General features: G+C 46.2%; 1 protein-coding gene and 1 non-coding gene across 3 annotated transcripts; one reads left to right on the top strand and one right to left on the bottom strand.

The window, feature by feature from the left end:
- Positions 1 to 41586: 41586 nt before the first annotated feature.
- On the bottom strand, positions 41587 to 138324 carry LOC142803311 (neprilysin-4-like). 2 transcript variants are annotated; one of them, XM_075888438.1, is made up of 9 exons: positions 137986 to 138324; positions 135020 to 135199; positions 132492 to 132651; positions 123893 to 123988; positions 102299 to 102583; positions 100408 to 100605; positions 98555 to 98784; positions 78902 to 79027; positions 41587 to 42037 (listed from the first exon to the last, which is right to left on the bottom strand). In XM_075888438.1, exons 1-9 carry the CDS (start codon positions 138160 to 138162, stop codon positions 41699 to 41701), a joined length of 1791 nt encoding a protein of 596 aa, XP_075744553.1. In that variant the 5' UTR covers positions 138163 to 138324; the 3' UTR covers positions 41587 to 41698. The 2 variants fall into 2 exon arrangements, with proteins under 2 accessions (XP_075744553.1, XP_075744554.1); XM_075888439.1 differs by lacking the exon at positions 123893 to 123988.
- On the top strand, positions 66204 to 66276 carry TRNAT-CGU (transfer RNA threonine (anticodon CGU)). Its single transcript has one exon. It is a non-coding gene; the product is annotated as a tRNA-Thr (tRNA).
- Positions 138325 to 144179: the final 5855 nt, after the last annotated feature.

The following is a 144179-nucleotide window of genomic DNA, read 5'->3' as shown; positions in this document are numbered from 1 at the left end:
GGACGTGCAACGAATTTTGTTAGTCTTCCTGCGAGACACTGGGCTGTCTGACACGTGGTGACATTTTCCGAATTCAGGAGATGCTCAGGCCGAACAATTGCCGGCCAGCAAGCCAGGCTAACCCCGCCTGCTGCAACACCACCACCACCACCACCACCCTTCAGATTAAAAATTGATCATATTTTAAAACAAACAATTTTATACTGCTGGATCACTTAAGTTCATAATTCTTTCAGTATCGTGATTCCGTAGTAAAAGCTGTGTGAGGCAAAATTGACATAACTGCACCGCCCAAAAACCACAAGCGAGAGTACCAACCATCTTGTATTCGATTATTCCACGATGGGATCACACGCATAGCAAGCACGAGTGAGCAAATATACGTGGATTTAATATCTGAAACCCATCAGATCATAAGGCTCGGAAGAAGATAACAGAGATGTACATGCTGTAAGGGAACCATTTCACCTATGGAGTTTCCTAAATGTACACTAGAGAGAAATCTTGCGCTAGTGTCTGTGGGAGCTGCAATGAATGACGCTTCAACAAGCATGTGAATAATAGGAATGGCATGGAATTGCCTAGTCTTCGTAGTTTACGTTCGTCCTGGCTTCACGTGGCTTGAAGATGTTTTGTCACAAAGCAACAGTCGGGAAATGTTCAAAAGTTCATCTTCACCAGCTTAATATTTTAGGCTTACTAATTCAAATCGGCTCATGAAGCGAATAATGTCCTCTCCTTTCATTCAAAACAAAACCAAACCACGGAAAGAAACGAAGCCGTGCGTTCGAATGTGCGTTCACCGCCCGCAAGCTCGAAGACAAGGACAATTCATGTCATACCCATAATTACCATGGTCACTGAACAATCACAGCACTACAGTCCCTACTAGATAACTTTAAGAAACTCTGCGAGTTTACCTACGCCTCAGCCAATCTTCTTCATTGGGTATAAATCATGAGACATGGAGAAGTAAAAAAATCAGTCACTATATAAGCTTACAAATCATTGATTGAAATTTATCTTGGTCACTGAACAATCACTGCACTAGAGCCCCTTCTGGCTATTTTTAAGAAACTCTGCGAGTTCACCTACGACTCGGCCAATCTCCCGCATGGTGTATTAATCAAGGAACGAGAAGAAGTAAAAAACTAGTCACTATATGAGCTTACAAATCATTGATTGAAACTTATCTCGGACTGCTATAATTGCTATAAGTTCGGCTTCAAATATGGAAATGAATTACAAAAGATGAAAGGAGTACGTTTGTGATATAGCCTTTCAGAAAATACCCACGTCCGCCTTCTGTTCGCACATGGATGCGTCAGTGGCAATTACCTCATCTATGTTTAGTTGAAGAAAACGACCTTCTAATGGGTATATTGATTATCTAGAAGGTTAAGATATGTCATTAGATGAGAATATATTTTCAAAATCGATTTTCGCTTCGGCCAATAATGTTTTCTTTGAAATGATGTCGCATAAGTTAAATCGTAATTGTAGTTGTTCTTCCACAAAGACCACTGGTTGCTTACATATGCGCGACTAAGGTTCAATAAAAATTGTAGGTGATTCCAATATGAATACAAACTACAAATCTTTATGTGGATGCCTAAATTTTGAAGTATGTTTTGAAGATACGAATACGGAGTCTGCAAAGAGATGTGGGTATCGGGGTGTGTTCATATAAAATACTATTCGCATTGAAATTCCGTATCCCTTGACAACTTCGAAAGGGCTGTGATTTGAAAAGAACCATGGGGATTCATCACGTAAGCTAGTTCTCCAAAGTGCTATTCTTATAAAAATTATAAAATTTGACGCGCACACTTCTGATAAATCATAAGAACAATGTGTATGCGCACCCCAGGTAAACGTTTACCTAGTTTACCAAATATTTGAGCAGCGCATGTTGCCTGGCTTTCAACATGCTCAATGCGTGCGTGAACTGAGTTTTTCAATATAAAATACACTGAAATCTTCAACATTTTATTCAACGAAACTGAAAATAAGTGTCAATGGAAATTTCAAAAAGGAAAGCCATCACAGAACTTATGCTAACTCTTAAAGTCATCGATTTTGTTGAAACTATAATACTAAAGTAACTAACTACATTGGTATGAATGAGTGAAATAGGTCATTGGGAAGTTCTCGAACAACATACGCTACTTGTGGTCGCCCGTTATTTTCGTCACTTACCGGAGCGCGAAAGCGGTTGGCGAATGGTAGAAGCGCAGGGTCACGAAACGATAGCGTAAAGTTTCCGTACGCTATTCAAAAGCTATTCACGGCACGAAAAATGCAATATTGTCTGCATAGAGTAAAATATAACGTTATTCAACCATCAAAGTGCGCGTAATGTGCTTAAAAAACTTGTGAATGATCTAGAGTAGTTCTACTCTACTATGGGACAGCATAATTGCCATCCTGACGAAGAATAAATAAAAAAATTTAAACTTACCCACGCATTCAATGTGAATGGAATGAAGCACTGCATGATATCATAAATTGTGGCCTACTATTTCGTTCTGGTTAACAGTTTTTTTTACTTTGTTCTTGGCAACCATTTGATCTGTCATGTTTTTTGCTTGACGGGTGCTTTGAAATTGGTGTTTTTCTGGTGCCGCGTGGTTTTATTTTGTTCGTTCTGATTCTGAGCATTTTGATAACCTCTTTCCTATTCAATAATGTCTCAGTTTCTACGTCTTCTATATACGCCAGGCAGTGAATTTTGGTCGAAAGAACACTGTGCAGTGATGTTTCGTATTTCGTCGAAAAGTTACCTTTCAGAGAGTTGAAAAGTCCCTATTTCAGACATTTTCCCCCTGCGAACGTTAATAAAATTTCCAGCATATTTCCCTACACACCGGTTCTAACGTCTTCTCCATTCTACGCACACAAATTGTGTAGACCCTCCACTGCCGCACAACAAAAGCATGACTTTAGTAATTCATATATTGTAAGCACACTCGACGTTGTGGGCTTCAAGTCTAACATCAATATTGAAATATAAGTCACTCTGCGTAAGTATCAGAAACAAATGTCAAGGGCCATGCTTGCGTGGTGCATGTGGGGGAACCAATTACTAATGATGAAGGCGTCCTCTGACCGCTAACTGTGGCCGTTTATTGTTTATTGTTTTGGTTTCCATATTTACTGTCGTAATAATTGTGTCTGTGCACCTGCAGTTGCCTACTTCTACAGTTAAGGAAACGGCGCATCTGGCTCGCATGTGCGTTCTTCTTGTAACTTTTAAATAATGTGGGACAGATTTCTCAAAACACCCGGTATATTTGCAGTTATATGTTAACTTCCAGTTTTTAGTTCTGTAAAATTTGAGGGTCACCGTCCCGCGTGTCTTCATCACAGTGGACTTTTTAAAACGAGCGTTCGAAACTCGAGCGTCGAAACTCCGTGACCGGGTGCACTAGCTGGGTATTGAATTCGCCTCCTTACTGCATGAAAGTATGAAGTTTCTTGCTATTCCATTCATGGCACTGGTCCAGTGACAAAACGTCTTTTCATTCACTCCAAGAAACTTGTCTGACATTGAATCTGATGCCCTAATTTCTTAGTAGGACTGCTCTCAAGTTATGAAGAATGTAAGAATTTTCTCTTTGGTGAGTCCCCTTTGTGTAGGGTTATCGTACGAAAATAGTTGCGCCACATCGTAGACCTCGTATTCGTAAACGACACCAGCCTTGCTGGCATAGTATGTGTAAAGTATTGATGAGTAATCTGTGCTAAATACACGCACTCTCCGTTCGAAAGTAGCTGGCAGACAACGAGTCAACCCCACATGCATCTGACGGTTTCACATTTGATCCACGCCTGACAAGCCCATGCCTACGTCTGCGCCTGATCGGGCGTATAGACTATGGGCAAGAGTCAGGAGGCACAAAATATTTAAAAAAATGACCTCTTCACTACAACAACATAAAATTACGCAACACACGGACTACGTACGAGAAACCTTGTTGCTTTCACTGTATACCCAACGTGTACCACGTGCTGCGAAATACCCTAAGATAATCAGGGCTACCCAAACAGCTTGAACATATACATGCGTGATTATACGAGCACACAAGTACAGAACGAAAACAACACGGGAGGAATAAACAAAAATTACATTTATTTCTGCTTCAAAGGTCAAGATGAGAGCAGAGAGCTGCTGCATGCTCAGCTTATCTGTGGTTAGTGCCATGCCGACAGTACGAGCTTGTGTGCTCCAGGATGTTGCTGCGTTGACTAAGGGTGGCTGGCTGAGGCGGAGATGATACACGGGCTACACGCCACTGCCGAGCGTTCCTTTCCGAGCATTGAGTTGGAATAATAAAACAGGCGGCTGGCCATCACGCGGCCTGACCTCTTATGCTCTTTCCGCACACTTCTTCGGCTCACTGAACAGTATATTGATTGATAGGCGGGTTTAACGCCCCAAAACTACCAAATGACTATGAGAGACGCCGTAGTGGAAATCTCTGAAAATTTCGACCATCTGGGTTTCTTTGAAGTGCACCCAAATCTGAGCACACGAGCCTACAACTACGACATTTCTGCCTCCATTGAAAATGCAGCCGCCGCAGCTGGGATTCGAACCCGAGACCTGCGGTTCAGCATCCAAGTGCCTAAGCCACTAGGCCACCACGGCGGGCTCATGAACAGTCTATCACTGAGGCTCCTCCACCTCTCTTTTTCACCCTATATCTGTCATCTATTACGGAAGTGGTCTTCTGGTACACGGAAAAGCAGTCGTTTACCGCTTCGTACCTCTGCCCCCGGTTGCATAGAGGCGGGGTTCCGTCGACTGCGTGATCGATTGCCTTGAACGCATTTTGCGACGGCATGGCCTAGTTAAAGTACTTTCATTCATTACAGAAATATCACGCAACTCACCACACACTGAGCCGAAATTGCGGGATGTACAATATGATTGGCGCCTAATAGATGAAAAAATAGGTGCTTACCATTCCAACACCCCATAGTGATAGGCACCTAGTCCTTAGTCATAAAAGTATAGACAAGATACTACGCCTGTTGTAATTATCATGGTATTCGGCCACATTTAAAATGCATTGGCCGCCTCCTCATCATGCCGCTTAGTAATGTAGTCTTTTTACCTTTACTGAGTGTTCAGACAACGATCCACGAGGAAAAGAGTCGGTCGACAGGTACGTCAGGAAGAGGTTCCGCATGATATAAAAGACAAGACAAGGGGGTAGAGGCTAGGTTACTCACTGAACAGATGCTTCACACACAGAACCTTGCGAGTATCGTTTAGTAAAAAACTAAAACATCGTAGCAAGAGAACGCACATGAGAAAGTCTCGTGAGAGTATAAAAAATTGTGGTTACGCCCTGGTTGGAAATGTAGACGAAAAAGAGCAGACTGAGAAAGACGAGTGAAGAAATAGACGGATATGAAAGAGATGCTGAGGCCTAGTATTCGAATATGATAAACATTTACTGCTTCACTCTCTTTTTCAAATGAAATACCATGTTGCAACCCATATCAGTTTGACCGGGGCCCCTTAAAAATATTCAACCAACATTGAATGCCGCGTGCTCAGGAGGAACGCACACTGAACGAACACTGAACTATCCAGCATGTCATGTTAAAAGTAAGCAGTTGCTTTTGCCTCAGTTGCAGAGGAAATTTGGTGTATCCATGGAGAACATCATTATGGGCATTCAGTCTCCTGATATGTTAGATATGTTTCAAGGAAATAAATCCACATATATGCTACTATATATATTGCTCAATGAGTTTTCGAACAGAGAGTGTAGTGCAGTTTGAAATCATCTTTTGTGGAATTACTGCATTGTGACGTTTTTATTTTGAGGTGGTATTATCAAATGCAAACAAAATATTTTAGAATAAATTGTTAACAGCATCCAAGTCATGCTATATTTAGCTAAATATTTTTAAATTGTCTGCATTTTATTTGTGAAATTTGAAAATAGCCGGTTTAGCTCTTTCATGCAAGCGCTCTTTAGTCGTGTAAAGTTAGGTGATAAGGTAATATCTTGCCTGAACGTGGCTTCTGTTTATACCCAGAAGTATTGAAAAATGCAAACCACTAGATTCGGGGACGAATTTCTGTGGCCACCCCGGCCTTTGTTTGTAAATAAGTGTCAGTGTGTAAATAAACTGAAGTTTGCCAGAAAAAGAGCACGCAGTCCAGTCCTTCATCGTGCCTTCCTGATCATCTGAACCATCCGGATTACATCATTCATACCAATCCTAACTACATTCTTGCATATACTACGGCTTGTGTGTAATAAAAGTTGCCTTGTTTGCTAACAGTCCAAACACAGTTTTTATAGCGTGCAATTACCAATATTATTTGTGCGATTGTTATATTACTGTTGACTTATAATCAACTTCTCAACACTTTTCCTTAAAAATCTTTTAGGAACGTACTACATAGTTTACACTCATTGTATCTGTATTAACATTTCTTAATTGGCACCCAGACACCTGCATAAATACGCCAATACAAACGGTGTAAACAAAATTTTCCTCTGAAAGATTGAAATGGGGTGATTATAACGTTGAACTATCCTTTGTTGCTTTCTTTCGAAATGGTCAATAGCTGTATATGATTGGTGTAAACAGTCTTTGTCATGCACACAGCGCCAGCTTGTCACATGAGGCAACAAATGACGTCGAAATGATCCATCGCGTAATGACCACTTATGCACGACCAAGTAAAAAAACAAGATAATGAACTATTTCGGATACGGCATATTGTTTCCCATTGTCTCTTTGGCACTTAAAATTTTCTGCGTGCCCGAAACTCGCCTGCTTGTTACATGACGTGACAAAGCCGAAGAGCATCTCCTTCTAAATGTAATTCTAGTAGGCTAGCTGCCAATACCATAAGTAGCGGCTACTTATAGCTCAGGCGAGATTGATTATAGGTATAAAAAACATTTCCACTTGCTGCGCAGCGGTGTCTAGTAGTTTTTGCGTGTATACATTTCTGTGAGTCCATACTTGCTGAAAAAAAAGAGGAGTAGAGAGAAGTAAGCTGCGCTGCACGCATGTCCTTTACTGTCCGAGATGTATTTTGAGCTGTAAAAGGCAATTCAAGTTGAGCAAAAACCAACTATTGCCCGACTCTTAACTAAGCCTTCATAGTGCTAGAAACCACGGTCTTTCACCTTTACCTGATCCGGTGGGGTGAAGTTGTGAGGCAAGCTTAGAAGCTGAACTCCCTACTGAGCTCGAGTTCAATGCTTTATTCGTAGCCACTTTAAAAGCTGCCGCTATGGCTACAAGATACCACAAGCGACGCTAATCAGGTTTATCAGAAACTAAAGCGGAAAAAACATTTGGCATTTAGGTACGGAAAAATTAAACATCAAAACGATTTGTCACTCTTATCGGCTAGCAACTGATTGATTGATATGTGGGGTTTAACGTCCCAAAACCACTATATGATTATGAGAGACGCCGTAGTGGAGGGCTCCGGAAATTTAGACCACCTGGGGTTCTTTAACGTGCACCCAAATCTGAGCACACGGGCCTACAACATTTCCGCCTCCATCGGAAATGCTAGCAACTGATTCGACAAAGCAGCGATGTCGACATAAAATTTCAGAAGAAAATTATTTCCAGAAGAAGCAAAATTTTTGACCAGTGTTTCAAAGGTTGGCTCGTTCCCATGCGCAGCTGCATCAACAAGTCACAGCAGAATAAAAGCATGAACAAGTAATGTAGTAATATAGGGCCCCTGTTCAGCGCATGCCTCATGTGTAATACAATAAAGCACAAGACGTGAAAGCATTGCATTGGCGACCCGCCACGTACAGAGCCTACTAGAAAAACTGCCACAGCGGTAATGTTGGCAAAGTTTCACTGTGTCGAAACACAGCCTCGTAACGTTTTCATTCTCCCGTAAGAACATAATTGAGTGATTACTGTTGGGAAAAAACACTTCGCCTTACTTGCTGGTTTTCCCATCGTGCGGCTACAAGTGACCACTGTAGAAATTGGGGAGGGGGGGGCTCAGCCCACTCAACTTTTCTCAGTGGGGGGGGGCACGAGCCCCTCTTGCCACCCCCTCCCGGCTGTTACGCCTATGCCCTCACCAGTTAGTCCAACTAGGGAGAGGCACTAAGGAGCCCCAATCTTGAAAGCCAACTATAGGCAGTCCAGAGGGCCTAAAAACTGGCGGATTGGCCCCACTTACGCCCCGACTTGGCCATCGTCTACAATAGCGACTGCTAGGATCTCCATCGTTGACCACCTGATGGCTTACACTCCTCAGGACAATTTAATGAAGTTTTTCGACTGTCTGAGGCGTCAGCTATTGAGTGTAACTTTTCTGTGAAAGAAAAGAACACAGGAAGCGACAAGACACCCTAATGAAAAACTGAGAGGATATCACCACATCGTAAAGAGAGAAAGTAATGCTGCTCGCATTATGCTGAACGTATGCTGCTCGCATCAGGTATGCTGGACGAGGGTATGCTGCTCTCATGCCCTCGTCCAGGTCGCTTCTACATGCTCCCAAATATTCATAAACCCGGCAATCCAGGTCGATCAATCATATCAGGCATCGGTACAATAACTGAACCCATATCAGGGTACGTGAACAAACTTATAAGCCACATTCCATGCACCCTCGCGTCGTACATAAAAGACACCGCACATTTTCTTCGAGACATTGCAGGTCTGTGTGTGCTGAAAAACTCCTGCTTGGTTACTCTTGATGTCTCTTCATTGTATACAAATATTCCTTACGAGGACGGCATAGCTGAATTACAAAACATGTACACAAACAACAGAAAATTTAACACCCCAGATTTATCTGGCATAGCAACTTTAATGAGGATGGTGCTCAAATTAATTTCGTTCCAGTTTAACCAAGACTAGTTTTGACAAATCAGCGAGACCGCTATGGGAACCAAAATGGGACCCAATTATGCTAACATATTTATGGGAAAGCTAGAATAAGAATTTCTTGCACAAAGTTCCTTGAAACCACTCTTATACAAAAGATACATACACGACATCTTTCTTATTTGGACCCACAGCGAGGACGAACTTCTCAGCTTTATCGACACTTACAATGCTGTACTTCCGAACATACACTTCACACACACATACTCGCAAGTAACCGTAAATTTTCTTGATGTCACCATAACGATAGAAGCAGACAAGCTCTCTACAACTCGATATCGCAAACCATCGGATCGCCAACAATACCTCCATTATCAAAGCGATCACCCACGCCACTGTAAAAACAGTATCCCATAAAGCCAGGCTCGCCGGTTTAAGCGAATCTGCTCAAGAGACGCTGATTTTGACACGAGCTCACAGAGGCTAAAACTTATGCTCGAGAAACAAAGATACCCCTCCACCCATGTATTAATGACGCTTTTCAAAAAGCGAGAAAACTGAAGCGTGATTACTTACCTATGAAGCGACCACTCAAGAAGAACCACAACGAACAAACCTCTGCTTGACTTACAGCACAAACTTCCCCAATGTAAACGAAATCCTTAAGCGACATTACAACATTCTGGAACAAAATGAACGTCTGAAACGTGCATTGCCATCCACTCCAGGCGTCGTTTACCAATGACCAAGTAACCTCAAAGACACACTCGTCCACTCTGAAATCAATACCTCACCCCCTAATAATTCATGCCGTCCTTGTTTAAAGTCACGATGTCTTGAATGTAAGGCGATGCGAGAAACACAAAAAGCAACCAGAACACAATCGAAGTTTTCGATTAACATACGAGGAAACCTAACATGCGATTTCTCTAATGTGGTAAACCTACTCGAATGCAACGTGTGTAGTATGCCGTACATCGGACAAACAGAAACACCATTTAGGATTCGCTTCAATAATCACAGAGCCCATGCGAAATCAGCCCCAAATCTACCCCTACCAAAACAACTTAATCTTCCCGACCATGCATTCGACAAACTATCAGTAACGCTCTTAGAGACGGTATTTAAATCAAACCGAGAACGTGAACAACGAGAATCATACCTTATCCACCGATTTAACGCCCTCAATAGAGGAATAAATGAGAATCCTGATACACTTGCAGCAATTAAAGCATTAGAAAACAATAACGGCAATAATGAAAATAGTAACTGAGTTCACGGCACTGCAGATGTGAAGGGCACTGGACAACTCAAAACAATTCCAAGTGTAACTACTCTTTCTAAGCACAGCTGTTGTCTGTTTTCTGTTTTCACTTTACTACCCAATCATTTATGCCAAGCATGACATGCCCAACAGTAACCCTGTGCACAGCCGGGAGGCCCCTACTGCACGCGTAATCTAGAACCGCGCAAGAAATTTGCATTGCGCCCGCTTACCAGCCTCTGCCACAATACGCGGCACCCCTCTTTCTACGACGAAATGTCGACGGGGCACTGAGTAGTGAAAGGCTTAAACTACTTAAAAAAGCTCTTTTTGCCCCACACCGAACCGCCAGAGCCAGGAGGCGCCGTCTCTTCGGAAAGAATGCGTTAGTGGAAGGAAGCATACACAGACCGCTGACATCAGAAAGGTGAAGGGGAGAAACGGGAGAGAGATGAAGGGGGAAGGAGAAAGAAGAGTAGAAGGGGGGCGCCCGGGGGAGAGTTCACCTTATATCTTTTTTGCTTTTTTTCTTTTTCAACTCTTTTTCTGGCTTTTTTCCTCTTTCCCTCTGATTTGAGATTGTATAAAGCTGAGCACCAACAAACTGTTCCTTCAATCTTGATGAAGGCATGACTCTAGGCCAAAACTTCGAAATAAACCACGTTGTGACTGCTCACGGATCTAATATATATATATATATATATATATATATATATATATATATATATATATATATATATATATATATATATATATATATATATATATATATATATATATATATATATATATATTTAATTATTTATTTATTTATACACGTTTTTCCACCTCTCCTACAATAACATCACAATGCATTGCTTAGCGTTAGTTGCTTCAACTTTACGGTTGGTATCGTTCCTTCTTCGTGAATGAACAAAAAGGTGATAAATTGTGACAGAACTTTTGTGTCGGCTGCACGTAAAGCCGGAGGTCCAACTTGTGCAACTTTATGTTCTCACCTCGTAGGATAACGGTGAATGCTGCTGAAAAGGTAAACCGTTTTCTTTTCACGCTCAAAACGTTCCACTACTTTCTTTCTTTCTTAATTTCTTTCTATGTTGCCTTCTTTCTTTCTCTCTTTCTTTCTCTCTTTTTTCTTCCTTTTCTTCTTTCTTCCTTTCTTTATTCTATACTATATACCGACCTGATGCATGTCGATGCAGAGTGAGGGAAAAACATAACAAAACAAAGTAAACAAAAACATAGGTAATACAACTTGCAACAATAACCATGTCCCTTAATATGATTCAGTTAGCTTTATCGAAAAGTGAAATTGCAGGCATATATTGACATGCCCCGTAAAAATTATCACTCCTGTGATTTGCAGTGCCCCGTCGCGGTGGTCTAATGGCTAAGGTACTCGGCTGCTAACTCGCGGGTCGCGGAATCAAATCCCGGCTGTGATGGCTGCATTTGCAATGAATGCGAGAATGTTGTAGGCCCATGTGCTCATGTTTGACCGCACGTTAAAGAACCCCAGGTGGTCAAAATTTCCGGAGCCCTCCACTACGGCGTCTCTCATAATCATATGGTGGTTTTGGGACGTTAAATCCCACATATCAATCAATCAATCAATCAAACAATCAATCAACCAGTGTGATTTGCAGTGCTATTTGACCTTGTTTCATGATATATTTTCTCTATGCTCGCCTGTATACCACTGTATCTCAATTAACAGGTTCATATTCGCGATACCACGAAAGATCATATTATCGGAGACAGCTGCACAAATGGCCAAAGTAGAGCAGTTAGCGCTCTGAGGAATTTATTTAAGTACTCCAAATTAATTCAGTATTCTCAGCATGATAATAAAAACCACTAGTAAAAGCTATGATATCTAGGCTTACCACTGCTATGTGGTGTTCCTCAAACGTGACAGTTGCTTTAGATTTATAGCCACCAAGGAGCTATATATTTCAAATACTCACGTTGACATCAAAATCTTTGCAATCGTACACCCTCGTGATCCTCACCATGCTATCATCTTTGCCTATTGACTGCTCAGTGACCACGGATGCTAATAGAAGTATGCCGCAAAGCAGTTCCAACTTTTAAAAAAATCAGGGAGGTAAGCAAAACAGCAATGCAACGCTGACTGTAGAACACCACCGTGTCAACCTGCGAAATTCTGTCATGGTAAAAGAGACGTTGAATGAAACTGCTTGGTTGTCGGCGTTACTTTTTTACAAATGCTGCCAATATGTCTCACACTTACATGTCTTGTGTTTTAGAGCTTCCAAGGTTTTATTATTTCTTACGCGAGAATCACTGTCTCATCATTTTGCAATCAGTTTGTGCATACCATTTCTTGAGCTGTTACGAGTGTGGCTCGCATATTGCTCTTCAAGAGCCCTCTTTGCTTCGTTTTTCTTTATTTTCCCTGTCCTTGCGACACAATTGCTGAATGCTCATTTTTAGTTTCATTTTTTACTCGTTATTTCTACTACTGGTGGCAGCGTCAGTTAGAAGTAAACAGTAGTATATCAATAAATAATTTCACAGAAACAGCCTGCTTCAAAGCTGTGAATAGCAGTTTTGCTGTCATTTGATTCATCCCTAAATTTGTGATAACGACAGCAACAGCGGGTGCCAGAGCTATGAATAGTATTTATTAATAATTTTTGGCAGTTGACGTCTCAGAACGACGGTATGGCAATGAAGGATGTCGTATGAGCGAACTCTGGTAAAATCAATCATTAGGTGTTTTTTGACCTGCCCTGACATGCCACAGAACGCGTGTTTGATTCATGGATTTGCTGCTGCCACAGCTGGGATCAAACTCATGACCTTCGGGTTGGCAGCCAAGCTCCTCAACCGCTACACTATTGCTCAATAATATCTTAGATCCCATAGCACTTTCTGCGCGGGGTAGTGTCCTTTCTGCAGCGTATGCACCCATAATGCGTGTGTCCAGCTCCCGCTCATTCTCTCCTACACTGGAGTGCACTCTCCACCTCTTTTCTTGCCCTCTCCGCTACAGGTTCGGCACAGCGAATCATTGCATATAACTTTCTGTATCATTTTCTCTATAAGGGTACGCCGTATGCGGCGTGTGTGGGGGGGCGTCCTATAAAGCGCGCGTTCGCTGTGCTTCCGTCATTCTCCCTCTGTGCGAGGGTTTGCGAAACGCGGCGAACAACGTCAATGTTGGCTATACTTGCAGTGGCAGTGCCGCCTCCACGAAGCAGAGTCAGGAAGCCGAACATAATCTCCCACCTTGGTAGAACACTTCTACGGAAGCAACACGAGCCCGGCAAGCCGAAGTGGTAAGTAAGCGTTGACAAGCCGATGACGAGCTACGGGCACAGTAAGTTGAAGCGGCGACGCAATAGCCCTGCATAAACGTCTCTGCTCTTCTCAGTACATTCCCTCACTGTAACTTCCTTTGGGTTGTGTTCCCAAGTGAAACGAATGGAAACTTGATGCGCAGCCCCCCGCGATGATCCCAACATAGTTGCCCATAAGAAGAGGTGATTTGTATGATTGTTGACTTTTGGTTCATCAGTCATGACTGAACCTGAACTACGGAATTAGTGGCTCCCGAAGCACTGCAAATTATCTCTGTGGACATTTTAGTAATCACTAAATTTAATGTAGCTACATTAGCAACAGATTTTGAACCTAGCAACAGTAGTTCTGCGAAATGCGGAGTAGTCACATACCATAATAATAACACAGAAACAGATGTTCAGTAGCCGTGAATAATATTCTTGCGGTATTTTGAGCGATCAATAAAATGTAATACCTATAAAAACTGCGGGTCCCGAAGCTGCGAATAGTATTGATGCGCACTTTCGAGTCATTACCAAACTGAAAATAACGCATACAGACGCGCTGAACAATATGGTTAGTTGCTGTGAAAACCGCTGCGCTCTTTTATTCTCCACCGTTTGCGTAAGCAGCAGTAGGGCAGACCTTTGAAACAAACAGTCAAGCGATTCCAAGGCCACGCCCTTAAAGGACAAGTTCGCATATGGACCCTTGTAATTGAGCTGTGAAGAAGCTATTGCAGATCATGACCAGTAGTGGCTTCGCAGTCTGGTCAACAAACACTATCTGTATATCTGTTTATATATCGAAAAAAGAGGGCCGTTTTTCGAGGTATTGCGAGGAACCTTTTTGTTCCTATATATGAGATGTGTATGGTCAGCGTTCACTACGCACTATCTTCTACTTTTGTTCCTGGAACAAGAATTATTCGGGAATACGTCAGGCGTAAACTATAAATGAATAGTAGGAATTATTAAACAGATGCTAAGTAACTAGTAACAACTATCCAGTCTACTCCACTTTCCACCCCGCAGGGGTGCCTGCGCAAGTAGGCGTTTGGTGTGTAGCCACACAACGGACCCGAGCCAACGGGGGAGTTTTTACTCCCTAACACGCCTAGCCGTGCGTGGCTTTGCCGTGTCCGGGGAAAAGGGGATTCTGGGGTTGAGCTGATGCTGGGTGATTGGACCTTTAAGGCTCCCGGCAGAGGCAATACACCCCATTGGCCCCGGCGTCACGTAGACGGCATCCCTGGGCTGACCCACCCAGGGGAAATCGGCAGTCACTTTTTCCTATCCCTCTCTTCCTACATCTTCGTCTTTATCTCTCACTTTTTATCTGTCCTGTCATCATCTCTTTTCCGTTTACTTCCGAATTTCCTGGCGGCGAGGGTTCACCCTGTGTAGTTACCCAACCTTGGGTAGTTATATTCGGTTATAGCGGCGAAGCATGGCTGGCGTCACCAAGTGTTCACAATTCAAGCTTGTAGCATCCCCTTGTTGGGCTCGGTGGTGGGTGGCCACCATCGCCGCCGAACTTTATAGTATTTTTATGGCAAAAGCTTTCCCCCCCCCCTTCCTGATCGCTCCCTAAAAAGGTGGCATACCGAAAACACTTTCTTGCCTAACACACCAAAGCCGACATTCCAAAAGTACCATGTAATCCACAGTCAAATCGAAAAGAAGACAGTCCGAGCCATTTCACCTTTCCTCGTTTCCAAAACTCTCACAGAAGCAATAGGCCCAGGTTATAAAGTGACAAAGATGGGAAGTGGCGATCTTCTTTTAGAGGTACGTGACAAAGCCCAGTATGAAAAGCTGTCTAAGCTTGTGGCCTTTGGGGAAACCCCTGTTTCGGTGGGCCCACACAGGTCCATGAACACTGTCCGTGGCGTAGTTTCTGATGATGACCTTACTGAGCTTTCTGAAAGTGAGCTGCTCGAAGGTTGGCAGGACCAGAACGTGGTCAAAGTCCAACGAATAACAATAAGGCGCAACAACAAACTTACCCCTGCAAAACACGTAATAATTACCTTCGGAACAAGTGACCTACCAGAATCAATCGAAACCGGCTATTGTAAGCTTCGTGTAAGACCATACATTCCCAACCCTCGTCGATGTTTCAAGTGCCAACGTTTCGGTCATGGATCGCAGAGTTGCAGAGGGCGTGCCACTTGCGCAAAGTGCGCATCCATTCAACACATATCAGACAACTGCACCTCAGAAACATCTCATTGTTCGAACTGTGAAGGAGATCACGCTGCCTACTCACGATCATGCCCCGCATGGAAAAAAGAAAACAAATAGTAGAACTCAAGGTTAAATTCAATCTCACATTCCAAGAAGCACGCCAACGTTTCGCAATACACAACCCATCTTATCCCTCCTTTGCAGATGTGACGCGCCGGGGCGCCGCGCCACATGCCTCGGCACCCACGAATGTCACACAGTGTGTGGCCGCGGTCGTGCCGCCAGCGCCCCCGGCTGGAGCAGCCTGTACTGCTCCGCCACCTGACAAACAGGGCCGGCAGACCCCGGTGTCTGCCGAACCTGGGACCACTGCAGGGGCAGTTAGGTCCAAAAGTTCAGTGAATGTGCCTGCCCAGCAGGCACCATCCACCACCTGACAAGAGTTGATGGATACAAGTCCCACTCCTCCGGCGCCTCAGACGCCGAAGGAGAGGCGCAACTCCTTGGAGCACGCCAAAAAAGAAAAACCTCGAATAACACGGCCCGCAAGAGGGCAAGAGGCCCTGTAACCTAACGCAACACCTTTGTACACACAGCACCACACTGCATTAAAATGACACAAATACTACAGTGGAACATCAGAAGACTGTTGAGAAACCTGGACGATATCTAGGAACTTTTACACAAACATACACCTAAGGTGCTGTGCGTACAAGAGACACACCTGAAACCTAAACACACAAACTTTTTACGTCACTACGTTATCTTTCGGAAGGACCGCAATGATGCCATTGCGCCATCTGGTGGTGTTGCCATTATAGACAAGCAAGAGATTGCATGCACACACCTACCACTACAAACATCCTTTGGGGCGTTGGCTGTTCGAGCAGTTCTTTTGAATAAGCTCGTCACCATCTGCTCTCTCTACATAACTCCACAACACCGTCTTGAAATGCATGAATTCGAGTCCCTCATAGACGAACTTTCAGAACCTTATATTCTCCTTGGAGATTTTAATGCACATAGCAATCTATGGGGTGACTCTCGCTGCGATGCTCGAGGTCGCCTAATTGAAAAGCTCCTTTATTTCCGGTGCATGCCTACTGAATCGGAAAGAGCCAAAATATTACAACATCGCTAACAATACGTACTCAGCAAAAGACCTCAGCATAATATCCCCATCACTTCTACCTCTACTTAACGGGTAAGTAATTAATGATCCATATGATAGTGACCATTTTCCTATCGTTATCAGCACATCATTAACAAATACATGTCCTGTACAAGTTCCCAAATGGCTCACCGACAAAGCCGATTGGGAAAAGTTTCAAAAAATGACTATATTATTTTGGACTGACATGGCGGCGTTGAGCATAGAGGATACTGTATACTACTTCACAGCTTTCTTGGTTGATGCAGCAACAAAATGTATTCCCCAAACATGCAGACTGTCAAGAAACGATGAGTCCCATGGTGGAATAACGAGTGCCGTGATGCTCGAAAAAAAAAACAAAATAAGGCATGGAAGATGCTTAGGGACTCACCCACAACCGAGAATCTTGTAAACTTTAAGAACGTCAAGTCGCAAGCAAGGAGGACGCACCGACAGGCGAGAAGGGAAAGTCGGCACAATTTTTAACAGGCATTAACTCATACACAGATGAGTCGAAAGTCGGGAGCATGGTTGGTAAGGTGGCAGGACGAAAAGCACATTCACTTCCTCTAGTGAACACACAAGGGGAGAGTTTGGAAGACCAGGCAAACACTCTCGGAGCGCACTTCGAACAGGTCTCCAGCTCCACACACTATAGTGAAGCGTTCCGACCATACAAAACGGCACTAGAAAAACAGAGATTAGAGCGCAAGCCCACAACACATGAGGCATACAACGAACCTTTCTGTTTGGCTAAACTACAAGCGTCACTTATCTGCTGCAATAAATCTACCCCAGGCCCGAACCGTGTGGCATATGAAATGTTTAAACACCTGCCAACTGAAACCCAGAAAACTCTCCTCTCTCTGTATAATGCGATATGGTCTTCCGGTGAGCTACCCTCAGCCTGGAAGGAAGCTATCCTTATCCCAATTCTAAAACAAGGCAAATACCCGGCCTCAGTTTCTAGCTACAAGCCAATAGCATTAACCAGTTGCATTTGCAAGGTCTTTGAAAAAATCATTAACCGGCGCCTGATGCACTTCCTTGAAATCAATTGCCTACTTGATTCATACCAGTGTGGGTTTCGCGAGGCTCGGTCCACCACTGACCACCTTGTCCGTATCGAGGCACAAATTCGCGACGATTTCGTTCATAAGCAATTTTTCCTTTCTGTGTTCTTCGATATGGAAAACGCATATGGCACTACAAGGCACTTCGGCTTATTGCGAGACCTGTCACATTTAGGTGTGCGATTTAGAATGCTGACAATTATCGAAAGCTACCTGTCCAACCATGCATTCAGTGTCCGAGTTAGCACTGTCTTATATCGAGTATTTGTCCAAAAAACAGGAGTGCCACAAGGAGGTGTATTGAGCTGCACACTTTTCGTAGTTAAAATGACTTCTTTGCACCTGTCTCTCCCACGAACAATTTTTTAATGCATATATGTCAATGATGTACAGATTGGTTACAAATCGTGCAACATCTCAATGTGCAAACGTCAAGTTCAACTAGCGTTGAACAAGGTATCTATATGGGCAATTGAGAATGGTTTTATACTCAACGCAGAAAAGAGCACTTGTGTCTTGTTCAGCCAAAAGAGGGGCCTCTGTCCTGACCCCAACATTGACCTGCATGGTCAACCTCTGTCAGTGAAGACCGAGCACAAGTTTCTTGGTCTCATATTAGACACTAAACTAAACTTCATCCCACACATCAAGTATTTAAGGGACAGGTGCTTAAAAACAATGAACATTTTGAAAGTGTTGTCACGCACTACATGTTGTAGTGACACAAAATGTCTAATGACTTTATATAAAAGCCTCGTACGCACACGCCTAGATTACGGTGCTATAATCTATCAGTCGGCAACAACATCAGCCCTGAAAAGTCTTGACCCCGTCCTCCATCTAGACATTCGCCTCTCTACGGGTGCTTTCCAAACCAGCCCTGTGGAGAGCCTGTACATGGATTCAAATGAATGGTCGCGCCACCTACAAAGATGTTCCCTGTCCTTAATGTACTTTTTGAAGGTGAAGGCAGACAAGAAACACCCTTGCCATTTCACAATAATTGATTTGTCTTGATCTGGCTTGTTCGAGAACCGTCCTTCGTTTAGGCAGCCCTACGCGCTCCGTGTAAGGGGCCTGGCCAAAGAAACAGGTGTGCCTCTTCTTGAACGCAGTTTGATGGCTCCTGCAACATATCTGCCACCGTGGCAGTGGCAGCTTATAGACTGTGATGTCTTTTTTGTTGAAGTCACAAAGCACGCACCACTTGAACACATACATACATAAATACTTCCTGGATCTACAACATAAATACACGTGCCCTGAGTTCTTTACCGATGCGTCAAAGTCAAACACTTCTGTGTCATACGCAGTGGTAGGCAGATCCTTTTCCGAGGCCGGCGTTCTTTATCCTTATGCAAGCATTTTCACAGGAGAAGCTTACGCAATACTGGCGGTCGTAAAACACATCAAACAGATAAAGTTACAAAAGCCGGTAATATACACAGATTCTCTAATCGTGGTCAAAGCCCCGAAAACTCCTAAAAACACAAGCGCCCCGTGCTGGTGTCAGTTTACTCACTTTTGTGCACACTGTACACATCAAAACAACATGTCGTTGTCTGCTGGGTTCCAGGGCACCGTTAGATACCAGGGAACGTTTTGGCCAAGAATCTGGCTGCTAGCTCCAATGACACTACTGCCAATGCATCAACATCAGTCCCTGCACTTGACTTAAAACCTTTTCTAAAACGAAAGCTCAGGGGCTATTGGCAGAGCATGTGGGATAAACACACAGATAATAAACTCCATGCTATTAAGCCGCAATTAGGTTATTGGCCGCCACTATCAAAATCACGACACACAGTAGTACTAACAAGGCTTAGAACAGAACATACACATTCTACACATCAATTTCTTCTGTCTACCGGCGATCCGCCATATTGTGAAAGATGTGGAGAGCCCCTTACGGTTCTCCACATTCTCGTTCAGTGCAATGAGCTAGATGCTCTAAGAACAAAGCACTTTTTATTGCCCTACCAACAGCAGCTCTTCTAAATTCCGGGATGCTCATCGGTAGGGATCCGCTTTTTAAACTGCAAACACTTTGCACGTTTTTAAAAGATGTGCTTAGCTTTCACCAGATATTTCGAAGTCATCTGTAGAACGACCTTTGTAGAGTGGTCGTGGCTGCGGTGACTACATCTTCATCATGGTTTTATTATCGTGACATAATGCCACCCGCTATCACAACACATATGTCACGCCACTGTCATGATTTTATTACTTCCATGTTTTAACTCGCGTTAGAGTGAGGAATTTTAAGGCCCCTTCTCAGCCACGCATCATATCATTTTTCATATCAGTAGTCAATTGAAATGGCACTCTTTGGCCATCAATTGGCCTTTGTGCCATTAAAAACTACTTATGATCGTCAATACTCCACTTTCCACCTAACTGATGCAACACACCTGAAGGCTTACAATGGGGGGATATTGGCAAGGTTCTTAAAATAACCGTGAATCAGTTCAAGTGATTTTGCGCAAACACATTGCACCAGTATACCATGTGCTGGTGACATTCTTCGAAAAATTTTGGCGTGCGAACAGTAGATGGGTAAACGGAAGGCAAGAATACAAACAGGCGTAAACTGACAACTCAGTTTATTGAAAGAAATACGCGAAACATATATCCCAATGTAGCTGAAGAGCACATGTGTGCAAAAAACAAGTATAAAAAGAGAACTAAAAATTGACAGATCTGAGAGAGGAAGAGACAACTTTATTTAAGTGAAAAAAATTCACAGAAGAATGGCGATCAGGCCCTGCCTTGCCGCCACCTCCTCAGCTCGCTGTATGGCCCGGAGCTGTACTTCTAGGCTCGTATCTCGGAGTACTCTTTCCCATGCCTCGGACGATAGATTGGTCAGGAGATCAGGCGGCAGTGGATCCTCGCTGCAGTCCCATAGTATATGAGAGAGGGAGGCGACGGAGTCACAATTTGAGTAATGCGGACTGAACAGATCGGGGTAAATGTGTGCGTATACTCGTGGGCACGGAAACGAAATCGGTTGGAGGCGGCGCCATGTGATGTGTTTTGGTTTCGTGAGTTTTTAATGCGGCGGCGGTTTCATTCGACATCCGAGGCAATAGTGCTGAGCAATTTCGTGATAGGATATGAGGGGCTCGCTGTAGTTCTCTGGGTTCGTGGCGGGGTCCACCGCTCGGTTGACGAATTCTCGAGCTTGTCGGTGGGCGGCCTCGTTCCCCCGGTTTCCTGCGTGGACCGGGACCCAGATAAGACATATTGGAGGCAGATCCTACTCTTCGAGGTAGGCGAGGGACTCAAGGAGCCGTAAGGTATACCGGGAGCAGCGGTACCGCGAGGAAACTGGGAGATAGCGGTTTTCGAGTCGCTTAAGATTGTAGTGAACCCGGAGGACACCGCAAAAGCTACGGCCGCTTCCTCGGCTTCGGTGGGGTGGAAGGCACGGACAGAGCCTGCTACTCGCAAGATTGAGTCGGTGTTGAGGGGTGTGCGAGTAGTTATTACGTTAACTTCGTACGCGCTTGGTTGAAAGGGGTACCGGACCGCGCCCACGTAGGCCACATCGCGCCGCGAGGCGTAGTCGTCGTGTAAGGCTTGGGCTCGTGCTTGCCGTATACCGTCGTAGTGTCCTGCAAGCATGTTTTTTGGCAGTGTGTTATGAGAAAACGTCGACGTAAAGTCGGAGGTATAGAGACCGGGCCTGCGCCCGACGGCGACGTGGTGAGTCCTATGCGAGCGAGTATTCAGCGGGCGGTCTTGCTACCACGAAGTCTCTGAATCTGTGCTTTGCGATGCACTTCGTTGAGTTTGTCGATAGTGTTGTGGATGCCGAGGCTGAGGAGATGGGACGTAGAGGTCGTGCAAATGAGTCCAAGAGCCGTCTAGTACACTTTGCGTATAAGTTGGTCCAGTTCGTCCCTCTCGCATCCCAGTAGGCACAGGTATGGTAGCGCGTACGCGAGACGAGATATGACGAAGGCAAGGATAAGCACTAGTAGCTCTTTTACTTTCATGCCTTGTTTTCAAGCAGACACGCGAGCAAAGAGGCGGGTTGTTTGAATGACGGCAACAGTGAGGCGTTCCAGTGCGACGATGTTCCGTTGATTTCATTGAATGAATAAGCCTAAAATGCGCATGTGGTCAATTTGTGGTACGGCTACGCCGTTGACATAGATTCGAATGGCCGGTTGGGGAGGGTACTTGTCCCGACGGCGGTCGGCAGGACAAAACAGCAAGAGCTCCGACTTGCTCTCCGAACACGTGAGGCCTGCCTGCGTCACGTGGCTAACAACGGCGTCGGCCACACGTTGGAGGGTCTCTTCTATCTCGCCGTCTGAACCCGTAGTCGTCCACAGCATGACGTGGTCTGCTTAGATAGTATGAAGGCCTGGAATGCCATCGAGTGAAGAAGGCAGCGTGCACATAGCAAGAAAAAGTAGAAATGAAGTCATAACCGCTCCTTGAGAGGTGCCTCTGTCTGCGAGTGTGAGATGTTTAGAGGCGGAGCCACCGGCTAAGGATATCTCAACACTACGGTTCCAAAGGAAGTCACATACGTAATTATACGCACGTTCACCCGCGTCAATGGCGGCAAGGTTTGAGGCGATGGCTTCATGTCGCACTGACTCGAATGCCTTATGAAGATCTAGACTGAGCATGGCACGAGTGCCGGCCTTCGGCGGGGTACAAAGGAGGTCTTGGTGTATTTGCACTAGCACGTCTTACGTCAATAGGCGGGCGCGAAAGCCGAGCATCGTGGGAGAGATAAGGTCATTTTCTTCAGTGTTAGTCTGTAATCGAGCAAGGACAACGTGTTCTATAAGCTTGTCAATGCAAGATGGGAGTGAAACGGGGCGTAGGTTGCCGTTGTCCATTTTCTTGCCTGGTTTGGGGATAAATACGAGCCTCGCGTGTCTTCCCTCTTGTGGCATGTGTCCCGAGCGCCAGCACTCGTTAGCGTACCGCTGAGCGCAGCCACCGATTTCACGTCAAGACTTTGGAAGGACTTGTTGCTTACGTCATCAAGACCAGGTGCCGACAATGTGCGAAGTTTGAGCATTGCGGCGTATATTTCCGCCTCCGTAATATCTTCGTCTAGTCGGGGGTTAGGTTTGCTACAGTATGGGGGAAGGCGCTCCGGCGGCGCGTTCGGCAGGGCGAGGTTCACGTAACGACGAGCCAGGGTAACGATGTAGCAGCCCGTGAAGCTGTTTTTGCGCAGACGAGTTGGATGCACAGGGATCGTGCAAGGGTCGTAGAAGGCGCCACGTTCTCTTGGAGCTTATCTGCCCGTTGAGACTGTCACACAGCTGACTCCACTGCTGTCTCGTGAGGGCGAGGCTGTGGTTCTCAATTTCGCGTACTGGCGCTTCGATGCGTGGGTGTAATTTCTTGTTGTGACGCTGCCGGCTCCACCTGCGCATGAAGCCAGCGTGTGCGTCCCACATGTGGACGAGGTGAAAGTCGGTTGTGGGCAAGTCGGTGGTAGCCTCCACTTCACAGGTGGTGACTTGAACGTGCTCTTGCAAAGAGGCGATCCATATATTCATGTCCGTAATGACGTCGGATGCTTCTTCTTCACACAACTGGTGGAATTTCGGCCAGTTGGTAATGCGAGCCGAGGGTTTCGGCCTCTTGCTGAGGCGCATTTGAATTGTTATTGCGAGTATGCTGTGTTCACTGCCCACTAAAAGGCCCGTGTTGTCCCAAGTAGCACGTGTAACGTTCTTGCACACTGTTAGGTCCGACGATGTGTCATGGCACACACTGTTGCCTATGCGTGTGGGTGGCTGCTGTGGATCGTTAAGTAAAATAAGGCGAAAGTCTTGTACTAAGAACCATAGCTTTCTTCTTTTCCGATCCGTGTGCATGTAGCCCTGATCGAGATGTTCTGCGTTAAAGTCACCGAGCAAGAGCAGCTGCGCGTCTCCGACGAGAGCGATCATCTCAGTGAAGATGTGACAGAAGTCTGCCGCTTTCTCACGAGGGGAACTGTACACATTCAGGACTAAGAGCGACTTCCTTGTGTGTTTGCATGGTATAATCTCTACAATCGTATGCTGAATGCGTGTTGCTTCCAATTCGTGCTGTAGAGATGGGAGGCTGTTGTGAACGAGCGTGGATGTGCATGGGGTAGCATGCATATCAAGCTGATGGTAAGCCACGTCACCGGGGAGGGTGGAGAGAGAAGACGTCTCTTCCAAGGCGAAAACATCCAGGGCTGGTTGCGTGGCCTGCGGATCAGCTTGCAGTTTCTGTACGAGCTCCTGCAGGTGGCTCCGTTTCTTACGCTTCCTCTTGGAGTTCCACTGCCTTATGATCAGTGTGAGACACGCCATGATTAAGCTATTGCAGGCTTGGGGCCCGCCTGCAGCGTTGCAGATTGGCTAAACATGGGCGGATGCTCGCAACGCTCGAGCCGTGCATGGATTTTGGTGGTGGTGGACTCCGTCTAACTTTTGAGAGCATTCAGTTATTTATTGGTGGCCTCCATATAACTGTTCAGGGCGTTCAATGAGGTGTTTTCGTCCGCAACATATTGTTATAGAGTGTTGAAACGGACTTCGAATTTCACGTTTAGGGTCGCGAGAGCAGCAGTTATTGCTTTAGAGACCGCCATAGCGATATCGGTTTCGGTATGAAGCGACGCGGTGGAGGTGTTTGCTTTGCGCTTATCCACGGGCTGCAATTGCGGCTGGGATGGGAAAGAGACGGCCTCCATCGGTTCCAACGTGGTTGCGGCTTGTTGCTCAAGGGTTTTGTCTAGCTTTGCTTCTAATGACTGCATAAACTGTGTAAGGTTTTTTATCAGGGACATTAGTTTAGAGAGCTGAGACTGCTGCGAGGCAAGTTGTGCCTTAAGTGAGGAGTTCTCCCTGACCAACTCCCTCACTTGTGGATCCTGACATGACGTCGGTGATGCTTTGAGCGACACTGGGGGTCCTTAGGCCCCGGCAAGCTTTTTGGGACCAGGCACGGATGACGACTGTGACAATCCCTGGGACGAACCAGGGGAGGAGGAGAGAGGCGACGTGGACGAGTTGAGGTAGCTAGCAGAACGGGACCGCGATCGGGACTCAGACCGTGACTTGGACAGAGACTTTGACCGCGACTTGGACTATGAATTGGACTGTGAATTGGACTGTGACTTGGACCTAGACTTGCACCGGGGCCTGGACCGGGACTTCGACCGGGACTGGCCACGGTTGTGCGGTCAGGAATGGTTGGATTGTTGCTGCTGCTGCGGCTGGCCGAGAGGCGGGTACGACTGCTCTTGCGACAGTGAGCGATTGGTGCGGATTGATGGCTGCTGCGGTTGTGGCTCTTCGTCGGGTGCTTGCGCCGGTGCGTGGCCGGACGGGGTAAGCTTCTTAACGAAACGATATTTGCAGTTCGCAAATCCGACGTGCAGTAGGAAATGATATGCGAAACACGAAAGAGAAATGTTGATATGTTACTTTAAAATCAGCACAACGTTACGAGGTGGAGGTAGATGATCCCGTATATGACTTCCGTGTCATGATTATCGTGTTTGGATGTGTCGTTTATCTTCGTCGTTTATGGACGTCGTGGGATACCAAATTTAGTATATTTGGAGCTGCCGAAATTGCCGCGAGAACGCTATGATCGTGGTATTTTGTCATGTTCTTACATGACATGCATGTAAGGATTATCATTTTTGCATCAGTCATACTTTGTCATCCATTGACGTCTCGTAACACCATATTTGGTATATATGGAGCTAGCGAAACGGCCGTGAGCACATCACGTAGCGTTGACGCGCGCACACGCTGGGCACAGTGACCTTACGTTAGAAAAACGCGAGCACTTATATTCTGACGTCAGACGCGACCAGCGTTCGTCGGCCCAACGCGACGGCAACCAGCGCGAAATGCTACATGCAGCATTTCGCGCCGATGCATCACCCATACAACACTGCGTTGCCATCTTTCTGTGATGGAGGGACGCCGGACGCGCTGAAACACGCATGCATCAAAGCAACGCAGCGCGCCGCGTGCCTGCGAGTATATGGCAAGACCGGCGCCTGGCATGGCAACGCCGGCGTGAGGCGACGAATTGAACGCTGGCGAGCATGCGCATGGCGTCGCGTTGAAATGTATTGGCGCCTTGACTGTGGCATGTAGTCATGTTCTCACATGACACACATCTCATGATTATTATGTTTGCACCAGTCACATACCTTCGTCATTTATTGGCGTCACGTAATACCAAATTTGGCATATGCGACGCTGGCGATACGCCACGAGTACATCATCAGTGTCAGTGTGGCATGTAGTCATGTTGTTACATGACACGCATGTCGTGATTATTATGGTTGGATGTATTATTTACCTATGTCGTCTGTTCACGTCGCGTAAAACCGAATTTGGTACACGTGCAGCTAGAAAAACGGCCACGAGCACATCATGAGCGTAGGATGTAGTCATGTGTTTACAGAACACGTATCTCATGTTTATCGTTTTTACACCAGTATCATACCTTCGTCATCCATTCAAGTCTCGTAATACAAATTTTGGTATAGGTGAAGCTATCCGCAAACGACCGCCATCACTTCATGAGCATTGAATTTAGTCATGTCGTTACATGACACGCGTCTCATGATTATAGTGTTTTCACCAGTCACATACATTCATCATTCATTCACGTACTGTTATACGAAATTTGGTATATATGACGCTGGCGAAAGAGCCGTGAGCGTATCTTAAGCGTGGCTTGTAGTCGGCTTGTTACATGACACGCATGTCAGAATTTTCATGTTAGGGTCTGTCGTTTGTGTTCGTCATACAATTATGCCATACCATACCAGTTTTGCAACATGCCATGTGAACGAAATCAACGCAAGAGCTGCGAAACCACGAAAGGGAAATCATGACAATAATGACGTACATGTCATAATTTTCATGATATGACTAGTATAATATGTTTCGCATACAGGCATGTTATTTCCTACCAAGTTTGGTATAGATGCCATTATTGAAACGGCCAGGAGAGCTAAAACTCGTAGGCGACTAGATAAATAGATAGATAGATAGATAGATAGATAGATAGATAGATAGATAGATAGATAGATAGATAGATAGATAGACAGACAGATAGATAGATAGATAGATAGATAGATACTCTCAAAGTTGCCGAAGTTCGCTAAGAAATGCTTCGCATTTAAAAAAGCATAAGAAAAAATCGTGTACACGTCATGACATTAATCTTTACATAAGTGGTATCTACAGCTTGAAGCAGAATGTGAAAGGTGTGAACCTTTCACATTCAAAAAAATTGTGAATGCCACTTGAGTTAGTGCAATGGATGGACTGGTTATGCATCTATCAGTACACCTTCCGATATGAAAGGCTTCTTCCTAATTCTTAAGTTTGGCAGTCTTTGTGATAAAACAAAATGCTCATGTCACACTAAATAGGATAACATTGGCAGGTGCTGCAGCGCTAGGATAAGTAGGAGTGATTGCTGTTTGCCAAAGATTTCAATGTGTATTAAGGCGAGTGTTAGGTAGCGGCCAGTCTAACTAATATGTACACGACCGCAACTAAACGGCAATAAATAAACTACCCCTGTCCATTACCTGTTGAGCGTTGCACTTTTTTGCAAGGCACAAACATTTCTTCTTCTTAAATTTGTCAAAAGAATCTCTACACCAAAACAATTGGCCATAAGCTTGAGCTCATGTGAAAAACAATGTATGTCAGGTAAAACAGCAAAGCGGTTTCATTGTGTGTCTTTTATTGTAGACGTGTGCTCTGGTCCACCCTTTAAAATCATATTGTGCGATCACACCTATTTGTTTCTCTGCCTTCCAATTTTCCCTCCACCCTGTGCTTGCTGAACTTTCTTGATGAATGTCCTCATACCAACTCCCCCAACTTTCTATACAAATATATTAAACCTATGGAGAGTTATTTAGAGTTCAATTTGAGCTCTAAGCCTAAACTATAGTTTATGACAAAGCCTTAAAGTTCCGCATTGCTGCAGGTCGGTGCAGATCATTGCTGTTCGGCAAAACGCGCTTTCAACCACCCACTCACAAGATCGCAAGCTCCGGCCGTTTGGCGAGGCCAAAAGCACGTCAGCAGCCATGTCACCATAGCTGTTGATCTGATTGGCTGTCATGGGCTGTAGACTACGTGGAAGTAAGATAGGCTGGTATGATGCCGGCACCTGTCGAAGCAAATATTAACCCCTGTGTGATCTTCTTCTCAGTTGCTAGATGGCGCGCATGCTGCCAGGCGCACTATGTCATGGCCTCCGAGACTGCGCGCAACCGGTCGGTGTGCGATGTCAGACCTGTAGAAAAGTAAAAGCCAAAAACGTCGAGCGTGCTCATAAGAGCTCTGCGATTACCAGCGAGGTCAGAGTGCCTCATGTGTGGAGGAGGCCAGGCTTAGGTGGAAAGGAGGATATCACATTGTCTGTAGCGGCCTCGGTATACGACGTGTCACTATAGTTGGGGTGGAAATGGTTTTATTATGTTGTACATTTGACGCTGACAAAACTTCTAAAACCCGTGTGGTTCAATCTACCGTGCGACTGTGGTTCAATCGTGTCTCGATTTTTCTTGCACAATTTAATCCCCGCTCCCGTTTTGCTAAATTATTATAATTGGTAATCTAGGCAGTACATTTATCAGAACGAATTATAAAGAACATCATAAATAACCGGACGCCTTCTGTTCCGGCGTCTACCATAGCGTGTTTGTTTGTTGTGTGCACGTTAAGGAAGGTGGGTGAGACTGATGACCAGTAGTCTTACAATTTCCCTGAAGAATTGGCACGGAGGTTCCAAGAGCAGAGCAGGTGACCTAGTACGCACAAGAGCGAAGCGCTTTCTCACTCAGTGAGAACGGCGCATTTCAAGTTGTAGAAGCTTCTGGTTCTTGTTCACCTTCTCTTCTGGCTCACACCCATTGTTGGAAACCGGCCTGGCTTCATCGTTTGCTTGCGTATTTCTGAAAATTGGCAGAGACCCACTATGATGGATTTGTCATGAAGCCGGTGGTTAATATAAATAAAAAAATGAAGACAACAGTTTAAAAAACTGAAGTTTTCAGCACGCTACGTGGGCATAAAATATGCTTTGCCCAGATTAACTAACCACTACGTAATTCTGTGCTATCAATTTACTGCAAGCTCACCTGTCAAGAAGCTGCCCGGGCCAAGGATTGGGCGGCAGTATCGTTATTGCTGTTTAGGAGTGTTTATTTTTGTAAGTAGTATCGGTCTTTCTGAGCCAAAGCGAGTCATTTATCTCGATGTCCTTTTCATCTCTTGGTCAAGGGCACTCCACTTGGTTGGTTTCTATTCGAGCCTAAGCTTAACCGACTGACTATTTGTTGCGCAGAGGAGTGAGCAGCCTCTTTGTGGCTGTGGTACCTACCAATGCCGCCACTATACCATTGGAAAATCAAAAGGTTATCTAAGTGGAGCTTGGGAAAGCCACTCCGTATTTCCAGCAGATCAAAGAGGTCCGCCAGTTCGGTCGCAGAGGCAGCCTGTCATGTTCTTTACACCAGGAATGAATTCATGAGCTTCTGCATGCTCGAAAAAAATAGTCCGCGTTGTAGACACAAGCGTGACACCTGCAGAAATCCTGGATTTTTTTTCAGTTGCGGATGTAACTTCTGTCTTCAGGTGCACCAACATAATTATATACAAAAAATCCAGGTTCAAATTTGTGATTATCATCTTTTTAGAAACAGTGACACCTAAAGAAATTAAGACATGGCCACAAATTTGTAAGGTAGAGAAACTCTCCCCCAAAGCCCTACAATGTTTTAAATGTTGGCGATATGGATTTAGTGTTGAAGGATGCTGATGGGTAACTAGATGGCGCTGGTGTGTAGAGAGACATGACGGCTGTGACTGCAGCTCTGCTGAAGAGAAAGCCTGTTTATATAATGATGCTCACCCTGCAGACCTTGCAAAATGTGAGGTAAATGAAAGCTTGATATATTGAGTATTGTAGAACGCAAGCAATACTCCATAGTAAAAGCAGTTTTGCAAGTGCAGAAAAAATCCAAAGGCTATGCCGGTGTTGCAGTCTATACGAACGCTGCCATCGATGCATCCCTCGAGAAATCTAAAAGAGATTCCGTAAAGAAGGCTATGGAAAATGCATTGTAACGCCTCGCAGACAATTGTTTTTTTTTCAAACCTTGGCACACTTGGTTTCAAAACAACTGCTTCAATTTGTTGAGGTAGCGTCTACGGAAGATGGAGATTCTCAGGCTCTGGTTTTTTCGAAGCATATGGTAATAGACGGTGCGACAGCATGTACACGATCTGTCTCTCAAGGCAGTGTTTTCCGAAACTATAGAACAAGACGATATTGAGCCCTTAACCAACGATTCAGAAGCCGTTGCAGATACGGACCATCGTAAAGCTCTGAAACATACCCGATCTCCCCCGTCAAAACGTTATTCACATACTTCGAAATAAAAAAAGTATCTTTCCAAGAAAGACTTTTTTGAGAAAGACTCTAAGGAAGACTATTAGCCAAACGACCTTTTGAACCAAGCAGTTTCTGCTATAGTTCTACCATCAAAATGGGTTCGTAACTCTTGGTGATATGAAGATTGCATGAGGGGCTAAGAAAACGTAAAGTTGCATGAAAACAACTTCTGGTCAGCATGTGCCCGTAAAATTGATATGATTATAAATTTGTAGCACCAGACTTCCTACGCATGATAATTATAGCAAAGGATGACTACAATATGAAACAATTTGATTATCTCTGTAGGGCTAAAAGTAAAAAAACACTTTTTAGGTTTTTAAAGACTAGAAAGATGTAAAAACCCTCTGAATTTATTGCTTTTGAATTGTTTCATCTTGTAGTAGTCTGATTGAGTATAAAATATTGTGCAAGGGCTAGAAATAAAATTTATGCCGACTTTATCACTGCACATTGTGCAGTGATACAGTTGGCGAATGATGGTTTTGAGGTGATTATTTTAGATTACCTCGCAGCGTAAATTTTAGCATCTGGACAAACTGGGTGACCAATGCAACGATAAAAGTGATATTGCACATTTCTTCAACTGTAATACCAAATATGGTGAATTTCTCTTTGACGAAACCTTGGATACATTCGGAGTAGAAGCTGCGTAAAATAATTGCACTCTTTGGTTTAGCTGCCCGAGTAACAAGTTATGTTGATAATATTGCAATTTAGAACTCCAGTCATCAGGTTGCTCAAATTTGTGCGCGCATGTCGATTTAAAGTGAAGAACAAAACTGGCGAGGCGTCGGCGTGAGCCCTGTAAACTACTTACTCTAAATTTCTCTGAAGCGTACGATAAGGTTCAGCGTTAAATTTTAATAAAACATTTGGCATATGCGAAACATTTGGCACATGTGAAGCTAGCGAAACAGCAGTGAGCGCGTTACCAGTGTGGCCTGTGGTCATGTTGTTGCATGACACGCATATCGTGATTATAATGTTTGGATATGTTCATTACCTATGTCGTCCGTTCGCGTCACAAAATACCGAGTTTGGTACATGTGAAGCTAGTGAAACAGCCGCGAGGCATCATAAGCGTAGCGTGTAGTCATGTTGTTACATGACACGTATCTCATGTTTATCATGTTTGGACCAGTATCATACTTTCGTCATCCATTCACGTCTCGTAATACCATTTTTGGCATAGGTGAAGCTAGCCAAACGGCCGCCATCGCTTCATGAGCGTTGAATGCAGTCGTGTTGTTACATGACATGCGTTTCATGATTATAGTGTTTTCACCAGTCACATACATTCATCATTCATTCACGTAGTGTTATACCAAATTTGGTATATATGACGCTAGCGAAAGGGCCGCGAGCGCATCTTGAGCGTGGCATGTAGTCGGCTTGTTACATGACATGCATGTCACGATTTTCATGTTAGGGTCTGTCGTTTGTGTTCGTCATACAATCATGTAATACCATACCAGTTTTGCAACATGCCATGTGAACGAAACCACCGCAAGAGCTGCAGAACCATGAAGTGCAAATCATGACATTAATGACTTACATGTCACGATTTTCATGTGCATAGTATAATGTTTCTCATGCAGTTATATTATGCCATACCAAGTTTGGTATCGATACCATTACCCAAACGGCCAAAAGAGCTAAAAGTCGTATGTGGCTAGATAGATAGATAGATAGATAGATAGATAGATAGATAGATAGATAGATAGATAGATAGATAGATAGATAGAATATATGGACAGTATGGAAAGAGAGATAATATGTAAAGATAGATAATATTAAAATATGGGAAGTGGCAACATATGGGACAAACCGCTCCTTTCTCCTACTCAGTTTTCAGCGTCTGCGGGCGCCTAGTCCTAAGATTGAATAATCTTTCGTACTGTAGTAATACTTTGTGAAAGTGAGATCGGCGGCACGTTAGCAATGGGTTATCCTAACTGACTTCCTCTCTTTCCAACGTAGCTCGCTTTGCTTCCCTGGTGATCATTGCAGATTCTGTTCAAGGAGTGGTCTTTCTGGTTTCTATGATACACGGCGTCGATAATATAGCGTCTCCTTCGGCCGTGTACACCTTCTTTCGTTGAGGCGTGGCTGAGGATAGCTCAAAACACAGCCGAGCGCAGTTAAACTTGGAGATATGACGTATGCGTGGTTGCTAAGTGACGATCATGACGTCGAATATGACGTTGTTTTGCTAGCCACGACACGGCTATAGACAGGCAATTCACTGTAAAGCCTGTTTCCCATGCGAGTGATGGAGCGGCGGCAATGAGCGGTGAAAGGCTGCGCGGACGCGCGGTCGTTTCACTTGCGCCGCTTCTCTTGCGTGACTCCCGCCGCTCTTGCAGGCGTTAAACCAATGTTTTCAGTGGTATCTAAAAGCCGCCCTCTCCTCCAAGTGTCCTTCTTTTGGCACCCCCGTGTTGTAAGGTTCATCATCAATAGCCACTCAACCTTCACGCGTCTGTACACTGATTGAATTGAGCGTAACATGAATCTTATAACAAATAGGTAACGTTTGTAGTTGTTTTTTGTTTTGTCCTGGCTTTCTAACATATGGTTTTTGTTGCGTACTCATATAACTGACCATGAAGAAGCAAAAGAAAGAGTTTACTGGTATGGTTTTATTAGACAGCTGTTCCAGCTAGGTGAATGTTTAGGAACTGCGAGCGTGTTTTACACAGCACTTTTCATGTTTCTCCAATTCAATGCTTTTGCTTTCAGCGATTTACCTTTACGACGCCCAACGAGGTGTTTGTCAGCCCAGTACCTGTTTGCTCGAGTCAAAATGAAAGTATATATAAAAGTTCTCATTTCTAAGCTTCAGAGGTGTTTGTGGACACCCTGTGACACATGCGCACGCAGTCTTCATCAGGATTTTCCAAATAATCTACATTTCTTCTGGCACACGAGCTTGTATGCTTCTATCCTGAATTTTAGGCCTCTCAGGGTTTTCAATGATTCAGTAAAGCACCCCAGGAAGAGTTTCACCAACGGCAGGTAGCATGGTATATGTGATACACTTGTCCCGGTTTTTTGACTGCTGTATATACACTTGTCCAAGTGAGGAACTACGCAACAATTCTTCCTTTAGCGGGAATTCGCGTCCATAAATGCTGTGGTGGTAAGCAGGAAATGCGAAGTATCATGTCATTTCGCACAACACTTCTCTGCCATCGGCACAAAGTGACATTCAATTGGTAGCCTTAGGCCGTGTAATTTAAGTGCGTGCCCCTAGGCATGTGTTGTTGCACTGGTGCCTGAAATCAAGAGCTGCTCTTCGTTATCTACGCAGTGTATGTTGTGCTCGTGACCAAAAATTCATTTTCGCCCAGCCAGCCACGCATTCCGGCACTGAGTGTCACCAAGAACAGCTGACCATTGTGGCAAGGCCTGTCGACAGACTGCTAACATGAGCGCTGTGAGGTGCAAATGTTCCTTGTGCGAAATGCAACATAGACGACGCAGACTAGTGAGCCGGGGTTTCAGTGAGAAATAAAGGTGTTGTTAAAAGGGAGAAGAAAAAATGGCGCCTGGTGAATGCGTTATTTAGCTGAACTATCACAGCAAGCGTCGCACCCCCTCCTTGCAGAGTCACATCACGAAATTCCTTTTCAGTGACCTGTGTGAAATGCTACATCTCAAGTCGACTACTGTAGCACAGGTCCATGCTCTCTTGTTTGTGTGAACTCTTTCATCTATGCACCGTGTCATCAAATTTCATCGTTTGTTAAACCAGCAACGTTTGCTGCGACATAGCACTAAGGCGTCTCTACGTGGATGTAACTTTCGATAAAAAGGCAAAAAAAAGAAAGTAATAGTAACAATACTGAAATAAAAATGGCACCAAACTCTATTGTCACTCCGGTGGAAGCATCGCTGAGAGCAACAAAACGAAAACAGCCGCACTTCGACATCATCAGTGATCATGGCCCGTTCAAGCAACGATTTTTACTTCACGGAAGTATGCGACTTCTTAAGGAGCTCGGCAATTTCTTCCCAAAGAATGCTCTTCTTATGCTTCTTGAGGAAACCCTCCATCTTGATGTTTCAAAGGAGAGGTTGTTTCACAACTTTTGCAATCACCAACTCATTGAAAGCAGCGCGAGACAATCGTGATGCGTGAGAGAACGGATGTCGTCTTCTACTCAGTCGTAGCGAGTTGTTCTGTCGAGTGAAGTCCCCGCAGCGGCAGACCGTGAAGGGGCGCCAACGCATGCAGACCGGGTCACATCTGGCTCTAATTATCCCTCCTTAAGAGCCAGGATTTTATAACCATCGGCACAAAATCGCACAGGAATCTAAACAGGCAGATTACCATCTTTCATTTGGCACCAAACTTTTTGAGCTGGACTCCTATTTCAACTAGAAACGAATGTTTGAAAACCATAAGTGGTAGTCACAACACTAAGCCCAGACGCGCCCCCGCTGGAACGACTCAGCGGACGCGCCAGCGACGTTGTGCCGGTGCGCTCTGCGACGCGCGCTGCAACGCACCTCGAAACGCAGCGAACTCGGCAGGAGCCCGATTCGCGGAGACGACCACCATCGATTCTGACTCACCAGACCAACTGGACTGCATGGATGCTGGCGACTTCCAGCCCATGGACAATGTCGGGCACAGCGGCTCAACCCCCGGTTCGTGCGGTGTTGCCGAAGCGTCCAACAATACATACCTGTGGCCATCCGTACCTCACACTCCATGGTTTCGGGTGATCGAAGCTCGCAGAACGAAGGTTTTTGCCGAGGAGGCCTTCACGATGCAACCAGCCACATTCCATCAACGCGAGCACAGACATGGAACCGGCTGGCCCTGCCTGCCACGCTTTGCCATCGAGGACCAAAAGGTGATCTTTCGTATAAGAAGAGGCATATCTCTGCAGCAAGAAGTGGTCTTGCCCTTGCGCGTTGCTATTGTTACACCTGGGAGTCCACACCGCACGTCAATGCATCTGTAAAGGCAATCTGTGTCAAGGCCAGCGATCGAACCCGCCTGACGCGATCAACTTATCGACATCAACTTAACGGCATCGTCTCTCACGCAACGCACAGTGAGTTCCCTTAGCCCACGAGCCCGTTGAAGCAATCGGCGCCTTCCAGTCTGGCGAGTATTACGCAATGCGTGGCGACGTCACTTGTCCTTGGTTTCAACCACGTGTAGCGGCTCCGGAATTGACGAGCATGACGTGGCTCATCGGCAGGCTTCATTGAAAGATTCTGAACTTACGGCCAGCGGCGCTTCTGGTTGGACGTTGGTGACTGAAGATCCACCCAGTGCCTATCAAAAAAGCCCTGCGGCGCGTCACCAGCAGTAGGCCTATGTGTTAGAGAAGCCTCTCGTGTCTTTGTGCGCCTTTCGCAGTCGGCGCGCCCGGTGTCCTTGGCAGCGGCGAGTTTCTTGGTGCCCTTCGTAACCTCGTCGGCGGTGTGCTTCGTAACACAGAGAAGCCGACGGATGTGTGCGAGAGAAGACATCTCGGCTCTTCGAGTTCCTAAACTGCAGGCCCCAGTTCCGAATTTGTAACGTCTCTATTTTTATGCTGTATATAAACGTTGCCTTAACTCACCGTTGTCATGCCCGCTCGTCTATCAGCTCCACACAGAAGCAGTCGCGAGCTGAGTAACACAAGCTACCAAACAGCTGGTGACCTTGGCGGCGGAGTTCGGAGCAGTGGCGCCTTCGGTACCGTGTTGGCGCCTCGGCTTTGTAACACTTTACAAACCGCGCTCCGAGCCCCCTTGCCCATAAGTGCCCGGATACGAGTACGCAAGGAGCAGAACATCGCCCTAATCAGCACCTCAGACCCACACCTCGTGGTATAGCTGTGCCATGTGCAGACGCCCAAGATCGGCAGCAAATCGTAAGATTGTATGAAGTCTCCGCTGACGTGGCTTCTCCAGATAATTCCTGCAAGGGAGCCCTCTCTATACCCACAGAAGACACCCTCATGAACGACACCGTCCCTTATCCCCAAGGTATCAATAATATTCAAGCGCGACCATTCGGAAAGAATGAAGCATGCCTCTACATCTTCGAGGAAAAGCGTGTTCCCCGATACGTTTACTTCCCTGACGTGAAATTTTGATGCAGACCTTTCCGACCAGTCGCCCAAGTGTGCCACTGCTGCCTCAAAACTGGCCACCGACACGACATCTGCCCATATCAACAGGAACGTCGGTTTGGAAATTGTGGCATTCTCAACCCAAGCGAACACCATGGTGGTTGCGTCCCGCGCTGTGTAACCTGTGGCTCCGATGAAAACCCCACCATCGACCTGGGTTGCCCAGCCCGACTGGACCCGTGTTCTGAGAGATTAACGCCTGCTCCTAGAAAAAGTCAATGACCCTCCACTGAGACAACTTTCCGAACAGTTGCCACCAAGCAACCAACCTCGCAGCCGTCCTCAGCACGCCAGCAGTGAAGGCCACGGTATAAGTGCTTGATCCAAGCGCTCAAAAACCCCGAAGCATATAAAGTAGACCTCGCAATCTATTCAACCCCTAGCACCTCCATCCATTCAGGCATCTGCGCATTCATCCAGGATCAACCGCCTTCTTTGCAGTGCAGTGCGAAAAGCTACAATACGTGGCCAGCACTCCCGCAACGAGAGCCCACCCATGCACCTGGCTTGGAGGCCAGGGCAGCGGCCTCGAGTTCATCTGGCTTGGCTGCAGGAGGTCGCCCAGATCAAGCCCCACAGTCTCAGCTACAGTGACAGCAGGACCCCCTGGCCGACTCTGGTAAGTCGCTCTTTGGCAGGCCTCCCAAAATTCTTCACAATCGACACATTCACATTCACCAGCCCTCATTCAACAGACGTGTGTCCATTATTTCCAAACGCCAGAATTCATTCAAGGCCTCACACAACTAGTTCTAAAGTTCATAAGTGATAGCCTCGAGGCTGTTAAAACACAACTGATTAACGAACAAGGGCAGGCCATCCAGAGAATGTAGATTACGTTTAGTCGCCGCATGGAAAAAATTGAGGTTGCAATTAGTCACCTGTACGATATAAAAGCTCAATCATCACCAACTCGTAAGCATAAACAACGCAAATCTGACGCCGCTTCCCCTAAGCACACGGAGCAGGCGAACAGCCCACAATCGGCAGTTTCCACTCCCACAACGTTCCAACATGGTGAATTCTAGTAATCAGCAAAATCCCGGACGAGCAGGTTTGCCTTCTACATCGGAAAATCAAAATTCATCTGATATCAACATATGGCAGTGGAATTGCAGAAGCATCAGAAAGAAACACTCTCAATTGGCCACCTACAATAAACACTACGCTAAACCACCTCATATAGTGGCTCTGCAAGAGACACGGTCTGTGCCTCTCTCTCTGCAAGAATATCAGGTGGCATCGATAACATCGTGCATGGCTATTCTTATTCATAAAACCTTTCCGTTCATAGATCGTACCCCTACAAGAAGCTCTTCAGAGAAGGCAACCGAGTACACTGCTCTTAAGGTAATCCCGTCGAATCACACATCGAGTAAAGAAATCTTGGTAATCAACATATACAGCATCTCTAAAGATCTGGGCACTGGCATACCCGAAATTCTTGCCCAAACGCAGTCAACACATCGCATTACAGTAGGTGACTCTATTGCACGCCATACCGCATGGGGTTACATAAGTAACTCACTGAAAGGTAACCTCGTATATAACACCATGATGCACCACGCACTTACCTTAATTACTGATCTTACTGTACCAATGCGAGTAGGCACTAGCACCACCGGAGATACCACACCTGAGCTCACGATGGTGAGTGCACATGTAATAGTAAAAACACTTGAGGTTCTGCCAGATACTTTAGGTAGCCATCATCATGTGATTTAAACTGCCATAACGCACAATTTCACAAATTTCTCGATCTAAAATGCAGACCCTCGTTGACTGGGATAAACTCCGCACATATATCGCCACTGAAGATACCAGTCTGCAATCTATAGAGTCCCGGACTCAAAGGATACAAGATGCTGTTCATAGGGCTGGTACAAAGATGAAGAACACGCAAAATTTTCCCCAAGTTCACCCCCATCTCCTCCATCTGTGGGAGGCCCGACGAAGCCTTTGTAAACTATGGAAGCGTCAGTGACTAAACCGCAAACTTCGCCTACATATCGCTGCAGTCACAGGAGAGGCTGCACAGTATGCCACCCAGTTAGCAAAAGCAAATTGGGAAAACTTTTATGGGACACTGAAAGGAACACTTGGCACAAAACGTACATGGAGCACCCTAAGGGCGCTTATAGACCAAAAACTACATTCACACCGCTACCCAATGGCTCATTTACCTAGAATAGCAAATTGGCACAGACATTATCACACACATAAAAAACCTTTACATTCCTCAGCCCCTGCCGGCGGATCCTAACGCACTCCTTTTAACACCCCCTAATCCGGACAGAATCTTGGACGCAGATATCATGCTTGCAGAGGTAAAGCAGGCCCTTGCTTGTATTACCCGGGACACTGCACTTGGGCTGGATCGTATAACATAGAAGATCCTCCGAAACTTAGATGACGTGTCTCTACAGGAGCTCACGGATGTTTTAACGAATATTGGAGCAAGGGCACACTGCTCTGTGTTTCGAAACACGCACAGAATAATCTGATTCCGAAACCAGGCAAATCACTAGTAGAAAATTCACAACCCATATCGCCCACGAGCTGTGTAGGTAAACTTTTTGAACATGTTGTTCTCCGTCGACTACACACACATCTAGAAGCTAGAAATTTTTGTTGAAAACCCAGTTTGGCTTTCGCCTTAATCGATCGGCGCAGTATGTCCTCCTGCATGTTAAAGAGACTTCATTTCATCCCAAACGACAGACAGCCCAAACCATAGGCTATCTCGCATTAGACACAAAAAGCTTTGGACAATGTAGGTCACGAACAAATTCTCAGGACATTGGGCACAACTGCCTGTGGTCGTAGGACCTGGAAGTATGTCAAAGCTTTTTTGGAAAAGCGCACTACCAAGGTTAGGCACATTCACATTAGCCATTTTTTCCCTCCCAAACAGGGGCACACCCTAGGGAGCTGTCCTATCGCCACTCTTATTCAATGTAGTTTTGGCCCAAATGGCCAAAGAGCTTGCTGATATTCTTAAAAACAGCATGCATTTTACGCCGATGATATATCTCTGCGGGTGTGTCATGGCTCTATTCGGCAGGCACAAGACATTCTACTATCTGTCATCAACGCCATCGAGCGACATATTAGTAAAATGGGCCTCCACTGCTCGCCAGAGAAGCCAGAGTTACTTACAACTAAACCCCGCATGCACGACCCAAGCATTGACCTGCACGTGCATGGTCAGCCTGTGCGAAGAGTGCATAAAATTAGTCTATTGGGTCTACACATACAATCAAATTTAGACACAAACTACACCTTGAACATTCTTTATAAGCAGGTGAAGCAAATTTCAGGACTAATCCACCGGATTGCGTCGCGCAATTATGGTCTATCTGAAAAAAACACCATGCAAATTGTTGAAGCTTTGGTGATAAGTCGCCTCACTTATCATCTTCCGTATCACCACCTCATTCAAAAGCAAATGGAACGGGCTAGCAGTCTAATCAGGCGGGCGTTCGAAACCACAATCAAGTTGCCGATGCGCACCAAAACTACTCTTCTTCTAGATACTGGTCTGTATATTAGGGTGCAAGAATTAATAGAGGCACAGAGAAGCAATCAGCTCCTGCGCCTTTCTCGGACACCTACAGGGTGGAACATGCTCTGATCCCTGGGGCTCAAATCAAGCGACACGATGCGTAACAAAGAAGCATGGTCGCCTATTCCAGTAAGAGTCGCGGCACACATGCAACTCAAACCGTTGCCGCGCAACATGAATCCACAACGCCATCCGGGCCGACGGAAGGCACGCGCTGATTATTTCATACGGCGGTACAAAAATTGTGAAGACGTCCTCTATGTCGACGCAGTGGTAGGCCCACTTGAAGGAATGGCCATGGCTGCTGCCATGAGAGAAGATGGGCGCATTAGCACTTCCACGTCCATTAAAAAGGCACCCCCAACGTGGCTGAGGGGGTTGCATTAGCCCTAGCAGTGGTGCAAGCGGCCGCAGCTTCTACCACTACAGACATTTGCACTGATTCCCAGAGCGCTTATCGATACTTCCGTCAAAGCATAGCACCAAAGACAGCCTCACACATACTGAGCAACATTCCTTCAGTTCTCCATCTGGTGACTATCACGTGGATGCCTGGCCATGAGTGTATTCCCGGGAATGTGCGCGTTCATGCGCATGTCCGAGGTCTTTCCATCTGGACCCTGGGGGCTTGCTCACCCGAACCCGTGAGAAAACCACAAGAGTGAATCCGCACCTACCATGAGATTACTAGGTATTACTGAAACAGCATTCAAGATTTACCAGCCCCAAACTTCTCTCTTACTCTTAATCAGAGTTCAGTTTGGCGCCAGCTGCCGACAAATTTATTAATTTCTCCCTATCTGACACACCTATTTTGCCCCAATCTTCACGAACCACACTGCACCACCTGCGGGGCACCCCGGGCTGATCTTTTTCACTGCTTGTGGAACTGCCCAAAGCCCGTGGCGGTAGACCCTGTCCCTAACCCTTGCCTTTCCTCGTGGGAGGCCGCTCTTCGGGTCACTGGCTCGGACGATCAGTGGTGGCTGGTGCACCAGGTTTGCCTAGAGATGTCGGCCAGTGGGCTCCCGGACGTCTAGAGGCCGAACCACATTTGCTTAAATTTTTTAAAATAAATTATCCTCCTCATTCTCCCCACAGCGCGCACGTTCACTCCCCGACTAGGTCCCTGGCATCACGTGTAAAACGACGTCACTGGTCGCCCTGCCGCTTCTGCCGCGAGCGAATTTTTCCAACTCTGGCGAATTTCGCTAGAGCGATCCGTAGTCGCTGTAGAAAACTTTCTTGGCCTCACTAGGCGGCTGCCGCTACTTTCTTGGAGCGAAATCGCTCTGCATGTGAACCAGGCTTAAGGCTGCTTCGCAGCGGCGATGCGCAGTTCAAACGAACAAAAACGCAAGAAAACGATATGCATTATATATCTGCACATAAATGTTTATTTTGTGGTATTTGCCGGAATGGACCGTTCTTGCGAAGGTTTGCACTGTGAAGCTCTCGCTCACCTGTTATAACATATGGATGACGGAATAGGAAGGTACAAGTCCTTACCAAAAGCAGTTCTTTTCGAAATCACGTCACTCACTGTATTATAAACTTCAACAAGCATGAAGCATTTTTGGTGTGCGTGAAAAACGTTGTTTATTGCGATTTATAGAGAAAAAAGTGAGAAAAAGCTAGCACGTCTTACACACGGCGAAACACCGCAAAAGCCATGTGACATGCACTACCAAAAGGTGCACTTTTTATCTGGGTTCATCGGTGTTTTCGCCGCACAGCCAAACGCTCTGGAAAACTCTGGCATATTTCTCAAGGGCACTATACAGCGAGAGCGGGGTGGGGCGTGTCGTAGCGTTGGTTTGCTGTTCCGTGCACACCATTGGTTACACAAGTTGATGAAGAACAGTCGCTCCGATGACATGTTGAATCCAGCTAGTGTTACCCGCTTGTATTCTTCAGGCAACGAGGTGAAGGCTTCGTAAGCAAGCCTGGTTCCCACAAGGTCCCCTAGGTTCTCGGAGTCGACCGTTTCATTCAACAACTCTTCCTGACCGCTTAAAGAAAGCTGCGAACAAAAGCCACAGATTCCATCAAGTTATATAATAAAGGAACAAAGTAACATGGTCAGCCCTATAGCTGCAAGCTGTGTATTTTAGGTGCAGTTCACGCACTTTTTATTTATTTTGCTTTCATTGTAATCATGAACCATTCCTCTTCCAACTGAAGCAGATTTACCACTAAAAATAAACTGCTCATTTGTCGTAATTTTTTTACTTCAGGTACCTAATTATAACTCGATAATAGCTATTAGACGTGTTATGGAAGATCACTTCTTCACGCAAAATAATTTTGCTTCAGCATATGCGTTAATACTAGCTAAAATTGATGATCGTAAATACCTTGATTGTTGAGAATAAATCATGAAAGGCCAAAAAAAGTTCGAAAATAATTGCCTTTGAAATTTAAAATCTGCAATTTTAAAAAGTATGACAAATTTACAGAATCGACAAAACTTTCATTAGACACCAGTCAATCATTACTAATCTCTTTTGTTTTCTTTTTGTTTTGAAACATCTTGCCTGTCGGATCTTAATTTCCACCTTCTATGCAGCCATGTCAGCACAGTACTGTTGACGCATTTCTGTGATGCGTAGGCCCTGAGCTGTAAAGCGCCCAGGCGAAATTTCCAAATAGTTACGCTTGTTCCCACACACTATATCGCTATCAACGACTCGTTATGGTTCTCAATTTCCTCTTGGAAGCATTTAGAAAGTAATTCCGGATGAGCTAGTTCCAGAGAATTTGGCTTCACAGGCTCAAGCAGAGTTGCTGGAAGGTGTTATTTACGAACGATTTGTGCCTTATACAGGGGGGCTCTGTTAAACTTCCACCAAGCTTTGGCGTCCTTTGAGCAAAAGCCGTTGAATTGATTGGTACCTTTTGATGCCACGCGAATATATGTGAACCGGACAGTTTTTCACATGTCCTCCAAGGCAGCTCTATTTGTCTTATTTTAATGCCTTCACAGCAGCAATTTTGGTGCTTGTCGAAGATGACACCACTGAGGCGACGCCGACCAGATAGAGATTTCCCAAAAGAAAGATTTATGACTTTGTTTCTTTCGTTTCCGCAGTTCTGGACGACGTGGCAGGTGTTGGCCAGAACCTGGGAGGTCATGCAGGTGCACTGATTTCTGACAAAGATACCATGCGACAGCCGGACTGAGATAGGTGTTGGTCGGTATGTGGCGTAGTATTCATTCGTCCGCTTTCTCCAAACCACTTGCAGGGTCCGGGTACAGGCGGCGCGAAGTCTGGTAATAGGAAAGAATTTCGTGAAAGCGTATCAGATTCCTATTGCCGGATTCCGAGTCGAGACATGGAGGGGCAATGGCCCGGATGAGAGAAACACGGGTAGCGGCGTTCACCGCCTCGTTGCCGAGCAGGACTGAGTGTCCTGGAGTCCATACTATACGAATGGGTTGAAGGTTAAAGCGCCAAGAGGCTGCCTGAAATAAATCAGCTGTCAATTAGGCGATGGAGCCCTGAAGGTATTGGAAACAAAGTGAGCGCGACTCCGTCTGGATGATGCGTGAGGTGGGATGCGAGGCGGCCAAAGCAATGGCAACCCCCTCAGCTTTCATCACAGTATTGGCTCTAAAGGAGAGGCCATCGACGTGTTTTCCCTCATGATCATGGCGGGCGTGTAGTGACCTGAGGGGGAGGGGCCCCAGACGCCTACGTAAAAAACGCCAGGGTGGTTGGAATGTCGCGCCTAAAGTGCTGCGGAACGTGCTAGTCCGTGGCCAGAATGTAGTTTGGGGTTCATGATGCGGGGTAGTGGTTCTACCTATAGTTGTTGACCCGAAAGTTCCGGTATGGGCGTTGTTGCGACGCGCGCCTCCGACGACGTTACGAAGGGCGCCAGGAATCTCACCACTGCAACCAGTGTTTCGAAAGACGGTGACACCAACACGGTCCTGAAGGCACCACTGCTTCGAACTCCGCCGCGACGTTCACCAGCCGTTTGGTAGCGTAGGTTTCTCAGCTCACGACTGCTTCTGCATAGAGCTGATAGATGAGCGGACGAGACGACGGTGAGTTGAACAAGGTTTATGTACAGCATATTTACAGAGGCGTTACAAATTCGGCACTGGGGCTGACAGAGACTCGAAGAGCCGAGCTCTCCTCTCTAACACATAGCTCTCTTCTCTGACACACATATCTACTCCTAACACATGGATCTGCTGCTCGCGACGCGCCGCAGGGCTTCTTTTATATGCACCGGGTGGATTCTTTCAGTAACCAAATGTCCAACCAGAAGCGCCGCTGGTCGTGAGGTCAGAATCCCCCAATGGGGTCGCCGCTGGGCTGCGTCTTCTCATCGAATCTGGAGCCACTGCGCTGCACGTGGCTGCACGCAAGGACGAGTGACGTCACCACGCATTGCGTCAGATTCGCCAGACAGGAAGGCGCCGGCTCTCTGGCTGAGGTGACTCACTGCACGTGCACGGCAGAAAGGCGCCGTCGCGTGATGACACCGTTAAGTTGTTCATCGCGTTAGGCGGACTCGCGTGCTGGCCTTGACTCAGATTTTCTTTTTCCGAGGCATGAACGTTTGCTGCGGACTCGCCGGCATAACAGCACCCCCGCCGCCAGACAATGCGCCGGAAAGACGAGCTGCTCACACGTGGCTCGGATGTCAGGCGCGCTCGTTCGCCAGGTCCCTCCAGGTTCGCCTTCAGTGCCATGGGGAGAGTGCAGCTTCAGACTCCGTTCCAGGAACACAGCCCATTCTTGAGGACAGATCCCAGCTCCACATGCTTGTCGCCACAACTTGTCGACCAGCCTCGCTCGTCTCTTCAGACGATCTTTGGTTTCAGCACTTGTCGATGGTTCTGCAACTTGTCAAGAACGGTTCGACAACAGACAACACACGACACAAGCAAGTGCTCTCGGTCACCCGACAGAACACCAGACAAAGTATAGTACAACATATACCTAGCTACGTGTCTATCGGAATTTCGTTCCCTCTACATCAAGAGGCACATGTGAGACACAAGACTCTTAAAATGAGAACTCAATTTTTTTACACGTACAACAACGTAACGAAATAGAATAGAACATAATGTTGGCTCCTTGAGCTCATTCTTGACGAGAGCTCTCAGCTAAGGCCGTAATGAGGACAAAATTTTGCCCCGAATCGCCAGCGAAAAACCGAAATGTGGAGAAGGTACTAACTAAACGCCCGGCTCAATGCACCTGCATTAGCATTTAGTTTCCCCCTTTTTTTTAGCGAACGTAAAAGTTGTGCAATTGGAGTATCATGCTCCATCTCAGTAACCGGCCACTTTTAGACGACGATACCCATGCGGTACCAAGAGCGCCTCACAATTGACGTTGCACAGGGGAACAACGATACGGCTTGCTACGGATTGACTCCTCACCGCTTAGTTCGATATCGTGTTCGATCACCCTCGTGTTTCCAGGGTTGTCCTAAAACACGTCTCCAAACTCGGAAACAATCCTTCTCAGGTCCTCCTTCTGGACTTCACTTAACCTAGGCTCTAGGATCAACTGCTCCAAGATTACCTCCGATCCCCTTTCGATTACATTACTAGAACTCAAAATTTCTTTTCCCTCTTCCTCTGAAGCATTCATTAGCCGATTTACGACCGCTTGAAGTTGAACGTATGGTTTCATCAAGTTACTGTGGTAAATTTTGTTTGGCCGCCTTTTTTATTTAACTTCATAATTGGTATCAGAAATCTTCGATATTACTTGGGCGGGCCCTTCCCAATGAACCTCAAGCTTGTTCTTTTTGGACGGCGACAGCAGCATTACTTGACTACCGACTTCAAATGTGCGCTTCTTCGCCGATTTGTCGTAGTACCCCTTCGACAACACTTGTGCAGCCTTCATGCGGCTTTCCACAAAATCTTTCGCTTTTACAAGCCTCTGAAGGAGGTCTAGAACATACGCAACTGCATCAGGGTCCTGATCTAATCCCTCCCAGGACTCGCGTAGCATTCACAATGGTGTTCTCAAACTCCTGCCATACACAAGCTCTGCAGGGCTAAAACAAGTGCTCTCATGAGGAGCTGATCTAAAAGCGATCATAGCGGGAGGAATACACGCTTCCCAGTCGCATTTGTGCTCGTAGCAGAGAGCTCTCAGCATCCGTTTCAGAACGGAATGCATACGCTCTACCGGATTAGATTGCGGGTGATGGATCGAGCTGTGCACTACTTTTATTCCACATTTATTCATAAAGGCAGAGGTAAGGCAGCTGGTGAAGACACTACCATTGTCGCATTGGATTTCAGAAGGAAATCTGACGCGTGAAAGTTTAGATAGCAGTGCATCCACGACATGAGGAGAATTGAGCTCCGTAAGTGGTATCGCTTCCGGAAATTTTGTGGCCACACAGAGAGCCGTCAGGATGTACCGACAACCTTGCCTTGACTCTGGCAATGGCCCGACGATATCAATCACTAGGCGCCGAAAAGGTTCTGTGATAATTGGAACAAGCTTCATGGGTGCCTTCCACTTGTCCGTGGATTTCCCCGCTCTCTGACAAGTGTCGCATGAGCGTACAAAGTCTTCGATATCTTTCCAGAATTTCGGCTAAAAAAACTCAAGGGGAACTCTAGCCTTGGTCTTTTTTATGGCGAGATGCCCTGCCCATGCGTTTTCATGCGCCAGTTCTAATAGTTGGCGACGATACTTTTCTGGCACCAAGAGCTGCTCATACTTGCGACTTTGCGCATTTGTGTAGCTCCGATACAAAAGCCGTGCTTTTTCAAAAAAAGAAACATTCTTTTCCTTTTTTCCCAAGTTTACGCTTTCCATTAGCGCTTATCGAGAGGTCCTCACGCTGCTCTCGAATGAGCGTATCTCTATCAACCCTCGACAGCTTACTCCAACTTTCCGCTACAGGCGAGAGCGTTGCAGCCCTCTCGCTCTGATTCAATGGCACCATGTCGTCTCCCCGTGCTCCGGAAACCGCGCCGGTCGCTTCGTCGACGGGCCGCTCGAGTGACTGCTCACATGACTCACGCGGAAAATTTCCTCTCTGAGGTTCCGTCGACATGCCGACAAGGTCACTTGAGAGTTCACCGCATTGAACAAGATCAAGCTCCCGCGAAAGCTTCCACGCTTGCGATCGCGTGAGGGCCATGTACGCAAACTTGGGGAAGAACAATTTACCCTGCTCTTTGAGAAGCTGCTCTGAGTTGTTAGAGAAGAGATAAGAAAAACAATCGGGAAGCGCTGCAGACACAGCCGCTTCGGTGCGAAGCTTACCGAACGGGCCTTCAATGACAACCGTAGCGATTGGTAAGCAAGCACTCTGCTCCTCGGCGACTTGCCTAATCCACGCGCATTCTCTTGTAAAGTCATGCGAAGACAGCAATGAAGGATAGACAACGTCCATGGTTGCCGCTGAGTCTCGAAGTGCTCGACACATTTTTTCCTTTGCCCTAATTTCTTGAAGATACGGCTCTAACACCGCGTGTTCTTTTCCGATTCTCGGATTGTTGCAAAAGCAAACTTTTGCTAACAGTTTATCGCGATGTGCCCTTTCTTTCTGCAGTAGTAGCAGATTCGCGGCTTCCATTGATCAGGTTTCTTTGAAAAGCCTTTTTTACTTTCATACTTTTCAACGAGCACTGCCCAGCTATGAAACTGTCGGCGAGTATAATACTCCTCAGCTAACTCTGCTGCCCTGTTTCGCTGTACTTGACCAAGTTTGTCCTGCAGCCAAAGCTTGACATCCTCCTCGATGCAGCTGTAGAAATGCTCCAATGCAATGCATTCTACCACTTTATCGCGGTCGTCATAAACACCTTCGCCCTTGAGCCATTCAATAAATCGGCTTTCAGACGAAACGCGAAGTCAGCATGTGACTCATTCCCCTTTTTAGCATACCGGAACCTTTGCCTGAAAGCCTTGGGTTACAACTTATAACGTCTCAAGAGCACTTCCTTAACCTCATCATAGCTTTCAAATGGTTTCCTCGACAAGCAAGTTATCGCGTCGGACACTTAGCCGGGAAGAAGAGCTAACAGTTTCTACGCCCAAAGAGACCGCTTCAAAGCATTTCGCTCACAGACGTGTTCAAACTTGACGAGATACTTAGCCATGTCTTCGCCTACTACGAACGATGGCAGTTGGTCCCGAATTCTATAACCGCTGACCTTAATCGTCGGAGAAGCTACGCTAGGCGCCTGCGAACACTGTAGGATTGCCAATTCTATTTGTTTCAACTCAAGGCGCTCCTCTCTCTCGGCCTCCTCACGGCGTTCTCGCCTTTCAGCTTCGTCACCTTCGCGAGCTTCTCGCCTTTCAGCTTCTTCACGTTCGCGAGCTTCTCGCCTTTCGGCCTCCTCGCGGCGTGCTTTGATATCCACCCAGGCCCCATCGACTTCCTCAGCTGACACTTCTTCATCCTTCAAGATCTCAAGGATCGCCTGCTTTCGTTTCGCACGGCCCAAAGAAATGCCGAGTTCCTCACAAATTTCGACGAGTTCCTTCACTTTAAGGTTCTCCATCGTTCACACTAGCCTCTTGCTGTTTGCCCCTGTTAACAATTCACTTGCCGTACCCACTATATGTCAACCAGCAAGACGCGCAAGCAATTTTTAACACTCCCGTGTTTACCCTCTCCGCATTAACTTAGGCTTCAAAGCACTTCGACTTTGCTTGAAACGATCAAAGCTCACTTCAATGCTTCACACAGCCCTTCTCTAAACTACTACACCCTGAGCTAGAGTAGTCTGGTGAACTGAGAGGAAAACATCAGGCACTCACCGCAACGATGTCGCTGACGCCGGCCGATCCCGCTGCTGCCAACCACTGTTACGACGCGCGCCTCCGACGACGTTACGAAGGGCGCCACGAATCTCACCGCTGCAACCACTGTTTCGAAAGACGGCGACGCCAACACGGTCCCGAAGGCGCCACTGCTTCGAACTCCGCCGGGAAGGTCACCAGCCGTTTGGTAGCGTAAGTTTCTCAGCTCGCGACTGCTTCTGCATAGAGCTGATAGACGAGCGGACGAGACGACGGTGACTTAAACAAGGTTTATGTACAGCATATTTACAGAGGCGTTACAAATTCGGCACTGGGGCCGACGGAGACTCGAAGAGCCGAACTCTCCTCTCTAACACATAGCTCTCTTCTCTGACACACATGTCTACTCCTAACACACAGCTCTGCTGCTCGCGACACGCCGCAGGGCTTCTTTTATATGCACCGGGTGGATTCTTTGAGTAACCAAATGTCCAACCAGAAGCGCCGCTGGTCGTGAGGTCACAATCTTCCAATGGGGTCTCCACTGGGCTGCGTATTCTCATCGAATCTGGAGCCGCTGCGCTGCACGTGGCTGCACCCAAGGACGAGTGACGTCGCCACGCATTGCGTCAGACTCGCCAGACAGGAAGGCGCCGGCTCGCTGGCTGAGGTGACTCACTGCACGTGCGTGGCAGAAAGGCGCCGTCGCGCGATGACGCCGTTGAGTTGTTCATTGCGTCAGGCGGGCTTGCGTGCTGGCCTTGACACAGATTTCTTTTTTCCGAGGCATGGACATTCGCTGCGGACTCGCAGGCATAACAGCGTCGGAGTGTCTTGATCGGAGATCGCATTGTTGCCGAGCCTGTGTAGTAGACGTCGCCCTGAGGGCGTCTGGGGCAGACGATTAATTTCGCTAACGCGATGAGATTCCCGCAGCTCTGCAAAAGAGTTATGTACCCCCAGTGCCGCGAATCGACTGTTGAAGGTGGCAATGGGAAGGTGGGAAGCTTGAGTGCACGTTTGTATACTGAACGAAGGAGGACGTCCAGCTGGTGCTCATGGTGACGATGCAGGCGAAAGTAAGGTGAGGCGTACAGGACACGACTCGTCACAAACGCATAGGCCAACCGAAAGGACTGGGTTCCACGGAGGCCGCCGCACTTGGTAGATACCCGCCGTATCATACCGCTCTCGTGTTCACCGGTGCGTCGGAGGCTTACTATTGTGTCCTTCGGATACAAAGATGAAGTGATGTGGAGGCCAATAACTTGAATTTTCTGGAGTGATGGAACGGGACCAGACGGAAGCAAAACCTGGGCTGGAGGTAAGTCGGATACCGAGAGAATAGCCGATTTAGCTGGAGAGCCCTCTAGGCCACACGAAGCAGCGTAGGCGTTCACCAGAAGGGCAGCCATTTGTAGGCGCTCTTCGATTTGGGCTGGGGAGCCAGTGTTGGTCCAAATTGTATTATTGTCGGCGTATAGCACGTGGTGTATTCCCTCGACCTCGCGCAGGAGGGAGGGAAGGTTCTTCGTGGCAAGGTTAAAGAGTAGCGTGAGAGAACTGCACGTTGGGGTGTACCTCTTGTGCCTAATAGGTACGGGTTATTTTCGATAGATTCAAGGCAGATGAAAGCGGCGCGATGAGATAGAAAGGCTCGAATGTAATTGAAAGTTTTCTGGCCGCAGTTTGAGGTGGAGAGGCTAGAAAAACTACTACTGTGTTAGAGGTTTTGAAATGCTCCTTTAAGATGAAGTGCGAGCACAGCTTTATCGTTACAGCACATAAAAGTCGGTTCTATGATGTCGCGCTGAAGATGGAGCAGGATGTCTTGCACCGACAGATGTGGGCGAAAGCCAAACATTGTGTCAGCAAAGGTCCCCTTGGCCGCAAGGTGAACATAAATGCGTTCGCGGACCAGGGTTTCTTGAGCTTTCCGGCGCAGGAGGTTAGTGAGATTGGTCTCAGTGTCTCGTTCATGGCCGGTTTGCTCGATTCGGGTGTGAATGTGACGAGTGATGTCGTCCATTCTAACGGGAGCGGGGAGCCATCTCATATCGAGTTTATCAGGTGGAGTAGCGAGTGGTCTGCCCCGCCGGGAAGGTTAGCCAGAAGCGACACTGTGATGCCAACCCGCCCAGGGGTCGTGGCCTGTCGCATTTTCGCCAGTGCAGCCCATAAATTTGAAAGCGTGTATGGCGCATGGAACTTGGCGTTAGGGGTGCCGGAATACGTATATTCTGGGCCTATGTGGTCAGTTCTATGACAGATGTATCAATCAAACAATTCTCGCATGAGTAGATCTGTAGTGCCCTGATAGGCATGAAGAGCACGGCGGAGCTGGCGTTGTTTCTGCCCGAGTGCTGGAGGGATCAAGAAGGCTATGAAATAGCCGCCAAATGCCCTTAGAGCTCATTTCGTTCGCCACATTTGTGCAGTTGTCAGTACAATTTGAATTGGCAAGCTGTGCATAGTATGCCGCAGCCTCTGCAGTGAGCGCCTCAATGCGAGCGCGAAGTTTTCGATCGAGCTTGTTACGTTTTAAACGCTTTATAAGCCCGCGGCAAGCGTTCCGAGATGTAAGAGGTGTGGGTCGATTGCAGGAGTCACATTAGAGGTTTTGAGGGTGCGAGTGTTTGCCCGCTGTATATGAAGGACGTAGGAGGCCCACGCCACGTATTCGCCTGAGTTGGAGATTATAGGAAATGACTATTATCTTTTAGTCATGTCTGTGAGACGGGCCAGGCCCCAGTAATGGCGCATTTTCTACCATGGTGTGAAGGAAACGCGAAGCAAAAAGTGTTCACTTCCCAAAGTCTCGCCCAAGTTTTCCCATGTAGTATCGCAAATCTTACGAGTCAGGGAGAGATCTGGGCATGTGTCGCGTCTGACCGAATCGCCGAAACGTGTGGGCTGTGCTGGGTAGGTAAACAGCGTGAGGCTAAGCGATGAGATGACCTCTTTGAGTTTTCTTCCCCTGACGTTCTCACAGTGATCACCCCAGTGGGGGCCGGGGGTGTTGAAGTCCCCGACAATCATCAGGGGTTGACTGTCTGCTGTGTGCAGCTCCCTGTTGAACAGATTCGTAAAGGAGGCCCTCGAAAGAAGAGGGGGACAATACACGTTTAGTTTGTGAAATAATGGTTGGCCTCTTTGTTGATACAGCATTGAAATCATACAAAAGTCGTGAGAGAACCAGATCGAGGTCGAACTGTACTACCATGTAAAGCTAATGCACAAGAATGCATGCAGTGGTGCCTCCCACGGAGGAGCAATATCCAGAGAGAGTTGGTGTCGCGCCAGATTAAGTGTCAACACGGCCGGCTGAGAGCCAAGTGAGTAGAGGAAGAAGGAAAGGTTTGAGCGCCTTCGCCTGTTCCTACACCCTCTTGAGTTCAACTGTATGATCTCGAGTTTTGAAAACAAACTTGAAAGATTTGTATGGTTTGTAGCCATCGTGAATATCCTAGGTTTCCTCAATATCCTCTATGTCTTCGTCAGAGCCTTGAAGGCAGGAAGAGGTACGAATGCCGGATTGTCTGACGGCGACGTAGTGATAGCCACTGTACGACAACGTCGGAGAGCTGAACCCGTACTGCAAACCGAAAAGGAGCGTGACTGCGATTCTCTGGGTTGAAACTAAGCGATTTCCTGGGCTTGAATCACCTGAGTGACCTCTACTACTATGCGTTGGACCAACGCCTCCTAGAAAAATTATGCCTGGAACGTGGCTCTCTCTTCAATTGAGAGCTTGCTGCCAAAACAAAATCTTGAAGGCCATGCCTCCTAACCCGTGTTGCACCCGTCCGCCGCGTGCGACCACTCACCTCAGTACCGCTTTCTGACGTGACATTACCGTACCGCTCTGTCACGTGACATCAAAGCTGCTCGGAGGCAACTGTGAGAGCATTGTTGTGTTCGCCGGGGCAGGGTTGACCACCACTAGCGTTCACCCCCGTACCGGGAGGGGGGGGGGTAGAATCCGAAGGTAGCGCGGCACGCTCGTGACTCATGTTCCACGCATAATTTTTCTAGGAGGCGTTGGTTGGAGAGAAAAGTTATCAATGAGGTGACTGATCATTGCTTCGACGCGCGTAAGGCGATCCTCCATGCGAATAACGCGTTCTTCACTGAGATGAATCGGGTTAGTCGGCAAGGGATCCTGAGGTGCTGCAGTATCTACCGGAGCTTCCGGAGTAGATTCATCGGCTACTGCAGCCGGAGGGCTATTCGAAGTGCGCGTAACGTGAGGGCTAGGCTTGAAGTTCGCCGGCGTAGCCACCTGGACAGGGGCGACAGTACCGAGGTTCCTTGCAGAGCCTTGTTATTGGGGAGCAAGTTGCTTATTTAACACTGCGAGCTGTTTTGTTAGAAATTACTTTTGCCTTTGAAGCTGCACAGCTTGCTGTCGAAGGGTCACACGTTCGGGTAAAAGAGAAATGGGGGGGGGACAAAGAGGCTTGGAAGCAGCAACCCCTGCCCAACTGCCCATCTGAGGTGACGCCGCCGGTTCCAAGAGCGTTAGGAATGCTCGAGTGTTGGCCGGTTCTGAAGGAGCAGTTTGCTTCAGGCGGGTGCCGTTGTTCTGTTGTGACGCGGATGAGGTGGGTCCTCAATGCGATGTTGAGGGCGACTTGGGTTTCCGGTATTTTGCAGCACAGCCACTGGTCCCATTCTCGTGGGCGCCCAGGCAGGGAAGTCAATTGGGTTGGCAATCATGTTCATTGAGGCCTTCGGGGGCAGAGGTGCCGCACTTGCTACATTGTGTAGGAGTGGGGTGAGGGCACACTGGAGGCCAATGGCCGATAATACTGTGCCTAGTGCAGGCCGGAATGGTTTTCTTGTAACGGTGGATAAACGTGGCCACGCAGTGGTAGAAACGGAAGCGGGGCAAATTCGTGCCCTCAAACGTCACCACCACCACTGCAGAGTCTCCAAGTTCTCGGACATCGAGGATGGTTCCCTGTGGCCAATACAGTTCTGATTTTATTTATTCCGTGGTTTTAGCAGGATTAATGGTGATGACACCCCTGCATGTATCCCCTGACGCCTTGGCGTGGCCTCGAAAAGGCAGCTGTCGATCCTCCACTTACCACTGAAGTCACCGAAGAGTTTCTCAGCCATTGCCAGCATGGTAGTACTGCAGACCAAGATGTTTTGCTCCCAAATTGGCCGCACTTGAACTAGTGTGGTTGTCCGGTCACGCACGTAGCTCCGCATTGCGTCGCCAGCGCGATCAGCCGGGACACATGTGCACCACTCGATGGAAACACATAGTTTTATGAACAAGATGTAGTCATCTCGAGAGAGATGAAGCGTCTGGCGTGAACGCCACTTGCGTTGCTTCATCGGCAACGGTGAGGGAGCAGAGGTAGACGCACTACCAGTGGGTCGGGGCACCGGCGTTTCTTGCACAAGCGGCTTCAAGGCTGTTCTTGATAATCGTCGCTCGGGCTTGCAGCTTTTTGTCGAGCCTTAGGGTGAGGTGGTGCTCTAACTTTGCTGTGGGGATTGATTCCAGGGATTGCTTTAGCGTTTGCGGGATGGTTTGTTCAAGCATTATTGGTAACTGCCGTTCAAGTATAGTTTGAATCGTCTCGTGTAGTTGCTGCTGCGGTCCAGATTCTACAGGCAAAATAGATGTTGAGGCGGTAAGTGGTTGCGACATTAGTGTGGCTGGTTCTTCTGTGTCTGGAGCCTTTCGTTTAGGGGGGTGGGGGTTGAGGCGCTATTGGCGTGGAGGTTAGCAGAGTGAAGCAAAGAAGAGGACGGAGGTTGCTGGGCAAGTTGTTTCCGAAGAGCAACATTTTCAACGTGAAGTTTTTTTAATAACGTACGGAGTGTACGCAGCTCCAGTGTGATAGTACTTAACATTTTCCTTATTAGGTGTGGGAGTGTGTGTAGTTGTAGACGCTGTTATATGAATAGGAGCAGGTGGGGAGGCAATGCTAACCCATCTTACTGTAGGGGTGGCGAGAGTGAGACCGGGTCCCACTGCTGAAGGGGGTGACCATCCGAAGCCTCGGGCACTGCAGATCCTAATAGGAGCTCCTGGGGCTGATTCTTGCGCCGCTGCTGTGATTGGCTGCGTGAGCCACGACGCTTCGAGGTTGGACTGAGACTGCGGGAGCGGGTGTCGCTAGGCTTCACCTCCTGGCGTTCCGGATGAGCATCTTGCGTAGAAATCATTGTTGAGAGGTACTATAGTTGTTGGAGCTTCGCTTTTTCTTGGCGACAATAAATGAGAAGCGTTGAGGACAGGTTTCGGCACTTTTCTGGTGAGCTTGGTGGCACAAAGACACTTAAGGGTGCATAGATGAGCAGTAGCAGGGTTGGCTGTGCCACACAGCGTGCAGGTTACGGCATTTGGTTTGGGGAGACATCTGAACGGTGGCCGACTGCCCCGCATTTGTCGCAGATTTCTGTGCGCTTCATATGTTGGTAAAGTTTGTATTCGGCTCTATACAATGGGTACCGTGTTTGTATTTCCCATTCAGCGATCTTGTAGTATCGTGGGATTGCGGTCGTCAACAAGGCTTGCTAAGATGTCTTAAGGAGAGTCATAGGGGAGAAAATCGGGGATCACTCCATTTGCTGTGTTCTCAGGGGAAGTAACGTAGGCTCGAACGTCATAGGTTTCATTTTACACTTGTAGTTTAGAGACACGACTGCAGGATTCTGCTTTTAATAGATGAGGTGTGCTTGCTACGATGAGATTAGTTTCAACGCATGCGCAGTAACTGTCCTCTTTGAGTACTGCTGAAAAATATTTATTTACAGTTGTTAATTACCGGGAGGGTGGGAACGGTCCTTACGGGGCCGCCCCGTACAAACACTAGGTGGGCTCCCTCTTACGGGAGCCCATTGGCGTTGGCCGCGGCCCGGTCACGCTCGACCAAGGCCCGTTGGGCCGTCAGGTCAGAGCAGCCGAGCAGGGCTGCCTCCCAGTCCTCCCGCGAAGGGTTGGGTAGTGGGGTAAGGTTCAAGGTTTTTCGGTATGCCCACACCATGTGGAAAATGTCAGAGAAATTTTCCTCACAATGCGGGAACTTCCCCGTGCAAGCAGGGTCAAAGTGTTTTATTATTGCCGGGCACAATAGAGTTTTGGTATAAAGGTGAAGGAGGGTTCGCTCCTCCGGCTTCATGAGGCCCTTACAAGGTTTCGGATAGACGTTATGGCCGGATTGATAAAGTTGTGTGACTTCCTTAAAGGTGTAGGCGGGATTGGGTTCGAGTTCCGGATCGGTAGGGGACGAGGATGGTGCCACGAGAGTGAGCGCGGGCGGCGGCATCGGCCGTCTCATTACCATCGATGCCCGTGTGAGCCGGAGCCTATATGATCGTTCGGTGCGCCGGGACACCTAGGTAGCTGCTGTTCTGCAAAATTTTATAAGCAAGGTATAAGCAAGCAATGTATCCCTGTTCAATATTGCGACAGGCACCCCTTGAGTCGGTGATGATGACCCTCGAGTCCTGATCTGCGGCGGCTAGTGCAATGGCGATCTCCACCGCGTGCATAATGTTATGTGCACGGAATGTGAGTCCGTTTACAACGGTGTTTTGGTGAACGACCACAGCCTAGTACCAACCACTGTGGTGCGGGCCGGAGGCGTCCACGTAGAATACTCCGAATTTGCAGCCGTAGTGTCGAGCCAAGGCTTCCGCCCACGCGAGGCGTCGGCCACTGCAGTCGTCTCGGCTCATGTAAGCCGGAAGAAGGCGCACGTGCAAGGAGTATCCCCAAGCTTCTGGAATGCGTACGCGCTCTTCAGTGTGTATTGAATGATTGGTGTGTAGCCGGGCAAGGAGGCGGCCACCCGACGGTGTTTTAGAGAGTCTAGTATATTGGTTTGTCAAGTGCGCCTCTCTCAGCTCCTTGAAGGTGTTCACCATTCCCAAGCCCAAAAGGCGCTGGTTAGAGTTGCTGACAGGAAGGTCGAGGGCACGCTTGTAGATTTTGTGGAGAATGACTTCGAGTGCATTCTCGTCGGATTTGTGTAGGTGAAGGTATAGAGCCGAGTACAGCACTCGGCTGGTTACGAATGCATGCGCCAGCCGCAAGGCATCTTTGCATCGTAACCTCCCGTGCTTGTTTGAAACCCGGTGGACTATCCGGCCCACCTGGTCCCCCACCTTACGCAATTTGGCCAATGTTGTGTCTGCTCTGCGATTTTTGTGTATAAAAAGCCCTAGTACTCTAACCTCATCGCGTTCGGGTATGGGTCCACTGTGAAAGGAGAGGGCGATTTTTGTGGTGCACTTAGGTGATGGGTGTATACGCACGAATTCCGATTTGGACGGGGAGCACTGAAGGCCTCTTTGAGTACCTTGCATGCAGATACACTTCACGTAGAATAGCTTCGCGCAGTTGTGCATCCCCCACTTTGGAGAGATTGAGGCCGTCCCTCGGGCGAATCATAACTTTGACGTGATCATGTGGCAGACGCGGTTGCCTAGGTTTGCGAGTAGACACTGGGCAGATCCGTTCAGCATTGAGGTATCGGTCGCGCTTCCCTTGGCCAGTGGGTGATTCGGAGCGTTCGATGCATGCTTGTGTTCCTTGTTTCGGTGGCTAGAGATCCATCTGGCTTCGAGGGTGGCGTCTTCAGGGGTGATCTCAGTACCTTCGACTGCGACTACTTCTATGGTTAACATGGCTGCGATTTCTCAATGTAGAGCTCAACGTAGGCGAGTCAGATGGAGTTGGGTGGCACCGGCGTCGCGGTAAGGAGCAGCTGTTGTGACAGCCGCCAAGCCAGCGTCGGGCGGCGCGAGCAATGTGAGTTCGTCGTTATTGTTAGCGTCTCTGTCACCTGGATCGGGAAAAGCTCTCTCACAAAAATCTTCCGTGTACTGCGGTCGGGGGCTGGTTGTATTGGGTGCTGGGATGGTTTCAGTCGTGAAAAGGGGTGATTGAAGATATCCAGAAGTAGGGGCTCAACGCTGCTTCTTCCAGATGCCGGAGTGAGTGGGTGTGCTGCTGCTCCCCATTGTGTCCAAGGCGTCTCTCCACGCGAGAGCAAGGAACGCACGTCCGCTCTCTGCGAAAGCTTGAGAGGGACTCGCCCGAAGAAGCAGGCAGTACACCTCGAAACAACACTGGCAAACAAACAAAAAAAGAAAGAAAACACCGCTTGAATGCACGGGTGTTGGGCTTGTTCGGGCACATCACGTGCACGTGACCTCTTTACTGGATGTCAAAAAGGGTAGGGCAGAGATTTGGCTTGCGAAGGCTATGTGGAGGAGCAGAAAGGGTTTCGAGCTCGCCTCCTCTCATCCTCTTTTGCAGCTGCTTCATAAAAAATTGCCCGCAGCTTCCCTCGGGGGAACACTGAGGAGGATGCGGACCATATAATTGGTTAACGGGGTGTTAAAGTGCGACTTACTTGGGTCGATGGCTAAATTGGTTAACGTGGTTGTGAAATGGGGTGTTAAATTGCGACTTACTTGGGTCGATGGCTAAATTGGTTAACGTGGTTGTAGGAGGGGGTGTTAAATGAGTGAACACGTACACACGTATGCGAAAGGGCGGCGCTGGTCGAAGGGACGTCGATCATTGTGTTTGTGGATTCGTTGGAATTCATTTCACCGCGACCTTGGACGTCGACGCGCCGTACAAACCAACCGACGAGCGGCAACTGAGCGAGCGAGCGCCGACCTTGAGTATATATACAGCACGACGGCGCATGCACTGTCAGCTGTTGAATGTTCTCGAAGCGCGACGCCACATGCGCGTCCACTGGAGAATCAGGAGAATTGTAGATGTCGAACGCGGTGTGTAGAGGAGGAAGGGTGCACAGATGGTGGAGGAGTGAAGCGCGCGCGGTGTGTAGAGGAGGAAGGGATGCACAGATGGTGGAAGAGTGGGCGACGGCGCGACGGCGCATGCGCGCGCGTCAGCTGTCGAATGTTCGAGAAGCGGTGCGGACGGCGCGGACGGCGCGGACGGCGCACTACAAGGCGCGAGTATAAGATGCTTCCGCATCTAAAAGTTTTCTCAGCTCGAAATGAACTGATTCAAATTTTTCTGTGGCAAAATGTTCCTCGTTAGACAACCAACTACCTCCACGGTCTAACTAAAATTGGGTATGGTGCCTGGTGAGTGTCCCTTTAAAATCAGGCCATTTGAACGTATAGCTTTTACAACTGCGAATCAGCGAATTGGGTGCTCCTCGAACGTAGCTAAGCCATGCTTGGTCTATCTAGACCAAGCATGTATGCCACTTCAGTCCTGGTAGATCAGCGACTGCTAAAATGTGCCTGATGCTGTGAATAACTGGAATGAAAGCAACTTAAATTGATAAAGACTGTCGGGTGTTACGAAGGCAATTTTCTCACAATCGCTCTCGTTGATCTCCATCTGCCAACAGCCGCTTCGCAGGTCCATTAATAACAAATAGCGTGCAAGCCAAAAATGGTGAAGAGAGTCGTCAATGCGTAGCAGTGGAGAGACGTCTTTCTTTGTGAATTTTTTTAACTTGCGGTAATATACACAGAAACGGAAGCTGCCACCTATCTTTTTAACCAATACCACGGGGGATGCCCACGGACTTTTTGAAGGCTCTATTGCGTAATATTGGAGCATCTTCTGAACTTGCCTTTGAGTGGCCTTGCTTTCTTTCGGAACCACACGGCATAGATTTTGTTGGATCGGTCTCATCTTTTTTCAACAGCGATTCGGTGCTGGGTCAGTGGTGTTTTGCTTGACCTTCGACGTTAACAGAAAACAATCGTGGAATCGCTGCATCAGCTCTAGTATAGGCTGTTTATTTGAGAGTGAGAGATTAGATGAAATGTAGACTAACAAAGATGGCGAGGCTGTGATGGTCACGTCGTCCCTTTGCAAAGCGAAGCACTCCCTGGCTTCGTTCCCATCGTCATAGTAGGCTATTGCGGTGCCCACTCAATGACAGTCGCCTGTTTGTATATTCTTCGACTGACTTGGTGGACTGCGTACAAGGGCGGAAAAAACCAGTTCCGTAACTCCTCGCATCAGGAGTCACCTTACCTCTGGCATGTCAGGGTCAGTTCGGCAAAACAGACGGTAATGTCCTCAGCGGACATGGTGACGGTTTTGTTCGGCTTTTGCAAGTGGGCTTGATTCAGCTGTTGTGCGAGATCTCACTGGTCCGCGCTTAGGAACGTCTAGACAAGCTTTTGGCGGAAATTATTCCAGCTTTGGAAGTAGCCTCCCTGTTCTCGTACCATGTGCGAGCGCTATTTCACATCGCGAAATAGGCTCTGTCAAGTTTCTCTTGCGCGCTCCAGTGATTTACCACAGCGGTCCGTTCGAACTGTTCAAGCCAGTCATCGACTTTCTCATACGCTTCTCCACGGAAGACTTCTTGAACAAAAGGAGGCTCAAAAGTCACCTGATAAGGAACAGTCGTTTGAGCAAAAAGAATATTCGAAGATGTTGTAGGAGTCATCATGTTGGCAAGAGAAGACGGAGTCTAGAGTTCCAGACTTGGGCCTAGTAGGCACCGGCTGAATCGATCTACTGGATTCGTAAGAAGATGTTGAGGCTCTGGAATGGGTGGAGGATCCCGAACAACACTTTCGCGCATGAGGCTGCAGGCTTCAACACCTCCACCAGGGTCGCGAAATGAAGACGGTGGTCGTATTTAACAGCATAGAGTTTCCTAATGTAAATTAGACGGAACTCTGGTGCTAGTGTCTATGAGAGCTGCAACGCACGGCACTTCAGTGAGCGTGGAAATGATGAGTATTACACACGTTTGTCATATTTCGCGCTTCTGGTCTGCTCCTGACTCCGTGTGTGCTCGTGTGGCTTAGAGCTGTTTTTTTGACAACAATTAGCAAATGTTTTTGTTCGCGAATCACCACCCTCTTCTTTTAGGCTTAGAATTTCGAATCGGGCCACGAAGTTCAAAAATGTTCGTTCTTTTCTTCAAATCAAAACTGTATTGAGCAATAAACAAAGCTGCAAGTACGATTTGTTGCTCACAAGTACGAAGACTAGGCCAATGTGTGCGCTACCCATCATCTCCATGGTCGCTGAATGATCACAGCGCCAGGGTCCCCTTCAAGTAATTTAGAAAACTCTTATGTTTAACAGGTCTAGAAAGCAGAAGCAGGTCGGTCTTTTTATTCAGCGCGCGCCAGAGCGTTCCTCTTTTTTATTGTTATTGCTTTCTGCATAAAATTGTGCAGATGCGCGTATCCCGTGACGTCGTCATCTTCCTCTCACCACGCACGTGACAATATCTTCTAGCTGAGTGGTACCACACACTTATCAGCCACAGCGTACCACTCGCAGACCAATCAACGAAACCATTGCTAATAGGCTTACGATGTATCTAGCCTTAGATCACGAGAATCGCGACGAGGTCCTCCCATACAAAACATTTGTCTGACAGGGCTTTTCACCATACCAGCAGATTTGCACCTTTTAGCACTGTTTACAGCCGCGACATCCCCACGTTGCTGGACGTGAGGTCTGACGTAAGCCTTTGTCGATAGACTCCGTGGGAACACTTTGACAGCATGTGTTGCGGTAATCTATAACCTTTGTCACGCTTCGACGCTGCTTAGGATCTGCCAGAGTGTTTTCCGGCAGGAGGAATGTGCTCTGTCGCTTATTCAGTTTTTTTTAAAACGCGAGTTGTTCTCAAAACTCATTGGAAATGGTTTTGGTGGGCGACACTGACTGCTTCGTAATGGTCACAAGTTTTTCCCAAAAATGCTTATGGTTTAGCTGTCGTAGTTCTAAAAACAAGACATGAGTAACACTTGTGAGTGGCACACTGTTGCATCAGGTGTACTTCATACGGCGGGTCGAGCGGCAGCCGGGTGTCTTGCGAAGCCTGTGTGTCATTAAGCTGTCTGTCCCTCGAGATTAAATGTGACAGGAGCAATGATCTGGGAGACTTCTAGGTGCACTGCTCCCTGAGGTAGTCAATCTGATGGTCCCTGTCAGAGTCTCGCATGCAGACGACGTGTTCCGGCAGTCTCCCTAGCAGGAGAGTTGGTCAGCCGTGATACGTTTCGGTCGAGAAGTTCCATCTTGTTAGATCTCCTGGTTTTTGCTAAGGAGATATTATTCTGGGTATGAGCGACTGAGCTCACACCAATGCCTGAGGCATCTGGGCATATGGCTCTGATTGGTGTCGACTCATTTTGCGGGCATTCTCTGGAAGGCATGGCTCGATCGTTCATCATGTCGCTGACGAACGTGGTGTGTTAGGGTTTGGGAGCTTGCAGTTTGTGCGGCACAACAGAAATGAGCGCTTTCACGTTCTCAAAAGACACAGAGGAAAGTCCGACGGAGAAAGGTCAGACGGAGGAAGGTCTGACAATCATATTTTCGTGGTACCTTAAAACCACCGACGCTGCCCACAGAAGATTCAGTGTGTAGGTGCAGCGGGGGTCGTGTCGTGAAGTCTACAACAAAGGAAGCATGAACGGCGTTACTGAATGGAGAAAAGACCCGCGCTGCAGACCACCAGCGAAGACACGTAGTGGTACTTCAAACATGAGGTTTAAGTGTCTGAATGTGCAATTGTGATGCAATGAGACAGAGAGATAACACCCGTCCGTCGGGCAAGCTGTTCTATTATCTACCTTGTCTACCTTCTATTTCTCTCTCCCTCTCTCTCTCTCTCTCTCTCTCTCTCTCTATATATATATATATATATATATATATATATATATATATATATATATATAACGCGTTCGATGCTCGAACGCGTTATTCGACGGTCGTAGGTTCGATTCCCGCTCACGGCTGGTTATTTTTACATCCACTTTTCTTTCTTCTTATTTACATTCCATTGGTTCTAATAACTTCCCCTGTACATTCCTTGGCATTACTGTCTGTTATATCTCATTAGTATTGTGTTAAAACACGGAAAAATGAGCCCTTAGGTATACACTTCTTTCCTTTATTTCATTGAACGAGGGTCTCGTACTGGCAGACTTGGTGTGTTTAGGTTGTATAAGAGGGACAATTATTCAGCTGCCCACTCATAATAAGTTCACGTGCTACGTGACGCCAAAACATGCGCATAAGAGTGTTTTCACAATCGCCGTTTGGCTTATAGATGGCGCTGACTGTCACTCCTACTTCTAAATTCACATATAAACCCAAAAAAGTGGATGGAGGAAGGCCGCTGTCATAGCTCAGTGGTCAGAGCATCGAACGCGTTACTCGAAGGTCGCAGGTTCGATTCCTGCTCACGGCTGGTTATTTTTTCATCCACTTTTCTTTCTTCTTATTTACATTCCATTGGTTCTAATAACTTCCCCTGTACATTCCTTGGCATTACTGTCTGTTATATCTCATTAGTGTTGTGTTAAAACACGGCAAAATGAGCCCTTAGGTATACACTTCTTTCCTTTATTTCATTGAATGAGGGTCTCGTACTGGCAGGCTTGGTGTGTTTAGGTTTTATAAGAGGGACAATTATTCAGCTGCCCACTCATAATAAGTTCATGTGCTACGTGACGCCAAAACATGCGCATAAGAGTAATTTCACAATCGCCGTTTGGCTTATAGATGGCGCTGACTGTCACTCCTACTTCTAAATTCACATATAAACCCAAAAAAGTGGATGGAGGGAAGGCCGCTGTCATAGCTCAGTGGTCAGAGCATCGAACGCGTTACTCGAAGGTCGCCGGTTCGATTCCTGCTCACGGCTGGTTATTTTTTCCTCCACTTTTCTTTCTTCTTATTTACATTCCATTGGTTCTAATAACTTCCCCTGTACATTCCTTGGCATTACTGTCTGTTATATCTCAATAATATTGTGTTAAAACACAGAAAAACGAGCCCTTAGGTATACACTTTTCTTTATATATATATATAACGCTCACCAAAGGGTTTCTTTCGCTTTGACATACCGGTAGATTTGAAGGTGTAAACTTCATTGCAGCAGTTGATTACGCACAAATCAATATGACCTTGCACAACCGACAATGTACAGTAGGATACTAGAACATTTTTTATGCGGCTGAGGTGAATGAGCTCTGCCGTGGTATTCAATGTTGTCTCGGTTGCAACAAAACTGACGACAGGAACACACTTGGCAGAAAAGAGTGGTACAGTTGTGTCCATGGACACGGAAAGGGTGCTTTCCAACAGGGTAGGTTTTCCGTGAGTTCTACTGGAATATATGAGCATACTGTTCCCTTTCCTGTGCGGTAATCGCCCTTGGCACCACAAAGCTTCAACAAATCGAGGGTCAGACTACCATCACTCGTAGAATGAAACAGAACAGCAAAATCCGAAATGAATTTTTAGCACCCAAACTAACACACAGTGTACTGATACCAGAAGGTTGTGAAACCCTTCTGCTCACTCTAAAACACGTATTAGCACGGTCCCAGTGGACCATAAATTTTCGTACCTGGAGGCGTTTGAATGCTAGACTCATCACTGATGTGGTTGCACCTGTATCCACTGAAGCCATTGTTGAGACACTGTCGATTAGCACATGAGCTTTGTTTTTCAACCGGCAAATTAAATGAGGTATTTCAGTGAAAATCGAAGGCTGTCAGCGACCTCACCTCCAACCGTCGCGCCGACTAGTTTTCCGGAAGAAGCGAAAGGTAGCGACGCCAAGGTCACGGTGACCAATTGGATTGAGGGGCTGGCGGGGGTGTCAGACTGCGGTCAGAAGCGGTAGAACGGTTTCGCAGTGGCTTTGTTATCTCGCGAGATGCGCTTCCAGAGAACATTGGTGCTCGTGCAAAGACAGACGGGTGGGGTCCCGGTGGCCAGTCGTACATCGGCAGCTGCCGGTACTTGCAATACCTGGCCATGTGGCCTTCGACGCCAGAGTTGTAGCAGATGGTAGATGTCATTCGCCGAACGACTGCTGAGAGCACTCTACTGTGAAGGGTCACCTAACTGAATGGAATGGAGGAGCTTGCTGAACAGAAACAGCCTGCCTCTGTGGGATGGGGCCGGAGCGAAGGCGTTGGTCATAGCGCTGGTAAGACGTGAATAATTCTCGACGTGGCTACGAAGTTCTAGATTCGCTGACGTTCGTCACACATACAGATGGTGTCAGACGAGTGAACGGTGCCGGGTAGTCAGATGAGTAGGTAGGCGGATGATAGATGGTGTCGTAGAACAGTATGTCTTCTCCCTGCAGCTCTTCGCGCACTATTGCCCGCATAGTAGCAGCAAGACCAGTGGGTAGGCTCACATTGACGCTGGCGAACATTGTTACACTTGCCAGCCTGCCAAGTTTCGGGGCAATACGATGGGTCGTCAGCTTCACTAAAGTACGGCAGTGGTGTTGGACGGCAGAGACTGAGGTGAGGTCTTCCCCACCCACCGAAAAATTGTAGACGTCTTCTGTTCTGCCCTTCAGAAGGTGCACGAGCATGTCCTCTTCACACTTCTGCGCGTTTATGATCCTGCAAAGCATATAATTTCCTTTATATAGGTGGTATGCGTCTCTCCAGCAGTGTGAGCTCTTTAAGCCAATGTGCACTACACACTTTTTTTATTCGAATCAGAGTCGCCGAGGCACCTCTAGAGTTGTTCATCGAAATGATAACACGTTGCTAAAAATCTTCGTGGTTTTCATACCACTTAAGGGTGGTTTGTGTGAGAAACAGCGTGACGTTTCCCAGTTCGTCGGTGGGATCTCAGCACGTTACCGGCTCATCATTTTGTAATGAGTCAGCCACGCATCCACATCTTCTTATGCCCTTCCCGCGAACGGGTGGGATTCCATCTAGTGATGACGAGGCGCAACCGATTTTGGCTTTTGCGCGGCTTAGAATGACCTTTGCTCTCGGCCATGACGTTTGTTGTCGGTGGCATACCGGCAAGACAAAATCTCCAGCGAAGCTCAAAGAGTTGTGGCTCCGTGGTATGTTGACAAGGTGTGCCAAGCACCTCCGCCACTCTGTTAAGTTTACGAAAGGGTTTACACCGCTTTGACGTTCCGGGAGACTCGAAGGTGTCACGCACCGCAGGGTTTTCTCGCTAGCCGAATGCCCCCTTTTCTAACCATCATGTGCCACACTACCCAGAGGCTCATACCCAACCAAATCACGTTTAAAGTAACAATATATATATATATATATATATATATATATAACGGAAAGAAGTGTATACCTAAGGGCTCGTTTTTCCGTGTTTTTAACACAATAATAATGAGATATAACAGACAGTAATGCCAAGGAATGTACAGGGGAAGTTATTAACATTAATGGAATGTAAATAAGAAGAAAGAAAAGTGGATGAAAAAATTACCAACTGTAAGCAGGAATCGAACCTACGACCTTCGAATTACGCGTTCGATGCTCTAACCACTGAGCTATTACAGCGGCACTCCCTCCATCCACTTTTTGGGTTTATCTGTGAATTTAGAAGTTCTCTGTGAATTTATAGATGGCGCTGACTGTCGCTCCTACTTCTAAATTCACAGATAAACCCAAAAAGTGGATGGAGGGAGTGCCGCTGTAATAGCTCAGTGGTTAGAGCATCGAACGCGTAATTCGAAGGTCGTAGGTTCGATTCCTGCTTACAGTTGGTAATTTTTTCATCCACTTTTCTTTCTTCTTATTTACATTCCATTAATGTTAATAACTTCCCCTGTACATTCCTTGGCATTACTGTCTGTTATATCTCATTATATATATATATATATATATATATATATATATATATATATATATATATATATATATATATATTAGCCTCGAACGCGTTATTCGAAGGTCGTAGGTTCGATTCCTGCTCACGGCTGGTTATTTTTTCAACCACTTTTCTTTCTTTCTTTTTATTTACATTCTATTGGTTCTAATAACTTCCCCTGTACATTCCTTGGCATTACTGTCTGTTAGATCTCATTAATATTGTGTCAAAACACGGAAAACGAGCCCTTAGGTATACACTTCTTTCCCTTATATATATATATATATATATATATATATATATATATATATATATATATATATATATATATATATATATATATATATATATATATATATGATCTAACAGACAATCATGCCAAGGAAGGTATAGGGGAAGTTATTAGGCCAATTGTAACGTAAATAAGAAGAAAAAAAAAGTGGGTGAAAAGATAACTTGCCGTGGGCAGGATCCAAACCTGCGATCTACGTATAACGCAATGGGTGGGCTCACATTGACGCTGGCAAACATTCCCCTATACCTTCCTTGGCATTATTGTCTGTTAGATCTCAATAATACTGTGTAAAAACACGAAAAACGAGCCATTAAGTATACACTTGTTTCCCTTATTCATTAACGAGGTTCTCGTACTGGAATACTTTGTGCCTAGGTGCCTTTAGGTGGTATACGGGGGACTATTGGTCAGCAGCCAGTTAGTAATAGGTTCACGTGCTACGTGACGCCAACAGGCTCATAAAGATTGTGCCACACTCGTCGCCATGGCTACTAGGGGCACTGACTGACACTCCCACGTTTAAATTGACATAGATACCCAATAAAGTGGCTGGGGGGATGGCTGTCGTGGTAGCTCAGTGGTAGAGCATCGAACGCGTTATTCGAAGGTCGCAGGCTCGGATCCTGCCCACGGCAAGTTATCTTTTCACCCACTTTTCTTTCTTCTCATTTACATTACAATTCGCCTAATAACTTACCCTGTACCTCCTTTGGCATTACTGTCTGTTATATCTCATTATACTGTGTAAAAACACGAAAAAAGAGCCCTAAGTGTACACTTGTTTCTATTATTCATTAACGAAGGTCTCGTACTGGCAGACTTTGTGCCTTGGTGCCTTTAGGTTGTATACGGGGGACTATTGGTCAGCTGGCAGTTAGTAATAAGTTCACGTGCTACGTGACGCCAGACAGGCTCATGAAGAGTGTGTTACACTCGCCGCCATGGCTACTAGTGGCGCTGACTGACACTCCCACGTTTAAATTGGCACAGATACTCAATAAAGTGGCTGGGGGATGGCTGTCGTGATAGCTCAGTGGTAGAGCATCGAACGCGTTATTCGAAGGCCACAGGTTCGGATCCTGCCCACGGCAACGAGTTTGAGCATATGTTACAGTTGCAAATCATTCGTCCGTCATCAAGCTCGTGGTCGTCACAGCGCTACACATGGTTCCCAAGAAGAACAATGACTGGTGACCCTGTGGTGATTATTGGGCTCTCAATGCAGTCACCATTCCAGATTGATACTCGTTACCCAATATTCAGAACTGTACTACATTTTTAACCGGCACAACTGTATACTCAAAGATTGATCTTGTGAAAGTTTATCACCAGATCGCCGTTGAGCCTTCTGACATCCCCAAAACTGCAATGATTACCCCATTTGTGCTCTAATATTATTTACGAATGCCTTTCGGTTTGAAAAACGCAGCTCAGACACTTCAGCGTTTTTTACACGAAGTCACAAGAGGCTTGCTGTTTTGTTTCGCCTATATCGACGATCTTCTCGTTGCCAGCAAGGACGCTGAAACGCACAAGGCACCTCTACGTCAGCTTTTCACTCGACTGCGTGATTACGATTTTGTCATCAGTGTAAAAAAGTGTCAATTTAGAGTCTCGGAGATAGCATTCCTCGGACATCAGATCACTAAAGGTGGCATCACTCCTCTACCTGACAAGGTTCAAGCTATCCTAGAGTACCCGCCTCCCACGTCCATACGCAGTCTACGACGTTTTCTCGGACTGGGAAATTTTTATCGCCGCTTCATCACTACATGCTCTACATTGCTGCAGCCTGTGGAAACACTACTCTCGACTTCGCAAGCCGAGTCAGCCGCACTTCCCTGGGACATGGTCACCGATCAACCTTTTGCCGCCTTCAAGACCAAGCTCGCCTAGGCCACCCTCCTGCACCACCCTTCACCAACTGCTTCCCCTAGCCTCTTGGTGGACGCTTCAGAAGCAGTTTGGGCCGCTCTTCACCTATGGATCAATGGTGCATGGGCTCCACTTTTCCTTCTTTTCCCGCAAGTTACGCGACACTGAGCGCCGATGCAGTACTTTCGGGCGGGAGCTCCTCGCGGCCTACCTTGCGGGGAAGCATTTCAGGTACTTCCTTGAAGGGCGACAATTTGCCATTCTTACCAACCACAAGTCCCTTCTTTCGCCTTTACGATCCTGCAGTGCCACGCACACTCCTAGAGAACTTCAACACCTTGCTTTCATTGCCGAATTCACCACAGACATACGTTATGTAAAAGGCAGCTTTAACAGTGCCGCGGATGCTTTCAGTCGTATTACCATCAATGCCACGACAGGCACTACCGACCTTTCATTGTGCGTGCTCGCGGAGGCACAGGCATTAGACGATGAGCTTCCACGACTCTGATCCTCTACTCAACTTTCCCGACGACGACGTTACGCTCTGGTGCGATGTTTCACACAACTGCACTCGAATCTATGTGTCTTCACAGCTTCGTCGTGATGTTTTTGACACCCTCACCTCCATTTGCCATCCAGGCGTAAGAGCTACGCAACATCTGGTCACTGAACGCTACATCGCCGCGCATACGCGCTAACATTCGTGACTGGGTTCGCACTTGCAGAGCATGTCAGCGTATCAAAGTGCAACGGCACACCAAGGCTCCATGGGGAAACTTCCCCCTCCCTGATGCACGTTTCGACACCATTCATTTGGACATTGTCGGGTCATTACCTCCATGTCGGAGAAATACGTATTTGCTTACGTGTATTGACAGGTACACTAGGTGGCCTGAAGCAGCTCCAATGCCTGACATCACGGCGGAAACAGTTGCACGTACCTTTCTTACCACCTGGATTAGCCATTTCGGAGTACCGTCAACGGTGACTACTGATCGAGGCAGACAGTTTCAGTCAGCGCTTTTTACCTCTGTCACATCTCTACTGGGTTGTGCGCGTATTCGCACAACTGCGTATCATCCAGCATCAAATGGCTAAGTAGAGAGACTCCACCGTCATCTAAAAGCAGCACTCACCTCGCAGCCTCACGCCGAAGATTGGGTATCACACTTCCCCATCGTGCTTCTCAGCCTGCGTTCAACACTTTGGCCAGAACTTGCCTGCTCTGTAGCCGAGATTGTTTATGGCTGCACACTCCGTTTGCCTGGTGACCTCGTCCGCCCCGTTACTACGCAGAGTGTTTCGGATCCATCTTCTTTCGTCCAGCGTCTGCTGATCTTCATGCAAAACTTGCGCCCATCACCAACTTCAGCTCACACTAAGAACGACGTGTTTCTGCCGGCAAACCTACAGACATCTTGACACGTTTTTGTTTGTGTCAAAGCGTCTCGCCGTGCTCTTCATCCTCGCTGTGACGGTCCTTTCGCAGTCATCAAGCGTTCTGAACATCATTTTACAATCCTGCGTAACGGGCATGAAGACACAGTCAGCATTCAAAAGATCAAGCTGGCACCCATTGTAACAAGCTCCGTCTGATCATTTTTTTTCTTCAAGTGCCCACGGCCACTTGTCTGCAGGGGGGCTTATCTGTGGCAAACTTTTCTTCTTCTTCTGGCACGACAAACTTGGGGCGTAAGCGAGGTAGTTGGTAGTCTGCTGAGGAGAAAGAAAAAGTAGTTGAAACAATGATGGAGATGCATTAATAAACTGCACTGTGTTTTCCGAACCGTGTTTCAGAGTGCTAAACGGCCAATGGAGGTGAGGTTGCCGAACATTTTTCACTACATCTACCTATGCCTCCACCCGTTGTTTCGACGTAAAATAAGGTCCGCGTGCTTATTGATGGACTTCCTACGATGGCTTTGATAGATACTGGAGTCGCTGTTTCAGTGATGAGTCTTAACTTTAAATTGCGGTTAGGACATAAAGTGATGTTTCACTAGGTCACTAGTTCATCATTTCGTTCAGTGAGCGGGGAGACGCTTTGCCCGATTGGTGTGTGTGTTGTTAGTGTCACTTTGGGCGACAACTTGTTCGAGGCTGAATTTGCTGTCTTGAGCAGCTCCACCCATGACATCATCTTGGGGATCGATTTTCTACGCGAGACGCGAGTGCGGTGCTACTGTAGATTGCGATGCTGGCGAGATTATGCTATCGGCATTTACTGACAATCCCAGGTGCTGTCAAGGATCTATCACCGTCATTGAGGATGTTGTCTTGCCGCCCAACTCCATGAAGAACGTACGCGTTCACGCCTCTGCCTCAGACACCGGCTCATTTGATGTTCTTGTGGAGCCCACTCCTCTCAATTTCGCCACGAAAAATGTGCTTGTTCCACATTGTGTTCTGTAGATCAGTGATAGGTGATCAGCCTCAAGAGTGTCGAACTATTCAAATGAGCCTGCCATGCTACTCTGCGGATTGCGACTCGCCCTCTTCGAACAAAATTCGAACAGTTTAATAGCATCTTTAATCGACGAGAGCGTACATCCTATTAGTGCAGCGCACTGTACAGAAGCCAACTTTCTGGGTATGGTAAAGAAGTCGCTATCATCAGAAAAACGTCAAGCTTTGGTCGAAGTCCTTGCGAAGCATGCTACTCTATTTGACTTTGCGCAGAATTAAGAGCAAATAAGTGTACCCGAGCCGCGTACTCACCACGGGTTTGACACAAGATCCGCTCACCCTATCCGGTAGAAACCATACCGTGTCTCATCTGCGGGGCGCAAGGTCATTTCTCAACAGGTCAAAGAGATTTTAAAGAAAAGGGTCATACAAGAGTCGTGTAGCCTTTGGGCTGCCCCTGTGATTCTTGTCTGAAATAAGGATGGTACATGGTGATTCTGTGTGGACTACAGACGGCTCAACTCTGTTACTAAAAAGGATGTCAACCCACATCCCAGGATTGATGACGTCATCCATTGTTTACATTCGGCATCGTACTTCTCCTCGGTGGATTTGAGATCTGGTCATTAGCAAATCCCCATGCACTCGAATGACATAGAGAAAACGGCCTTCATAACCCCAGATGGTCATTTTGAATTCAATGTAATGCTTTTGGCCTATGGAATGCTCCAGCCACGTTTGAGCACTTCATGGACTCTATAATACGTGGACTAAAGTGGGAAGTTTGTATTTGCTACCTGAATGACATGATAGTTTTTGGCCGTACATTCGATGAGCAAAACCATCGTCTAGACATTGTTCTCAACTGCCTTGAGAGAGCTAACCTCACTCTGAACTCTAAGCAGCCAATTCAGCAGCTGTGAGACTCTCGTTCTCCGTCACCAGTGGACAAGCATGGCGTTCAACCGTAAACCCAGAAAGTCGCTGCAGTCAACAGCTTCAAACAGCCTCAGTTGGTACGAGAGTTGCGAAGCTTTTTGGGCCTATACTCGTACTTCCGTCGCTTCGTGCCCAAGTTCGCCGACCTCGCTTACCCTTTAACGTCCCTACTCAACAAGAACGCATCTCTTCGGTGGTCAGTGGAATGCGAGTCGTCTTTTTCGCAACTCCAGTTTGTTCTTACGTCAAGGACCGTACTTCACCATTATGACCCGTTTTCTGCAACAGAAGTTCATACCGATGCCAGTAGTGTAGGTATCGGCACCGCCTTAGTCACACGCCATGGATCTACTGAACACATCGTTGCCTATGCCGATCGCTGTTTAAGTACACAGGAGCGAAACTATACTGTCACAGAGCAGGAGTGTCTCACGGTCATATTCGCCGTGCAGAGGTTTCGCTCTAATATCTATGGACGCCGATTCTCGATTATCACGGACCATCATTCCTTATGTTGACTCACTGGACTACGAGACCCATCTGGTCGTCTTGCTCGTTGGGCATTACGATTGCAAGAATATGACTTTGAATTCTGTTACAAGAGTGGTCGTCGTTATGCTGGCGCCGATTGCCTTTCACAGTTTCCCCATCCAACAACCGAGTGTGACGCTGACAACTTTCATTAATATTTGGCCGTAGAGGATACTCCGTTTCCTGACCTAACAACTTTTCGAGCAGAGCAACGCAGTTACAACAGTCTCGCTTCTTTTTTTATTTTCGAAACGAGCGGTCAACGTGGTTTTGTCGTAAAGGATGGCATTCTTTACAAAAAGAATTATTCCGACGTAGGCCCTCGCCTGCTTGTAGTTGTGCCTACCAGTGTGCGACAACACATACTTCGAGTAGTGCATGACGACCCAACATCTTGCCATATGAGTTTTTTCTGTGACATTTTATCGCGTGCAAGAACGCTTCTTCTGGCCGAAGATGCGTAAAAGTGTGACTGCATATGTTGCAAGCTGAGAGCAATGTCAACGCCAAGTATCCTACAACTCCGACAGCCGCACTACTTATTCCCATAGCACCCCCGCGTTCACCATTTGACGTCGTCGGTGTTGACCTGCTCGGCCCTTTTCCGCGATCAACGGACGGCAACCGATGGATTATTGTGGGCGTTGACTACCTGACACGCTACGCCGAAACTGCGGCGATTCCTGCGGCAACGGCCACTCAAGTTTCACATTTCATGCTGTCGCACATTATATTACGCCATGGATCCCACCGTGTCATCATCACTGCCCGCGGGCGGCGATTTGTCGCCGATGTAGTTGAAGACCTCCTTCGTCTCGCTTCGTGCCATTTCCGTCACACTACTCCTTATAACCGGCTGGCTAATGGTTTGACGGAACAAACTAATAGGACTCTCGTCAACATGATTTCGTGTATGTTGATTGCGGACACAAAACATGGGATGCGATCTTGCAATTTATAACTTTCGCCTCTACAACACTGCACAGCACGAAACAATGAGATACAGTCCATTTTATCTGCTCTACGCACTCCGACCCCGCACAGCTCTTGACACTATTCTTCCTTTTTCTGAGACTGATCAACCTACTCTCGCAGAAACTATTTGCCGCGCAGAAGAGGCCTGGCCATAGCTCGGCATACTCACTCATGAGTATACTCACTCACGCTCATTCATACTCATTTGAACGTGGTGAGTGTGAGTGAGTACTGATGTGTATGAGTAGGAGTGAGCAGAACGTGAGTGAGTACTCATCAGTATGAGTAAGCGTGAGTATGGACGTGAATGAGTACTTTCAGTGGGAGTAGAAGTGAGTACGAACGTGAGTGGGTGCTCATGAGTGTGAGTAGGTGTGAGTAAGAAAGTGAACGAGTATTCTGAGCGTGAATAAGAGTGAGTATGAACGTGAGTGACTACTCTGAGCGTGATTAGAATTGAGTATGAACGTGAGTGAGTGTTGCGAGTATGAGTAAGGGTGAGTATGAACGTGAGTGAGTACTTTGAATGTGAGTATGAGTGAGTATGAACGTGAGTGAGTACGCGTGAGTGTGAGTAGATGTGAATGTGAACTTGAGTGAGTACTCATCAGTGTGAGTATCCGTGAGTATGAACATGAGTGAATATTCATCAATGCGAGTAGGATTGAGTGAGAGCTTGTGAGTGTCAGTAGGAGTGAGTATGAACCTGAGTGAGTTCTCTGAGTGTGAAAAGGAGTGAGTATGAACGTGAGGGAGTACTCATGAGTGCGAGTAGGAGTGAGTATAAATGTGAGTAAGTACTTTGAGTGGGAGAAGGAGTGAGTTTGAACGTGAGTAAGTACTTTGAGTGTGAGACGAAGTGAGTATGAACGTGAGTGAGTAGGAGTGAGTAGGAGTAGGCATGAGTATGAACGTGAGTGAGGGCCTAAGAGTGGGAGTGGTCGTGAGTATGAAGGTGAGTGAGGATGAAGGCTGAAAAAATTGTGGTGAGTGAGTGGGAGTAAGTAGTCTCTCAAAGTATCCACCTATGGGCCTGGCGCATGACCTGTCTTCGAACTTTCGTCTCCCCAAAACGCTCTAAGAACCGTTACGACAGAATTCACCGGCCCGTATTGTTTGAGAAAGGGTATTTGGTGCGGCTTTGGACGCCGCTTCGCAAGCGCGGCCAAAAGTTTCTTGCCAACTAAACTGGTCCATTAGTTGTCCTGGAACGTCTCAGAGATGGCACCTGCGTGATATCTCGGCTGTTGTTAACTGGCCACCACCCAAGCAAGACCAACGTCGTTCATGTCGCCCGTTTAAAACGCTATCATTATCGCAACGAAGCGTACCTCGCCCGGTGGGCATCGTCTGCAAAGGGGGAATTGGAATTGCTACGATAGTGAGGGGACGTGTGGAAGAAGAGGACAACGAACTTGGCACGAGCGGTGATCTGCCAGATTCCTTGACTCTCGCATTCATCTTCTCTTGTAAATAACGGCATCTCACTGTCACAATATATTGACACGTGCGGTTCTTTTGGTTTACGAAGAAAGCCGCTATCACTTTCCAGTGACACGCGCGCTCGTTGTGATTGTTTGCGGGGAGCATTGTTATCATAATGGCATGATTTGGCCGCAAAAGAGACACACACAAGAAAAGGAACACTCAAACGACAAGCACAGGCGGCACTTCCAACTAAAGCAGACTAGGTGCAGACCCAGACTTAAGTACGAAAATATAGACATGCGCAGTCTTCATACAGCCTTACGCTATCCAACAATCAAACAATCTTGTCTCCGAAGCATACAACGTCACCGACGGTTCGCTGATACACCTTTCACCTTTCTTTTTAATGTAATAGGCTTCCATCAGCTCACGCGCAGTTTTGTACCTGCTTCTACCCAGAATCTTAAACTCATTAAAACGTGGTACACACCCACAGGCTTTACAGTGCATAGGCAAATGCGCCAAGCCATCGTTCATTAAATTTAATTCGTGCTCCCTAACTCGTTCATTGATGCAGCGCCCGGTAATCCCGATGTACGAGTTGCCACACGAAAAGGGAATCTCATAAACAACGCCTTTTGCACATCTCCCGTACATCGTGGCGTGTTTTTTGCCGCACCCTTGACGGCTCGCCTCCACCTCCCGAGCAGTTCTCGGGCACAGCTGAGCCAGCTTTATGGGCGCAGAGAAGGCGACAGGTACCCCATACCGGCCTGCTACCTTTTTCAGGTTGTGGGAGACCTTATGAACATAAGGAATCACTGCAGGTCTTACGGTTTCGGTTCTTTGTTCCCCCGTGGCAGCTCTAGTACCATCACCCTTAGCTTTCCGCAAAAGCGCTTCGGAGACAGCTGTCAATAGCGAGTCAGGGAAATTCGCAGCTAAAAGACGCTGGATCTGGTTTCCGAATGATGCCTGCGTCATGTGCGTGCACGATTTCTCGAGAGTAGATCCCAGGCAGAGCGTAGCTATACCACGCTTAACTATTTTCGATTGGCAAGAGTCATACGGCATTACACCTTTCTTGGCGCGAGGAAAATATTGCCAACACGTTTGCCCGTCATGGAAAGTTAAGCGGAGATCTAAAAATTGCAGGGTGTTACTTTGCGGCAGTTCTTGTGTAAAAACGAGTCCTTTTCCGTGAAGCCTAAAAATACTTAAAATGTCATCGCAGCGCGTCAAGGAGCCTTGTCTGTTAAAAAGAATTAAAAAGTCATCCATATACCTAAAACCTTTGGCAACGTTCAAGGCGCTATGCAGATTAAAAGCTTCATCGAGCGACCGGTCAATACTAGATAAAAATATGTTGCACAGCAACGGAGCAATACAGGATCCAATGCAAATGCCGCGTTTCTGCAGAAAAAGCTGCTTGTCGAAAGATATAAAAGTGCTACGTAGGTAGGCTTCTAACAGAGTTAAAAAGTCGTCTATCGTTACACCAGCCGCATTTTGAAAGGGTATGGCGCCACTTCCTTCTATGCAGGATCTCACCGCAAAGAAGAGTTCATCATGTGGAATTGAATAAAAAAAGTAGTAAAGCCTCAGAAGAGGATAAGGAGAGGTGTCTGTTAGATGGTGTAGATAGCCTGAAAAAATGTGTTTCTGGTACCAGGCAGAGTCATAAAACTGAGGTTATGCGAAAGACAGTAGCGTTGTGTAGGGAAAAGAATATTGTCATATTGGAAGCTGACAAAGAAGGGTGTTTTGTAGTGCTTCCACGAGAAATGTTTAATTTGAAGGCAGCAGAGGCTATAAGAAAGAATTTTGTTCAGATTAAGAAGTCTGAATCAAAGGTTAAGAGTAAGGTTTCCAAGCTATGTAAAGACCTCAAGTTGCAAAAGTTAGCAACAGATATTAGAAAAATGAAAGCTACGGCATTAAACGTATTCTTCAGCGCAAAAACACACAAAGTTGAAGTACCCTTTAGAAGTATAGTGAGTGAACGGGACACATGGCAGCTTTTACTTAGTAAGCACTTACAGAAGGTGCTGAAGTGCGTTAAGATTAAGGACCCCTTCTTCACTAGCAGTTCAAAAGACATAGTGCAGTTCTTGAGAGATAATGAGCACTCGCTCAACAATGGCTTCTCAGTAGATGTGGAAGATCTTTTTTATTCAATTCCACATGATGAACTCTTCTTTGCGGTGAGATCCTGCATAGAAGGAAGTGGCGCCATACCCTTTCAAAATGCGGCTGGTGTAACGATAGACGACTTTTTAACTCTGTTAGAAGCCTACCTACGTAGCACTTTTATATCTTTCGACAAGCAGCTTTTTCTGCAGAAACGCGGCATTTGCATTGGATCCTGTATTGCTCCGTTGCTGTGCAACATATTTTTATCTAGTATTGACCGGTCGCTCGATGAAGCTTTTAATCTGCATAGCGCCTTGAACGTTGCCAAAGTTTTTAGGTATATGGATGACTTTTTAATTCTTTTTAACAGACAAGGCTCCTTGACGCGCTGCGATGACATTTTAAATATTTTTAGGCTTCACGGAAAAGGACTCGTTTTTACACAAGAACTGCCGCAAAGTAACACCCTGCAATTTTTAGATCTCCGCTTAACTTTCCATGACGGGCAAACGTGTTGGCAATATTTTCCTCGCGCCAAGAAAGGTGTAATGCCGTATGACTCTTGCCAATCGAAAATAGTTAAGCGTGGTATAGCTACGCTCTGCCTGGGATCTACTCTCGAGAAATCGTGCACGCACATGACGCAGGCATCATTCGGAAACCAGATCCAGCGTCTTTTAGCTGCGAATTTCCCTGACTCGCTATTGACAGCTGTCTCCGAAGCGCTTTTGCGGAAAGCTAAGGGTGATGGTACTAGAGCTGCCACGGGGGAACAAAGAACCGAAACCGTAAGACCTGCAGTGATTCCTTATGTTCATAAGGTCTCCCACAACCTGAAAAAGGTAGCAGGCCGGTATGGGGTACCTGTCGCCTTCTCTGCGCCCATAAAGCTGGCTCAGCTGTGCCCGAGAACTGCTCGGGAGGTGGAGGCGAGCCGTCAAGGGTGCGGCAAAAAACACGCCACGATGTACGGGAGATGTGCAAAAGGCGTTGTTTATGAGATTCCCTTTTCGTGTGGCAACTCGTACATCGGGATTACCGGGCGCTGCATCAATGAACGAGTTAGGGAGCACGAATTAAATTTAATGAACGATGGCTTGGCGCATTTGCCTATGCACTGTAAAGCCTGTGGGTGTGTACCACGTTTTAATGAGTTTAAGATTCTGGGTAGAAGCAGGTACAAAACTGCGCGTGAGCTGATGGAAGCCTATTACATTAAAAAGAAAGGTGAAAGGTGTATCAGCGAACCGTCGGTGACGTTGTATGCTTCGGAGACAAGATTGTTTGATTGTTGGATAGCGTAAGGCTGTATGAAGACTGCGCATGTCTATATTTTCGTACTTAAGTCTGGGTCTGCACCTAGTCTGCTTTAGTTGGAAGTGCCGCCTGTGCTTGTCGTTTGAGTGTTCCTTTTCTTGTGTGTGTCTCTTTTGCGGCCAAATCATGCCATTAAGTAAATACCAACTAGGCCAACAATCAGTATTATTACATTGTTATCACTTTCTGTTAAGCGCAACGCAGGCCGCGTTTATCTTGCATGCCACTCTGGAACCGTGTGGATCATTCTTGAAACTTTGCATGCTTGACGCGCACATTTAATAACTTCTGGAGCTCCAGAAATAAATCGAGAACGCGATATGACGCGTGTATAAAAAGCCGGCGCAGTGCGCCACTAGTCAGTCTTTTTCCGTTGACCGACGACTGGTCACGCCGCTGTTGCTGTGAGTTGTGTTTGGCCTTGTTTTGCTGGGCACAAGTTCAACCAATAAACAGTTCGCCCGACATCGCCCTGACTCTTGTGTGCTTCCTCTCAAGTGCTGCGTGTGTCACAACCGCGTGACAATATATATATATATATATATATATATGTGTGTGTGTGTGTGTGTGTGTGTGTGTGTACACTTGTAAACAGTCGGAGACAAAAGCAATACTCACGACAGATCTATGCGATCTCCGCAAGCAGAGCGCACGCTTAGTGTACTCATTTCTGATCTCTTCCGTCCCCCAGTAGTCTTCCAAGGTTGATACGTCGAATGCGTGCATGAACTCGTGGCCTATTATCTGCAATAAGAATGCGTTATTAGTAACCAAATATCACACATGACACCTTCGCCCAAAAAAGCGAGCGATTGAAAGCTATGCGGTGCTTTTATGAGAGTAATGAGTGCACTCTCTGCGCGTACAGCAACTTGGCCACATTAATGTCTATCGCTCCAAGCACTGCCTTTCAGAATGCTGGTCCTATTGAAACAATACTTAGAAGCGACACTATGTGATAGGTTGCCTACTTTTCATTGCGACAGCGGAAGCTGCATCAATAAATGCAAGTGTGAGCGGATTGGGAACGACGTTGCAGACAGTAACACAAAGCTATACGCTCCCCGACTAGCTCACGTGGTGGTGCCACCACAGCCTACTATCAAAATAAAATGCGAAGGTGCCAGAACACCTTCTTGAAATAAAACTTTTAGCCCTGCACACGGCATAGTTACAGAAAAAACGCATGACTATTCGTTAACCACATGTGCCGCGCTTCCTTGTGGTTCTCCTAGTAGAGTACGTTCACCATCAAGTCTAGCTCTCCCTCTCTTTGTGTTCTCGTAAAGGGTTTGATATGATACATCTGCACAAATGATTAAGGTAAACAGAGCCGGGCACGACTTGAGCAACTACCACTATTTCAATTATTGTCATTGCGGTAAGGTTGCCTTCAAAGAGCCAGTCAACAGGCTCCGACTTTATTTAAAGGGCTTCTCACCAGGTTTGACAATTTGAGCTGACAAGCGCAATATGTAGACGAGGCGTTCATGATCACGTCTGCCAAAATCTACAACGCTACGCGCTGCGGACATGGGTCAAATTTCAAGATGAACGATGCTCCCTCTCTCTTCTGCCGGCACGCGCCAAGAAATTGAGGGCATTACGTGCGCGTATCAATGGCCATACGTACACAGCAATGCAGTGACGTTTGTCCTCTACGTAGACGACTCTGTTCTGACGTTGCGAAAACTGGCACGTGACATGGCGAAAATTATTATATGCGAAGCATTTCTTAGCGAACTTCGGCGACTATGAGCGTATCTATCTATCTATCTATCTATCTATCTATCTATCTATCTATCTATCTATCTATCTATCTATCTATCTATCTATCACCTATCTATCTATCTATCTATCTATCTATCTATCTATCTATCTATCTATCTATCTATCTATCTATCTACCTACCTAGCCGCCTATGACTTCTAGCTCTCCTGGCCATTTTGATAATGGTATCGATACCAAATTTGGTATGGAATAACATGACTGTATGAAGAACGCATTTCACTAGTCATAACTTGAAGATTATGACATAGATACAAGAATGTCATGATTTACATTCCATGGTCCTGCAGCTCTTGCGGAGGTTTCATTTACATGGCATGTTGCAAAACTGGTATGAAACGACATGATTGCATGGCAAACACAAGGGACAGACCCTCACATTAGAATCATGACATGCGTCTCCTGTATCGACATGACTACATGCCAAGCTCATGACGCGCTCGCGGCTGTTTCGCTAGCGCCACATATACCAAGTTTTGTATTACGGTACGTGAATGAATGGCGAAAGTATGAGGCTGGTGCGAACCTGATAATCATGAGTTGCATGCCATGTAACACGACTACATGCCACGCTAATGATGCGCTGGCGGCCGTTTCGCTAGCTTAATTTATACCAAACATTGTATTACGGGACGCGAAAGGATGACGAAGCTATGATACTGGTGCAAACACGATGAACTTGAGATGCGTGTCATGTAACAACATGACTACAAGCTACGCTCATTATGTCTTGGGGCTGTTTCACTAGCTTCACATGTACCAAACTCTGTACTACACGACGCGAATGAAATACATAGGTAAATTACACATACTAACATGATAATCACGACACCCGTGTCATGTAACAACATGACTGCATGCCACACTCATGATGCGCCCGCGGCCGTTTCGCTAGCTTCACACAAGCCAAATTTGGTATTGCGTGACGTCAATCAATGGCGAAAGTATGAAACTGGTGCAAACATGATAATCATGAAATATGTGTCATGTGAGAACATGACCGCGTGCCATACTCAAGGCGCCGATACTATTCGACGTGACGCGGGGCGCGTGCTCGCCGGTGTTCATTCAACGCGTCACGCCGGCGTTGCGGCGCCAGGCGCCTCTCCTGCCATATACTCGTTGGAGCGCGCCGCGCTGCGTTGCTTTGACGCTTGCGCATTTCAGCACGTCCGGCATCCCTCCGTCGCGAAAAGAATGAGATGCAGTGTTGTCTGGGTAACGGATTGGCGCAAAATGCAGCATTTTGCTTTACGCACCTGTTGCAGTCGGGCCGCGCCGACGTACGCTGGTCACTCCGGTCGCGACGGCGTCAGACGACAGAGTGCTCGCGTTTTGCTAACGTAGCGTCGCTTTCAACAGCGTGCGCGTGCGTCAACGCTATATGGGAGTGTATTCGGCCCTTCATGATGCGCTCGCGGCACATTGCTAGCTCCACATATACAAATTTGGTGTTCAGTGACGTCATTGGATGACGAAAGTATATGACTCGTGCAAACGTGATAATGCTGACACGCGTGTCATTTAACAACTTGGCAACATACCGCGATCATAGCATGCTCGCGGCCTTCTCGCCAACTTAGTTTCTATCAAATATGATATTACGGGGACGTGAATAGAGGATGAAGGTAGGATACTGGCGCAAACATTATAAACATTAGATGCGTGTCATGTAACAACATGACCGCATGCTGCGCTAATGATGCGCTCACGGCCGTTTCGCTAGCCTCACATGTACAATACTCGGTATTACGCAACGCAAACGGACGACATAGGTAAATGACACATAAGAACATGATAATCACGACATTCGTGTCATGTAACAACATGACTACATGCCACACTTTTGATGTGCTCGCGGCCGTTCCGCTAGCTTCACCGAAGCCAAATTCGGTAATGCGTGATGTCAATGGATGACGAATGTATGTGACTGGTGCAAACATAATAATCATGAGATGTGTGTCTTGTGAGAACATGACTACATGCCACAGTCAAGGCGCAAATGCGTTTCAACTTGCCTTGCGCGTACTCACCGGCGCTCCTTTCGACAGGTCACGCCAGCCTTGCGACGCCAGGCACCGGTCCTGCCATATACTCGAAGGCGCGCGCCGCACTGCATTGCTTTGACGCATAAGCGTTACAGCGCGTTCGGCATCCCTGCGTCACGAAGAGAGGAAGACGCAGTGTTGTCTAGGTAACGCATCGGCGCGAAATGCAGCATGCCGCATTTCGCACCGATTGCCATCGGGCCGCGCCGACGGACGCTGGTCGCGCTGGTCATGGGGTGTCAGAATGCTCGCGTTTTTCTAACGTAGCGTCGCTGTGCCTAGCGTACGCGCGCGTCGATGCTACATTGGAGTATATTGGGCCCTTCATGATGCGCTCGCGGCAGTTTTTCTAGCTCCACTTATACCAAATTGGGTGTTAAGTGACGTCAACGAATGACAAAAGTGTATGACTGGTGCAAACATAATAATCCTGACACGCGTGTCATGTAACAACATGACAACATACCACACTCTTAGCATGCTCGCGGTGGTTTCGCTATCTACACTTATACTAAATTTGGTAGCACGTGAAGTGAATATATGACGAAGGAAAACGACACATCCAAACATGATAGTCATGACGCGGAAGTCATGTACGGCATAATTTACCTCCGCCTCGTACCGTCGCGCTGATTTTAAAATGGCATATCAACCTTTCTCACTCGTGCTTGGCATATCATTGATTTCCTCTGTCACGTGGGATCTGCCAAGTTTAAGGGCGAAGCTCCTTATAGCGGCACCCGTTCGTTCTTCGTAGCCGTTGTAGTGTGTAACAAGTACAACATTTTGACCTCCATGGTGGCACCGGTGAGAGATTTCTTCTTTGCGTTGTTGAAAAATAAAAATTAGTGCTCAATGTACATGTCAATGGCTGCTAATGCGGAATGAGAGACAGGAGCATTTGGCTTTTAGTTAACACGCACGCTGCAGTCCTCATTAGAAGCCAATTGCATGTACAATGAGCACTATCTGACAAGAAATGGTTGCTACGTTATACTCGCTGGGTGTAACCTCCTTAGTTTTAGAAAGTTTTAGCGAGCGTTGAGCCGCAGTGCCATGAATACAATGAAATAGTATATACTACGGACTCGAGGTGGTTAATGGTGGGAAGTAGATACGAAGCGCAAGCCGTAAGAAAGTAAAAGCCGAATTCTCCTGCCTCTCATTTTCCATTAGCAGCCATTGGCATGTACATTGAGCTTTATCTGACAGGAAAAGATTGCTTCATTATACTCGCTAGGCGTAACCTCCTCGGTTTTAGAAAGGTTTGGCGAGCGTTGGGCCGCAGTGCCATGAATACAGTGAACTAGAATATATCATGAACTTGAGGTAATTAAAGGTGGGAAGTAGACCCGAAGCGCAAGCCGTAAGAAAGTGTGCGTGTGCCACCTCTCGTGTAGTCCTTGGAATGTCCGCTGAATGGTGGTGCTTTTATATGGGGAATATATGATGAAAAGATGCGAGGTAGTGGTACTTGTAGTGTTGAATAGATGGACGAACGGACACACAGACAGATGCATGGATGGACGCGTGAACGGACGCAGGTGTGGATGCATGGACGAACACACGGACGGACGCACGAGCAGACGCACGCACGGATGAGCGGGTAGACACTTAGATGGTTACACAGACGGACGCATGGACGAGTGGAAGCAAGAACGAACGAACGGACGAATGCTTCGCCCCACTCTCCATCATTCACTCCGTGGATAGGCTGACAATTTTTTAAGAAGGCAATTTGTTGCTTGAAATGATTAATAGGACTCTGAAAAATAAAGAGACGCAATGAAAGAATGTAAGCGTCTTCTTTCCGTTTTTTGTTTCCCGTGAATTGCATCGAAAAGCGGGGCTAATGTGTCGGTGTTTCGAATGCGTTCGTGTCCCCGCGGTCAGCGCATCGAGCAGACAACCGCCGTGGAACAATCCTACTGCTTCGTGCACTCATTGTGCTCATCTTTTTTACTGTGTCAAAGCCAGCATTTCCAAACGATCCCGCATAAACAGGTAGAAGACCACAAAAAAAAATTGGCCGATGCCACGTACAGTGGGAATCAATTATATGCGATGCATGAATGAGAAATGCTGATATAACACATTAAAATCAGCACAACGTTAAAAGGTCGACGTAAGAGATGCCGTACATGACTTCCATGTCATGATTATCATGTTCGGGTGTGTCGTTTACCTTCGCCATTTATTCACGTCAAGTGATGCAAAATTTCCCGGTGCCGACTGATAAGAAGGCTGTCCGACGATTCCACAGACTATGTGCGTATTATAGGCGATTCATCGCGGAGTTCGCACGCATCGCATCACCGTTGACCCGGCTAACGAGAGAAGGCGTTGCTTTACAATGGAGCAACGAAGAGGAAGCTGCTTTTAAGAGCCTTCGCCAGCGACTACAGACGCCTCCAGTGCTTGCCCACTTTGGTGAGAAAGCCCCAACGATGCTACACACTGATGCAAGCAATATTGGTTTGGGAGCTGTGCTTGTGCAGCTGCAAGAGGGCACAGAAAAAGTAATCGCCCATGCAAGCCGAACACTAACACGCGCCGAGATTAATTACTCCACGACTGAGAAGGAATGCCTCGCCGTGGTATGGGCGGTCACAAAATTTAGCCCGTATTTATACGGCCGCCCTTTCAAAGTCATCAGCGACCACCACTCACTGTGTTGGTTGACAAATCTTAAAGATCCTACCGGGAGATTAGCCCATTGGAGTCTCAGGCTGCAGGAGTACGACATGACTGTCGTACACAAGTCAGGAAAGGGCCACATGGACGCCGACTGTCTATCCCGCTCACCCATTGAATCGGCAACTCTACCCGATAAGGAGGAAACAGCATTTCTCGGTGTGCTTGACTCAACCGCTATTGCACAGCAACAACGTGGCGACCCTGAGTTACTTGCCCTAATTATTACCTGGAGGGAAGATCTCAGAAGGCACCAACTGTTTTTGTAAGAGCGCTGTCATCATTTTGCTTACGGAGCGGAGTACTATACAAAAGAACTTCTCTTCGACAGGATCTGCGTATTTGCTCGTCATCCCAGCAGCCCTTCGCTCCGAAGTACTCGAAGCATGCCACAACGAGGTTACTTCAGGCCACTTAGGTTACACAAGAACGTTGGCCAGAGTATGGCAGCGCTACTTCTGGCCAAGACTGACCATAGCTGTAAAACACCATGTTCGTACTTGCCTCGACTGCCAGCGACGGAAGTCACCGCCGACTAAACCAGCTGGCCTCCTGCAGCCAGTGCAGGTCCCAAGAACACCTTTCGACTAGATTGGCATGGATATTTTGTGCCCACTTCCTACTTCTACTGCTGGGAACCGCTGGGTTATTGTCGCGACTGATTACCTTACCCGTTATGCTGAAACAAAGGCTATCCAGAGAGCTACAGCAGCGGAGGTGGCACAATTTTTCATCGAGAAAGTTGTCCTGCGGCATGCTCCACCAAGCATCGTAATGACAGATAGAGGAACCGCATTTACGGCAGCTCTTTTAGAACAAGTACTCATGCTGCGTGGAACAACCCATCGTAAGACCACCGCCTACCACCCGCAAACGAACGGGCTTACAGAGCGTCTGAACAAAACAGTTGAAGACATGCTTTCTATGTACGTAGACTTGGAACACACAAATTGGGACGAAATCTTACCATATATCACGTTTGCATACAACACTGCCAAGCAAGAAACAAGCCAGATGACCCCGTTCAGCCTAATTCATGGAAGGGAAGTACGAACCATGTGAGATGCGATGCTAGCGCACGAATGCGGCGACATCGAACCGGACGCCGAGATGTTTACAGAACGAGCGGCAGAAGCAAGGCAACTAGCACGCCTGCGAATCCAGCAACAACAAGAGTATGACGCGAGCCGCTACAATTCTCGCCGCAGAACAGTCGTTTACCGATCGGCGACAGAGTATAGGTTTGGACGCCCATACTAATCGAGGACTCTCTGAAAAGCTCCTAAGGAGACACTTTGGGCCATATCTAGTACTGCGATGACTGAGTGATGTTACTTACGAGGTCGTCCCCGACAGTTCATATAGTACGAGGCTTCGCCAGCACCGTCCTGAACTAGTTCACGTTGTGCGCATGTAGCCTTATGAAAGGCAGTGACGGCGCTAGACACTTCCTAAAGAACAGACAAAAAAACTGCACTACTGGTTTAGCATCGGGGCGATGCTAATTAAGAGGAGGGGCAAATGACACGTGTGTACTGGTGGACCAAAACGACGATAAGGGGTTTTGGCGGACACCAGGTAGTGGAGCTCTGGCTGATTGAAGAAAAAGAAGGTGATCTTGCTGTTCGGCTGCTAAGAGTCGCTGTGCCAACGTTTATCTGCCTTTGGTTCGCGTTGTACTGCGACAATATGTAGAGCTAGAGATACGACCGCAAGCACGCAATGAGCGTGGTATGTTGCCATGTTCTAACATCCCAAGCGTGTCAGGATTATCATCTTTGCACCAGTCAAATACTTTCGCCATCTATTCACGTCACTTAACACCAAATTTGATATGTGTGGAGCTAGCAAAACGGCTGTGAGCACATCATGAAAAAACTCCCAAGCATTTCCCCGAGAGTTAACATGGTTAAGTGCGAATGCATGGGGTGATGCTATGAGGGGTATTTATTAATTCGCACTATTATATTTTTTAAGCACACTATGGTGCCTTTATGGTGTAATGGTTCCTGGGAATCGCAATTTGATCACACGGGAGAGTTTACGTTAACTCACTGGCGAATGCCAACGGATTTTAACTTTACTCCCCCTCATAGCATCACCCCGTGCATTCGCACTTAACCATGTTCACCGTCGGGGAAATGCTTGGGAAATTTATTACTGATGATGATGAATAAAGTGTAAATAATGATTTTAAGTGTTGTTTGTCATGAAGCATTTGTGCACAGATACATTATATACGAAGTATTATTTATTTACACTTCGCAATTTTCGTACGATGCATTAAATGCACACATCGCGAGCGCGTCACACACACACATACACAAACTACACTACATATTAGCACCTATTCGTGTTATCGTTGTAGCTCACGGTTAGTACATGCGCTTTGTGAACCGAGAAATGTACGGCGAGCGGATCCGGCAAGACGGAGCGGACCGTACAGTTCCTACTGAACGCCAAGTCTATGAAGCCACCGTTGATCATGGTCGGAAACTCGAGAGACAGACACGTCATCGCGCGGCACGTTCACTGGCTCGAACGGCTTCGGGAACGTCCACTCGCCGTTGACGATTGCGAGCGGCGTCTTGACGCCGGCCTTCATCGCCCTTCTCCGCCTGACGCCTGCGTTGTCGTTCCGCTTCTTGGGCCGCGTGCGCGGCTCGATGCTGACGCCTCATCTCGGCCTCGCAAGCGCGCAGTTCACCATCCGCTGCACGCTTCGCCCGCTTGCCCTCGGCCTCGCGAGCGCGAAGTTCGGCATCCTCTGCACGCTTCGCCCGCTTGTCCTCGGCCTCGCGAGCGCGCTGTTCGGCATCCGCTGCACGCTTCGCCCGCTTGCACTCGGCCTCGTGAGCACGCAGTTCGGCATCCGCTGCACACTTCGCCCGCTTACGTTCGGTCTCACGAGCCCTTCGCAGCGCCGCCTTGTCTTCCAACGTCGGCGAAACCACCGCGGTACCGTCACCTCCAACGACGGGTGCAGTGCTGGCATTCGGTTGTACTGCATTGGTTGTTGATGGTAGCGTTGCCTCCGGGTCATCCATCGCACGCCCCGCTCTCGACTGGAGACTGAGAGAGAAGGTGGGCGCGCGAGAGAGAGGGGTGCGCGCGCAGCTGCAGCGAGCGAGGAGAGCGGAGGAGCGAGCGAAGGGGGAGGGGGACGCGCGCAGCGGTGTTAAAGATATAAGGCGCGTTACTGACACCGATATCAGCGTCGCGTCCGTGGCTTATTCGGTAGAGCGTCGCGCTGCGGCCCGCCAAGTCCTCTTTCTTTTAAAGATAGAGAGAAGACTGCGGACGCCGCCAATGGCGGTGGATGGTTTGGGGTCGCTTATAAAGTGTATTCACACTTAAAACCCAATCTACTCCTATGTAGCGTTGACGCGCGCGCACGCTGGGCACGCCGACTTCAGGTTAGCAAAACGGGAGCACTCTATAGTCTGATGCCAGGCGCGACCAGCGTCCGTCGGCGTGGCCCGACGGCAAGCGGCGCGAAATGCGACATGCTGCATTTCGCGCCGTTGCCTTTGAGTAACATCACTCTATGCTGATGCGTTACCCAGACAAGACTGCGTCTCCCTCTTTTCGTGAAGGAGGGACGCCGGACGCGCTAAAACACGTATGCATGAAAGTAACGCAGAGCGGCGCGCGCCTGCGAGTATATGGCAGGACCGGCGCCTGGCGTGGCAACGCTGCGTGACGCGGCAAAATGAACACCGGCGAGTACGCGAACCGCGTCATATCGAAATGTATTTGCGCCTCGACTTTGGCATGTAGTCATGTTCTCACATGACACACATCTCACGATTATTATATTTGCACCACTCACGTACCTTCGTCATTCGTTGGCGTCACGTAATACCAAATTATGTATATGTGAATCCAGCAAAACGGCCGTGAGCGCATCATGATTGTGGCATGTATACATGTTGTTACATTACACGGACGTCGTGATTATAATGTTTGGATGTGTCATTTTCCTATGTCGTCCGTTCACGTCACATTGTACTGACTTTGGTACATGTGAAGCCAGCGAGACGGCCGCGAGCGCATCAAGAGCGTGAAATGTAGTCATATTGTTGCATGACACGCATCTCCTAATTATCATGTTTGCACCATTCACATACCTGGGTTATCTATCACGTACTGTAATACCCAATTTCGTAAATGTTACGCTAGCGAAACGGCCGCGAGCGCATGAGCGTGGCATTTAGTCATGTTGTTACATGACACACATGTCATGATTTTCATGCTAGGCAATGCAATAATGTCATACCAGACCAGTTTCGCAACATGCCATGTGAATGAAACCACCACAATAGCTGCAGAGTCATGCAATATATATCATGATATTCATGACATGCATGTCATGACTTTCAAGTTATGACTAGTCAAACATGTTCTTCATACAGGCATATTATGCCACAGCAAGTTTGGTACCGATACCATTATCTAAACGGCCAGGAGAGCTAAAAAAAAAGTTCCCGAGCACTTCCCTGAGGGTGAACATGGTTAAGTGCGAATGGACGGGGTTATGCTATGAGGGGCAGTAAAGTTAAAATCTGTTGGCATTCGCTAAAGAGTTAAGGTTAACTCCCCCGTGTGATCACATTGCGATTCCCAGGAACCATTAGACTCTCGGGAAATCTTGGTGAGTTTACGCGTATATGTGAGAGTAAACTCGCACTATAATGATGTTTATGTCCGCGGCCCGCTTCACCCGCTTGCGCTCGGGATGACGGGCCCTTCGCCGCGCTGCCTTGTCTTCAACCGGCGCGACATCTTCAAGGACACGTGCAATGGTCGCATCCGATTGCGTTGTACTCGTTGTTGGAGGTATCGCATTCGTATTTGATGCCTGCGCTGAATCCATACCTATGACAACTTGCCAATATCGAGCAAGTCTTGGCTGCGCAGGCACGCGCAGCCACGGAGCGGAGGGCGGAGCGCGCGCAATCACGTGGTGTGACGTCACTGCGCTGTCACAACAGACGCTCCTCTCCGTTCCTCGCGCCGTTTCTAGGAGAGAGGAGAAGGCGCACTGCGGACGGCGGATTCAGGGTCGCTTATAAAGTGCATTCGCACTTAAAAAGTCGTGTGCAGCTAGATAGATATTGATAGATACGCTCAAGGTGGCCGAAGTTCGCTAAGAAATGCTTCGCAATAAATAACGCTGGTCAACAAAACAACGCCGCTCGTGTGCTCCGGGGCTGGACTTGTTTGGGCACGTCATGCGCTCATGACCTCTTGGTCGGATGTTTGAAAGGGGTTAAGAGATTTGGCTTGCGAAGGCAACGCGGAGGAGTGGCAAGGGTCTCGAGATATATACCAGCAACTTCTTAATCTCATCTGCCCACCTAACCTTCCGTTTCCCTCCAATCCGCTTGCCTTCTCTGGGAATTCAGTTAGTTACCCTTAATAACCAGCGGTTATTCTGTCTATGCACTACATGCCCACCCATGTCCATTTCCTCTTCTTCATTTCAGCTATGATAGCCTTAACCCCCGTATGTTCCCTAATTCACTCTGCTCTCTTCTTGTCGCTTAAAGTTACACCTACCATTTTTCTTTCCATGGCTCGCTGCATTGTCCTCAATTTAAGCTGAACCCTCTGCTCCGTTTCTGCTCCGTAGGTTTCTGCTCCGTAGCTAAGTACCGGCAAGATACAGCTGTTATATATCTTCCTCTTGAGGGATAGTGGCACTCTACCTGTGATAATTTGAGAGTGCTTGTCAAATGTGCTCCACCTCATTCTTATTCTTCTAGTTACTTCAATCTCGTGCTTAGGCTCCGCGGTTATTCCTGCCCTTTGCAGACATAGTCTTTTGCAACTTGAAGTGCACTATTACCTAATTCGAAGCGCTGCTCTTTTCCGAAGTTGTACATTACTTTGGTTTTCTGTAGATTAAATTTAAGACCCAACTTTCTTCTTTCCTTGTCTACTTCGGTAATCATGGGTTGCCATTCGTCCCCTGATTTACTCAGCAATGCAATTTCATCAGCGAAAAGCAGGGTACTAAGGTACTCTTACCTTAACTCTTCCCATTCTAGGCTTTTGAAAACCTCATGTAAGCACGCGGTAAATAACATTGGGGAGATTGTGTCCCCCTGCGCTTACACCCTTCTCGATTGGTATTCTGTTGCTTTCTTTATGAAGCACTATGGTAGCAGTTGATCCCCTGTAGATTTATTCCAGGATGTTTATACATACTTCATCGACGCCCTGATTTCCCAGTGTCTGCATGACGACGGATATTTCTACTGAATCAAACGCCTTCTCGTAATCTATGAAGGCTATGTAGAGTGGTTGGTTATATACTGAGCATTCCTCTATTACCTGAATAATAGTGTGAACGTAGTCGATTGTTGAGTAGCCTGTTCGAAATCCCACTTTTTCTTTTGGTTGATTGAATTCCTATGTTCTGCTTTACTCTGTTAGCAATTACCTTTGTTAATAGCTTGTATACTGCAAAGAGCAAGCTGATCGGCCTGTAATTCTTCAAGCCCTTGTCATCTTCTTTTTTGTGTATTAAGATGATGTTTGTGTTCTTCCAAGACTCTGGTACTCTTCCCGTCAGGAGACACCTCGTCAACAGGATGGACAGTTTTTCTAACACACTCTGTCCTCCCTCTTGCAGCAGATCTGATGTTACCTGATCCTCACCAGCAGCTTTGCCTCTTTGCATGCTCTCCAAAGCTTTTCTGACTTCTTCTATCATTACTGGTGGGGTGTCATATGGGTTACTGCTTGTTTTTATAGTACTAAGTTCGTGGTTATCCCGGCTACCGTACAGATCTCTGTAAAACTCCTCCGCTATTTTAACTATCCTATCCATATTGGTAGGTATTTTGCCTTCTTTGTCCCTTAGTGCATACATCCGATTTTTGCCAATCCTAAGTTTCCTCTTCACTGCCTTCATGCTTCTTCCGTTTTGCAGAGTGCGTTCAATTCTTCCGTGTTATACCCTCTAACATCGCATACACTTACGCCTAATAATGAACTCCGAAAGCTCTGCCAGTTCTATTTTGTCTGTTGTACTTGAGACTTTCATGATTTGACGCTTCTTAATGAGATTCTTCGTTTGCTGCGAAAGCTTACCAGTGTCCTGTCTGACTGCCTTACCTCCAACTTCCCCTGCACACTCAGTAATGATATTCATCAGATTATCATTCATTGTATCAACGCTAAAGTTGGTTTCCTTACATAGAGCCGAGTACCTCTTTTTAAGCGAGACTCTGAGTTCCTGTACTTTCCCTCTCAGTGTAAGCTCATTGATTGGCTCCTTGCGTATCAGTTTCTGTCGTTCCTTCTTCAAGTCTAGGCGCATTCGAGACCGTACCATTTTATAGTCACTGCATCATACAAATACACGCCATGGCATTCGATTGAAAAAAAAATAACGACAAAAGAACCCAACGCGATACTTGTTTCGCCTCCAAACAAGAAGGAACCGTTGCGAAACGTGCCGCATTTCGGTGGCCACTAAAACCAGCGGGCAATGAACGCTTTACAGAAGCAACACTACGCATCGCTGTGGCGGCAAGCACCACGTGCCGCTCGTTAGCCGTAAAATGGCAAAAATATGCTTCTGGCCTTTCGTTTTTAGAGTTATTTTCAAACGTATGGTCTTTTTTTTGGCTGTAACACATGCCTTACGCGAACAACTTCATTATTACCCTCGTTAGAAGGTAAGCAGCCTGTTTCTGCTTTGAAGCTCGTTGTTATCTTGACCAAGCAAGACAGCCTGAGCATCTATGAAACGCGAAGGCTGACTTGGGCGTTTTGAAGCCCGCTGCTTGCTTCACGCTGACTTGCTCAAGTCAAGTCGAAGTCGCGAACCAAGAAACATCTCTGCATTTGGGGGTTAGCACCCTCTGTGGCGTTGCAGATCTGACCGCCTCAGTGGTCAGTTGCTTCGCAGCTGCTGGGACTGAAGGCCATGAGTTAATTGACGTATGCATGTGGGAGGTAGTGGCCAGATACTGCACCAGGGTGGCCAATCCTTCTCTGGTGAGGGAGTGCGTTGCCGGTGGTGGTTACCGGTGAGACCGCACCCTGGGCCTCTTAACGCAATTCCATCACCACGCAGATTTTTTTTATCTGCTTGGGAACTGCGTGGCACCGGGATTCGAGCCACGCACCCCTTTTGCATGCGAGGCGGATGCTCTAACCACTATGCCATCGCCGCCGCATATATATATTTATTTATATATATATATATATATATATATATATATATATATATATATATATATATATATATATATATATATATATATATACATACATATATATATATATGTATATATATATATATATATATATATATATATAGTGGGAGTAATAATTCAATGGGCCAGTTAGTCTTCGTGAAGGTATGGGATATGGCACAACGGGAGCGTTGTCAACAAGGATAAATATATTTATTTCCCAACAGTTTCGGGAGGGGACCTCCCTTCATCAGGGGATGAGTTATACTGACATGAACTTCCTTGCTGCCGCGTCCCTCTCGCCTTGAAAGACGTTTGCGAGAGTGAGAGGGAACTGGAAGAAGGAAAAAAAGAGAGAAAAAAGACGAAAAAAGAAAGAAAAGAAAGAAGGTAAAAAAGAGGAAGAACCACTGTCAACACTGAGAAGGAAGCCAACTGTCCGTCTACATCCACCTACGGTTCATATCAAGTGCTGTTCAGTTCTTGGCGTGTGTCGGGCCACCCAAGATTGTCGCCGCGGTGCCGGGAGGGTCCGGGACAGCGTGCCTAAAGAAAGGGGTTTCCCCGTAATTGGTCGTTTGGTCGTTCGGCGGGCGGCGGGCGGTGTGTGTAAAGGAAAGGTTTCTCGTTAATGGGTCGGTCGGCTATTTACCTTTAATCTTCGTCCGTTTCCCTTCAACGGTCATGAAGTGGTAGGCGAACGTAAACACTTTGTATGTGCATGTGAAAAAAAAAACAAGAAGAGGACAGTGTACACGTACGAGTCAGTCAGAAAAAAGCATGGTCTCTAGCTATCAATCTTTGTCACCAATTTTCTCCTGGCTTACTTCTCGGAGGCAGTTGAGTTTTCCGGGGTCCTCATTGATACCGGCTACTAATGTACGAAATTTGAAAATAAAATATGCCTCACGCTGTTCGCGCTCGCGTCTGTTTGAAAAACCGGACTGCAAAAGAGTTACGCTAATATTTTTAAAACTGTGGTTTGGCAGGCGCAGATGTCTAGATAAAGGTAGCTTCGGCAGTGAAGTGGCGTGGTACCGGTGATTATTGAACCGCAGCCGAAATGGCGTGTCTGTTTGGCCGATATATTCTTGTCCGCAGATGTTGCAATGTAGCATGTATATTACGTTACTTATTACGTTACTATTACGTTATTAGTAACGTAATATACATGCTACATTGCAACATCTGCGGACAAGAATATATCGGCCAAACAGACACGCCATTTCGGCTGCGGTTCAATAATCACCGGTACCACGCCACTTCACTGCCGAAGCTACCTTTATCTAGACATCTGCGCCTGCCAAACCACAGTTTTAAAAATAATAGCGTAACTCTTTTGCAGTCCGGTTTTTCAAACAGACGCGAGCGCGAGCAGCGTGAGGCATATTTTATTTTCAAATTTCGTACATTAGTAGCCGGTATCAATGAGGACCCCGGAAAACTCAACTGCCTCCGAGAAGTAAGCCAGGAGAAAATTGGTGACAAAGATTGATAGCTGGAGACCATGCTTTTTTCTGACTGACTCGTACGTGTACACTGTCCTCTTCTTGTTTTTTTTTCACATGCACATACAAAGTGTTTACGTTCGCCTACCACTTCATGACCGTTGAAGGGAAACGGACGAAGATTAAAGGTAAATAGCCGACCGACCCATTAACGAGAAACCTTTCCTTTACACACACCGCCCGCCGCCCGCCGAACGACCAAACGACCAATTACGGGGAAACCCCTTTCTTTAGGCACGCCGTCCCGGACCCTCCCGGCACCGCGGCGACAATCTTGGGTGGCCCGACACACGCCAAGAACTGAACAGCACGTGATATGAACCGTAGGTGGATGTAGACGGACAGTTGGCTTCCTTCTCAGTGTTGACAGTGGTTCTTCCTCTTTTTTACTTTCTTTCTTTTCTTTCTTTTTTCGTCTTTTTTCTCTCTTTTTTTCCTTCTTCCAGTTCCCTCTCACTCTCGCAAACGTCTTTCAAGGCGAGAGGGACGCGGCAGCAAGGAAGTTCATGTCAGTATAACTCATCCCCTGATGAAGGGAGGTCCCCTCCCGAAACTGTTGGGAAATAAATATATTTATCCTTGTTGACAACGCTCCCGTTGTGCCATATCCCATATATATATATATATATATATATATATATATATAACGTGGTGCTTATTGTTGGTGGCACTAGGAGTGCCACTAGGAGTGCGTTGACGAAGTCACAACAGATTTTTTTTTGCTCGCACTCGGTATGTGTTCTTGTTGATTTTGTGCTTGAGGAGCACGGTGGAAATGTCGAGCTCTGAGGGTTTTTTGTTCATGCTCATTGCGTGTGAGCTCTTTTGGTAGGTTTCTTGCACTCATTCGGTGCGCTGGAAGCTCCGAAGTGCCTGCTATCCTGCGTGTGACATTACACTTTGCGGCTATCTCCTTCATTGCTTCCTCTTTAAAGCACAACGAACTTTCAGGGGTGAAGCTGTGTATGGTCTGCGGCATGTCATCCTTTAGGCGCAGCCATCACGGCGTATCCACAGATAGACTGACGGGAGGAGGAATGGACGGACGAAAGTTCCCCCCTGAACATCATAATTCGCTCTGCGCATATGCTGTGATCTTTTGTTGAATAGATTCATCCGTTTGAGTGTTCACATTAGAGAAGCATGGGCCTCTTGCGCAGAGGTTGAAACACCTAAACATGATTTATTGGCATAAGTATCACTTTTTCAGCAGGTCTATCTACGCTAACAGCGGGTGGCGACAACGGACACAGGAATCCATTTGCTCGAGCCGAAAGCTCGCACTCGGATCTTCTCGCCAAAGAGGTGTCTACAATGGCGCGTTGTTTTTGCTCCTTACATCCTAAACTCAGCAAAATGCTGAATACCGAAATCCTGAGGCCTATCTCACAAGCTTCATGGGTGTTAAACTTATGACGTAAATGGTTCGGGGTCACCTTTCTGCATACATGAGCGCTAAGTGCCTCTTTGCAGACACTATGCATGTGTGTCACCGATATATATGTCAGTTCTGGATGTCCTTCTTCAGTTATACCGTGACATAATACAACCCACTGTCATGCGCCACAATGACAAGGCCATCCTTGCTCTCAATTTTAGAAGCGCCTCTGATAACCTTCATCAGGGCAGTATTTTGGTAAACCTGAGCTTTTCCGGTTATGATAAGGCATTTGCCAAAGTAAGAGCGTCAGGCCTTGCTCAAAATTGAGGATGATGAATACGGCCCAAACACAATGGGCACAAGGGGTACTCCTCAAGGAGCGGTCTTGTCACTGCTCCTTTTCAACATTGCTATGATGCAGCTTCCACATTATTTGGGCTGGGTGGAGGGAACCTAACACGCACTCCGCTCAGTTCATATAACAATTTTGAATATTGTAGATAGCTGTGGAGAAATAGAAGGCCAGCTCCAGCAGGCCACCTCTATCGTCGATGGCTGTGCTTTCGATTGTGGTCTTTAATGCGCTACTGCAAAATCAAAGCTTCCGCACGTCAGAGCCAACCTCAAAGGCGGCATGAACTTACGTATTTTTGTCATGGGAGCTTGTGTTAGAGAAGTCGAGAAGGTGTGGATCCTGGGCTTGTTCATCCATAACCGATTCTGACCAGAATCTACAATTAGCAAACTGAAACACATATATGCGGAAAGTCGGCCGTATGATCCACCGCGTTTCGAACAAGTGCTGTGTGTTGAGAGGGGCAAGGATACGCTTCAACTTGTCCTTGCTTCGTACTCAACCTGATTCTCTACTCCATATTCTACTTTTGCACTACGAAGCAAGACGACCAGCGCATCGACCTTATCAAAAGAAGGCTACAAAGCAAGCTTTAGACATACCGGTAACCACCTCCAATGCCAATGCCAAGCTGTGGGCTTTCAGTGAGCCGTCAGGGATTTAGACTCCTCAACTAAACGCATTGTTTGGACTCCGAGCCACGAGGGCCTTAGAGGGTTTAACGAGGCTGCGGATGCGGCCGCCCGCGCGCTTATCTGCCGGGCACTTCACCTAGGCTTTTCCGGTTTAGAAACTAGCCAACAACTTCTGTGATTCAGAGAAATTTCGGTGTTATATTGCGAACGACATCGCCTTTTCCCGGTACCCGCTAAGGGCCTGAGTAAGGCCGATGAACGAACCCTGAGGCACCCGCAGAGCAACACCTTGTTGTGTCCTACAATAGTGAAACATTCAGACCCAAAGGTTGATGCGTTGTGCCCTCGCAATGGCGAAGTTTCTGATAGATTTCACTTCACGTGGGTATGCCAGATGAATCCTTACCTTCCCCCTAAGCCTACCTCTACTAGATAGGCAAGGGAGGCAGTCCTATTGAATTTCTCAGGGCTGAAGGCTGAAACAGCTATAGTCTAACAGCGTGGGTAGCGGCCCTGTCCAGTGGGGTCCCAGAATAAGGACTCCCCCTGTGTCAAGGTCCTTTATGGGCCTGCAAACTCTGCATGAATTAATGTTTTTCACAAACACTCACACACACCTCCTTACACGCTCAATATCGGACCTCGTAACTCAGGTTCAAACAATAGACCCGGGAGGAAAGTTGTTTTCATTTATTTTTTTTCTTTGCGCCATCGTTTATGGATGATGATACTTTTTGAGTGAGCGCGTCACCTGTTTCCTCCGGTGCAGTGGGTGCTCTTGAACATCACTATCTTCAGAGTCAATAAAATCTTCGTTTGAAAACTCAAACCAATGAAGACGCGGTAAAATTTTGCTGACAACATCCTCTGAGCAGAGAGAGCTGGGTCTCTCGCGTTCGGCCGTCCTATGTTAGCCGACATTTGCCACAGGCATCACGCAAAAAGCAGAAGCGCTTAAACATCCGCGCTGTAGTCCATGCGCTGTACGCCATCTCGTGCAAGCGGTGATATATACGCACGCTCGGCGTTTCATTTTGGTCGATTACGCATGGCTGTGCATTCAGGTACAGCAGTCACACAAGAATATTTAATGTTATGGTGCCTCTGGCAATGTGCGCACGTGGGACCTGCAGTGGCTCGTATTTGCTATGCACACCTATGACGCATGCTTGCATGCGTACGCCACTCCGCATTTACCAAACCACGTGGAGCCTCTAGCGTCTGCATACTAGACACTAAATTTTCTATTATTCTAACAATAGGATCTGCTTTTTAAGAGCAACTCTGCTAGACATATTTTCTATTTTTTTGCAAAAAACTTGCTGGTGATATAAAATGATCCCTTGTAGCATTTCTATAAAATTAATTTATTTCAATTTGTAAACACTATATTTAGACAGTCCCTTAGGTTTTAGTCATTGTAATTTGGACTTAGCAGCCAAAAATATTATCAGTTCTACATACTGCTCGTGTTCGAAGACGAAATGTGCTGAACTGTCACAGCATTTTTATTTTTCTAAACAATAATGTCTAAGTGTACCCATTGTTTTATGTAGCCCTGGAGTACCACAGCACCAGTTACACAATAACGCGAACACGCATGAAGTATGTTATGCGCAATGCCTTAAGCTTAAAGCATGAGCTCTTACCATTCCAAGGCCACCATAATTGAGTCCTACTGGTCCGTACTCATAATAGAACGGTTGATGCACAATGGCAATTGGAATTATTATGCTTTTGTCAATGGTGTAATAGGCACCGACTTCCCCCTCGTTGTACAGTGGATTTTCTTGGTCTTTCCACGAATAGCGAGTGTGAAGGCGACGAGCTGCTATCCACGATGGAAAGAGTCGGTTCACTGGTACGTCCGGAAGAGTTTCTGCACCGAGCCATTGACGATATGTTACGCGATTATTCTTTGTTTCTTGTATAGTTGACTCACTTGCAAACGCACGTGACTGGTTTGAGAATTAAAAAACATCGCATCAAGAGAACTGGTGAGATAATGTTTTACAAGAATAAGCAAAATTGCCTATCATCTTACTGGTAATGCTGACCTGCCTGAGCCGTCTCTAAACAACGACTGAGAAAGGCAATGAGGAATCAGAAGGCAGGGTGAAGTATATCAGTCCGCTATAATGGCCGCTATTATTTTTCTTCTTTCTGGAGAATAAAGACTGTTTAACAAGCTACATCGGATTGGAACTTGCTGTTTCAAAATTTTAGCGAGGAAGAAAAATACATGCCTCCAGTATAACACTATAGGGGGCAATGTTCGAGGAACAAAACCTGAAAGGGCAGTGATTTTCTGAGGCGAAAGTTTTTTGTGCTTGTCAAAATGCGAAAAGAAAAAGACCGCCAGCATGGGCGTCAAAATTTGCCATGCAAACAATCACCCTTATGAGAAGGCGCCGCGCTATGGTGACATGATGATGTCACAATTTAGTTATCACTCTGCATTACAGAAGAGCGAACAATAGTGAGCCATGTTAAAGATAAGCAGTAACGATAAGCAGCCTTTATACAAAGATGAATTGTTGGCTACAGCGCTTCTACAGTGGCCTTCGAACACCCCGTTAACCCAGCCATATCCTAGCGAGTACAAATACAAGTGAACTCTAGTTCCTATACCATGCATTTGGTAGTCGAGCAGGTCGTCTGCAACAGTTTTTATTCTTCTTTGCGGCGTTACTATGCGTTACTTTTAGTCAATATAGGTAATGTTCTGTATAGCAAACACTGAATTGTAAAAATAAACAAAGAGGGTTTCTGTGTTCTTTTTCGTAAACCGTTTACTTATGGTTTCGGTGCGAAAAGTTTTCGATTGATCAATCAATATGTAGATTTTACGTCCCGAAACCACCATATCATTATGAGAGACGCCGTAGTGGAGAGCTCCTGAAATTTCTATTAACAGGGGTCCTTTAACGTGTACCCATATCTCAGCACACGGACCTGCAGCATTTTCGCCTCCATCGAAATTGCAGCCGCCACCGCCGGCATTTCATCCCGTGACCTGCGGGTCAGTAGCCGAATACTTTAGTCACTACACCACCACGGTGCGGTTGCAAACAGATTTCGCGTCCGTAGCCTTCACGCCTCTCGCTAAAGGTGCTGCTAACCCCTTCAAATTGAACGCATGAATTTTTCGTGATTGACTATTAAAATAATTTTAGTGACGCTTAAGAGAAAGTAAAGTAAGCCAGTCTCATGAAATCCTGGTTAGCCGTTAGCGGCCAAGCGTTTTATAAAATCCTTGAGACCTTACCTCTACTTCTCTCTAGTCAGCATTATGAGCTGCAACAAAAAATGAATGTTTATTGAGTGATGACACCATATAAATTCTTAGGAACCTGGTGTTCTGCATTGCCACACACACCATACCTCCTTGAAATTTAGTGCCGAAAATCTTAATGTGAATGGCGAATGCGTGTAGCCGCTATGAATGGTGATTCCTGTGCTTTATCTCATCCAGCTGGCAGCTAAAGATAGGAATACTAACCGTAAAACGTTTCCACGAATCCGGGCTCTATTCGATCTCCAGGACTTCCTGCTTGGACCTTAATTTCATACAACTTGCTCGTAAAGCGTCGTCGAAAACGTGTAGTCAGCCAGCTTGAGGCGTTCAAGGCATCCCCGAAGGTATCCCGAATTCGGAATGCCATTTGTCTCACTCCCTCTATCATACGTGGTGAAACGACTGTTGAGCAAGAAAAATAAGCAAGAACAATTGGTATGAATAATCATCAATATTTTTGGCACACGTGGGAATGAAAATTCAAAATAGGACAAGTTATTGACAGGAAAACGCAATAATCGCACAGTGACGACAATCATTCTGTAGCATATGTATGAAGTTATTTCACCGTGTTGATGCTATTGCTATGTGATGGCGGCTAAGACAACAATAAGATGGCGTGGAGCTTGCAGTGGTATTCATATTTATATTATCATAACGCAAAACGCAGAACTTGAATATAAAGTGCAATAAATGTTTTCTAAAATGACTGTAGTTCTTAAGAGTAGGCAAAGGTAACATCTAACGCATCATACAAAAATGGCGTCCTACCAACGCTTTGATTTGCTCATGGTAACATTAAAACGAGCATAATACTTTGTGTCACATATCATTGAGAAATATGTTAGCCAATTAGCGCATTAGAAAAGCCAAACGTACATCCGGCCATTTCATTTCAGAAGGGCTACATCAAAGTAAAATATAAAAAACGACTGATAGCGCATTTATCGCCATGCTGGAACTTGTTTTGAGGAGCACATTGGATTGGTTGTTGTCCACCTAAATCATTCTGCTGCCCTTTTTCAGCATGAGCAGAAAACGGTGCCAATCGGTCGTCGAGGTGCATATGGGAGCACGCGATCTAAACATAATAATGCTGCATGATTCATATATTATGGTTTTGATATTCAAATTCAGCCAGACATTGTTTCCTTTTCTCCCGGCAAAGATTGCGGTTGACCCGAACGACTGTGCCACAAACACGAGGCCCCCGTACATTGACAGATGTGACAACAGTGAGATGCGCAGTCATCGAGCCTAACACGGCATAGCGGCACGTGTCCGTGCGTGCGATCATAGTGAAAGTACTATTAAATGTAAAAATATGCGCGATATAAATTGTGGAGGCGGCCCACATTGCTCGTTTTGGGAAGGTATAAATCAGCGTGCCTTCCCTGGACTTGCACGAAAAGAAACTCGATTCTCTTTACAATGTGAATGCTCGGTACCTACATACATACATACAAATAACATTAATAAAATACCAGGGGTACTAGTTTAACTAAGTCCCAAGACCCACTCAACCAGTCGGCGGCTTCATTCAGGTCAGCACGGGAAGGTGAAGACACCTCGCAATGGCCCGCGTCCTCTGGACAGCCAGTAGTTGCAGACACAAGCCCGGGCTGTGTTTAGCTCCGCGAAACGACTCATCGTATTGGAAAACAGCCCCCACATTCACTGAGGTTGACTTTTTTTAAATTAAGATTTTTTTGAAAATTTGTCCTAAATTTGTCACCTGAGAGCTTTCATGCGTGGTGGTTGTCACGTGTCAATTTGAACAGCGCAGCTTTTCACTACATATGTGTGTTTCGAACTAAAAATGAGGTTAAGGTCACAGCTCATCCGTTTCCTTAAATAATTGAGTTCTGGCATGATGATGAGTCGATCCAACTCATACATTTCTCTGGTAGACGTAGTTTTGTTTGGTTGGTAAATAATTTTTACAATCAGGTCCAGCGAGTCCTGTCTGGCTAAAGTTATCGCGGTGCTATTCATTTAGTGTTTTTTTTCATTTGCCTACGAGCAGTGCGTCTTGTTGAGCTGAAAAAAGAATGATGATGGTATATAAGTAAAATTTAACACTGAAAATGCTTACACGAATAGAAGTGCTCGCTGAGAATCGCTAAGCTCATAACATTCCTGACGTGCACGAAGCAAACCTCGTCGACCTTCTTCTCACCACGGAACATGTATGGCTCAGTGAACTTGACCAGCTGCCTATAGATGCTCCAGGCGACCAGGTATTGCAGACCAACTTTGCCAACATATTCATCCTCGAACAGTCTCTTGATGATACTGGTGCTGTGTATAAAGTGCAAAATTGTGTCGGAACCCCTATATATGCCTTCGGTGTATTTAGAAAAGAGGGTACTCCATTCTGCTGCAAAGAAAAAAAAGAGGAGTGGTAAGATGTTAGTATATTGACATTATTCCTGTATTTTCAAGTCTAACAATATATACATGCTGTACACGGCCATCCTCTCGGGGCCTTTCACTCACACGTATAAAATGGCCGCACAATACGTAATGTACAGATTATCCCTAGTGTGATGGAGAGGAGTGTGCTCGCAGGGCAAGTTCACTCTTATTATACTAAGGGAAGCGCATGATCAAGAAAAATGGCCCATTATGAAAACAATCATTATTATCGTGAAAAGTGATATTGTCAAAATAAGGAAAGTACTGGTCCTACACTACGGTGAACACGTTTGCAGAATAGCAGGTCGATTCGCAGGTTGACTTGAAGGGCCACTCATCAGGCCCCATACCAAAACTTAGACCGTGGAAGTTTCTGGAAATTGTTTTAAATGCGAAGCATTTCTTTGCGAACTTCGGCGACTTTGAGGGTATCTATCTATCTATCTATCTATCTATCTATCTATCTATCTATCTATCTATCTATCTATCTATCTATCTATCTATCTATCTATCTATCTATCTATCTATCTATCTATCTATCTATCTAATCTATCTAGCCGCAAACTAAAGGCTGGAGCATACCGGCTACTAACAGCGGTCGCGCGACCATTCGCAACTGGCAACCAAAAAGCGACTGATATTCACACCAGCAGAGGCTGAATGCGAGTGACCGGAAGTTTCAAAACCGGAGAGTCACGTCCGGATCTCGTTATCAGCGAGAACTCTCGATACCGGCGCCGATCAGCTGATCGCCGCCAGCTGAGTGAGCAGAACAAACCGAGCACGCCACATTTATTGTTTTCGTCCGTTCTCGCACAGCGTTCCCGACCCCGTCAAATTCGATTCAAGCGAAGAACAAGACATTGTCACGGTGCTGGTGCACTGTGCCATGGTTTCAGCGCTGGCATCACAGATGCCTTCAAAGAAAAAAAAGCCGCTAGTGAGTGTGACCGTCCATTCGATCGTGGGGGTTGGCCGGCCATGCAGGTCACCTTCATCCCGAGCTACGCTGAGACGACGAGGAGTATTTCCGAGAGTCATACGTAGTCAGAAACGGTTCTTGAATTTAACTTGACTTGCCACAGCCTACAATGCAGCACAAATGCGTCTCGGACGCGGTGTCTTAAGTCGTTGCCAAGGCATTAACCACAAACACGTTCCCAACGCGCTGCATTGAAGGCAGTGACAATCAAGTTAAGACAAAAAAACGTTTCTGAATACGGAGAAAAGAGAGTGCACAATTTATTTTCTCTTTGCTTTGACGGCATTTAGCTTTTTCCGAATGCCGCCACGTAAATTCGATACTTTGCTCAAGCTGCTGTGTCCCGCCATCTCCAAGCCAAGTATTCCGTGGTGGCCTTTGTGCCACAGACCCAGAGGAACGCACTCGTTTGTATCTGGCGGCAACAAGCCAGCGCAAGAAGCCAGCGCAAGAAGCCAGCGCACGAAGCCAGCGGCAAAAAGCCAGTCGCGCGACTGAAAAATCGGTCAGGATGCGACTAGCCAAAGCAGTCGCTTTGCGACCACTTGCGACCGTTCACGGCTGTTTGCGACCAGATGCAAATGGTCGCGCGACACTGGCTAGTCCCCGGTGTGCACCAGCGTTATGACTTTTAGTGCTCCTGACCGTTTCGATAATGGTAATATACAAAACTCTGTATGACATAACATCATTGTATGCAGAACATATTTGACTAGTCATGACATGAAAATCATGACATGCATGCCATGAATGTCGTGATTTACCAATTATGGTCCTGCAGCTCTTGCGGTAGTTTTGTTCACATGGCATGTTGCAAAGCTGGTATGGTATGACAAGATTGCACGGCGAACACAAACGACAGACCGTAACATGTAAATAATGACATGCGTGTCATGTAACGACATGACTACATTCCACGTTCTTGATGCGCACGCGTCTGTTTCGCTAGTGTCACATATACCATATTTGGTATTACGGTGCGTAAATGGTTCATGAAGGCCTGTGACTAATGCAAACATGACAATCATTAGATGCGTGTCATGTAACAACACGACTACATGCGACGCTCATGATGCGCTGGTGGCCGTTTCGCTAGTTTCACGTATACCGAATTCGGTATTATGGCACGTTAATGGAAGACAAATGTATGATACTGTTGCAAACGTGATAAACATGAGATGCGTGTCATGTAACAACATGACTACATGTTACGCTCATGATGTGCTCATGGCCGTTTTGCTAGCTTCGCATGTGCCAAACTCGGTATCACACGACACGAACGGACGACATAGATAAATAAAACATCCAAGCATGATAATCACGACATACGTGCCATGTAACAACTTGACTACGTGCCGCACTGATGATGTGCTCGCGGCTGCTTCGCTAGCTTCACATATCCAAATTTTGCATTGCGTAACGCCAATGGATGACGAAGCTATGTGACTGGTGCAAACATGATAATCATGAGATGCGTGTCATGTGAGAACATGACTGCATGCCACAGTCAAGGCGCCAATACATTTTGACATGACGCGGTGCGCGTGCTCGCCGGTGTTTATTTTGTCGCGTCACGCCGACATTGCCACGCCAGGCACCGGTCCTGCCTTATACTCGCAGGCGCGTGCGGCGCTGCGTTGCTCTGACGCATGCGCATTTCAGCACGTCCGACGTCCCTTCGTCACGAAAATAGGGAGAAGCAGTGTTGTCTGGGTAACGCATTGGCGCGATTTTCGCGCCCGTTGCCGTCGGGCCTTGCCGACGGGCGCTGGTCGCGTCGGGCGCGCCTGGCGTCAGAACATAGAGTGCTCGCGTTTTGCTAACGTAGTGTCACTGTGCCCAGCGTGCGCGCGCGTCAACGCTACATTGGAGTATACTGGGCCCTTCATGATGCTCTCGCGTTCCTTTTGCTAGCTGCACATATACCACATTTTGTGTTAAGTGACGTCAATGGATGACAAAATATATGACTGGTGCAAACATGATACTCCTGACACGCGTGTTGTGTAAGAACATGACAACCTACCACGCTCATAGTGTGCTCGCGGGCATTTCTCGAGCTCCACATATACTGAATTTGGTATCATGTGACGTAAATAGATGACGAAAGTAAACGACACAACTAAACATGATAATAATGACACGGAAGTCATGTACAGCATCATTAACCTACACATTTTAACGTTTTTTCTGATTTTAAGGTGACATATCTACCTTTCTTATTCGTGCTTGGCATATCATTGATTCGTATACTGTACTTGGGATCTGCATTATTTTTCTTTTTTCTTCAAGTGGCGCGAAACGAGGATGCGAGCAGGTGAGCTCGAACCCATTGCCGTCCCTCCGCGTATAGGCTTCGCAAGCCAAATCTTTTCCTACCCTCTCGGGCATCCGGCCAAGAGGTCAAGTGCACATGACGTGCGCGCTGTTGGCAACGTCCGAGCACCGTCGTTTACGTAGAGGACCAACGACACTGTTTTGCTTTGTACGTAGGGTCATACTTACGCACACTTCATGCCATCATTATAGTGGCTAGAAAGGTTTTCCTAGTGACGTGAACGAGGCGGTAAAGTGGAAAGAGTTTACAATACAGCCTCCTGAGGGCGCAACCCCTCGCTGGCGCGCAGAATCTACGCGTCTGAGTCTGCTCTCTGAGGCGTTTCTCGTTTTCAAGAAGCTTTGTGGTAACAGTACAAAATAGCTCTGCTCGTCACACAAAGCTCCAAAAATATAAATGAAAGACAAAAACTGATTTTCAGAGTTAGCTGCCAGGTTATCTTCATCTGAACAACACATACAAGTGGGCTATAGCGCGCACAGAACGAATACAAGACGTAGGAGATTCGGGGCTTCAGTCCCACCTAATGAACATTCTTTTCCGCACAGTTGCACTTGAACATAAAGACTTCAATATCCATATATATTTATAGCTGTTACCGAAAAAAACAAAATACGATAATTAGATAGAAACACGCAATGACAAGTGTTTTATGCAGAATGTAAGTGAACAGTGAAAAAAAAGAAAGACATGTATACCTCGAAGAAAGAAACACGGAACAATAAATAAATAATTAACAATAAGCACCACGAGACAACAAACTCAAGCTTATTCACACATGAGGAGTAAGTATTGACCATATGAAGAAGCTGCGACAAACCGAATAGATGTGCTTACATTAACATAATGAAAAGTAAGAACAATAAGTAAAAGCCAAGCAATACCTGTATGCATACTTCGATTTCTCAGTGCCCCTATTTCACAATGAGACCTTGCAAAAACAAAATCAAAATTCTAACAGGACCACACCCCCATGCCCACCCAGTGACGGCGGCTGCCCAACCCCTTTCCACGTACGACCTATTTGAGCTTCATATACTTGTCTTCAAAGAACTTTGTCATTTCTATTCTCTGCGTACGCAGAAGAGCATAATAAAGCGTGCGCATTTTCCAACTTAAGAGTTGTCACAGACAACTGAGTTGAAAAAAAAAGTGTTGGCAGTTAATGGCCTGTGCACTTTTTTTTCCCTTGGTGCTTTATCTGTCCAGCAGTTGTTATGACTATTCCAGCCTTCTCCTGCTGAAACATTCACCTTGGAGGAGGGTGGAGGTTCATTTCAGAAGCTTATTTTCTCCCTAATCATTTAATGTATGAGGCAGATTTAGCTTTGCCTCCCCCTTTGCTTAGTGAGGGCGGCTACCCCCCCCCTTTTTTTCACCTGCACACACCTAAGCAAATGACACGCTGATCTTCAAGTAACTTCTTCGCAGCTGCTTTACGCGTGCTTAGAGAGCCCAATAAAGGGTATCTTTACCAAAAAACAACAATTGGTACAGACCGCTCTGAAAAAAGAAAAAAAAACATGCTTACTCTATAGCGTGCTTTTTTTTTCTTTAGATTTCAAAGCAGACGCCCTCCCATTAAGAAAACTAAGTTGTGGGCGTGTGGTAAAAAATGGGTCAAACTCCTAGATTTGTGCATCTGTAGACGGCTATATGAATACTAAAAATATATTTATTTCCTTCTATCCCTGCCGCGAAGGTAATTAGCGATAATGTCTAAGTTTAAACAAGTGTTTCGGGAAGAAGTCTTGCGGCAGCGATGCGGTTTTACTGCCGCTAGCTGTACCCTGTCATGAACCTCAGCCATCACTCGATAATGCTTCAGCAAAAAACAGCGCCGCATCGCGGTGCATAGAATGAAATTTCTCCGCCGCCGCTCGGGAAGGCACCCATTCAGGACACTATGAAAACGTTTCTAGTCACTATACTCTCATTATCTGAATGCGCACCCGCAAAGAATTTAAGTGGGGGAGCAGCGTTCATCTTGAAGTTTGACTCTTTTCCGTGGCGCGTAGCGTTGCTAATTTTGGCGGGATGTGATCGTGAACGCCTCATCTACGCATTGCGCTTGTCAGCTCAAATATGTCAGACCTGGTCAGTGGCCCTTTAAGCTTACATATGCCGTAAGAGTTCGCTTTCATTTGCAGATGCACTAGTTCCTCAAAGACATGAGTACGTGACCACCAGACATAAACTGATTATTGTAACGAGTTTCACTACAGTAATAAATTTGCCACTCGCCACTCCTCCACCTAAAATAACTTTCTAAACATCACAGTGTTCATCGAAACAGGAGAATGAAAGGCAACGCTTAAGAGAAACTTAAGAGGCAGTCAACGAAATCTGTAATACCCTGGCCCTACCCGGTGACACTGCAAACAAGAAATTTTCCTTGGACAGGTGAGGCATCGAAGGACCTGTAGCAACAATGGCGACTATGCTCATCACCTAATCAATCTGAAGAAAACATTAGTTGAAAAAAAGTACCCGCGAGACGGTCTAAACAGGATCTACAATGAAACATGTAAACTAGATGGAAAATAAACCTTACCTAAAATTACCTCCGTAGCACGATCCAACCAGCCATCAGCATATATATGCAAATACTCAAATGCGTCCGCAAATATAAATAACGTCTTTTTCATATCTTATTTAATACAGGCAAGTACCACACGGCTTAGAAAAGCGTTCAAGTTGTGTATCAGTTCATTAAAATTTTTAAGGGTATTTAGTGCATGCAAAAGTAAACAACGTTTTTCTGACAACGTAACAAACATTTTGCTCTCATTCACGATGCAAAACTATAACACCTTCAAGATGATTGAGTCGTAGGTAAAAACACCACAAGTGATTATGTCCATCACATGGAGTCGACAGCTTTTCCCTTTCACTTTAATACATGTGCCAACTTAAATTATCCACATAATTTGAGATAATCTCAGCGCCAATCTATTTACGTCATGTGTAATACATTTATTTCAAGTACCAGCTCAATTAGGCCACGTTCCAGGGAGTTTAATCCGAGTGCCACCATGTTTAATCCAATTGCCAACTGCTTTATTTCAGGCGCCATTCAGTTAATTCCTTGCACTATAAACGCATGGCTTGCCACCTTATACCGTCTAATTGTCGGATATATATTAACATGAAGTGACAGGAAGAACTTTTCGCTCACCTATACTTGCTAGCACTTATGAAATGAGGTGCAGTGCTGTATTCCCCAAACGTTTTGGTGTCAAAGCTTCAAGGAAAAAAAACAGCGCGAATTATTTGTATTCAAGGGTACTTATTGTATTTGCACAAGGGGTTCATGTAAGTCTATATGCTTCATTGCTACTGCATTAGTCCGGCTAATCTTCTACACCATCGCATATGCAGAGACTCAAGTTGTCTGCTGAGCAGGCGGAATTTGGCTGCCAATTCGCTGAGGTGTTCGCAGTGGTCTGCTCAGACCGGTGAGAATGATGGTGACTGAAAAATTCTATTCTTGCGTTCTTGAAATCAGAAATGAAAATTGAAAGCTAAACTAGCATTCATCTGGTTTTCTGTGAAAATAAGTTTTTCACAAATGCATCAAACGAGATACTGCTGTTTTGTTGTAACAGACGACGCTACTGTTGCTGAAGCGTTTTAACTTGAAACAGGTGTGTTTCATAACATACACTCAATTTTCTTATAATAAAAAGATAACAGCTAGTATGAATGCAAAATATGACTTCCGTTGTCCACACCAGCATCGTGAGTTTGTGTCTTATGTGCACTGCAGGAAGTAACTCTCTACAAATTTTCTCTAATTCTGTCGGCGCCTTTGAGGGCCTCTTCATTTCTTGATTATGTACCTGCTTTTGACCTATCACTGCCCACGGCCAAGGTTTTATATATCTTGGTATGCATTTCTACACTCTAATAACCATTGTCTGTCCTTCGCCTTGCATGATCTGTCCCACTCTTATAGTGCTATACAAATCCAATCACGAGCTTTAGTGACGAGCGCAAAGTACTCGGTAGCATGGTACTGTTTTTTTGTTTTGTTCTCATTAAAAGGATTGCCCCCGAGCCAAGCACTCATATACAAACTCGTACATAGCAAAGAACCAACACTGCTCACGCGAAAAAAGGTAGTAATTTTTTTCACAAATACCTGCGGCTAATACAAATATTAATGATTTTTTCTGATTTGCGACTATTACCTTACATATTGTAGGAAGTACATTTCAATTGTATTGCCATAAATAAGCGCCGTATCATGCTTGTGGTGCATGGATTAAACTGACTTACAACTGAACTAAAGCCGTAGGTAATTGGGATAAACATGGTAGCACTTGGATTAAACTCACTGGCCTGGTCTACTTGAGTTAGCGCTTAGATTAAATATGAAACTTTGACTAAACGTTTGGCACCTTCAATAAACAGATTGGCGCTTCGATTATTTCAAAGACTTGCGGATTATTTAGGCTGGCACTTGAATTAAAGTGGGTGAGAAAGCATGTAGTTTTACCTGTGCTATTTTAAATGTTATGTACATAACGAGATGCTCATAATCTATACTGAAAAAACATGAGAGTCTGTTAATATAAAATTAAATGGCCATCGTGCAGTCAAAGTAAATAAACTACTGAAAGCAGTACCAAAGCATTCTACAGAGGCAGGCCACTAAATTTATGATCCCCAGTTTTAAATAAATAAGTAAATTTTCCGGTTCACATGAGACACAAATTATACAGTCATACATTTTTCTCAAGTACAAGACACTCCAGAGAGTAGGTATAAGCATTTCTGAACGGGGCTCTTCAATTCATAAGACCGATACCGTGCATACACTAAAAAGAATGATGTGAGTTGAGCTCACTACATATAGGAATTTCAAACTTGACATTTTAATTCGTGCTTCTTCTGAGAAGCGTGATTCAACCAAAGCCACCCCCCCCCCTCTCACTCAGCTTATTCGTTTTTTGTTATTCGCGTGATTCCTCTTCTCTTACTCACACAATTTGTTACGGTCACCCAACCCACTTCTATAGTTGCACTCTTCCCTCTTTTGCCTAAATTGGGCAATAGGGTTCTCGCCTTGAAGCAGACTAGCTCGCTTGGTGAAACGTTGCAAGCACAGAACCCCCATTTGCAAATTTCCACTGCGGAGAAATATATAGTCGCACCTACTCGCAAATGCGGCTTCGGCGGTGTCATCGACACCCCCACTGCGCATGCCAGCGTCTCACTTCTCGTGCCACATGATTGAGTCTCGTATAAATTGTCACTGCCCCTCTATCGCCTCACAAGGCCGACGGAGGCAGCGTCTGCTTCTAAAAACCGATTGTTCGCGCTACATAACCGTTAACTGGCCACCCGTAAAGGAAAGCACTTCATCGCGCTTTTGGAATTCAGTCAAGGGTACCTTTACTTGGCTCTCGTTTGACTTGACGCTTTGCTTGACTCGATTAGATGCGATGAAAGCTACAGTGCCTTCAACTAGTAGGGGGGCACATTTCAACATGAGAGCCCAGCACTCGTTGAAGGCAATGCATCTCCTTCTTTTACACATTTACTCGAGTATCCCCCTACGAAGATGCGGACGGCATTTTAAATGCGATGCATTGTTTAGCGAACTTCGGCGACTTCGAGCATATCTATCTATCTATCTATCTATCTATCTATCTATCTATCTATCTATCTATCTATCTATCTATCTATCTATCTATCTATCTATCTATCTATCTATCTATCTATCTATCTATCTTTCTGTCTGTCTGTCTGTCTGTCTGTCTGTCTATCTATCTTTCTGTCTGTCTGTCTGTCTGTCTGTCTGTCTGTCTGTCTGTCTGTCTGTCTGTCTGTCTGTCTATCTATCTATCTATCTATCTATCTATCTATCTATCTATCTATCTATCTATCTATCTATCTATCTAGCCGCCTACGACTTTCAGCTCTCCTGACGTTTCGATAATGGTAACGATACCAAACGTTGTATGGCGGAACATGAATGTATGAAGAACATATTTCACTAGTCATAATATTAAATTCATGACATATATTTCATGAATGTCATGATGTACTTTTCATTGTCCTGCAGCTCTTGCGGTGGTTTGGTTCACATGCCATGTTGCAAAACTGGTATGGTATGACATGATTGCAATGCGAACACAAGCGACGGTCTCTAACATGAAAATCATGACATTTGTGTTATGTAAGATGATGACTACATGCTACGCTCAAAATGCACTCGCAGCCGTTTTGCTAGTGTCACATATACCCAATTTGGTATTACGTTACGTGAATGAATAACGAAGGAAGGTGACCCCAACCTCTCCTTACGTACATTTATTAAAAAACAAGGAAGGTGACTGCAAACATGATAATCAAGAGATGCGTGTCATGAAACAATATGACTACATGTCACGCTCATGAGGCGCTGGCGGCTGTTTCGCTAGTTTCATCTCTAAAAAAGTTGGTAGTAAAGAACACGAATGAATGACGATGGTATGCTACAGGTGCACACATGATAAACACCAAATGCGTGTCATAAAACAGCATGACTACATGCAAAGCTCGTGATGCGCTGGCAGTCGTTTTGTTATCTTCACAGGTACCAAACTCGTTATTGCATGACTAGAACGACGATATAGGTAAATGACACATCCAAACTTGATAATCACGACATGTGTGTCATGTAACAACATGACTACATGCCACACTTATGATGCTCTCGCGGCCGTTTCAGTAGCTTCACATATGCCGAGTTTTGTATTACGTGACGACAACAAATGACGAGGGTATGTAACTGGTGCAAGCATGATAATCATAAGACGCGTGTCCTGTGAGAACATGAGTGTATATGCCACAGTCAAGGTACCAATACGTTTCAACGTGACGCGGTGAGCGTGCTCGCCGAGGTTCATTTCTTCGCGTCACGCTGGCGTTGCCACGCCAGGCGCAGGTCCTGCCGCATACTCGCAGGCACGCACCGCGCTGCGTTTCTTTGACGCGTGGGGGGAGGCGCCGAGCTGTGAAGGCATGTTCACACTGCGCTCCGCTTTCTCGAAGCTTTTCTAAGAGAAATTTCACGCTAACTCATCTAACAATCTTATAGTCTGCTTTGTGAAGTTCTCCTGATTCCACGGATACCGAAAGCTTGGGCCAGGATTAACTTTACGAGAAGAAACCATCGCAGGCAGATTGGATGACCTTGTGGAGACGTTCACCTTAACGACCACGGCCGGCGTCGCGCGTCCCGGAAGGCACTCCGACGTGCGGAACACGACGGTGTTGTGTGTTTGTGGGAGCCCGGACTAGCAGATAGGGAACTTTGGATACTTGCTTTGCTGTCACGGCAAAAAGATCGAAGGTGAGCGATGTTTAACTCACTTTTTTGACCTGTTTTGTGACACCACAAAAAGCCGGCGGGAAAACTCTCTCAGCCTAAGCGCTCCGCCTGACTTGGCAGGACCGGCGGTCACTTTTTCCTTTGTTTTGCCAAGTATGCGTGGCCGGGGCTGATCACCTTTTCTCGCCATATGGAAGTTTACGAAGCTTATCCCGGCCCTCCTCGGGCACCGGAATCACTCACCGCTGACACTGACGCGAGTGGCGTCTCGTCTCGGCAGGCAAAGGATGACGAACCAGCGTCTGTTGACGCGACTCTCGGAAACGAGACTGGCGACGCGACTTGTTCGGAACGCCATGGATGGCCTGAGGATGCCTGACATACCGTTTTATCGCGCAGGCAAAAGAAAAACCAGTTAAAAAAGCAGCAATACCAGATGGAGAAGGCCGTGAAAGCGAAGGGGAAATTTGAAAGCAACCTGCCCGCCGAAAAACAAAAACGTGAAGCCACGCAGGGTTTCAGACGGAGAAAGCGACGCAGCCCACCTTCCCTATAGAAAGAGGACATCAAGATTATTCTGAGGCTGCATAAGGGTCTTTGGGTTAAAAACATATTGGTACTGGAACTCTCCTGGGCTGTGATAGATGCCTGCGAACAAAGTTTCAATGGCAATGACTTTCTGTTGCGGGTTCACCCAGGATCAAATATTGTAATCCTATCTACGCCAAGCATGGAGGTAGCGAGTAGGCTGCGAGGTATCAGTCAACTAAGGATCAGGGGACAAATCCACGCTTTCAATGCATACGTGGCCGACCCCGAAGGCGTCTTGCGGGGAATTGTACATGGAATACCAGCCGGGACTTCGCAAGATGAACTAAAGGAGAACCTACGTGTTCGAACTCAAGGGGTGAATATTGAGAGAGCAAGAATGTTTGGCTCGTCTAAAATGGCAATTATCACATTCACGGGCAACGTGCTACCGAGGGGTGTATACATAATGGGTGCCGAGTTAAGATGCTACCCATACAAGCCAACAGTACAGGTGTGCAACATATTCCTCCAAACCGGAAACCGTACGGACGTCTGTCCAACTCCAAATGTCAATGTATGCTTCAAGTGCGGGGCAAGGGAACCAATGCAAGGACGCGACTGCATCCCCAAGTGTGTCATCTGTGACGGTGAACACCCCACAGGAGATAATAGTCTGTGCAAAAAAAAAAACTTAAGAACGTCGCTCCTCCCAAAAAATTGAGGACAGATCGGCCAAAAGACTGGGTTAGCCAACCTGAATGTTCCAGCAATGCCAAGTCATCCGAAGAATTCCCTCCACTAAGGCTGGACATGCCTTGATGGTTCAGCTCGGACCCGATGGAACAGCGCCAGTCAAGGTCAAGATCACGATCCCGATTGAGATACCAGTCAAGGTCGCGATCTAGATCTCGTTCAAGGAGGGACAGACAACATCACACTAACACGGCACCTCCAGCTCCTGGTAAATCCAGTTTAAAGAACCAACGAAAACATTGCGGACTTCCGGCTAAGATGGGTTCCTGCGAGGAATCACAAGACGCCCTAGCCACCGGCTGGACAAACATAAATCAGGTGACCTTGGCGGGGGCAGTGTCTTCCGATGCTTCTATAACAGAAAATCCACAATACAAGAAAATATTGAAAGAAAATAAGAGATTGCCTCAAGAGGACAAACAGCTAAAAAAATGGCGAAAGAGCGAAATAACTTACAGGCAGCAATATCTTCATTATAAAGACGGCTAGAGGCTAAACTACGACCTCAAAACCTGACAGGAATAGCTGGAGGATGCAGTCAGAAAACGATATATCAACAGTCAGTAAAATCCACCCTTTCAGGGGGCAGCGCGGCGTCGGCTGAAGTTCAGGAAGGGATGGTGTACGCAGGTACAACCACCCCTACCCCAAGCACGACAGTAAAAAACAACGACCAATAACGCAGCAAATACAGGCGCAGTTAGACAAAAACAGGGAAGGTATAGCTAACGTTAATTAAATCCTAGTTGATTTCATGAATGAGATAAAATCTTTCGTCGGCGAGGAGTTAAAAACTCAAAGGCACTACGTGAATGACGCTGTAGCAGCTTGCAAAGCGCGCTAAACAAGCGCTCTCGCTCGACCTCCGCTAGAAATAGCAAACAATCCATGGGAAATCGCGACGACGCGGAAGCACCCATGCATAATGGCCAAAAATAACCTGAGAAGTGTGGAACAATTAGAGATCTGGCAGTGGAATTGCCGCACTTTTCACAAACGCGCCGCCGCACTCCAGAGTTATGTCAATATGGCACCAATTAAATCCGACGTTATATGCTTGCGAGAAATTGGTGCCAGAATAGTGAAGCTTCGGGGTTATTATGTTTTTCAGAACCCAAATTATCCCCGCGTAACGATGCTTATGAGCAAGATTGCGGGAACGGATGAGTACATAGGAACGCTACAGATCAATTACCAAATTATCAGTTTATTCTCTCAAAAGAGAGGCAAAGCGAAGACTATGATAATAAACCTATAGAGTCCTCCAAAAGACAAAGGCGAAGACTTCAATGAGCTCCTTGCTGAGATGGTTAAAATCGCAGGCAACAAGGACCGCCTATTGGGTTTGGGTGATTTTAACGCACCCAGCACCACATGGGGTTACCCAAAAGACTCGCCGAAGGGAACGCGTCTCGAACATGCTTCGTCTAGGCTGGGCCTGTGTTTATTAACCTTTTAAATGCCACACTATGAAGCAATAGGAAAAAAACTGAAATTTATGTTGATAATTTGCATTGGCCTTCTAAATTAACTATGATCAAAAATACAGCCACATTCACAATGACTAAGCATGTTTTTTTGCATGTTCCATTTTTGGAACATTGGCATTTCCCATATGCAAAACACACATTTTCTCTGGAACAACTTTTACTGACTTTTCAGTCGGGTTTCCTCATTCAGGATAACGGAAAAATAATATTTAGCGTCATACGATGTCTCAGAAAAGTATAGATATTTATAACAACACTTTATGAAAATTTCTTCTTTCATACTACTGGCTGTACTACAGTGAGCAAATCACAAACCGTGGTAAGCGGCAAAGCCTTTCTTGTGCAGCTGCTTTTTGCACTGCTGGCACTGATTCGTTGTATTCTTGTTGCATTCCGCGCACCTTCCCTGGGTCGTTGAGATGATGTAGTGGCCATCAGTGTTTCTGTCCTCATATCTCGGATGAACCCAGGGTCCAGGTCTTACAGTGAGTTTCTGCTTGAGCTGCAGCAAGGACATGGTGACGTCCCGCCGAAAGGCGATGTGCGTCATGGCGGCATCACTACCATTGTGAATCTCTCAGTGGAGGAGCCATCCTGCGACGACAGCTATGTTCAAACCATTGCTGGAAAGGTTCCACCACTATTTCTTGCTCCTCAGTCTCGGTCGATAGCTTCCGAATAGGCGGTCCATTATATCTACTCCACCCCTGCCCTCATTGTATTTTCTGATGAATTATGGTTGAGGAATGTCCACCTTTTTGTTTGAGCGTCGTGAGGAGCGTTTCGCACTTCAAACAGGCTCTTGGCTGAGGTGGCTAGATGAAACTGTGACGACTGCATTGTTATTCCACCTGCATGCGCAGACTGCCCCGTCACACTTGTAGTAAAAAGATCCTCTTTCTTCCTTTCCGATTTTTTTCAAGCTCTTCAGTGGACAACCACCGGTTCTTGTATCTCGCACAGTCCCTGTAGCTCGAATCCCCTGGTCAGCCAGTTTCGTCAAGAGGCCATGCGAAGTGAAGAAGTTGTGAAAGTAGACTTCGCGATGTTCAGGCGCTTCCAGGACCGATACCATATTGCTAAAAATCCTGATCACGAGAGGTGTCTTGTCGTCCTTCTCGTTCCTCCCACAATATATTTACATCGCATAGGGGTACCCATTCGAAGAGCACATCATCCATGTTTTGTACCCAAATCGAATTGGTTTACCGCGAATGAACATTTTGCACGAGTGGTGGCCATAATAGGGCACCATTGACTCGTCGATGCTGAGGCTTTCATTGAACACTCCAAACTGGCGCAAAACTTTGGAGATTTCGTCGTAAAACAGCTGAACTTTGCCCATTTTTTTCGCCTGCTTTCAACTGAGTGTTGTCAACAACATGAAAGAACCTTTTCAGCTGCCGGAACCTATTGCGGGCCATCACTGTCGCGACTATAGGCCCACAAAGATCTTCTGCAGTGCTCCAATACTAGTCCTCAGACGAAACGGAGTGGTACCCGCAGAAAAGTAAGAGGCCGAAAAACTGACCTATGTCCGCTCCTGTGACGTCCACCACCTCCTCCTTTTGGAGTGCGTATCTTGCAGTTAGTTCAGCCAGTGAACCAAGGTACTCCGGAGAAATAAATTTGCTGAAAAGCATAAATGGGCTCATGTTTGCAAGATCACGAAATGCCTCTAGCAACAACGGAGGACTCTCGCTGGGAAGTGTTTTGCCAAACGTGGCATGTTCACCCCATACTGGTGTATGGGAGCGCTTTGAAGTATTTGTTTTCCGAGCGTTCGTTGAAGCTTTGCGTCCTTTTCCAGCAGTGAATTGCCGCCCCGCTGGTTTCTTTCGTCGTGGCTCAGGACTCGAAGATGCAGAAGACGAATCAACGTCTTCATCGCTCCACTGCATAACTTCAACGTGCCCGCAAACATCATCGGGAACAACTTCAGAAAAGTCGTTTTCGTTCACGTGCTCCTCGTCAGTAATATTGCCATCTTCAACAGGCGGCAATTGGCATACAGACGCACCTTCGCGTTCGTCATAGGGAAGGCTGAACAAAAGGTCAATTGCTGCCTCCAAAGTGAGGAATCGTTGTGCCATTACCTACAACGAAAGTTATTGTGGTGTAAAGCACAGTACTAGAAAAAGAAAACCAGCCGCAAGGTAGTTTTCTACCTACATTCACAGGGATTGATGTAGCTAGGCACTGTAGTTTAATGCTGCTCTTTCCAGGTGTCTGGCAAACTCAAAATGATGCCCAGGAAAGCTTATGTTCAAGTTTCTGCCAAGCGCCGCCCAGCGGGCGCCATCGACAAGGCAGAAAAAGAAAAAGAACGAGGCGAAATGCTCGCGCGCGTCTACGCTGCGTTTGACACTGTGAAACGCCAATGTTCCAAAAAAAGAACATCCGCACAAAACTCTCAAGCTGAAAACTAGATTGTCTTTGTTATTTTTTTATTGTATTGCCACGTAATCCCGAACTATTTGCCGATATTTTAGTTCTGCTTTGCTCAATGCAACATTACTTTTTCCAGCGGAATAATGCAACAAGCATCTGGTGGTCAAGGAGCGCAAAATATGCCTGTTTTTTAAAATTTATCTAATGATTCTCCGTAGGTTCATAATAGAAACTAAAACTGCTATGTTTTTCTCAAGCATCAATGAGTATACGTGAACATAAAATATTAATATGCGATATATTGGAGAGGAAATAAAAAATTAGGTTTCGTATGTTCCAATTTTGGAACATTGGCAAGTAAAAGGTTAACTCTCCCAATCGCGCCCACGAGAGTGCGCAACAGCGTATGTAGAGACACGTTCCCGGACCCCACTTTCACCTTCAACCTCAAAGACGCATCCTGGACAAACCTGGAGGAAAATCTAGGAAGCGACCATTACATTAAAAGCGTCTCCATATCTGCACCCAAAATGCGCAGATTTGATAGGCGACGCGGCGATCACAGATTGGACGGAGTTTAGGAAACGAGATCCTCCATCCAACTCTACACCAATTTTGATAGAGCCATGGTCGGAGTACATAAAGTCGGTACACGCCATAACTACGAAGAAAATAGCCAAAACCGTAGAGACGCCAGCAGTAGACAGCCGTCTGCTACACCTATCGGAGAGCAGGCGCAGCCTACTAAAGCGTTGGAAACGTTAACACCTGAATAAGACACTACTGCGTAGGATCGCTGCTCTTGTAGAGGCAGCAAACGACTATGCCAGCAAATTGGCTACCGAGGGATGGGTCAAGTTCTGCAGTTCGCTTCAGAACACACTGAGCACCGCGAAAACTTGGTCCATCCTAAAAAATTATCTTGATCCAGACAAGTCCAAATTCTCGACAAGCAGAACACTGCAGAATATCGCAGAAACATTTCCGGGCACGGACAACGTCCTCGTGAAAGCCCTCAAGGAGATATCTATTGGCGATAGTCTACCAAGTAATTCGGCTAATCCCATGAGTTACAGTGGAGCTAGAAATGAGAAACTAGACGAGCCGATAACAAAGGAGGAGGTGTTTGCGGCAGCTCAAGCAGCCAAGAGGAACACAGCCCCCGGTGAAGACCAAATTACGAATGTGATGATAAAAAACCTTAGCGACAAAGCCATCGAAGGCATGACAAAACAATTCAATGAACACTATTGGATCAAATGGAAGGTCCCTGCAGAATGGAAAACCGCCAAAATTATAACCATTCCGAAACCCGGAAAAAAGCCCTCCCTGCAAGCGCTCAGACCTATATCACTTACGTCATGTATGGGGAAGCTTTTCGAACGGGTCGTTCAGACCAGACTTCAGAGTTTCATAGAAGAAAGGGGGCTGTTTCCGGCCACCATGCTGGGCTTTCGCAGTGGTCTCTCAACACAGGACGTTTTCCTCCTGATACAAGAAGAGGTCCTCGAGGGCGTTCCCAAAGGTGGAGAGCATTTGCTGCTTGCTCTAGACTTAAACGTAGCTTTTGAGAATATCTCTCATGAAGCTATACTCTCCGAGCTAAATATAATTGGTTGCGGGGTAAGATATATAACTATATAAAAGATTTTCTCACCGATCAGGAGGCGACAATTGGTATCTGAAGCGTTAGGTCTGAGCCATTCCGAATGCCAAACAAGGGAACGCCTGAAGGAGCCATAATATCTCCTCTGTTGTTTAATATCGCCATGCGTCGACTCGCTCGAGCCTTGGATTGTGTACCACAGCTAGGTTATACCCTCTACGCGGACGACATTACTCTGTGGGCCACATGGGGGTCCCTGGCCAGCAAAAAGCAGACTCTGCAAGAGGCGGCACTGGCTGTCGAAAACTTTGCCAGAACCAGTGGTCTCATGGTCTCAGCTGCGCACCCGAAAAATTGGATGTGATCAGAATACACAGCAAACGCTACAAAAGCAACAGATGAATAGAAATTGAAATTGAAAAGCAGAAAATTAAAGAAGTCACCGTCGCCCCGATCCTGAGTTTCTGGGTTCAAAGCAACGGTAGGGCAAATCACACTATCCGTCTTCTTTAATCGGCAACTAAACAAGTGGCTAGGATGATTCAGAGGATCAACTTCCACAAAAAAGGCATGAAAGAAAGTGATACTATCCGTTTAGTGCAGGCACTCGTAATGGGCAAATTGACATACAGCTTGCCTTTCCACACGCTGAACAAGAGCGAGGAAGAGCAAGTAGATTCTATCATCAGAGGGGCTTACAAGGCAGCATTGGGCTTACCAATAAGCACTCCGACACAGAGGCTTCTCGAGATCGCCCTGCATAACACGTACGCTGAACTGAAAGCAGCAACATTCATCTCTCAGCACAACCGCCTCAGCCAGATGAAGTCGGGAAGAGAGATACTGATGAGGTCGGGTATAACACCGCAACCCCAAAACTTGTACGAGTAGCTGGTGGACGTACCAGACCCAGTACGACGACGTATTTCGATCGCCCCTATCCCCAGGAACATGACCAAGGAGCGGCATCACGAAGGCGAGAGGATCGTGTAAAATGGATCAGAAAATTTGGCAGAGGCAATGAGAACGTGCTATACGTTAATGCTTCCAGGTATAACTGGAAGCGCTGCGTCGTCACAATGGTAAGCAGTGACACGAGAAGCATAGCATCCAGCGCATCACTGTACACTACATCGATCACCAAGGCCGAGTGTTTCGCCATCGCATTGGCGATTAAAAGTCGAGAGCGCAGCGACGGTCATACGTACATCACCATACTCTCTGACTCGCAAGAGCTGTGCCGGCTATTCACGAAAGGCCGCCTCCCATTAAACATTTGCAAATTTTTAGGCGGAGAATGGAGCAACACTTCTAGGTTGGTCTGGTGCCCTGGACATACAGGCCTAGAGGGTAACGAGAGGGCAGACGCCCTAGCTCGAGCGCTCACGAACCGAGCAGAGCAGCCGCCTTTCTCGCTGTTACCACCACCCAGCAACGACGGCTTTCGCGAGGAGGAGGAAAACGACCCGGCTCGGATGGCTCCGCGAGAGCTTCTTGCTAACCAGCGATGCACGCGGCAGAAATATGGCGCACCCTACAAATCTCTTAAAGGGGAAGACGCCATAGACCTCCGTGAAATTCAAACGGGAGTTTATCCAAATTTATTACGACTGCACAAAATTCATCCAACTTTGTATGGGTGCGATTGTCCGTGGTGTCGCGACTCGCCACCGACCCTTTACCATATCTCGTTGAGTTGTGCTAAACGGCCAAATGAACTTGATCGCTTACAGCGTATGTATAGAATGGAAAACTCTTTGGAGCAATGGGAGGCACTCCTCGCTAGCTCGGACCCGGAGGTGCAACTAGCACTCCTGGACCACGTCCGGCAGACGGCGCAAGCCAGTGGAGCCTTGGACATGGGGTCCCACCCATCTAGCTCCTAAATTCCTTCTTTTTCAACCAAATAAAGTCATTTCTCTCTCTCTCTCTCTCTTGACGCGTGTGCATTTAGGCTTGTCCAGCGTCCCTTTGTCACGAAACGAGGGAGACGCAGTGTTGTCCGAGTAACGCATCGGCGCGAATTGCAGTATGTCGCATTTCGCGCCTATTGCCGTCGGGCCGCACCAACGAACGGTGGTCGCGTCGGTCGCACCTGGTGTCAGACTACAGAGTGCTCGCGTTTTGCTAACGAAGCGTCGCTGTGCCCAGTGTGCGCGTGCGTCACACTACATTGAAGTATATTGAGCCCTTCATGATGCGCTCGCGGTCGTTTTGCTAGCTCCACATATACCAAATTTGGTGTTACGTAACGTTAATGGATGACGAAATTATGTGCCTGGAGCAAATATGATAACTCTACAAGCGTGTCATGTAAGAACGTGACATCATACTACGCTCATTTTGTGCTGGCAGCCGTTTCGCTACCTCCACATATAATAAATTTTGTATCAAGTGACGTGGATAGATGACGAAGGTAAACAACACCCCCAAACAAGATAATCATGACACCTAAGTCATGTGCCGCATCATTTACCTCGACCTCGCAACATTGCGCTGATTTGAAGTGATATATCAACCTTTTTCATTGGTGCTTCGCATGTCATCAATTCCCACTGTGCCTGAGATCTGACATTTTTTAAATGCGAAGCTTATTTTAGCAAGCTCCGGCGACTTTGAGCGTATCTATTTATCTATCTATCTATCTATCTATCTATCTATCTATCTATCTATCTATCTATCTATCTATCTATCTATCTATCTATCTATCTATCTATCTATCTATCTATCTATCTATCTATCTATCTATCTATCTATCTATCTATCTATCTATCTATCTATCTATCTATCTTGCCGCTTACGTTTGGGTGCTCTCATGGTCACCCCCTTAACTTAGCGTGAACCAAAATTAGCCTCGGAGGGTAAGTTGGTTTACGAGTTTGATGCGCTGGTCAAGACATGAATAATGTCACAATCCCGTCGCGTTTGTCGTGAAACACTTCCCGCCAGACAGTAGCCCATACCACCAGGAAGGTATATGCCGATGGTTTGCGGCTATGTGCCACAAGTGATTGACACTTAGTATCTACCCAGGAATGACGAAAACACAAATGGCAAATTTTAACGCGCAAGCGTTAAGAAATATCCGACATCGGCAGCATGTGACGAATGTGAAACCCCCCACCCCACTAGTTGTGGCTTTATTAACACATGTTTTCTAGAGAAGACAGCTTTCTTTAAGATAAAAAACTTAGGTGCTTGTATTACGTCGCATATTTTTGCAATTTTTGTATCGCAAAATTCCTTTGCGCTTCCATCAAAACAGTGATATATTAGACCACTTCATGCCATCCGTAGTGTTTAAAGAGCAACGAAGAACGACTGAAACTTTAGGCTGTTTTGCCTTGGTTGCAATTTATTATTTGTGACCAGCTTTCGCCCACACGTGGATGCGGCATTCAGCAGCCTCCATTTCATTCGGTGTTATGCGCACACAGCATCAAAAAACGCATACACGGCAGAACTTCTTAAAAGTCAAGACTTTCAGTAGATAGCAATACCCACATCGCCACTTCGTTTCGGTTGTTGGGGAACACTGCTTTATTACTTTTGCTTCGTACAGTTTTTGCCCAAAATAACCAGATCGCAGCGAAAGTCGACCAATTTTGCTAAATTTAGATACCGATAAACAGTGCATATGCAGGCCTATACCGAAAAACGTGTCGTAAACATTTGATTTTTTGAATAATGCAGTGTTGACTCGCCAACAGTGTACTATGCAAAGTCAATTGCTGGTAAATAACGAAGATGGTGATCCAAACAATTCTGCAAAACAGTCATCTGGCAACGATTAGTGGATATAAAAAGAAATATTGCTCCTTACATGTAGCAGAATCTGTCACGTAGTCCCACCCACCTGAATTGACATAAGGGCTCGTGTATAGGCCGAGCTCAGAAATTACAATGAACTGGTACTTGTTCCGATTGGCTGTGGCTTTCTCTATGGCTCGTACTGGAGGAAGAAGAAGAATAAAAAAATGTATGTATCACAGCAGTAATATGGTCAGGGTTTTTAAGGTGCTTTGGCCTTATAGAGGCAGGCTATTGCAAGATTTTGACCAATTGGAGTTGTTCACCGAGACTCTAGGTGGATATACATGAGATTTTAGCCGTTCCGCCTTCATTGAAATGCGCCCACCATGGCAGTGGTAGAACCCATGACTTTCGGGTCAATAGCAGAGTCCCATAACCACCGTAATACGGCAGAGGCCCCACAGGTTTTTCACATGAGGTTTTCTTGCGTTCTGCAGCTTCATTTTGCGAAGACGTCGCATTTCGAATTGTCGTCATATTATCGCATTTAGGTCCACGTGTAAGGCGCACACATGCTATGCCTGCGTTAGACATGCTCATTACATAAATTACACGACTTTTGCAAAACATAGGCTGCATTTTTACATGCCGAAAGAAGTCTCGTTGAGCAACTGTAGGCTAGTTTTGTATGAGTATTTCAGAACGTACACGCATTGATTGATACATATGTGGAGTTTAACATCCCGAAAGTACCGCATGCTTATGAAAGACACCGTAGTGGAGCGCTCTGGAAATTTCAACCACCTTTAACGTGATCCCAAATATAGGCACATGGGCCTACAATGTTTTCGCCTCGATTGAAAATATATCTGCCACAGCCAAAATTTTATCCCGCGACCCACGGGTCGCGGGATCAAATTCCGGCCGTGGCGGATATATTTCCCGGCTGTGGCAGAATATATACCCGGCTGTGGCGGATATATAACCGAGTACTTTAGCCACTACGCAACCGCGGCGGGGCTTGAATGGGCACGCATTCACTAAAGATATGACGGATTCATCATAACATGCACCATGCGAATAAATCTATATGTAGGTCATCTATAGCATCACATAAATGACACAAGTGACAACTTGGCACTGGAAAAAATATTTATCTTGGAAATCCTAATCAGCGTAACAATGTACACGATATATATACAATTACATTTAAAGCATTCACAAAAAAAGTAAACAATGGTTAGCCACGATTTGACAACCTAGTGACATCTAAAGTGGATACTTTAGATGTTACTCATAATTTGCAATAGTTTGTAGAACTGGCTAAGTGCTAACTAGCTCTGACTTATTGTTAGCTGAATTGTATATTTTTGAAACATTCATGCTATTTTCAGCTAGTAGTGACTGGTTAGGGGCTAATGATGGCATACAATGCATAATTTTGCCTATATTCGGGTCAACTGCTGCATGTGTTTGCTGATACGGGCTATTGCTCACCACTTCTGGCGAATATTTTGCTTAAAAGTGTGCGCTATTTAACGAGAGTGAACTCTATTGTGGCTATAAGTGGTACGTACTGTAGGCTAAGAAAAAGTCACCGCTCGACTCAAATGCATTAACACAATGAAGACTGATGCCCCAGCCACACTAGCGAGAACCTGCCGCGGCAACGCAATACTGCACGATGCTGACTGCCACCACCTCCACGAAAGCTGTCAGAGGTGTACGGTAAGCATTCCGGTTGGGTGAATTGCGTGACGCGGTTCAATCTCGCACAACTTGTCCATGAAAGTAAGACAGCGAGATTCCGCACATGTGTGCATCATGTGCAGATGCGCAGAGTTCGTGTCTTACGGTGCGGCTACTGAATCTGCTCTGGCAAAAAACCTATTGTTAGAACCAAGTCTACAGCTTCTTCACATGCTTTCATGAAAAATCTCATGTGTAACTGTCAAAAACTCAAAGTGCGAATTAAAAGGTCAACGTGTTTCATGGAAGAAGAAGATATGTTGAAAACAAATATAAACGGTGTGGCGTGCCGATGAATCCACCGCAACTACTGCTCCGTCGCTGATTGGCCACACCACTCTGCAGCTGGAGCAGCCACGTTGCGAAAATGGGTCTCAGAGTGGCACCAACCTCAAGCATTTATTCCTAGATGTCTGAATTTTCTAAGTATTAGAAGCATTTTGTGTATTTTTATTGAACCTACGGACCTTTACAGACCCTAAAAACAATACATTAAGAGGACTAATAGGAGGTATCGCTAAGTAATCGCGTTTTTTAACTAGAAATGCTTTTAGGGTATTTAATTACAAGGGGGCAGCTGTGGCGTTCAAGTGTATGAAATGAAGGCAATATCAGCTCTGTCACTCGAGCTTGTTATAAGGTGAACACATAGGTTTACCAACTCTTTAACCAAGGAACTCGGGACAGAACGGGGGCGCCTCTATTTACATTGGGAGGTGGTGAGATTCCTTTTTTGTTGCAGTATCTGTCAAAAAGCTCCATGAGATCTTTACCCTTGCGACACCTTGTAATGAAGTGGTACTTAGCTGCCCATGTCTTGCTGAGAACACTTCTACTGGATGCAGAAGTTATGCGCAAAAATTGTCCCATTTCACGCCCGAGTTCAAAATCCTGCTCGCCAGCGTTTGTCGCCGCACCGTCGCAGCGAAGTTTGTGAGGCTGTAGCATGATGTGCGTGGTATGGCGCGCTTTAGATCAAATAAAACAACTTAATGGGATGGTCCGGTAAAAATGGGATGGTCCGGCAACGTTCTGAGTTCCACACCATCCAGGCCGCGACATGAATGGTGCAGGACTCGGGACTTTGCACGCAATTGGGGACATTCCTGCAAAATTCGGGACGTTTGTCAATGCTCTGAATACAAGGGGAAAATCAAACTTTGCAGTTGAGTATGTTTAGGAGATATGAGTGTGCTATCAAGAAGACCCTGATTTATTGATGCACATAAAAATTAATTAAAATTTTTAATTGTACCTACATTAAAACATAAATTTTCTGCTCTAAGTCCTGTGCACTTGAAGCATGCTCAATTTGAACTTGCCCCGTGCCTTCACCGTTCAAACTATTCATGCCAATTGGCTCTTCGACCAGGAGACTTTTAGAGAAAGAGAGCAAAAGTAGTATGGCCAGTTGCTTAATTATTCTATCGTGCCTTTTCACAGGAGCAAAGTATGGTCAAGCATTTGGACAATTGAAAAGCTAATCGACAGTACGGGGTATGTGTACCAACCAAAGAAAGAGGGCCCCAGTATTTCCACTACAGCATTGGAAAATTAAACATTTACCATCACCTGAGATGCTCTAAGAAGTAAAAGGCGCTACAGCCTGGCAAATCACCCGAATGCTCCTGTCGTGTTGGACGCGAGCGCCGCTAGATATCAGCACAAAGAAGCGAGTTGTCCGTCCTAGATAGTCAAGCAACTAACTTGGTGGTGGTGGTAGTGGTTAGGCGAAGAATGGCAACTGAGCGACCAATACGGCTCGTACTCACACCCACGCACCACTTCCCTTTTTCACACGCAACGCGATAACATTACTCCGAAAAGATGCGAAAGGGTGTCTGGCTGCTGCTGTGCAACAATGAGCCCACCACATCACTTCCCCTCCTAGTGACTTAACGAACGTTCATAGCGCAATTCACACTGTTTACAAATCCATACGACAGGGCGTCTTCTAGACCCGTCCACTGCTTGTCTTTGTTACTTGGCTTGTTTGAACGAGCTCTGCCTTGGAGGGTGAAGTCGTCAATGAAGGCACATGTGAAACGGTGTCTGCATCTTCGCTTTCCGCTGGTTTCAATTTTCTAGTTAGATGACTTCGGGACGACCACGCACGTCGATAGTGTGCTATTTTTCACGTAGCGCTCTGAATAGTCCATCGTAAAGTGGTTGGAGTGGCCGATGAACTGATGAACAGCGTCATGGTACGCAAACACTTGCGTACACGCACCAAGTTCTAATGGCATATGCACCGTGCGTGGCACTTCCCATCTTGGCCGCATAGTTCGATGTTCTGTCTTGTCTCAAAGCCGAAGTGCGTTGACTGCGATAGCTATGCAACCGTCTTGCGGGTTGCCAGTGAAGAATTCTCCAGAAAGGCATAGTGTCGTCCCGTAGACCAGTTCGGTAAGATTTATGAGAACCATGTCTTCTTTGACAACTGTTCGGATTCCTAAGAGAATCAATGGCAGCATCTCCATCCAGCTGTGCTGTTCTGCTGCGGTGAGAAAATTGAGCAGGCGGTGAAAACGCTATATACCATGCCGTTGCTGATCAGGTGGTAGACGATAGTTCAGATGCGAGGGGCACCAATGAAATGTGTTATGCCGGCAAATAGTGATGATTCAAACTGCCTTCTACGATTTGTTATTGTTGTGGTTGATGCGCCGAAACCAACAACCCAGTGGTGCAGAAAGGCGTGGGCAACTGTGTCAGCAGTGATATCATTTAAGTATAGTATCAGCTCTGCCTAGTGCGTGGATCTGTCTACGCACGTCACTAAATAGGCATGTTCCTAAAAAGCGGCAGAGGTCGACGATATCATTGTGTACGTAGTTGAAGCGCTCATCCGGAGGTGCAAATTCTACCAACAGGGTCACAGTATGTCAATGAATTTTGACAAGCTGGCATGGTATGCATGCATGCTGTTGCCAAGCAACGCGCGTCTCCATTAATACCTGGCCAGATGAACCTTGCTGTGAGACTCTTCTGCGTATAGCTTTGATTCCATGATTTGATAACTTTTGTGGAGAAATAAAAGTGCGGTGACGTAAATTGACACGTACTTGTGGCCGTGGTTTGCCTGTGAAAGTGTCGCAGAAAATCTGGTCACCTGATCCCGGAATCTGCATCTCTTCTAGCTTTCGGGCTGTTTTTATTGCTAGCAAGATTTTTAGCTTTTCCTATTCTTTTTGGGCTGCTGTCAGCGCGTTGAAGTTTACTTTTCTTGGATTTTTGGTGGCATTTAGAGTGCTTCGAGCCGGCGAGACAGCGCGCCGGGAACGACGTTGTCTCACCCTTTTAAGTGGCGGATGTCTGTCGAGAACACTGATATGTATGCCATCTGGCAAAGTTCTCGGGATGTGTGTGTGCCATCATCTGAACGCATACAGCGAAGAGCATAGGTCGAAGGGTAGCGTTCGGTTACGATGAAAATCTCGCGCCTTCCGTGAAATGCCGAAGCTGCGCATACTTGAGTAGACTGCTTGCTATTCTCGCCCAAATGTGCTGTATAGCGGCGCTCAGTAGGTGTCGATTTCTTCGAGGTATTTCTGAGAAATTTACCATTAAACACTTGAGAATTTTCGACCGTGAGTATGCCAAAACATCGGCCCTCGCCAAGGCCTCCTTAATTTGGTTGAAAGCGTTTTTTGCTTGTTCGTACCAAGCACGATAGTTATAGTCCGAGAACAGGACGACGACACAGAGAGAAGACGGACATGAAGGACACGAATCTTGTCTCTGTGTTGTCGTTCGGTTCTCACGCTATAACTATCATCATGTCATACCGACTAGCCCAAGCTGCCACACTTCGTACCAAGGAATGTCGTTTGAACATTCCTGCGTTGCCTTCAGCAGTCCACGAAGTAGATGTATGAGATGGGTGCGTTTACGCACAAACCAGTGGTAGAAGTTTAGCAGTACGAGAAATTCGCGCAGCTGACGCTCCGTGGTTGGTAGTGGAATGTCTTGCAAGACCTGCACTTTAGATGTGAATGGCCGTACTCTTGAGTTCAAAGTGATGTGATCCTGAAATGATGACCCAGGCACGCCAAGTCCACTCTTGAATACGTTGATGATACCGCCATGCTTACATAGAAGTTGAAAAATGATCCGCAGGTGCTGTTCAAGTTCGTTTGGGCTGGTGCTCGTGATAAGCAAGTCGTCCAGGCAGGCGTGTCAAAAACTGAGGCCCCGTAAAACATCGTCTATAAGCCTTTGGAATGTTTGACCTGCATTGTTGAGGCCGAATGTCATGCGCGCGATTTCGAGTAAGCCAAAAGGTGTTGTGATGGCAGTCTTGGGGACGTCTTAAAGTGAAACAGTTATCTGGTGGTAGGACCACACGAGAATAATTTTGGGAAAAATTGCGGCCCCATGCAGGCCTGCCAGTATGTCGTGAATATGTGGCACGGGGCCCCTGTCGGGTGCTGTGACACCTTTAAGAGCTGGATATTCTCCGCAAAGTCACTAGTCACCCGTTGGTCATTTCGAAACCATGTGAAGGGGAGATACCCAAGGACTAGTAGAAGGTTGAATTATCCCCAGCTTCAACATATTCTCCAATTACTGCCGTGCCACTGCTAGTTTTTCAGGTGACAGTCGACGTAGTCTAGTGTGAACAAGAGGCCCGGTAGTAGTGATGTGGTGAAATACGTCATGCTTTATTGGAGATCCCAGTTGACGCTGGTGTCAGCTCAGAAAATTCACTCAGTGTGGAGGCGATACGAACAGTGCCTGCTGGCATGATTAGCGTAGGGCTGAGTGCTATATGTCTTGAAGGCTGGCCTTTACATGACCTTGTGACACTGGGTCTTGAATGCCCCAGTTACGCACATTGTTTAACAGTTCAAAGTGGCCACGAAATCTGCCGCAAAAATGGGAAACCTTGCATCGGCGACTATGAAGATCTACCAAAGCGTTCTCTGCAGTGTACAGCGTTGCCGAAATTGCGGTGGTAAGAACATACCTTTTGACGCTTTATGGCCGACTGCAATAAATTTGGACTGGCCGACAATGAAGCTGTATGAAGGGTGGCCACGGAGTACACAAGACGCGAGATTTCTCTCTTCATCTCGTTAAGCGGCCCATGTAGAAACGATTCACTCGTAACGTACACGACCACTGTGTGAGCTACCGCCTTGAGCTTGTCGGCTAACTCAGCCAATGTGTGCAGATCATTCTCGTTTAAAGCACTAAGGGTCATTATGACGTTTGGAAGTTTTTTTTTCTTGTAGAAATATTTCTCGGAGCAGATGCTGTCCAGATTATCCGCTTTGTCGCCCAATAATCGCTGCAAATCACGCAGCAGCTGACGGAGTTTTGTCACCAACGTTTGCTTTATAGAGCATATGTGGCAGCCGTTGGTTTTCGGGGGGGAGGGGGGGGGGGGCGTGACCCTGCTAATGAGTGTTGCGCTCAATACCACGTAGACTTTGTCTGCTGGTCGGAAGAGCAACAGATCCTGAATTTCGATAGCAGTTGACGGCGGCAGACTGCTCACCAGGTATTGATATCTTGTAGAATCTGCTGTGACGAGTCTAGTAGCAAATAGTGACTCTACCGAAATGTACCACAGTGCAGAATCTGCAGTCCAAAACAAAGAAATTTTGACGTCGACGCTGGAGAGTGTCGGTGTGTCGGTGCCTTTAGAGGTGTTCATAGCCTTTTCTGCTCGTCGGAATCACCAATTTTGCGCGAAACGCGAGCGCAGCCGCAAATTAGCATAGAGAAGTGAGCAGTGCGTCCGTGAAAGTCAAACAAGTAACTTTATTTCAGCAACTTTGCGGCCACTACGGCTCGGTCGCACATCCTTACACCACTTCCGTTTCTCACACACAACGTGATAACATTTCATGGAAAAAATGGGAAAGGGTGTCCGGCTGCTGCTGTGCGAAGGCGACGCCACCACACATCAATCTATACTTTTATAGTGTGTGCAAAGTGAACTCGATAGATCAGTCTTTCTTTGTACACAATGGAGCATTCTGCAAGCTCTATACGTGGAATTCTACTGAAAGAGGCATAAAAAAGACATTCCGTTGTGGTACTATCCAAATTTCTAGTTCAAATATGAATCCATAATAAGTTAATCAGAGAGTTAACTCTATCGCTTTTGAAGTGTGGGTTAGTCAGAATAACGACACAAAAAGTTCAAGCTAGAAGCCATTCTTAAAATATAGATAGCATTCTTGGTTCAATCTTGCATAAACCATGGTCTTGGGTTGGCATAACGGCTCTTAACCATTCTGCTAACAACAAAGACGGTTTACGCGCAAGAGAGAAGCACTCACATCTTGCGACAAATTCTATGGTGTGATGAAGCCCTGGTTGTGGTGCTCGGCTGCTGACTCATAGGTCGCGACTTTGATCCTGCCCACAGGGGTCGTATTTAGATTGAGGCTAATTGATTAACATGAGTATACTGTGCTTTCTCAGCGCACTTTAAGGAACACCAAATTGTTTACATTTCGGGAGCACCCCACTACCACTTCCCGCATAATGAGATTGTAGTTTAGAGATGTGACACTTCTAATAATGATAATGTTATTAGTGGGCCGTAAGTGTTACAAAACATTTAGCGCGATAAAAATATTCACTTCAACGGAAAAAACAACTGGAAATCACAAAACTCTCGGATTACCATAAGTGAGAAGCATTACTCATCTGTCGTGTGAATTAACACCGCCACACGGCAATGTACTGCACAAGGAGGAAGTTACATTACCGGACTTATGATATTACCTCGATAGTTTCTGGCTCTGAAGACGAAGTACTGGCTCGAAGTAAGAAGTTATCCTCTCTCTATTTCCCTAATATAATTTTCTATTGTAGGTTGCAGCTAAAACAGGGCGTGAGTAGTAACCCATTATGCATTTCACAAAGCAGACAGCAGTCTCACTAAATTGACAGTTGTGAATTGGCAGTGCAAAAACAAAACGAGCTCAACTCACGTTGTTCTTCGTACGCGAGTATTTTCTTGGAGAACAGGTAAGCTTCAGCTCGCATTACTCCATACATAAGGAAAAGGCGGCTGTAGTATTCCTCGTTCGTCCTTGGCCATTTGTAGCGTCTCTGGTACGACCAGTTGCTTTGTTCACTGCTGTAGTGTATCTGTGAGTGAATAGAAAAAGAGAATTGGCAATGCATCTGTATTTGCATGTAACAGTGAAAAAAAACGTAGAACCAATAATTTAAGCAGCAACATAAAACATCTTGCAATACTTTGGCCGAAAAGCTTGTGAATAACTACCTATTCATTTCACCCGTTACTGGTTGGTTGAGATCTGGAGAGGCGCTTTTCAAATGGGCTCATAATAAAGGGGCCGTTCAACAATTTTTTCTCATGACCACGACACGCTGCCTATCAGATTTTGTGGCTTCTGAAAACGTGTAATAATTGTAGCGCATGTACAATACCTCGAATTCACCAAAAGACTTCAAAGTGGGCTAGGAAAGGTTTGTTGTTCGCCAAAAACTGCGATCATCAAAAATGACCCCGTAGGTAACACAATATCTACGGCTATTAGCTGATTTGAGCATCGTAAGCCGATTATACCAGGGTTCTCGCTAGTGGCTACTTTTTACAAAACTGGCAAATTCGGAAAAACCCGTGGTGACCTAAACTTATGAATGACGACATGGCGAATTTTCGGTGATTTTCGCCTTAGGTATGAAATGATTTATGCATTTATTACTCAGTGTCTGCGAGTGGAATTGGCGAAAAAACTGTCTGTATTTTTCGTAGATTTAGACCCACCAGTACAAGCAGCACTTAACGCACAATCTATTATTTCGCTTTTGTTTCTTGTGTGTATCTCCTAATTCACCTAGCGAAGTACTGGCACAGACACGCGTACGGCTGCAATTTTTCGGAATGTTTAGGCCAGAGGACTGCTTCGCGTTCTGCGAGGCAGTGGTGTTATATTACGCTTTTAGAGCTCTAGGCTTTTTCAAAGTTTCGCTTCTGAAGTGGCTAGGGGACGGTAAGGCTGCGTGTTCTGACCACAGCTTCAACTGCCGGGAATAGCTTGTCGGCTTCTTCTCAGCTGTACTGCCCCATAATTTCCTATACTGAGAATAAAATTGTTTTTAGGATAATTTAGCTCTGCGTCAGCAAGTAGGGCTTCTTAGCAGAGCCTTCAGAAATCGAATTGAGGTGAACGTATATCGGAAGCATGACCACGCATAAAGCATTGTGCGGGCATTGCGAAAATTACGAAATACTTCCGAATTTATTTTCGTTGTTTTGTATTCGATTATTGAATGCATAATTTCGCGGCAATCAAATTCTCTAATGTTGCAGGAGGGCTACGCACACCATCCATATCTCGTTGTAGCGATGGCTTCATCCAGTATTTGGTACAATGCAAGTCATCACAGGCTTTTGTTACGAGGTGCTAGCATTCAGGAGTGCTGCTAGTGCATGCAGGCCTTTTTCAGGGCTCGCATGGTAAAGCAGGTGATATGACTAGCTTTGGAAAGCGTCAGTATAATTCAGGTCTTATGGATGGTAGCGTACTGTTCGAGGCATAAAAAAAGAAACTAGGAATGCATAATTGAGAATTTTTTTCCTGCAAGGGAAGACACGAAGTTGTAGAGCGACAATTTTATTGGCAAAAATTGAAGAAAAATGGCGACTTTTGGTGACATTTCGCTCGTCGTTTGACGAATTTCACTCAGACGTCAGTGGCAGCTTTGGGCTTAGCCCCTGTTCCGGTGTGGCTGGATGTTTTGCCACACAACATTGAATAAAGATTTGGAATTTTCAAGCCTATATTGCATTTCCCCAAGTAGTCTCCTTAATCTGCGTACGTTCCAATGGCAGGATTAGTTTGCTGAATATTGCGCATATCGCAATTCCAGTGCCCATTTGTTCACTTTGGAAGTTATTAACATCTGTATTCACCTTTAACAGACAAACAGAGGCTAAGGTACATGAAGAAGTCATTCTATCTAAAGAACTAGAATTTCCACCCTCAATCCTGCAGAGGTGAACACGGTTCCTTAATTAAATACATTACGTTTCGAACAGCAGCATTACATTGGTGTTCGTTAAGAACACAAATAATGGTCTTGTTCAGTTTTCACACAAGTTGTGCATATATCCAAGTGCATGCATATAGCGAATATTGAGGCAACATTGTTGAAGCATGCCTCGTGTAATGACCTCTAGCTGAAGCCAAGAATTTTAATGGTCCTCCTACTTCTTCAGCACTTCTGCTCCAGCAAACCGGAAGCGCTTGAGGGAGAACTGCATAAACTACATCTGTACAGTCTAAGTAAACCAAAGGGTACTACTGTGACTGTGGAAAGCTGAGTCACACTACAACGCTTCAATTGATAATTAAGGGGTAAGAAACCGTCAAAAACATTAACCGCTATATTTACTACATCCTTGCATTCTTGCGTGTAATATGACACACTCTCCTATATTACCACACAATCACAATTGCTAGACAACAAAGATTGGTTGCTGTACCTCTACTAGTCTTGTCCCTTTGAAGAATCGCCTATCCATGAATCGGATTGAAATGATCGCTTCCACTCCCAACTCAAGCGATCCGCGCACCATCATCTCAACTGGGTCAATAGTCTCTAGCCTTGTCGGGTTCAGGAAGTCCAGGTTCATTGCAATCATCCATCTCGCCAGCTCTATGGTCTGCCAAGGAAAACGTTCAAAGTATTTTCAAATGTAGCATCACAATACCATTAAAAACTCTCTCGCCCTCGTACTACGAGAGACATAAGTGTAACTTTCAAAGGCTTCTTTTTGTTCAAACAATAAAAAGTTGAACTGACCCACAAATATGCAAAGAAAAATGTGGTTTATGTAATTATAAGATTTTTTATTGTAATTGTAAAGAAAGAAACGTGTTTGGAAATATAAGCAACTAAACCTGCAACCTTCAAATAACGCGTCCGATGATTGACCACTGAACTACTCTGGCGTTCATTCCTTCGTTTACATTGTACGTTACGTCTGCGCATTTAACGCGGGAACATCAGTTAGAGCAGCCAGTAGTCATCACGACGAGTGTGCAACACTCTTTTTTGCCTCTATGGCTCACGTAGCACGTAAACTTATAACAGGCCTGCAGAGGTTTCCTCGGCAGTGTTGTCTGCTAGTTCTCAATAATGTCCTATTATTGCAGGGTACAAGGGTCGACACAGTAGATTAATAAGTAAAAACTTATAAAACCGGCCGACAATTAGGCACAATACTGATTAGGGAACATTATTTGTGATTTTTTACCACATAGCAATGATTCTCTCTTAAACAAAAGAAAAAAGTGTCAATTAGGAATTACGCTTTCCGTCTGTGAAATTCGAGCCCACAACCTTAAAATTACTCGTCCAATGCTCTACTATTTGAGGTACAGTGACGGGTGCCCCTCGTTCGCTTGCTTGTAGCTTATTGGTGTGCGCCTAATATTTGGGAGTTTTAACGAGCGTCTCGCGATAGCTGAGCTGGCAAGATGAAACACCCCTTTTTGGCAGAGGACAACATGGGTCACGTGTCTTTCGTACAAGGTGGTGTCTGACCAATAAATCCTTGCACAGCTACCTAAGACATCAATTCTGTCTGTGCGAAGGTCCCGCAATGAAAGTACGAATGTGAGGAAATGGTACTCTGTACTATACAATCTGCGGAAACTGTCAGAAAAGCAAGCCAGTGAACGCATAGGACGAAGTCATGCCCCGTGCCGCCATCCGACAAAAAAGAGGGCTACCCTCGCCATGCAGGCGTTTATTGAGAACGTGTACTGATGAAAAGGTGGACGGAGTGGAAGGAGGTTAACCGAAGGCTGGGGCGCGGCCTGAGGGTCTGCGTGTAAGAGTGTAGTGGTGGGTTGGTCTCGATTATCAAGTACTCGAAAAGGGGCTTTCCTAGAACGAGCTGAAAGCCCTTTTCCCTTAGTTATGAATCCGAAATAACTCACCCACCTGCCTGCAAATATGGCTTGGATGAGTTGAAAGGGGTTAACAGGAAGATGCCTTTGGTGTGTGCATATATGCTTGTGTGGGTATCTCTCCAAAACTTCGCCTGATTCGATTGCAAATTGAATACCTCTGTGAAGATGTGTTCAAATATCAAGTTAAGAAACTGCGGACGCCTGCTAACTCGCAGTGGCAGTATTGTGTAACCTCAAGTAAGCGAACAGACGCGTTTAGCATATTACAGAAAGACAGTGAGCAAATACACTGCAGTATTACTAAATTGCTCCTTCTTTCTTGTTAGTTGTGCTGATGACGGTACTAATTTCAATAGAGGCTTTCCAGCACCACAATATGCTTCCAGAAAGTCAAGGTTGGGTCAGTACAGCTCTTTGTTTCTCTCAGCCTACGAATCGTCACCGAAGAGCCTGTCGTTCGTCAGGCGGACTGTCATTGCAACAGAAATCAATTTAAGCCTGATGATTGAGAAAGAACACACAGTGAAGTAATACGGTATTTTTTGTACCGCATTTCTGTTACTTTCTAAAAGACACTGACAGCATACCGTCTTCATCAGCGCTTCGCTTTAGTAGTCTCTTTTGGCAACTTTTATTCCCTGTGCACGTTATATTGAGCATTAAGCGGTTCCCGTGAATAAAATGTTAAAAATGTTGAGTGGTCACAATGAAAGAATTATAAGGCCACGCACTCCGCATATAGTAAAGCAGCACTGCTTGAAGACGTTACTGCCGCCAAAAAGCAACGTGAACGCGTGGTATGCTACAGTGCACTATGGTCCTTGATTCGTGTGCAAACGTACACAAGTTACCCACTTATTAGCAGTAGGTGCACTGTCAATTTGTACGAAAGTGCGTGACTGTTAGGTGTAATAAAGAAGTCACGAGCAACACGACAGTCATGGCGCTAAAATAAAAATGTTGGCGTAGATTTAGATAATCAAAACGTCACAAAGCAATGCATTCTCACAAATCGGGAGCACATGCCCATCATACCAGAGTGGTGTAAACAATGAAAATATCACAGTGTTTACTTTTACCCACACCTCTTTTTTAGAATGAAGGGGGAGGGAGGTGGGGTGGGGCTTTTGTACCAATGTATTTTATTAGTGCGGAGAGATGAATTTACACAGGCACTGCACACAATGGCGTCGTGTGCCCTACAATTCATTCTCCTAGCACTGTCTGTCTGACTAAGTGCACCCATGATGATGAAATCGGTCAGACCCCAAACCGCAAAAATATTTCGAAAGAGCATGTCATGCAGATCAAGTGATCACGCACACCTGCCATATTTCCAGTGTAATTTTAGGAATTACAATTATATGCTGATTTGGAGCGCATGTGCAGAAAAACCTCTTAAACTACTTCGCTTCAATTAAACGGTATTTACAAAGACACAACAGAGAAAACATCTCAATATCTCACCATTCCTGGAGTGTAAATGTTTTAAAAAGCTCCATGTATACATATTAGCTTGATTTCCTCTCACCTCTGGTTGGTATGCCGAGGCGAAACCCACGCAGGCTTTATACATCGCAACTGCTTTCTCAAACGCACTTTGATTGGCCAATGGTGCTTCAGTAAACTTGAGGGCTACAAATGTTCCCGTATTTATGACATTTTGAACCTGTAAAGACCAAAAGAACATAACAAGGCAGGTGTACATAACTTTAATTCTTATGTGAGCCGTAGAAAACGCTTCTCAAAAGAGCATAAGAGATATTGGAATCAGGCGATTGAAACCCTCTAGAAGTCACACATATTTACATGTATACTATTAGTACTTGCGAAAGCGCGGAGCAAAAGCCAGTTTCCAAACATTTAAGCAATATCAACGGAAGTAAGTTTTATGCGAACCATTTATTTCTAAGGAAGAAGTTAGTACTACGCCCGGCTACTACACTCTTATTCAAATCCTGGCTAAACTACACACCTGCAGGCAGCAAATCAAGCCAAATTATCGCCGCTTCTACGCGGCCCCATAGCCGTGCCCCAGAGAACCGGCCCGATTTGAAGTGGCCTTTAGAATAGCCGGGAGAAAGATTAGCTGGCATTTTATGCCAAATTTGTCTTGGCATGATACGGCCTGCGGTTAGGAGTGACACTTTAGTAGGCAGCCCGGCAGTGACGCGATAGCGTAAGAAAAGCTTCATTTTACGCTTCTTTTAAAAGCAGTTTCTCGCCCATATAAGCGGTTTTTCGCAAATTTAAAAATTATGCGCATTATTTAGCGACATAGAGTGGTTTTTAATCATTTCACTCTTTAACTGATCGTATTTATGCGGAGTTGCTACCCTTACCTTTATTCAGCATCACACAGCTGTTCAAGGGAACGCCGAAACGCGCGTCAAGGTCAAGTACGACGTACACAGATTAGCGACAGAAAGGTCGGTCTCTCTTCAAATAAATAATGCTTCTGCACTTCTCTTTCGCGAACGTCCGTGTGCATTTGGTGTCAAGAAATGGTGCAGAACGATTCTGATTGATTGATATGTGGGGTTTAACGTCCCGAAACCACCATATGAATATGAGAGACGCTGTAGTGCAGGGCTCGGGAAATTTCAACCACCTGGGGTTTTTTAACGTGCACCCAAATCTGACCACACGTGCAGAACGATTCTCAAAATCTTTGTTGTTACTGCAGGCACTTGCACATTAGAAAATGGAAATTTCTATGGCTGGTACATTATCTCCAGTGGTGCACTGGTAGCCTTCGTCGTGGTTCACTGTTGCAAATTCATGCTTCAATATTAGTACTGAACATAATATTGAAAAAAAAAACTGAGCAAATGTCGGTGACATACGCTCCCCTGCTGACTTCTTCCCCCGACTTCTGTACTTGACGTTCTTAATCAAAATTACGCAATCGCTAATCAAACATCAACGAATAGATTTTTAATTTTGATCTTCATCTGCCTCGCTGCCTTCAGTTTGTTTCGTTTTTATCATGCTTTCCTAAAATCGTCTGTTCAACTTGTTTCGTAGAACACGAGCGTCAACATACATAAGCCAGTGTTTCAGTAAGGTGTCGCGCATCCTCTAGTACTCTTTTATTTAGTGCATGACACAATATAATACCTCGACAAATGATAAACGGAACGTTGTTTGTGCTCTTTAATTGAAATTAAAAGATTACCACTGGGACTGCACATCCCGGTGTTTGCCCAAATTCAGGGAGATGTATGATATCTCGAATATAGTTTGTCGTAACGCACTGAAAAATGTTTCCGTCCCTGATCATCTTGTAGAAAAACGACAATTAAAAGACAGCGGGACGAAACGGCGACGCACAAATGCCATGGAATGCAGGCGATGGTGAACGTGATGCCGGTTCCGGGCGCCGAGCTGCGCTGGTGAGGTGGTGGCAGAGGGGGAGGGGGAGTGGGGGCGTTCCTTTTTCTTTTTTTCCGCGCTTGCACTTGTCGCTGAACCGTTTCTCGTAAGTTGATGCCAGCTCCCTGCGCCAGGCTGGCGCGACAGAGATGGCGGCTCTCCTTCTTTTAAAGACAATAGTCTTTCTTGTTGACCTTCGACGCGAAAAATTGGGTCTGTTTGTCCGCGGTAACGGTACCTTAAACACCACCAAAGTGGCCAAACGACAGTCCTAACGGTCGACCCCATCCGCAGCACCCACCAATATGGCTCAAGGTACAAGGCTTATACTTGTGCGATTGTGAATTAGAAAGAAATTATTGCGCGTACCTGAGACACCACAATAACACGACAATATTCCGTTGTTGTGTTTCTTGCAAGAAGAGGCATACATTAATTATAAGGACCGTAGCGCTTATCACGTTGCGCTGACCAGACAACGTTTGCACAAAAAGGCAAGCGTTTGCAATGCTTTGCTATGACGACATGATGGTGGCACCTACCCGTCGCCTTGCGTTCTACACTTTATCATCTCCTAGACGGGCGTTCAGGTAACGCGCTTTTGGTTTTCCTAGATAACTGGCAGATGGCGCTCGCGTCTCACGTGTGACATGACTTGATGCGCTCCTGCGCCTTCGCTGCACGCTCGGGGCACTCTAGCGCAGTGCCTCCAGTGTACCATTCATCAATTTTCTTGGGCAGAACATCAAATAGACGTTTTGTTCAATCTCTCCAGACGTAAGACTATCGTCTTTCGACGACATTTGCAGATTAACATGCACATACGGGTCAATGTTTTTTCCTTCTTGCGCCTGGTCTTATCGGCTGTAGGCACTACTTCCCCGCCGCGCGGCTGTAACCTGTATTTTTTATTGCTGGGCTCCCTATAGACACGATTTTAGTACGCAGGAGCGCGCCGCCCATATGCCGTTCGTTGTCCGGCACCTGACTGAGAGTGTCGGACGATTTACACACGAACAAGACACGTGGGTGTCATGCATGGTTCAATCGGACGAGCAATAAATAACTAAGCTCGTTCGCTACAATTTTAACTACTTAGTTAGATATTTTGACTGGTTCGAGCAACTATCAGTGAAAGGTAATGTCTAACGCGTACAGATGCCAGCAAACATTTTGCGTCATGTGGGTTTTAATGGATAGTTTTCACATGTATACAAACTTACGCAGGTAATGTGTCGGCAGTCTTTTGTTCTTACAGTCCTCGTGCTTGCTGAAGGAACACATGTAGCGAAAATCAAGAGGCTACAGTGAACAGCGCAGAGGGCTGTTGCGGTCGCACACTACACCGAGAGTTCAAGAGCGGATTGTGAAAGGGACACTTTCTGAAGTGCGCTCTCTTCAAACAGAGGCTTGCAGATTCGCGGCACAATAGTCTTTAAGTATTATTCAAATTACAAGAATGGACATTTCAGCCTGAAATGCCGGAACTAAGTAGCTTCGTGTCGGCCGTTAGAAGGCAGTACATACATTCCTCTCCGTCTTCTTGTGAACCTGCGTACCATGTTGTCTAGTTTAACCCATTTTCTACTGCATTATACATCTACTTGTTCATGTGGCTGCCCACGCGGCTTCTACTGGCTAGGAATGCATCTATAAATAAACCTTTATCGTTTGCGATTGGATGGTTCGATATCAGCAGGTGCAATGGGTCAAGAATAGAGTGCGAGAGAAGTGCAGCATGGCGTCTACGAGATGGCAACGTTATCATACTTCATATATTAGAGCTTTTAGGGCAATGTGAAAATTTAATAATAATATTAGAAGATAATTTAGTTGGTTTCGCTGAATACTGCAACTTTTGCGTGAAAAACATGACGAAAAGTTCGCCACTTCTGTATATTTGAGAGCCTGTTTTGGCTGTGCAAAACATTACAATCACGCAACGCTTTCGAAGAAATGCAGGTGTGACTGCACTTGTCTTTGTGAACCTTTCGACTGCCTACGCGCGTTCTGTGCACAAAAGTTTCAGTACGCAATGTAAAAGTACAAACATCAGCAAGGAAACGTGATCGAAGATGTGCTATAACGTGTTCGACACCCTTCTCAGTCTTCGTTTGCTGATTAGCGCTGTTGTGACCGGAAGCGTCGCAAATATCATCGCTGATTCCACACACATTAGTGCGAAATAGTAGACATGTATATTATCATTGTAGTGTGACACACTATCGTGGTTTTATCCTGAATCTCCGATGAGCACTGGACGGTGCACTGGAATTCGCATTTACTTCTGTTGATTTGCGAGCTTGCTTGGTCTGTTTCGAACATTATTGCCATGCGATGCTGTTGAGAACATATTAGGTGAAAATGGCAGTCGCTATGCCCGCTACAAGTTACTAGGTAAAGGAAAAAGGAAATATGCTGCAAGAAACTGCATTTCGCTGCAACTTCCAGTCAACCTTGCTGTTTTCAAATCACGCTCTCAGTGCTTCACCAAGTGAGATACGGCGGATGGTCATTTCTTCTAACGTAAGCTTGTTTGAATAACTTGCTTGGCTGGACAGGAAATTGGGAAACGTATTTTTTAAGAAGGTGTCACAATCACGTGGTAGTTTTCACCCTAACACTTTATTAATGACCACTTGCCCACTGCATAAAAGCATCATAGTGCGGGAATGAAGTAAGCCAAAATGGGGGATTGAATCAAAGGGCTGTTTATTTATTCTCTGGTGTAAGCGTATGCCAAAAGGGCTAATGCAAAACTATTTATGGCTGTGGATTATATGGTGCTAATTATCTGCGGGACCCAAGAGAGGCACACACACAAAAAGCCTTAAAAAGTAACTGCAGTATCAATTGTAGTTTTTAATTTACGTTCAGTAATTGTGATGGCAACGCCGAATATTGCGGTAAAAAATGGACTATTAAGGAGGATGTGTCATGTTTTCCGCCTGTGGGTAATGGACGTCCACTTCGTTCACTCTTCCTTTTCGAAATATCTTTAGCAACTATAAAGTAAAAGAAGCAATCTAAAATACCGACAGCACAGAGGAGACGCTACGGTTATTTTTACATACCCGTCTGAAGACGTCGTCGCCTTGAAATTTCCCACAGACATACCGGTAGAAATCATTGCATGGGTCAGCGCGAAAGTCAAGTGTCGACCTCAGCGTAATGGCCACATAGCGGCAGAGAATTCCGACACATTCATCTCCCTCTAGGTGAGAGGACGGAACAACAGCTCTTTGTTCGGGCGGTGTAGTCGTCATGATATTCCAAGGCAGGGGCGCTGGCTCTTCGGTTGACCGTGTAACCCTAGTTACTGGCATTTCTGGAACGTTTAAGGCAGCCAGCGTGTCCTCCTGGGACCAGAGGAGAATACAAAGTACTTTACATAGAAGCTATTACTCCGTTGGCAATTCGGCAATACACTCCTAGTACTAAAAAAACAATTGCACATAGCACAAATGTAGTACAGTAGACGAATCTGTCGACCCATCATGCCCGTGCAACTTAGATGATGCCTCATCATCATCTGGTTCAAGGTTGATATGGGAATGAGGTGACATGATCTGTGGTGTTTTAAGTTTGGGGAATTTCAATGTTTGCAACTTGTTGACATTTCTAAATATTCACAAGAATATACGCTCATTCGTCGATGCGCTGTTCGATTTCGGCGCTTTTTTAATTTATCCACGGGACCATATTTATAAACTTCTCATCTCGATTCATTTCAGGACAGAGTAGTCTGAGGGTTCTCCCACAAGCACATTCAGCATATCATACCTTTCGTAGTCCGCGATATATGTTTCTTGAAAGGTCACGGAAACAGTAATAACTCATGTAACAAGTGGGGATTTATTATGCCCAAAATTGAGCCCAGCACCTCATAAAATATACCATTTTACTATATTTGCTTACATTGTACAGGCTTAATATGCGCTTACACGTGCAACATATTAAAATAAGAACATTGTACTTTGACCCCCAGAAAACCCCAAAAAGTGCACCGTTATTAGAAAACGGTGGGGAGGCTGTATTGAGAATTCAGTAGCATTGCTCAACACAGCTGGGAAGAAAAGGGTGGATTCAAAGAATAAAGCAGAAAAAAGATAAGAAAACAGTTGAGCAAACAAGAATTTCACATATTAGGCATGTATCGTCATTGCATGCTTAATAATTTTGCGTATATTGTACAAACAACACATCGTTTACCAAAGGCAATTTATTAACACTGGTTACTGGGGTGAAAAGTTCAAGAAAAGGAAATCTGTACAATCAAAATTGACAGATGATACGCGAACAGTAGTCAGCGCAGACGCCGTCTATGCTGTGAGAGTAATTATTCTGACT

Source organism: Rhipicephalus microplus, chromosome 3 (assembly GCF_043290135.1).
Source record: "Rhipicephalus microplus isolate Deutch F79 chromosome 3, USDA_Rmic, whole genome shotgun sequence".
NCBI lineage: Eukaryota > Metazoa > Arthropoda > Arachnida > Ixodida > Ixodidae > Rhipicephalus > Rhipicephalus microplus.
The sequence above is the reverse complement of the archived record's forward strand: the minus strand, read 5'-3'. Positions and strand labels throughout refer to the sequence as shown.

Coding starts and splice junctions, on each gene's coding strand:
- LOC142803311 (XM_075888438.1), bottom strand. CDS start 138,162: ATGTACACCTGCCTTGTTATGTTCTTTTGGTCTTTACAGGTTCAAAAT. Junction 98,785..100,407: donor ATTCGTGGAAACGTTTTACG/GTTAGTATTCCT, acceptor GGCTCGGTGCAG/AAACTCTTCCGGACGTACCA. Junction 79,028..98,554: donor ATTATGGTGGCCTTGGAATG/GTAAGAGCTCAT, acceptor TTCTTATTGCAG/ATAATAGGCCACGAGTTCAT.